We start from the raw sequence: 144,179 nt of genomic DNA on the forward strand, positions 1-144,179 counted from the left end.
AATTATGACTAACAAAAAACGATTACGTATTTATCATGAGTGACCTTGTGTTATGCTGTAGGATTTATAAAATCAGGTATTTTGTATAGAGTCTATGCTTGTAATGAAGATATAGAAGTAACTAAAAACAAAACTGGTTTCCGGTATCGGCATTAAAAGTTGCTTACAAGAAAATGGAATACCAAAAAATTTTATCCCCATCCTTAAAGCACAAGAAAAAAATATTTCTTATGAAAAGCGTTACATTAATTAAATCTTCTTTTTACATATTGTTATTTTCTATTAAATTTGCCTGATGTAACACCCATATGTACTAAGTACCAGCGCTGCGGAATCACAAATCTCAAAAGATAGCAGTCATTTCATATTAAGAACTATATTGTAATGTGCCTGCAACGGGTACAAAACCCGTTTGCCTTGAGCTAACCAAGTGAAGAAAACTATGAATACTACGAACCGACATAATACAGTGTAAATAATAATTATTATGTATTAAGAGTTGATGATCGACCATGTATAGACGCCAATTAGGTAGATAATTTTTAGTGATAAATTTATTTACTAATAAAAATGGACTATTTTATATTTCATAACTTTTTAAACATGTAGCTCAACATATTATAAACAATGAGTTATGATGTAGTTTTATTTCGAATATATAATTTCAGTTGTTAACTTTTTTAGTTCTATTGTTTTTCTTTTGCACTGAAAAGTGTTGTTCGCGGCATGACCTGCGTAAAAATCAAGGAACCTTGCCTGCTACAAAAGTCCCTTTAATGCTGTAGCGGCTAGTAGTAGCATCTGAACGGCGCCAGCGCCATCTAGTATTAGAAAATCAGTTTAAAAATAATGTATTTCCCACGGGAGCGAATTACCAGAATAAAAAATAGCGTATTATAAATATAATTATCGAGAAGATTGAGTCTCTATGTGTGGCGAATTTTATCCAAATTTGTTCAGTAGTTTCTGCGTTTACTTTTAATAAACATCCAAAAGAAATTACAATTATTTATGATATTATTATGTAAGTAAATAAATAAGGATGAAGTTAGATAATATTATTGAGATAAAATTGAGAATGACGTGATAGTTTGGTAGCCCGTATGTTACCTCTATGAGCGCCCTATAAGTTTAATGTCAGTGTCATCAGTCATCAATCATTCAGACGTCAAGATCAAGTTCGATCAAGTCTCGGTCTTCAAGGTCAATTCAAGCTTGACTGTCTAATGCATATCATTTTTTATTTATCACACAGGCTTTACAACAATTTAAACCTCAAAACAACCTTATAATTGAATTATTTACAGATATCATAACACGAAGTGAGAGTGAAATCGTCGAAAATGTCTAAAGAATCTCAAATACGTGCGTTTTATAACGGCAAAAACTTTTTTATTACTGGCGGCACGGGATTTGTCGGGCTGTGCCTTATCGAAAGAATATTGCGCAGTATTCCTGATGTTGGAAAGGTATATTTACTGATGAGACCGAAGAAAGGCAAGGAGATATCACAAAGACTGGAGGAATTTCCCAAAAACCCGGTTAGTTTGAACATTTTTAAGGTTATAAAACTAAAATTTGCTAATAAGTAATTACTGTATGCTCTACATGTAGTAGAGCAGTATATTTATACCCAATGACAGAAAAAGTTTTATTAGATGTTTAGGAAACTTAAATTGACATAATGCAGCTACAAAAATAAATAAATTATATTTCGGTTTTAGATATTCGAAAAACTGTTAGAAACAAACACGACTGATATATTCAATAAGCTGGTGCCGATATCTGGCGATGTGGGGGAGGAGAACCTGGGACTGAGCGCCCAGGACCGACAGACTCTGGTGGACAATGTCAATGTTGTTATACATTCCGCTGCCACTCTTGATTTTCAGGTAAAATTTTATCATAAATTGTATGTAGCTAGTTACTGCTATTGTAAGATTAGGGACTAGTGGATTATTAATCCCAAAAAGTAGTAGCATTAGTATATATGAAAAATGTTATACTTCATAGTATATACACACCTTACCAGAGGTGCAACTGATGCACCTACATTTCAATGTGTGTATTCCATCCCATGATATGATAGGATAGAAGCCTACCTCTTTATTGAGCACAAATTTCAAACCCCTTGCTGATACTGTAAAACAATATCACTCTGCCTGATTAATGAAAGATGGCCCTTAAATTGCAAAAATATATATTAAGTTAGGTCAAAAACAAACAAACTTATGAGTGTTCTAATATTTTGAAAAGTTAAGGTATTTAATTTTACATAATGAAGCCTAAAATATATACAGCATTCACATTGTATGAGGTATATTAAAGACTAATCATTTCATTTTACCTTTTTTAGGAGAATCTCAGGCCAACAGTCAACATAAACCTTCTTGGTACTAGAAGAATAATGACACTATGTAAAGAAATTAAGAATTTGAGGGTGAGTTTATATCACATACATAATTTTATTTCCATGATCATTTCTAAATGAGTTATTGAACACTAAGCTTAAAACTACACAAGATTATTCTAATTCTATGATATTATAGACATTCATAAAATATTTAAGCCCTATACAAATATCTACCACAGGGATCATAATTTCAAACTAGCTTTTCTAAGTAATAGAGTGGTGGAAGTGTGGAATAAGCCCCCTAAAGATATAGTATCAGCTTGAAATACCCATATAAAAATTGACTTGATAGATATATTGGAATTATGAAGAAATGATTAGAGATTAGCAGGATAAACGCTTATCAGTTTTTTTATAATTGCTTGCATGATCATAAATAAATATTATAATAAAGGATTCAGTTAAAACATTTTATAATAAATAAACATTACACACATTTGTATAAATATTTTCAGGTGATGATCCATGTATCCTCGGCGTATGTGAACTCTTATTTGACAGAGGCTCATGAGAAGGTGTATGATGCTCCGGAAGATGCCGAGAAAGTTATCTCCTTGGTGGGCACTCTTAGTGATGAGGCACTGGACCAGATTGAACCAAAGTAATGAAATTCTTTTATATTTTAAAGTAACTGAATGCAAGAATAATGTGGTTTGCCTGATGGTCAGCGATATGACCACCCACAAACAGGCAACACCATACAGAACTTAGTATTATAAAGTACTGTCTGGCACTCCAATGCATATGTCACGCAGACTCATTATGTCCAGTAAATCATATTTATAGTGATATTATAAAGAGGAAAGTTTACGAGTTTGTTTGTAGGTTTGTAAACATTTATCGCGGAAATACGTTTTTACGCGTATGGAGCCGCGGGCGTACGCAACGGAAGTTCTCAAAAGGAATAATTATTTCCTCATTTTTGCAATATTGATGCTCCATTCCTATTAGTCATAGAATGATGTCATATAGCCTATAGCCTTTCACGATAATGAGCTATCCAACACTAAAATCATTTTCCAATTCAAACCAGTTATTACTGAGATAGCGCGTTCCAACAAACTCTTCAGCTTATATAATAGTATAGTCATCCAAGCTTTACCAGCTGATCCATTACTTGCTTGTATGTTGCTGTGATTAGACACTATCACTTTGTAACTTGACTTATGAAATGTCTTGTTCCAGATTGCTGAAGGACCATCCAAACACATACACATTCACAAAACATTTGGCAGAGCATGAGGTGGTGAAGTGTGCTGACAAGTTTCCCTGCACGATAGTCAGGCCTACCATGAGTGAGTTCATAATCACTTACTTACATTTACTTTTCTGAAATCATAATAAAATATTGTTGTAAAAGTACAATATTTTTTGTTTTTATGGTAATTGTTGTACATTATGCCAATTTCAAGTTGGGAAATACAATATTGTACTACAAAAAAAGTGTTTTTTAAATCTTATCAATCTTTGTTCTAACAGGAACCAGAAAACTGTCCTTTCCATTAGAAAATAATGCTTTTTTATTCATAATGTTATTGCTAAGTATTGTAATACATCTATTTTTATGTCTGTTAAATTATGTAAATACATGAAGATGAGAAAGTATTCTAACAATGTATATACATAAGTGCAACGGTGAGGCTATAACTATAATTTCGTATTTACAGTTGTTGGTGCTTGGAAAGAGCCTGTACCAGGATGGACATGTTCCAAAGTGGGACCTCAGGGATTCCTCATGGGAGCCTCTAAAGGTTTGTTATTAAATTTTCGTACTAGAAGTAGGAAAACATGAATTCTTGTAGAATTTTTTTACACCTTATTTCAGCACTCCAGTAAAATTTATTTTTATTTATATAGGCAAAGGCAAGGTCTCTACACTGTTCTTGACAGTAAAAGATTTATTTATTACAAAAAGTTGACTATTCCTCGTCAATCAACAGTATTATTCGTCCTATTAATGACTTGTCTAAATTATTACATTCTTCGAAAAATTATAACTTATTCAATCAATGCACATACTCTCCAGCTCTATATATAAATGTATATAATGGTCTATATATTTAATAAATGTTCCAGGCGTAGTTCGCCGTCTGCCGCTAGCCAAAGAGAACATAGCGGATTACATACCAGTGGACGTGGTGGTCAATGAGTTGCTGGTCGCTGGATGGAATGCAGCAAAGGCACCGTGAGTTATAAATGTTAATTATTATAAGTGCTAAATTCAATACAATGTATATATCTTCCACTTAGCAATGTTGTAGTATAGTATTTTGCTTGGATGGACACAAGCCAGTGTGGTTACTGGACATTATGGTAGTTAATACGCAATGCACGGTAAATAGTGATACAGTGACGAAGGTCGAAGTTTTCCCAAAGGTAACCCGACACAAAATATAGATTTAATTTCACTGTCTACGAGGTACTAATGTTCATAAAGGCGGTCCGCAAATCGTTCTAATGATAATTAAATTTTACATGAATTACGAAAGAGAAGCTAGCAGGAATCGGGTCATATGGACCCTTCGCCAGTGTAGTGTTATCCAACTTAATAAAATAATAACATTATTTTTCTCCCTCCGTGGCGTAGTTGTAATGCGTACGGGGTACGAGTAGTACTGTGGAGATAAGGTCCTGGGTTCCAATCCCGGGTCGGGTTAAATATATATGTGGGTGGCATTTTCCATCTATAAATTACTCAGTCGTAGCTCGGAGTCAGGAAGGTGGCGGTGTGAGACCCCCGTGCCCCGGGAAGCATGTATGTAAGGTCCTAGGTCCTGCGCCTGATCTCTCTGCGGTCATGTCGGATTGTCGTCTCACTGGACTATAAAGTAAAGGAACAGATAATGCTTGTGTATTGCGCACACACTTGTGCACTATAATATCTTCTGTATACCTGATTGAACTTCGTGGACAAAATTCAGCTAGGAGGGATTCATATTAAATATTCTAAGCTACGTATTATTTAACCAAGAAGGCGATTGACATATCTTTTGTGACAATGTCAAATTTGTTTTTTTTTTCTTAGGTCCGGCCTCACAGTGTACCATTGTTCGTCATCCACCCAGAAACCATTCGCGTGGTCCATGCTAGAATCATCTATAAATGGAATGTTACACAAATATCCTCTAAAAAGTGCTGTGTGGTGAGCAATTTCTTTTTCTACTCAAAAAAAAAAACAATGTGTTCTTGCTTTTCACTGTGGCTTGGTTTTTTTTTTCAACACGAAAAAATAAAGAAAACTTGAAAGTACACCGTGGCTTTTCTTTGTTTTTCTTTTTGTTTGTAGTTTTTTATACTTCTATTGTTAGAAGTAGGAAAATCGTTTACAGCAATTATTTACACAAAGTTGTCTAAAAAGCTATGTTATTTTTTACAGGTACCCTCATCTCAAATTAGTGCCGTCATTGTTGATGTTCAGGATCTCGGCCATCTTCATACATTTCTTCCCTGCTTTGCTGCTGGACACGTTGCTTAGACTAACCGGCGGAAGGCCTATGTAAGTACTTAGTAATTAATTAATGTATTATTGGACACAGCAATGGACTCTTCTAGACGTACGTTAGTGGAGATACAACTTAATTAAAGTTACGATTATTATAAAGGCAATATATTGGATTCGAGGGCTTCTAACAGGTTGCTGTGGAAATCTTTTGACAAGGCTTATGTTGAGCAGTGGACTTTAAATGAATTATTGAAGTATGCATCATGGTCAATTTATAGCCCAATTGATAGACAAATTGAATAACGAATGGACCCTATGAATATTGAAAAATCCAAAAATCTCTCCGCGCGTAATAAAATATATTCGATAAGTTGTAGTTGTTTGGGAAAACATTTTGAAGATGAGCAAATGATTATTAGGATTATTAAAAGATACGGAATCACAACTGCTCAAGAACACACAATGTATAAGGTAGCGTATATAAGCAGCAGGCCGGTATATCCAATAGCATGAGATAGCCACCTGTTGCCATTCGATACTCTATCTGGATGCCATCGCGCTTACCATCAGATGCAGTGCAGTGACTTTGCCGTAAAATTAAAATAAATAACAAATGTATTGAATGATAAAGCAAAGTCGATAGAATAAATATTAATTTCTTGCAGTCTCAGAAATTGTATTATAAATAAGTATGTACCATTTACAATTTTCATATATTTCACAGATTATGGCGCCTGCACAAAAACGTGTGGAACTCTTTGGGTCGCCTCGAAAAGTTTATATTCAGCGAGTGGAAGTTCCACAACCCGAACACAATGGACCTGGCGAAAAAACTCAACGACACCGACAAAGACATATTTTATATAGACATCACTACTTTATACGTGAGTGTTGATTTTTACAGTAACAATAGTGATGCTCTTAGTATTTTGTAGACGTGATATTTCTAAAGAACGTTTATTCTGTTTAATTGTTTATATATGCTTATAGATTTAGAATTTATTACTTTTATCCATTTTAACTTACCATAATGGTAAATTATAATTTTACAAGGAAATAACTAACAAAGAACAGCTTGGTTAAGCTTGGTAAGAAATAAAAATAGACTAATCTTTAAAATATATGAAATACAGGGTCATTTTGACGTTGCGATACTAAAGGAAAGAACATTCTCTTTAACTCTTCTAACATGAGCCAAAAATCTTTCATAAATAAATATGATCATTAAAAATCCCAACTTTACTAATAGTAATATGATTGTTTGATAATTTTGTAGTTTAATGTGATTATAGTGTGAGTGTATGCCTGACTGAAAATGAGATATTGTCACTGCGATGAATTCTCTTAGAGAAGAAGTAGCAGCATTAGGGCGCGTAAAATTAAAATTACTTTTATTGTGTTCCCAACTCCTACTTTTCTATTCGACACCTACAGTTCTAGTACCTTATTGCAAAAAAAATGTTTTATTCAGTAATGCAATATCAATATGTCCCTGTACAAAGTGTTAAGTAATAAATAACTAAAATTATTTTGTAGTGGGAGGATTACTTCAAAAACTTACTTTTGGGCGTGAGGCGGTACCTGAACAACGAGAAGAGTACGAATCTACAGTCGGCCAGGAACAAGGACTCTGTGTATGTATTAGTTTACAAGTTGTTCTGCCTCAGTCATATTAAAAATATTTTAGACATATTATAAATTCGAAAGTTATTGAAAGTGTTTGGATGTTTGATAGAAGTTATCACAGTAACCGGTGAACTGATTTCGATGAAATGTGGCACACAGATAGTGTAGGTGCTGTTCGGGGCCGGTTAAACAAAACAACGTACCGAGACAATAATTGTGACAAAATATAAATACATAACGAAACGGGTATACCTAGTAATGCGCTACAATATTCCGACAAATAGCGAGCGCATGCGCAGCCGTCCACGTGTCTCGCAACTGACTTAGCGTCACTCGCCGCCACTCGGCACGATAACAAGGGACGCGGGGCACATCGCCGCGCACTCCTGCTCTCATTACGTTTAAAATGGTCGTTCGCCTACAGATAGATCATCGTGATAAACTACTTTTATCCCCGTAATTTATTCCCCTGGATAATATTTGAACTTTAATTTGAGTCTTTTAAGATGGCGCTGGCGTCGTATAGATGGCGCCATCGATTCATGCGGGCGAAACCGCGAGCGCCACCTATCATCAGGTGCAGTGGGCTTACTTTGTTGTGCACGTAAAAAAAAAGTTTGACGCCGTCCGAGCCGCGAGCAGAAAAAACAAATGGCACATAGATAATATTAAAAGTACATACATACATAACATCACGCATTTATCCCCGAAGGGGTATGCAGAGTCGCAACTAGGGCACCCACTTTTCGCCAAATATGTTCCGTCCCATGATGTGATAGGGGGCGAGCCTATCGCCATATCGGGCACAAATTCCAGACTCCGGGCTGATACTGAGCAGAAAAACCCAAATATCACTTTGCCCGACCCGGGATTCGAACCCAGGACCTCATAGCGCTATTGTACCGGGCATGCAATACAACTACGCCACCGAGGCAGTCAAGGCAGTAATATTAAAAGTTCTTTAATTTTAAAAATTGCGAACGATGGCGGATGCAACAGCTTACTAATGACGTGTATACTTCATTCCAGGCTCATGGTGTTCCACATTATATGGCAGATGTTGGTGATAGTGACGCTGTGGTACAGCGTGGCGGCGGGCGCGGGGCTGTCGCTGGTGCAGAGCGCGTGGGTCGCGCCCACGCTCTACATGCTCTATAGTTACTTGTAAACGCGTGTACACAAATTCAACAACTAATTGAACTTGTAATTTTGGATTTAAAAATAACGGCCGTTTTCAATAAACTATCCCAATCTTAATCTACGATCCGATCACGAGGATATACCTTAGACTTGAGATCGTTTATTGAAAACGGCAGTGAATTAATTCTACAATATTTTGTAAAGCTGAGTTTAGACTGGTTCTCGGAGTCTTATATTGCTAAGAACTTCCGGATGTGCATACACTACTGGGAATATTTCATTAATTCTATACACATGCAAGTCACCGACGTACTGCAAGCTTCAAAATTTACAGATTGGTTCTTTCTAAACCGTATTTTGGCTACGTCGGCTAATCTCAACGGAGATCAGCCAAGCTCGCAGATATTATACTACAAGTGTGTACAACACACGGGTGCACTCTCTGTTCCTTCACTCTATAATCCAGTGAGACGGCGATCCGACATGACAAACGACTGTGCAGGACCAACGACTTGACATGCTTTAAAAAATATTTTATTAATTTATGGCTTCTGTAATTTGAAATTTACAGAAGTTTGGTTGCTGGGATTGTTTATACGGTAAAAACTGACAATGGAAGTCACCTGCAGGACTTGCTAATCGAAACCTCGGTTAAGAAAGTTAACAAGGTCGAATTATTAAAAAAAAAAAAATTGTTCAATTTATAAGAAATTTCGTGAAACGCAAAATTTGTAGCGTGATACCGTCCTATTCTATTTTTATTTGTCTTCGTCATTAGTGTTACATTAAGCGTCCATGGAAAGGTTGGAACAATGTAAATGCTTATCAGTATTTAATACATGATCTTATAGAATCTCTATATTTTTATTTTATACTAGCTTTTGCCCGCGGCTCCGCCCGCGTTATACAGTTTTTCAGGCTAAAGTTTTCCGTTATAAAAGTAGTAGTTTCCCGGGAGCCTCTCAAACTGTCTCCATACCAAATTTCATCTTAATACGTTGGGTAGTTTTTGAGTTTAACACGTTCAGGCAGACAGATGCAGCGGGGACTTTGTTTTATAATATATTTTTTAGAACTTTTTAAGAGGAATAATCCCGTCATACATCATTGTTGCATAACTTTAATCGTTTACGCAGCGCACGCAACGGAAGCTCTCAAAACTAATAATTTTTCCCCGTTTTTGCAACATGTTTCATTACTGCTCCGCTCCGATTGGTCATAGCGTGATGATATATAGCCTATAGCACTCCAGGAACAAAGGCCTATCCAACACAAAAAGATTTTTTCAGTTCAAACACGGTAGTTCCTGAGATTAGCCATTACTGCTCCGCTCCTATTAGTCATAGCGTGATGATATATAGCCTATAGCACTCCAGGAACAAAGTGCTATCCAACACAAAAATATTTTTTTCAGTTCGATCTGATAGTTCCTGAGATTAGCCATTACTGCTCCGCTCCTATTGGTCATAGCGTGATGATATATAGCCTATAGCACTACACTAATAAAGAGCTATCCAACACAAAAAGAATTTTTCAGTTCGAACCGGTAGTTCCTGAGATTAGTCATTACTGCTCCGCTCCTATTGGTCATAGCGTGATGATATATAGCCTATAGCACTCCACGAACAAAGGGCTATCCAACACAAAAAGAATTTTTCAGTTTGGACCGGTAGTTCTTGAGATTAGCCATTACTGCTCCGCTCCTATTGGTCATAGCGTGATGATATATAGCCTATAGCACTACACTAATAAAGAGCTATCCAACACAAAAAGAATTTTTCAGTTCGAACCGGTAGTTCCTGAGATTAGTCATTACTGCTCCGCTCCTATTGGTCATAGCGTGATGATATATAGCCTATAGCACTCCACGAACAAAGGGCTATCCAACACAAAAAGAATTTTTCAGTTTGGACCGGTAGTTCTTGAGATTAGCCATTACTGCCCCGCTCCTATTGGGTATAGCGTGATGATATATAGCCTATAGCACTCCACGAACAAAGGGCTATCCAACGCAAAAAGAATTTTTCAATTTGGACTGGTAGTTCCTGAGATTAGCGCGTTCAAACAAACAAACAAACAAACAAACTCTTCAGCTTTATATAATAGTATAGAAGTATAGATAATAAGGAAACTTTTTAATAGTCAAAGGTGGATTGTTATGGATATTGTATTTTTGTACATTCCAACGGCATTTGGTATTAAATATATTGTTATTAAATCTTGAGTTTTATTTACCTCATAGCTCTATCCAGTCACGCGTCTCGTGGCTCAGTCAAAATTATTCTGATATAAATATAAGTATTCCACTCTCCATCGTATTAAGAGCACCTTCAATTTGCTGAGAAGTGCTGCGTCATCGGGACAAGCGTGGGGTGGCGAGTATCTTTTCTGTGTGGATTAACCTTGATCGGTGACTGCGGCAGCGCAGCTAATTTGAAGACGACATAAAATTGCAGCTCATGCAATTCATCATTTATCCATAAGAGGTAGTATTTCAAAGGATTAGGAAGAATTTAAATAAGAACGTAAATCAAATTATTTTAAGTATGAAGTTTTTAACTCTTGAATTTTTCAAAATTGATTTCATCTAGAACTCAAAACGTTTGGAATTCTAGTTTCCGTGGCATACTTCGGAATGAAAGGTGAAAATTTCGGGTCAATCCATCGACTACTTTGCGATTTGCGGACACTACGGAAGATATTTTTTTATATTTTAGTATTAAAATGCTTAAATATAATTTACTTATTTTTTATAAATACGAATATAAAATTTATTTTATGAAAGACCACACAAAACTTTGAAGAAGCTGAAACACCACATAAAACTTTATATAAAGTACCGTGAACTATGTATATTATTATTGTTCAAATCACTTGTAGTGTGTAGATTAAATGGAGGGATTTCAAGAAGGTAATTCACATGAGGTGCTATTTCAATTACAAGTGTTTAAGTAGTAAACGTGACCACTTAAGGCGGTGCCCTAGCAAAAAAGCGTGTTAATCGAATTTTTAGTAACTATACTAATAATTTAGACATATCAATAACAATAAACACTAAATATCATTATTCTATATGTTATCTTTACTTTGGCTGTTTATTTTTTTTATATGTTTATAATGTCTTATTATAAAAAATATTATAAAAATTCCACAAAATTGATTCATGCTGTGCATCTTTTAAACAAACATATTAATTTGCAACTAATATTAACAGACAAACAATTTAATAAGGAACATTTTGGTAGTTTAAATTGTTCAAAAGGACCTAAAATCGATATTTTAAAACCATTATTCGTGTAACTGCATACTCCGGTCCTTAATTCTGCGCCGTAAATGTATGGAGGTTTGCTGGGGGGAGGGCCTTAAGATACCGTCACGCTTGTTACCCAGAAAAGGTAGCCGAGTCGCCAGCGTTATTCCTATAATAATGACACAGGTATGACTAGATCTGATATCCTTAAATCGAAGGAATTAGGTGTGTCCCAAAACGATATACTGAGGAACAGCAAGTATTCTTGGTTAATGCCATTTGTGATCCTTAGCTCTATAGTTGGTTATAAAGTATCATGTAATCCAACTAAAAATCTGAAGATTTTCCACTGAGAAAAAAAATATTTTCTGCATGATTTTTAAACAAAAAAATGCGCAGGCACATATACGTGGGAAAAGTGGATGTATAATTTTGCAAGAGATGCAACAATAATATAGTTTGTCTAAAGAATTATTTAACCTACTTTTTGTAAAATATTTCGTGATTAGAAATTGTACATCACCCCCTCCTAGATTCGCGCCTGTATCTATAAACTACACTTAGGTTCTTCGTCATAAGCCTTATCTAGTTATTCTATTCAGATAGGAAATATATATATTGTGAATTTGATAGAGACCACTTACTTTCAAAGTACACTCAAGAGAAAATGGGAGTCCGAACCGTATTGCTTGTAATCTGCCTCGGGGCAGCCATGGGTTAGTATATATTTTAATTTTATATATTATAGCAAATATAAAAATTTAAAATAAGCTTCGTCTCATACGATAGCTGATATAATATTATGTTAAGGGAATACATTGATTTACATCAATGCATCTTCATATTTTATTTACTTACTTATATGTTTCTAATTATTTGTAGCTGTACCAGCCACCGATAGGATCGTAGGTGGCCAGATTACAACGGTGACGTCATATCCGGAAATAGCTTCTCTGGCACGCCGTTACCTCTTGCTGTTTTACCTTCATTCATGTGGTGGCACCATATTGACTACTAAATCTATTATGACGGCTGCTCATTGCGTTTAGTAAGTATTTTTTTAAAGAAAACATAAGGACGGAAACTGTATGCGGCTCGCTTGACAAATTACGGTACCACCGCCTATAAACGATAGATAGGATTGCTTTTTCATACTATAACTTTTTTTAAATGAAATGAAATAATTTACTTGAACCTGTAAAATGTTATACATTACTTAGATTTCGTCAATATTAACTACCACCAGTCCGGAGAGCAGTTCTCACCAGAGAAGAACAGGAGAGAAACTCTGGTGTTGCTCTTTTTAAAATCAGTTTGAGGTGTAAACTACAATACATGATACACAGTAAAGAGAAAAATTAGAATTAATATTTTCTTTTTATTGCTGTTTAGAGTTCATTTATATGCTCGTAATATAGGTAATAAAAGAAATTTCCATACGAGTAATTTAAATTGTAAGGCACTGCACGGCATACCACTGCGCTGTTCACAATGAGAAAAATATGATTACTGTACTTAAGTCCAAGACGAGGGTGATAAGTCAAATCTTCCTACCTTTAATCGACTCTAATTTAAACGCACGCTATCTTTCACGCACGTTGCTCATTAATATGACTTATTTGTTACAACCAGCAGTGCCAAACATTTTCAATGAATTCGATTTCGGACCAACAGAGTTGATAACCATTAAAAATAAATTCCGATATAGAAATTAATCCCAATATCTGGTCTATAAGATTAGCCAGTGTGAGTGAAGAAGCCGATAAAGACATTATAACGTTCTTGAAAGCCGTTATGATTTTTACAGTGGAGACCAACCAGCGGACTGGCGGATTCGCGTCGGTTCCACGTACTCAAACAGCGGTGGCTCTGTATATAATATTGAGTCGATTACCATCCATCCGACGTACGATAGGCCCACGTTTAACAACGACGTGGCGATCATGCGGACCCAGGGTTACATAACCTACGGGAATTTGGTGCAGCCTGGCTCCATAGCGGGCGCCAACTTTGCCGTCGCCGACAACAGCACAGTCGTTGCAGCTGGCTGGGGATCTACTACCGTAAGTATATTCTATTACTATTGTTTTTAGGGTGGTATCTGAGAATATACAGTCTTACTTATAAACTTGTTTTAGCGTTAAGAATTGCTTAAATAGCTGTCAAATTATCACCGGTTTCCTAGTTTAGACTATTTAGTCATTGGTTTAGACATTAAGATGCAAGATGGCGGGTTTTGACTTACAGCTGATCGAGTTTCTTTGTGTTTTAACTAAGCATAGCATTGCGAAATTTTTATAAGTAAGATTGATAATGTCTAGTTCTTAGGTGTGCAAAATAAGTATGAGTAAAGATAAGAGAACTATTTTGTAGTGACAGCTTTGTACAGACGTCTCAGGGTTTGATCGAAGACGCCATGAGCTCATTGTTATGTATCAGTCCTAGGTTATATATTCGGGTGTAGTATAAGGAGTTTCTAAAGGATCTAGATATCGGGTTGTTAGTAAACGCTGGATACGTACCAGTGTTATTTATAAAACTGAAATACACGACTTAAACAGGAATAAGCGTTAAAGTTGGATTTCCACAAGGACACTGTCCTTCCTTATTTCTGGCTTTAAGGCAGGCCAAGTCGAGAGATTCCACAGGAGGCGGCAGGTGGGAGGGAGGCGGATCGATGAGGTCCGAGAGATACGCCACAAGTTCTGAGTCCTTGAATATGAATATTGACTAAGGCTTTTGGCGGCAAAAGTTGGATGTAACTAAAAAAGATTGCCGGATAAAGAACGCCTGAATAACTAATTACGGCAATCTCCTTGTCATATCCTTGATCCTTATCGTATTGGGAATGTTTATGGATTTTACGTTCCACTTCCTAATTTGCTATTATAAATTGCTTTCAGAACGGAGGTGCTGTAGTGAGCCAACTTCGTCACGTGGCATTGAGGACGGTGAATCAAATGGTTTGCGCGTTGAGGTACAACAGCATCGAGAAGATGGTCAATGAGAACATGCTGTGCGCTGGCTGGTTGAACGTAGGGGGTAAAGACACCTGCCAGGGCGATTCTGGAGGTCCCCTGTACTATGGCAGGGTGGTAGTGGGAATAACATCGTGGGGGGCCCAGTGCGCGGCGCCTGAGTTTCCTGGGGTGTACACTCGCGTTCCGCGTTTCACATCTTGGGTTCAAGCCAACGCTTAAATATGTCTAAAAATGTGTTTGATGGGTGAAATAAAAATAAGTTTAAATGAAATAAGAGTACTTATTTGTACATTATTTATAGAACTAACATATTACCCACCTTTTTGGTCAAGTAGTAGTGCCCTCCAGCCAATTACCAGGTCGAAAAAGCTGAATGGTGATAATTCATTCTTATTACTAACAATTCAAATTTATTCAACATAGTTCAGTACATAGATAAGTTCACAGCAGGTCAGCACAGTTCAGAACTAGTCAGTTAAGTTCAGAGTTGGTCAGTTTAAGTACCAAAGATTGGGGAGAATGCAGGTTTATTTTGAAAAAACGTAATATAATATTTGAGTTTAAATAAGCCCGATGAAAAGTGTCTTAGGCAAGGCATAGCTAGTTCACAATAAAACACAATATTCTCCATACATATAATATATTTTCATTGACACCGCTCTCACAAGTCAAAAGTAACTTACATTAACTTATTTGGTTTAGGAGTGATGTAAAATGCATTAAGTAAACCAGCATTTTGATTGCAAAAAAACTAACATTTACTAATTTAATAGCATATTAATTGAACAAAAATCGATTATTAATACCAAAGTATCGATTTGAAATGCTTTCATAATCGATTTATAATCATCACCATAGTTGTAAAAATATAGTAATTTGAACACATAGTATTATCGAAAGTATAATTATTACAGAAACAGTTACAGTGTTTCGATATTGCCTTGTACGAAACGATTTAAGCCACCTAAATTGTATATATTAGTTTATTTTGCAATCATATAAATGAGAAAATAAGTACTTAAAAATAAAGATTACAGCTTTAGTGATGTCAAATTTGCAAAAAAAAATAACAAAAAACATACTTGTAGACAAAGAAATTTTGTGACATAATATATCTATCATAAAGTTCATACTTGCTTATTCATCACTTTGACGCAATTTATAACCTCATACTTTGCGCACACCCGCATTCAGATGTGGTCGATGGGGAATGATTTCTTACTATTTTTTCATATAATTAGGTATTGTGTATGTATCCTCTCCCGTCTCGATATATCGCATCAATAGACCAAAGCACTGGTAAGCTTGAAAAGCTCCAAAAATAATATTTTTCTATGCTATATAAAAATCCTTATCCATATTTCAAATTAGCCAAAAGAACAGAAAATATACTTAATGCCTACGCGCGTCTGCAAAAATATGCATAAGAAAATATATTCTCGAAATTTCCCTCGACGTTAATGGACGGCAAACAAAACACGATGCGCGATTCCGGTGTAGATGAACAGCAATTGTCTTAAAATTATCTATCAGCAAAAAACTATTTCCAAATATTTACGCTAAGTTCATCTTTCATTTAGACTTCTGCGTAGAAACGAAATTAAACCTAATTTCTATTAACATACAGTTCGCATTTGACAGGTATTACCTCACAAAGGTTAGTCTAAACAATATTAACGCAAAACTTAACTATCAAACGACTGATGTAATATTTTCCTAAGTTTCATGGACAAAACTTTCATCGTAACAGTTTAATTGATATCAAACGAAGACGTTCCTTATCGTCGCCGTGCAAAAATTTTGACACTGGTCATCTTCTATTGTAGAAGTCCTGCATTAAAATCGATAACTTCGTGAAAACGATGTAATTTCAGATATCTCCAGAAACCATTTTGTTTTTATTACTTATAATAGACGTGATTTGCTAGTAGAATTGTATTTTGTGCCACATATAGGAAGAAATGGATTTAAAGATAGTATGGATGACTCCAGATGAATTGAAAAAAATATCGACTATTTCGTAGTTACCCATAAGTGTCAAATTTTTTGCAAAGCGCTCTCTATACGCTCACAAAGACCTAGTACACCATTTAAAACACGCCCAAAAATATTATTTTTCCACTTATAAAGAATAATACTAAATTATATACACAGTTATTGTTTGTCAACCCTTTGCGATCGGAACGAGACGGAAAACTAGGCTTTATTGATGAGTGGAATAAATCCTATTCTAGTTTATAATTATTGGCATCTTTAATTGTGATCAAATTCATTCCAACTGTGTCTGTATAATATTATTGAAATGCCGATCGCAAATGGTTAAATGTAATGGAAAGTAGCTGGCTTTATACGACATGGGGGGGTGTAACACCCCACTACAGATTCCAAGAGGGACCTTTACTAAAATTAAATATTAATATAATATGGGTAATTCTATCTTGCTGTATTTTTAATATTTATGCGCTAGCTTAATCTTAACAAATTTTATAAAAATAATAATATTTCTATATGGGATGCATATAATTTTATTTAAATGCCTGATTTACAAAATATGTAAATGATTTATTTGTTTATGCTACGGAAATATGAGAACTTAAAATTAAAATATTATAGAAACTCCAAGCATTCTTTTAGGAACATAAAACCAAGATATACAAAAGTGTGTTTTAGATAGTTCATCGTATAAAGCCAGCTGTCAAACATGACAGGCGTCATTTCAACGACATGTCATCCGTCAAGTGACAGATGTCAAATTGACAACGTGATATAAAATAATACTACGTTTTTTGACACTGTTTATCTTAAATTCGTAATGTATGTACGGAAAAATTGGAGCAAACCTTAATGTTTTGTGTTTTATTTAATTAGTAATTTCTTTAGAATTAATTATCAACTAGTTGTATATTTAAATTGCCGACATTGCAAGTACAATCAGTGATAATCGCAAATCCATTAATCGCCATTGTTTGTGATAGTAGTTGTAACGTAATTGTCAAGAAAAAATATATATTCAATCAATGTAATTTAATTTTAAAATAAACATAATAACTAGATAAAATTATTGCTAAATAGGCGATTAACACTAAGAGGTGGACTCACTGGTAGCTTTTATTTTGTGGGCACTTAAAATATTATCCAAGCCATTGTGATGTAAGTAATTATTGTACAATACTAACCTAGCGCTTATTTCCGTACATACATACAAAATATATTTCTAACTATGTATAATGTATATACACAACATTTGTGACAGCACCTTTGATAATGACAGTGCAAATTGACATTGACGGGTCTTTTGACATTGACAGGTCTTTTATGACATTGACACATTTAGAAACACATTATAGAGTAAATAATTTTGTAATTGTAAATTTAATTTATGTTGTACTAGAGTATCGCGAATTAAATATAATAATGAGAATATTAACTATTTTAGTAGCAATTTGAATGTCGGTCAAATACATTACACAAGATTGAACGCGGATTCCAATAAACCATCCCAACCGCTAATTAGGCTTCATAATTATCAGCCGCAGGATGTCCACTGCTGAACATGGGTTTCTCCCAAAGATTTCCAGATCCACCTTTTAGAAGCGGCCCGCATCCAGCGACCTTCTGCTACTTTTATAAGGTCATCTGTCGACCTCAGAGGTGAACGTCCAAACAAGGCTTAATTAAGAATAACCCAATGAAAATAACAAATCTATAACGCACCCTTAAAACTAAAGTGACATGATTCAAAAAAGATGATTTGTGAAAAAAAAAAAAACATTTGAGAATAATATAAAAGGCAATGAATTGAGCAGTCGCGGCGAAAGTGAAAATCTGTTTTTATTTTATAGTTTTGTATTTTTCTCATCATAGGGTTGTAGAAGATGCGTTAGAAGGTCGATTTTTAACAAAAATCTGAATATATGTTAATTTTAAGCTAGGTAACTTTAGTTCTAAGGGTGCGATAAGTATGTCAAACTAACTTTATTCTGATTGATTAATTTTGTTATGGATCCTAGTAGCAATTAAGATCGTTTATAAAAATCGTCCATAAACGGATCAATGACTTATTATTTCAATAAATTTTACAACTGGTAGCAATTAAAAATATTTATACTGTTCTTCACTAACCTTACTGTAATACGCTTATTAATGCATATTCTTTAATTCTAAAATCCAACACACACCAATCTGCATATGAACACACTGATTCTCTACAAAGACCTTTTTACTGTTTCGGTGTTGCCACATTATACTGTCATGTTTCTAGACATCAAGCGAGCGTATCCTCATCGTTATTCAGATGTTTATTTTTTTTTATTTTGCCATTCAAATATAGAACATATAAACAAATATATTACCACCAGTTGTAACGTTGTTGACGGCAGATTACAACAATATAGTTGTGCAGTGTATGTTTAACTATTTAACAGCCAAATATGTTACGCACTTGAACCTCAGGCACCGACTTTGTTGCGTCGCTTGTTCAGTAGTGAGTTGTTGCTTTCACCCAACGCTTTGATTTGTACCTGGAAGAGAAAGTGTGTTGTTTTTTAAATAATTCAAACGCACTTAGATATTTTTTCGGGACCGGCAAACTGACGTCACTGCACCTGACGCTAATGGAGTGGGGTCCAATAGAATGTCGACTGACGAGAGATGATTACATCTCCACCGTATGAATAAGTAATCTCCGCATGAATACAGGTACCAGAAGACACTGTAGAGTGATGAGAGATGACTGACCCCCGATGATGACATTGTTATGCCGGCCTGTTGGAACCGAATATACATACTATAATCACAGACTGATCCCGGAACGCGACACACTAACGTGGGCCACTATGGCGGGTTTTAATACTTGTATCTTTTATCTCTGAAGGGTAGGTAGTAAAGCAACTGATGTGTATTCGGTCCCATGATGTGATAGGGCGGGCTCATCACTTTATGTAGTAGGAAGATGTATATAAAATAGTATATCTTGCTTTACTCCCGCAATCAAGACGTACCTGATGAAATCTTATCTACATAATATTAATACGTAAAAAAACGCTTTGTAGTTAGTTAGCACACTGCGCGCAAGGAGGAGTGTGAAATTTGGCATTGAAAAAAAACTTACTCTAGGGTATATGTACATGCAGATTAATTATTATGTTAACCACGATTGTGTAGGCAAACACAGACGACCGATTTTTGTTATGTTATGGTGTAATGAAGGGAAATTTCTTTATATTACATTATTTACGACCATACAATTTAACAACTGCGTTACCTGTCAATAACGAGTCGTTATACTATAGTTTTTACTTTAAAAAAAACACACAAACAAGACACTTTAAGTACATATTACCGATTTTTATCGTACCGATTAGTCGGTCGTATGCGTTTTATCGTACCGATATATCGGTCGTGTGCGTTCGCCTCAAATCTATACTATTATATAAAGCTGACGAGTTTGTTTGTTTGTTTGTTTGTTTGTTTGTTTGAACGCGCTAATCTCAGGAACTACCGGTCCAAATTGAAAAATTCTTTTTGCGTTGGATAGCCCTTTGTTCGTGGAGTGCTATAGGCTATATATCATCACGCTATACCCAATAGGAGCGGAGCAGTAATGACTAATCTCAGGAACTACCGGTCCAAACTGAAAAATTCTTTTTGCGTTGGATAGCCCTTTGTTCGTGGAGTGCTATAGGCTATATATCATCACGCTATGACCAATAGGAGCGGAGCAGTAATGGCTAATCTCAGGAACTATCGGTCCAAACTGAAAAATCTTTTTGTGTCGGATAGCCCTTTGGTCGTGGAGTGCTATAGACTATATATTATCACGCTATGACCAATAGGAGCGGAGCAGTAATGGCTAATCTCAGAAACTACCGGTTCGAACTGAAAATTTCTTTTTGTGTTGGATAGCTCTTTATTCGTGTAGTACTATAGGCTATATATCATCACGCTATGACCAATAGGAGCGGAGCAGTAATGAAACATGTTGCAAATACTGGGAAAATTTATTAGTTTTGAGAGCTTCCGTTGCGTGCGCTGCGTAAACGGTTAAAGTTATGCAACAATTATGTATGACGGGATTGTTCCTCTTAAAAAGTTCTATAAAAATATATTATAAAACAAAGTCCCCGCTGCATCCGTCTGCCTGAACGTCTTAAACTCAAAAACTACCCAACGTATTAAGATGAAATTGGGTATGGAGACAGTTTGAAACCCTGGGAAGAACATAGGCTCCCGGGAAACTACTACTTTTATAATGGAAAACTTTAGCCTGAAAAACTTTACAACGCGGGCGGAGTCGCGAGCAAAAGCTAGTACGTTATATACATGACGTGTATCTACACTCGCCTGTACCTGGTCGTAGTCGACGCGCATGGTGGCGAGCGAGCGAGTCATCTCGTCCTGCACGTCGGGCCACGTGTCGCCGCCCTCGCGCAGCAGCGTGTTCGTGTACAGCGGCGTCTGCGGCACTTGTGTGTACTGTCTGATCCACGGACTCGCCATCACCTGAAATAGACACGTCACAATCAATCATAGGTATCAGATACAGCCTCGGATCTTGAATTTTTTGGAGGCGGGGCAAAATCTGTATAGTGCCGCCCCCGACCACCTATATTTTTACTTTTGTCATCATTATCATCATGATATCGCGCCCCGCGGGAAATAATTTATATGTGTAATGTACTGGATGTCTCAGTAGTCAAAGTTGCGTTAATGATGAGATGTGTATTCGTCTGCCAAGTTTGAATTTGCCGCCCTCTAAATTCGCCGCCCGGGGCACGGGCCCTGGCTTGCCCCCCCCCTAGATCCGGGGCTGATCAGATATCACGTATAATTCATTTATTAATAATAATAATAATATCAGCCCTGTATTATATACTTGCCCACTACTGAGCACGGGCCTCCTTTACTACTGAGAGGGATTAGGCCTTAGTCCACAACGCTGGCCTTGTGCGGATTGGTAGACTTCACACACCTTCGAAATTCATGTAGAGAACTTCTCAGATGTGCAGGTTTCCTCACGATGTTTTCCTTCACCGTTAAAGCGAACGATAAATTCACAAAGAATACACACATGATTTTAGAAAAGTCAGATGTGTGTGCCCTTGGGATTTGAGCCTGCGGACATTCGTCTTGGCAGTCCGTTCCACACCCAACTAGGCTATCGCCGCTATATAATTTATTTATTTAAACTTTATATACAGTAAATGTATACAGGTAGACTTAATGCCTGAGGCATTTTCTAAGAGTCATCCATCAAAATAAATGCGATTAAATTCGGTTCTTGTCAACCTAACAAACATCTGTGTCATACAGGCGCAGGTTATTGACCGCAACCTCAATCATTATGAATCATTCCACTTGTGACACATATTTATTATTATATTTATTACTAGTATATATTTTTGATGCCTTTATTACTGTAAGTTATTTTTATATCATGTTTTGTGGCATGTCACTCTCGAAGCCAACTTAAATATACCAAGCTCTGCATTTTAAGTATTGCACTTATCACTCTAAGATATCAGAAGCTAAGATGTATTTCTCCAATCGTTAACGCTAATAGAAAACAATACTGTATGGGAATGACGTGAAATCGATAACTTCATCGCTAAGATTTGTACTTTATTTGTTACATTTAAAATTAACTGAACTATGTTAATCTTATAGAGTATCCCCCTTATTCATAGACGTTATTTATCTAAGGACGGAGCATTGCTGTGATAACAAGTTTGTTTCTCAGCTTTGTTTATCTGACAGTCAACTAGATTCAAGTTGTATCCCAATATTAGCCAATCACAACGGCCCTATGTCTACGCACTGCGAAGACTGCCATGCCGTCAGCACTGAGAAACAGACTTGTTATAAGAGCTTTACTCCGTCCTTAGATAAATAACGTCTAAGAATAAGGGGGTAAGCATACTCAAGCGATCATGAATGTAGTTTCTTTATTTTTAGTGAGATTTTTTAAGTCGGATGAGCGACTTGCAAATGCTCAGCGACTCGGGTTGAGTTTATGGGAACCGGACATTAATTGGTTTTAATATTTACCTATGATAAAAAGCGGCGATATGACGAAAGTCCGCAGGTTCAAAACCTAAAGGCAGGCACCTCTGACTTTTTTAAAGTTATGTGAGTATTTTTGTGAATTATTGCTTGCATTACTGGTAGAAGCAAAACATCGTGAGAAAAACTGCATACCTGATAAGTTCTTTATAAGAATTTGGAAGGTATGTGAAGTTTATCAATCCGCAATAGGCTAGCGTGGTGGACTGAGGCCTAATCCCTCTCAGTAGTAGAGGAGACCCGTGCTCAACAGTGGGACAGTATTAATACAGGGCTGGTATTATTATTATTATTACTCCGTCCTTAGATAAAAAACGTCTATGAATAAGGGGGGAAGCCTTCTCAAGCGATTATGAAAGTAGTTTCTTTATCTTAGGTGATATTTTTGGAATGAGATAGGGCTACTTGCAAAATCTCAGCAACTCGGGTTGAGTTTATGGCAATCGTCCATTAATTGGTTTTTATATTTACCTGTTCTATGGAGAGCCGTTTCGCCGGGTCCACGGATAGCATGCCGCGTATCAGGTTCTTCGCTTCAGACGACACGTTCGACCATTCTGGTTCCGGGAAGTCGTATTGCCCTAGCCTGATGCGCTGGGGGAGGATAAACATTTATTCAATGTAGTGCATTGACGTATATTATATAGACACGAATCTACATATAAACTGTTCATAATCTGAACTAAAATGGCAACCAAAATGTCACTGTCATAATCTATTTATTCACTTGAACAACAAATCATTTTACTTATTTCACTAATATTTTTTATTCAAATCCAAGTTTGTACTTAGAATGGCGTTTTTATATCATGAGCGCCACTCCGTACACAACCACAAGCATCAATATTGACACCATACTGAAATCAGTTTGAATGGATGACAATTCAATTCGGTTGAACACAGTGAATGTTCGGAACGCCAAATCTAGTACGTAGTACATACATATCGATGGTGTAGTGTGGAATAATTAGCATTAGTATTAATTGTTAGTTAAATCACATTTAGCATTTCACAAATTAAATACAGTTTGTAAATTCGTCAAGTAGTCTCTGAAGATTTCTTACCTTTTTCATGCCTGGTGATATGGCTAGCCCGTGGTTGGAGTAGAACGGCGGGAACCCGCACAACAGTATGTACATCACGACGCCCAGCGACCATATGTCACAGGATTTGTCGTACTTCTCTGGACCTAGCACCTGGAGAGTTTAGGATCTGGATTAATAAAAGTATCAAGATTATCGAATCCTACGAAAACTATGTGTCGTATCAACCTTGCTAGTATTAAGATATTTGAATTTTACAATACTTTAGCTTCCAAGTTGTAAAGCAACATTAAAGTCGTCAATCTATTGCTTAGTAGTGTTGATCTAGGAAATTGGGTCCCTAGAGGTCAAGCGGATCACAACTCGGTAGGCCGCCAGTCCACATAATCATACCTTCCTTTTGGAACTTAATAACATGGGACCTTTCCCACGAAAAATAATAAAAATATATAGAATACGTCAAAGAATACATCGGCATTGACCTTCGCGTGTGTATAATGGATCGCGGCGTGCAGGTCGCGCCGCCATGACCCTACCTCATTGCCGAAATTACTTTGTTTTGTATAACATTAACAAAACTATAACTTGTAATGTTTTATTGTACAACTTTAACCCGCAAAGTATAAGTATGTGTTAACTACGGTTAATTAAATGTGAGTTAAAACAACTAAGTGTTGAATACTTGTGTTGTGGTGACCGAATATTATTTTTGGGAAGATTTATCTGATAAGCAGTGTAAAAAATGTTTCACCATGATTCGAATGAATGAAAACCCTTTTCTGTACTCTACATACAGCAAAATGATTACAATTACAATCTCTCCGCTAACATTTTCCGCGTGACATCTTGTCACTTTTTAGTGTTTGGAAAAAATTGCTGTCCCATCGCTTGTGGCTAACTTCAGTGCAGTCAAAATAGTAATTATTGCGACAGTGAATATAAGATTTGATTTGTAAATATAAGATCCAATTATACTTATCTTGCACTACAAATTTATCATAAAATAAGACGAAAAAGTAATTATTTCTATAGACAAACGGGTGATGATTTATGAATAAAGTGATTCCCGTGCCTAACTTCAGATCAAAACAATTGTTTTAACAGTTAGCGTGTTCTATTTTTAAAAATACTATAAAAACAGTGAGACATGAAGTAAAATATTTGCGAGTGAATTAGTTTTTAAATATAATAAAATGAGTTAGCGAGATATTGCGTAATATAAGTAGATAATGTGATTGATAATGAAATGTTACCGAATCCTTTTCGCGTTAGTTCATGAATGAAATAACGATTTAATGAGTAAACTGCAAATTGGCGTTTATAGTTTATCCTGTCTTATAAAAAACTATTTTATGCCTAATTTAAGTACATTTGTAGATCATATGAACTGATTACAAAACAATATATCATGTCATTCATTTAATTAATAAATTTATCGAAAGAGTTAAAGGTAAATAATTAATTATTAATATTGATTATTATCATATCTTTGAACAATCTAATAACGAAATTACTACTTGAGCATAAATTGAGTGAAAAGTACTGAGTACATAGATTGAGTGTAAAATGTAACGTTACCTCTGGAGCGACGTAATAAGGCGTGTAGCAAGGCGTCTGCAGCGTGTCGGCGGCCGTGGACGTCTCCTTCGCGAATCCGAAGTCGGTCAGTTTGAGCACAGCGTTGGGCTCCATGCTGGAGTAGAGCAGGTTCTCAGGCTTGATGTCGCGGTGAGCGATGCTCGAGTCGTGAAGGTGGCGGACTGCGACGCAGATCGAGTGCATTATCTGGAATGTAAAGGTATTAATATAGTCACAATGTTTAAGTTTCGAGATGTAGTCAGCCTGAAATGAGTAATTTTGGAACGTCTTCCTTGGTTCGAATCCTAGAATAATTGATATTGGGTTTTGTCAGCTTAGTATCAGCCTTGGAATCTGGAATTCATGCCTGATAAGGCGATACGATCCTCCCTATCATAGGACGGAACACACACGGCGAAACTTAGGTACCCGCGATGCATCTCTGTCTACTCCTTCGGAGACAAAGGCGTGATGTATACGTTGTGTTTTGTCCTCATGTCAAAGAATACATTAATTTCGCGTTGTCTGTACATTAGTGTGGCTTTGACGTCAAAATGTCTATCAAGTTTGACAAGTTCCGACAATAAAGACAATTTATGGGCGTCATCCGTTATCGACATTCATTTCTTATTTATTTGAATAAAACGTCATCTCCTCTCCTATTATACAGTGACGTGAAAGTTGTTGATATGATAGATACGCCCCTATTACAACAGAAGACGGAACTACAATCCGTCATCCACTTACAGTAAACAAGAATAGGGAACAATCTAAGCCAATAGGCAACGAGCACTGACGGAGGAATCAATCGCGCGAGACAAAGTACGTCAAACCGGCCAATCACGAGTGTGCTCACGACTCGCGCCTCTATGTATATTCTGTACTGTTATGGACGTTTTCCAATACCTTTTTTATGTATTTATTTTATTTATACGTGTCAGAATTAAACAAATCAATACTCTTACAATTCAAAGGATCAACTACTACACAATAGTATTATTTATAGAGTATTAGTTGTTGGCTGCTGTACTAGTGTTAATGTAGTATTAGTAAATAGTACTTTACTATGGAGGGAAGTGGAAAATTCATATTTCCAACTCCTCCCTATCTTTCTATGTGATTAATTTCGTTTCAGGATAATGACAAATTAGTTTTCCTTGAGACTCGTCGAGCTTCACTGCTCGGTGTCATAAAATGCGTGCCACTGCTGATCCTGGCTTGTGAATTTGTAATGGTGGGCGTGAGGGCGAGAAAGTCTCTGTACTAGTATTAACTGTATACTACATAACCCGTCTGGGTACACAGCTATCTTTTTGAACCTTAGATAGTTGCAGTTGTCGTTACCTTATAATATGTATCTCTTTCGTATTTTTAAATAGATACAACGTCACTCGGAACTAACTTCAGACTGGGAAAAAAATATTAAAAAAAAAAACAAAAAAAAATGAATGTTCTTAAATGGTCTGGTTGTGTGTTTTTTATTAGGAACATTGATACTTATAAGACCATTCTGAAGTTAAAAATATATGGGTATAATTTTTTTCTCGTATTTTATCATTTTTTAGTAATTACGCGATGTAAAACGTGTATGCGCGTCATATCTTATCTCTTATCAGTTGACAAGTATGTGTTGGCGCTTCGAGCGCGGTCGATGAGCTAAAACACTTTTAAACTACATTATTAACATTGAGACTTAGGGTTAAAAAAATATTAACAAACGAACGACGTAACTATTATGCATGTAGGAAATATTTTATATCCGCTCGGATAGCGACTACCGCACACAAGGTGTTAAAACCCGCCATAGTGGCCCACAAAAGTGTCGCGTTCAGGGATCAGCCTGTGTACCTCCGGTTTCAACAGGCCGGCATAATTGTGTCGACTGCCGAGGGGTAATCATCTCTTGTCAGTCGACATTCCATTGGACCCTACTCCACTTATTATTAGGTGCATTGGTGTACATTTGTCCTGCAAATATTTTTTTAAAAAAATAGTACATTTAAGATAATAAATGACAACATGCGCATGTATACCATCTTTTTGAGTAAATGATTTATTAAATTTTTTTAATTCACCGAAGAAGGAGACAGAATATACTTATATTCGCAAAAACCTAATATCACTAACTCTATATTCTAACCCTAATTGTCTAACCCCAAATCTCAGAATCGTACCGCACACGCAATACAACTACGCCATCGGAGCATTCATTTCACATTCTATAACTGTTATCCATATAACAGCTGACTCTCACCTCAGCGGCCTGCCTCTCAGTGAACGCGCCCTCCCTGTTGTCCTGTATCCTCTGGAACAGCTCGCCGCCGTCCATGCACTCCATCACCACGAGCAGGCACGACCTCCCGCCATACGAGTTCTCGTAAACATCGATCACCTGGACAAATGGAAATGGTTTTAGTGCTATCGTTCTAAATTTGCAGATATTTTCTACTTATAATTGCAAATGTTTGTAGATGTTTGAATGTACCACGTTGGTTAAGCTTGGGCCAACGCGAAGATTTGTATTTGATTCCGCGTGGCAACACATCAAGAAATCAAGCTGTAAACGGGTGGCAACAGATTTTAATTAAGAGAGAATGTCTTGAAATGATTTTTATAATGTTTTTATTTTAAACTGGATTTTACAATAGTTTTTAATAAGAGTTGCTTTTATCACAAAAAAATAATAAAGAATACAAAAGATTTCTAGACACGTCGCTTGAATCATCATACATTATTAAATGGTGAATCAATAGCTTGTATTATATTTCTAATAGATAGCTATTTTTAAAAGAACATGACTAAGATTTCTTTTATTTTTCTGACTTCTCACCTGCACCATTCAACCGAGTTTATGTGTGGAAACACCTACACGCCAACTAACCTACGTTTTCAATAAACGACCTGAATCGTTTTTCAAAGCATCGTGAAAATTTACCAATCAATACACTTTATTTTTGACATGCTTACATATTACTGAACTTATTTTGATTACTTTATTCTCGGAAACCGATCCAATATTAAGATACCCCTATCTTAATATTGGATCTGTTTCTTTAAAACGGCTGTAAACTATCACACTAATTTGAACCTTAATAAGGCATTTTGTATCTTACCTCTACTATGTGTCGGCAGCCTCTAGCTCTCCAGTGCAGTTCCACCTCTCGTCGCGCCTTCACGCTGTCATGGAGGACTTTGAGCGCGCGCTTCGTGCCGCGCTTCTTGTCTTTGCACTCCACAACCTGCAACAAACGACACATCATTCGATATTGCATCATCTCCATCTTACTAGAGTAAGAAAGAAAGAAAGATCCATTGCTGGCACAATTTTAAATCGACACATTACACATTACATAAATAAAATTAAACAAAGAAAATGACTATATTATTAATGAATAAATAAATAAAATTACATAAAGTCCAGCAAAGGTACCTCTCATTCAGCTGGATGCTACAGTAGTACTAAGTAGTACTGCAACGCTGATTTTAAATGAGAGGCCCAGATGACGTGCAGACGCTCAGTCGGTTCTCATTATAAAAAAACAATTGCATTATGTGTAATTATGCGTATTATAATTAACCTACATTGTATCTGTGCGGAAACAGTAGTCCTGGACCTTAAGTCTTGATAACGACTGTAGTAATAACTATGCGATTTACTTTTTGTCCATTGATAGGACTTTGCGATCGTTAATTTAGGTCGAGCTTCCATTGGAATGCAATTTGAGATACACCAATATATTTGCATCTCTCACGTTATTGAATGTTCGACTAACTGAGGACACTGGTTGTACCTCTGCTTAGATTTTCAAAGTCGCACATTAACCCTTTCGCTATCTTAAATGTTTGCCGGCAAATATTGACAGCTGCATGACATTACTCGTGTCACGGAAAAATAACCTTATTATGTAGTATATAAGGTTGTAATCCCGTGACGCGCGTAAGTGTCATGTGGCTGTCGGGTTTGCCGGCAAGCCAAGAGAAAGGGTTAAAAATCGACCTGTCATTGCCGAATACCGCCACAATGACTAGCGATCGTTATCAACCTTAGATATGACAAATATATCACTGGGTTTATGTCCTATGTGTAAATAAACATTTATTTGACGATGGTGTTTTTGGCGTCAATGAGTCATTTATTATGTGGTTATGGCGCAATTGCTAGTAAGTTATGAAATTATACTAGTAATATCAGCCCTGTATCACTGTCCCATTGTTGGGCACGAGCTTCCTTTACAATCGAGAGGAATTAAACCTCAGTCCATCACGCTGGCCTAGTGCGGATTACCAGATTTAACATATCCTCAAAATTCTTGGAGAATATCTCAGGTATGCAGGTTTTCTCATTATGTTTTCCTTCACCGTTACAGCAAGCGGTAATTCACACTCACATAATTTCAGATTAGTCAGAAGTGTGTAGGGTTGCCACCTTTTTTTTGTGCAAATAAAGTACATCGGTAAATTGAATATAGAAAGAAAAGTACATAGTGTCAAAATAAAGTACAAATGATTTCTTCTTTATTATTTTGCTTATATATTATATTAGGGAACTTATAACAAATAAAATTAATATTTCAAATTTAAATACGATTTTTTTTCGTCTCGTAATTTAATATTTTACATCACAAAATTTAAAATTTCTCTGTGAATGCTGACGTAAAAGGAATCGACAATAAAAATAAATTAAATGCAAACTATTAAAAAAAAATATACCATCAGGCTTATCAAATACTTGCTGCCATTTTTGTACTATTAATTACAGGTGTTTTACGCAAAAATTCTTACGAACAACCTTAGAGGAATCATATCATGGTAAATAAAGTATTTTCGCGTACTTTATTGTTCTCATAAAGTATAGAGTACAATTACCCGAAATAACGTACAATACTTTATTATAAAGTACGGGTGGCAACCCTAGAAGTGTGTGCCCTTGGTATTTCGACTTTGAATTTGGTTTATTTATTCAATATTATAGATATTCAGAATACGCTGTTTTCTGTCAAGAATCAAGCTCAGGAAAATCACTGCTGCGGTTGAAAAAGAAACAACAAATAAAAACACTGGCAGACAGAATGACTAATGCCATGATTCCGCAGACGACCACAATTTTATTGGGCTATAACAAGTTACATATAAATATCGGCGACCGCAGACGCGTCTACCAGAGAAATGTAACTTCTCTTGTCCGAGTTAATTAAAAAATATTCACTATACCGGACAATATTTCTTGATCGCGTTGACTTAAAAGTTTATTTTTTTCACAGTTGAGACACCGTACACACGAATATTGATACAAAAGCTTGATAACTCTTGGTTCCTGAGAAAATAGGTCTGACAGACAGCGTGACGAACAATAAAGTGAAAAGAAAGAGTCTCACAACTCACTCATCGTCGTTACTCCTATAAAAAGAAGAAACAGTATTGCACACAGCAGCTTACCAGCAAAATAGGCATTAACTCTTGGTCTCTCGTGGCTCGCCGGCGAGCCAAGACAGCTACATGACATTTGCGTGTGTCACGGGATTATAACCTTATATACTACATAATAAGGTTATTTTTCCGTCACACGCGTAGCTGTTAATGTTGCCGGCAAACATTCAGCTACCTGTACATATTTGAAAATAAAATTTTGACAAGTCATGACGGGTTAATGATAATCACGCCACTTAAGGGTGTTTACTTTTAATACGTGCATAGCAAAGTGACCGCACTGCAGCTGATGGTAAGTGGAGTGGGGTCCAATAGAACGTCGAATGACGAGAGATGATTACCCCTCGACGGTTGACATAATTATGTCGGCCTGTTGGAAACGCATATACAGACTGATCTCGGAACGCGACACACTTATGAGAGCCACTATGACGGTTTTAACACCTTGTGTACGGTGGCCGCTATGCGGATATACATAAAATATGCGAATATATATATCCTACCACCAGCAAAAATATACTATTAGATTCATCACATAGTTTACCGTTTAAAGATTTTTAATCAATACTATTCGATGTATCAATTACTTCATATCAATAACAGTAAACAATACTATACTGAGAACAATAGACTTGTTTGCAAACACAAATTAAGGAAAACCCGAAGATGCAATTCGCGGAACAGATAACTTGTGCGTAACTGAGAATACATTAATGAATCATGACGCATGTACAAGTACATGAAGAAATAGGCACTTGGTGCGTAAGTTCCAACGCAAGTTAATGAATCTACTAGCACGATAGTCTTTCTGGTATGTATATATGCTCAAGCAAAGTGAAGACCTACTGGTACCACACACACTTCTCTCATATGTGAGAGTCCGCCTGGGTAGGCACTATTGCAATGTCTATTTCTGCCGCCAAGCAGCAGTGTGTAGTCACCGTTGTGTTCCGGTTTAAAGGACATTGCCGCCAGTGTAACTACTGAACATAAAAAGACTTAACATTTCACGTCTCTGGATGGCGAGCGCAGTAAAATACCAAATAATACTTTATAATTCAAGGTGTTGGATGGTATTTTTACTGTTTATGGGCCATCGTATCGCTTACCTTCAGGCGAACGGCAAGCTCGCCTTTTCATTCAAAGAATTAAAAGAAATAAAAAAGAGTGTCGACTGACAATAGATGCTTCTCGCCAGTCGTAACAATTATGCCGGCTTGTTTACTGGATATACCTCTTCCTCCATTCTGTTACCGATTGACCCAATCGCGTTGCGAGACCGATGACCCTTCGCTTCGCTATGATATCGCTCGTAATTCGCCAGTGTGACAGGCCCCTAATATAGATCTAGTAACCGAGTATCCGTCCGTATGCAAGCACTAACTTCCAAGTAGATACCATGTTCCGGTTTGAAGGAAATTCTAGCAAATGTTACAGGCAATTATTTAATGTTAGGTCCTAGGGTGAGAAACGTAGTCTATGACCATGTCTTGTGATTAATTTAAGTATATTAATACTGCTTAATAACGATGCTTTTTTATTAACCTACAAAAGTATTGTTAAAATAAAATCAATTCCTTTCAAAAAGGCTAGCTAGGGATATCGATAACCCGCAAACAAATTAATATGTCTCTGTCAAATTATATCTGACAAGACGCGATTCACACTGATGACGTCACGTGACGTCACAGATCTATATTAGCCAGTCGGGTCACGGTTACGTCGGTTTAAATTTAGAACACAGTAGTACAGTCGACGTGTGGTGGGCGTTCGAGCGTGCATGATTCGCCTTACTAAGAAAAATCATATTTAGCGTATGTTTAGATGATTAAGTATTGAACACTCAGGATGTTTTTCTTATGAATTCAGTGGGAAAAATCGTTATGCGTTGGGAATCTTTTAAATTAACTGCATCGGAGTAGCGGCGGTAAAAATTGATTCATGTACAAATTGAATAATTAAAAGAAGTTCTGCAATTAATATTGTGTTAAAATTTTATTTATAAGATTGAAAAGGCGCTCATGTTTGATACTGCATATTATTTATTCAATTTAACCCATGAAGCGAGATGAAACTGCAACACTATGGCATTATTAATAAGGATTTATTTCATCTGCAGGCGATCCCTGACCTCAGCCAGGAGACACGTGACTATACGTCCGTATATGGCAATTAAGATAAACACAATCGTTTAATTGAAAACAGTGACAAACCATAAATTTACGAAACTGAGTAATTTTTTTACTACTTTGAATGACGAGACTAGCTTGCCGTTCGCCTGATGGTAACCGATACGACCGCCCATAAACTGTAGAAACACCATCCAACACTGAATTACAAACTATTGTCTGGTATTCCACTGCGCTCGTCATCCTGAGACATGACATTTTAAGTAATAAAATTAAGGTTTTTTTTTTTTTTTTTTTTGTAAAAATGGGTAAGAACGTAACAGTACACAACCTGATGGTTATATACAAAAAAAAAAAACAAATACCAGAGGAATCATAATTCCTTTACCGGCGCGGCGTTTGAGTTAGCCATTTATTTTTATACCACTATCTTAGCTTTACAGTTCACTATAATAAGAAATGCATGAATCATCCACAACACTACGTTGTACGTTGCGAAAGTCCATGTGTAGATGACGTCAACCTTTTTCACTTGTACGTTCCAGTTTGAAGGACATTGCCCTCAAAGTAATCAATGGGTATTCTGAGAATTACCATCTTATGAATTATCGCGCGCAGTGCAGTACTATGGATAATGGCTTTGTGATTCAAATTTCTGAATTAAATTGTATAAAAACGTTAAGAATTCAGAAATGGGGAACAATTGGAGAAAAACATTGACAAATGCTAAGCGTGTCATGTAATCGATTTTATACTCAATGAATGAACGTGACCACGCAAAAACAAAGCGATAACGATACTTAAAATTTATGTTCAGATTTAGCTAAAAGCTCTATCGTTATTTGAAAAAATTGCAGGTCGAGAATAACACTGCACAATGTTAAAATTCTAGCACAATATCTAATAATAAAATATTTTTTCAGTATTTTTATACTCACATCAGTACACATCGAAAGAAAACTGGTTTTATTTTAATTGTTTTTTTTTTCTGTTATTCTCCCCAATAAAAAAAAAGACAAAACCACCATTAACCATGAAAACTTGTTTTATTTCTACGTCTGACATTATTGCAAACATAGGAAATCATTATTCAAGTAGACTTAATATGTTTATACTTTTTCTTTTGAGTAAGTATTAATGTCAACCGTATCATACAGAAGCAGGAGCAAACGATAAAGTTAATTAATTATTAATTTAAAGTTTATCACATAGAGTATAGAGCGCAATCTATATGTGACTCAAAAAAAATACCCAAGTTTATTACTTTCAATTTTCTTAATTCGCGGCTTACACCACTCTGTCGCAAAACATTCTAATTAACTATCCGGTCACGCGGTTTTCACGCGAGTACATTGTTTGTGTTTAGGTTCGTTTCGTTCCCGGAGCGTTGGCACGGACTTTGGTCTAGGAATCTAGATCAATACGAGTCATGCCTTAATAATGCACCGATGCGTTGGATGAAATATATTTGATACGAATCTATTATTTTTTAACTGCCTTGTTGGCGCAGTTGCAGAACGAATGGCGTGTTGCAATTATTGGGTTCGATCTCGGTTTGGGTGAAGTGATATTGGGCTTCTTCTGCTCAGCTTTAGTTCGAAGTTTATGCCCAATATAGCAATAGGGCCGCCACTTATCACATTAAGAGACCGAAATACAAAAAGTGAATGCACTAGTCGCGCCTCTGACTACTCCTAAGGGGGTAAAAAGAGTGAGTATTGTCAACAAATAGTTCATGATATATGATCATAGCTAGAAATATTCACAAATGCTGGGTATTGCGGTAGCATCGCTGTCTCCTCTGGAAAGGGAAAATACCTACTGAGACTTCAGAGATTATATCCGTCGCTTTATGTGATGTAAACGAGTCTATCTATGCGTGTAATGCTAACTTGAAGCGTTTGTATGTAGTTGTTTACTGTTTCGCGAGCATGGCCAAGAAACTTATTTGCCAAACCCCTTTAAAAAAATTCGCGCCTAATTTTGTTGAGTAGATTGGTATTTTGTTAATACAGTTAATGCGATAACTTTTGTTAGAGGTGGTCAGTTGGTAAGGGAAGGGGGAATTGATTGCGAAATTTTATTAGTAGTCTAGAGGAACGCTTAAAAAGTCAAGATAAAATCTAGCCCCGTAATTAGTATTACCCGAGGGGGTTAATTATAGTTAACTTCAATAATATATAATATACTAAATAGTTCTTTAATAATTCATTTATGTCTAACTATAATATATCATTGTATGGAAATAGATGGCGGGACGATTTACACCAGAGTGCCCGCAGTGAGTGGATGCATAAAGCAGCATACCGGGCTCTGTGGCGTACCTTGGGAGAGGCCTGTGTCCAGTCGACTGCAACAGGCTGACGATGATGATGAATGGCAATATATTTTCGAATACAAAACCTGGATCATTGTTTCACGCACGAATTGTACGGGATTTAGATTGTTCTATTGTTTACGGTCTTCCAAACAATTCCTAGACGAGATGACAATTGTGTCAATTGACTATTCTGGATTCTTGGACTTTCCATCCGCAGACATTTCGTTAAAAATCCAATCATCGGTGAGTCAGATATGTAAATAGCATTTGTATAGATGCCGCACTGCGTCGAGAGGCGAGACACGTGAGACGTGACGTCACTTCATATCTTGTTCACACGAAACCTTGCCTGATATTGGTTTAGCGTCAGAGCGAGGTCGGGATGTCATTGGAAAAGTAGTGATCATGGAGGATTATTATTATGGAGGTTTTATCGATGACGTATTTTTTTGTATCTGACCCAGCAGGCAACACCGGAGGCAACTTGCGAATGGTATACTGGAATAAACCCGCTTAGTGACTGAAGGGGTCTGGAGGAAAGTTGGAAGGGGATATCTGGGGAAGGAAGTGTGTGTGAAGGAGAAGGAACCCTCTTAGGACGAGAGGAGGAGAGAAGGTCAGGTAATGTTCGCGAGCCCTCAATCGCTTCAATGTGAATTGCCACAATGAGGTATACATACTGAACTGTGTGCCTAGGGCCGCGGCAAATATATCCCCATGCATGAGTATTCGGCGTGGAAACCGATAGCACAAGAATTACTGCGTGGGATATCATGGAGGTATTTGTGAACCCCTGTATCTCAAAAAACGAAAATTTATATATATCGATACATGAAACAGGGTGCTTAATAATAAATTTATCTGTCCATTCTAAAACTTATCAGGAATGTACCTTCAGACACTGTTTTATGACTTAAAAAACTTGTTTTTAATTCATGTTAGCAAATGGATTGAAATTAAAATAGAAGAATTGTGAGATTTACCTGGGAAGACGCGTTTGAGGAAAAAACAACAATGTCTAGACGCAAATAGAAAAGGAAGACCTTGGGCAATGTCAATAATTTAATAATACACAAACCTCTTTAAGCCACTCAACCTTTTTAAACCCATCGATCTACATACGCGTTTACAACCTTGCGCCTGTACAAATAGAAAAAAGAATATTAAGGTGGTAGCTCAAGGTCCATTTTCATACATTTTGTTTCGGCTTTAATCTGGGTAACTAAACAAGTATTGGCAAGTAAAGAATTTAAATTCACGTCTAGTTAGTATGAAAATGGACCTTGAGCTACCACCTTAAAGGGTTTAATTGTGATTCGAAATATAGGTAGTTCTTTTATTTAATTCATTATATCGTGGCTTGTATAGGGGGTGTGTATTCAGTTCTATGTGTGTGCACATCATGGGACGCAAAGTGAGTGCAGAAGTTGCGTCTCTGCCTACACCTTCGGGGATAAAAGGCGTAAGTGTGTCATTACATTGTGTTTAGTCACTACGTAAGTAAATTTATCGGCGTTTTATATTATAAGTACTGGTCTACTCTGCAATAGCTGTACAATGAAATGCTCTTAGGTTAGTAAAGGTTTGTATCAGAGAGAAACATAGGTTTCATTTAACCTCTGATAAGGAGCCATGAACAGAGGAAATTGGTTCTTAATATTCTTATTATAAATTGGGAGAGGTTGGGAGAGGATATTATAATCTTAATATTACTATTGCCTTGTGAATTATTGTCGCCAATAGCTTAATTTGCTTTAAATCTGATTCAATTTAAAAATTGCAATTTTGCCAACAACATTAATGGGTCATGATGCTTATTTTCAGCAATAGACATCCTGCGGCTAATGATGATGATGATTAATAGATAAGGTTGTCCAAACTACAACTATCTTACAAAAGTACAAACGAAGTCACAGCCTTGCTATACCGTTTCTATTATTCAGTCAGATTACGAAACACGGAACAGTAATTTCGTATTTATTACCACACTAACAAAAATCCAATTCTCGCTTTACTGTTTCATTTCATAGTCAGATTACAGACCAGTGTAAATCCAACAGCAATTGTCGATTATCCAGTAAATCACGTGGTTACATTATGTCGAACAATGTCAGTGGGGTCATTCACTAGCACTACGGCCGCCGTGGGCCGTTTACCCCGCCTATACACGTCGCCGCCATCACGACGCGATATTACGTCATACTACACTTTTGTTTACGATGGGATAACCTACTCAAACATGGGATTTGGTACCCACACGCTTGGATAAAGAGGTTGGAAAGTTTTTTTAAACGGAATTAGGAGAGTAGTTGTTTGTTGGCCCGATAAGCACGAGTTCTCGTAAACAGTAAGTGCAATAGCATGCCACTATAATGTGCTCGCCTGTTTGAGGTAGGTTATAAGAATAATAATGGACGGCAGCGTGGTAGGTAAGCCTTATGTTTTTATGATCCGAAATAGGCTTTATTATATTTAACATATAAAAATTGGGTCTCGCACAGGGTGACGGTATTTGATACGTAATTCGTCCTCCCCCCCCACCCGGTGGGCCCTATGTTTGTGTGTGGCTTCGCCCGCGTGAAAAAATTTTCAAGCATAAAGTTTTCCGGGATAAACGTCCCGCTATATATTATCCCGGGATAGAACGTAGTCTACGTCTACCGACGTCCTGTCCAGGGTGTCAAACTATACCCATACAAAATTTCATAAAAAGAATTAACGGAAATTTTATCGTGTTCAGACAGGCAGACAGATGCGGCGGGGTACTTCGTTTTAAAATAGTAAAGATATAGATAGATAATGGAGTAACAAGCAAGAGGAAATATAGTAGAGGTAAAGTGTAACTTTAAACCGAGTTTATACTGTTAACCACAACTTGTCCGTATAATTATTTCAAACAGTTCATTAGCTCGGTGATAACATTTCAATTGCCAACTGGACCGTAAATTTTATAAGGGCCCTGACTCTATAATATTTACTTATACTTTATTGTATACTAGCTTTTGCCCGCGGCTCCGCCCGCGTTATAAAATTTTTCAGGCTAAAGTTTTCCGTTATAAAAGTAGTAGTTTCCCGGGAGCCTATGTTCTTCCCAGGGTCTCGAACTGTCTCCATACCAAATTTCATCTTAATACGTTGGGTAGTTTTTGAGTTTAACACGTTCAGACAGACAGATGCAGCGGGGGACTTTGTTTTATAATATAATTTTTAGTACTTTTAAAGTGGAACAATCCCGTCATACATCATTGTTGCATAACTTTAACCGTTTACGCAGCGCAGGCAACGGAAGCTCTCAAAACTTATAGTTTTCCCCGTTTTTGCAACATGTTTCATTACTGCTCCGCTCCTATTGGTCATAGCGTGATGATATACAGTCTATAGCATTCCAGGAACAAAGGGCTATCCAACACAAAAAGATTTTTTCAGTTCAAACCGGTAGTTCCTGAGATTAGCCATTACTGCTCCGCTCCTATTGGTCATAGCGTGATGATATATGACTTTGAGCACTCCACAAACAAAGGACTATTCAACCCAAAAATAATTTTTCAGTTCGAATTGGTAGTTCCTGAGATTAGCCAATACTGCTCCGCTCCTATTGAGTATAGCGTGATGATATATAGCCTATAGCACTCCACGAACAAAGGGCTATCCAACGCAAAAAGAATTTTTCGGTTAGGACCGGTAGTTCCTGATATTAGCGCGTTCAAACAAACAAACAAACAAACAAACTCTTCAGCTTTATATAATAGTATAGATATGTTCAAAACGTTTTTATACTTGATTTAATTTATCTTATATGTTAGTCACTCTGCCGTTTATTTAAATACTAGCTTTTGCCCGCAGCTCCGCCCGCGTTATAAAGTTTTTCGGGCTAAAGTTTTCCGTTATAAAAGTCACGCTATATATTTTCCCGGGTGCCTATGTTCTTCCCAGGGTCTCAAACTGTCTCCATACCAAATTTTATCCTAATACGTTGGGTAGTTTTTGAGTTTAACACGTTCGGGCAGACCGATGCAGCGGGGGACTTTTGTTTTATGATATATTTTTGAAGAACTTTTAAGAGGAACAATCCCGTCATACATTATTGTTGCATAACTTTAACCGTTTACGCAGTGCACGCAACAGAAGCTCTCAAAACTAATAAATTGTCCCCGTTTTTGCATCATGTTTCATTACTGCTCCACTCCTATTGGTCATAGCGTGACGATATATAACCTATAGCACTCCAGGAACAAAGGGCTATCCAACACAAAAAATATTTTTTCAGTTCGAACCGGTAGTTCCTGAGATTAGCGATTACTGCTCCGCTCCTATTGGGCATAGCGTGATGATATATAGCCTATAGCACTCCACGAACAAAAGGCTATCCAACGCAAAAATAATTATTCAGTTCAAACTCCTAGTTTCTGAGATTAGCCATTACTGCTCCGCTCCTATTGGGCATAGCGTGATGATATATAGCCTATAGCACTCCACGAACAAAAGGCTATCCAACGCAAAAAGAATTATTCAGTTCAAACTCCTAGTTTCAGAGATTAGCCATTACTGCTCTGCTCCTATTGGTCATAGCGTGATGATATATAGCCTATAGCACTTCACGAACAAAGGGCTATCCAATACAAAATGAATTTTTTAGTTCGAACCGGTAGTTCCTGAGATTAGCCATTACTGCTCTGCTCCTATTGGGTATAGCGTGATGATATATAACCCATAGCACTCCACGAACAAAGAGCTATCCAACACAAAAAGAAATTTTCAGTTTAGACCGGTAGTTCCTGAGATTAGCCATTACTGCTCCGCTCCTATTGGTCATAGCGTGATGATATATAGCCTGTAGCACTCCACGAACAAAGGGCTATCCAACGCAAAAAGATTTTTTCAGTTCGGACCGGTAGTTCCTGAGATTAGCATTACTGCTCCGCTCCTATTGGGTATAGCGTGATGATATATAGCCTATAGCACTCCACGAACATAGGGCTATCCAACGCAAAAATAATTTTTCAGTTTGGACCGGTAGTTCCTGAGATTAGCGCGTTCAAACAAACAAACAAACAAACTCTTCAGCTTTATATAATAGTATAGAAGTATAGATAGATAGGAACATAAAATTATATAATCATGTATTTAATTTATAAACATTTCCAAAAATTGCAACTACTGGAATAATTTCAACAATGCTCGAGAAATGAAAAAAATCGAGAAATCAGAAACACTATTAACTATACAAATTTTATAATGAGCACGTAAAGCAGTTGGTCCTGCACCTGATCATTCTCCGATCATGTCGGATTGCCGTCTCACCGGACTATGAGAGTGAAGGAACAGAGAGTGCTTGTGTATTGCAAACACACTTGTGGACTATAAAATCTCCTACGTACTTGGCTGATCTTCGTTGAGATTGGCCCCTGTAGCCGAAATTCGTTTAGGAATGAATCAATTATTATAATACTGAGATTTCTATGTGTTTCTTAGCACGCGTTAATCTCGGAAACTAGTCACTCGATTCTTAAAATTCTAACACTAATAGGAAACTACGTTATGTCCGAGTATTATGGGTTATTTTGTTCCGGATATATTCCATTTGGCCGGTGAAGTGAGTGAGCTAATTGTAATAGAACTGGCTCTGTTTCTGTTACATGGTTCTAGAGTATTTTATTTATTTATTTAAGGGCCTCCAACGAAGGATACACGGCATATAATAAAAACAATGTCGTACCATTTTTACAATTAACAATGTGACGTGCCTCTTCAACTATAGGAGACCACAGCATGCAAATTTACATATTGGTACAACGGCAAAAATAATTTATGATTAATATTATTTATATATCTATAAGTAGAAACTTAAAACAGACAAAAAAGGATAAAACATAATAATACGTGACAAAACATAATAACATCTTATGTTATAACGTGTGGTGGTGAATGTGATTAATTATAATATTACTAGCTGACCCGACAGACGTTGTCCCGTCTTTACTATGAATTTGCAGCGCCCATTCTGTCATTCGCTGAAATTAACTTTTCTTAAATTTTCTAACGTTCCGCTCAACTTCCTTAATTTTTTTCTTTCATAAGATTCTTCTCATGAAAATAACAAAAACAACAAAAATTAGTGAAATCGGTCCAGCCGTTCACGCGTGATGGCGAGACCAAGGGAAATAGGATTCATTTTTTATACATAGATTATTTATTGTGAGTTTTTGTATTTGTATAACAGCTTTGTAAGGATACAATATAATACCGCTTTACTGACTAGTTCCAAGCCGGTTCAGGCTAGCGCAGTATTCATCAGTTGAGCGGCATAATTGGAGATCGTACAAAATAATGTCCGTCGTTGGCCGCATGAGTCGGACTAAACTTCGCTGTGATTAATATTTTGTTATTAATAGAGATTTGTCATATAGGAACGCACCAGGAAAAATATAGCTAACTCATGTTTCCTTAACAACGATAATGTATTCCTCATAATAAAATTAAATTTTTGTTACGGTATAATAGTCGACCTTGCGATTTTGTTTGGTCGATAACTTAGACACCATATTATATTATTTTTATAGTACATAGCTGCCCCGACAGACGTCTTGTCTTAACTATGAATATTGAATAATTACGTATCAGTAATTACGTGGTGGACTAAGACCTAATCCGCCTCGGTAGTAGAGGACGCATGTGTCCAGCAGTGGGACAGTATGTGATATAGAGCTGATATTATATTATTATTATATAAATAGAGAAATCCCTAGCATCCTATTGCAGTCACATCAAACAATGTGCGTAAATTGTGAACTCATGACAAAAATAAAGGTATTTCGTTAAATGACGTCAAACAGGGCAAATTATCTGATAATAGAATTGCTAACGTAACACTATGACGCGATTTAAAACACAACCTTGTTGACTTTTACGATTCCTTTCTATTTTACATCAGCAGGACATTCGTGGCGTCATAAGCGTGACGTCACGGACAACCTTTTCGCAAAATGAGTCCGCGTTCAGGATGTCCGAATTATAAAAATATGAGACGTCACGGAGTTGACGTTTACGATCGTTTTGTTGCTGACGTAGGTCCGTAGTTCGATGTTTGTCCATAAAACTTTGAAAAAACCTTAATTCTATTACATTTGTGATGTAATCTTCGAGTTGAATATAATTTGTAGAGGAAAAGTAGTTAAGAGCGGCCTATTTATAATTTACACGAGGTTTTTACGAACGACCAATCAATGAATTTTCGAATCAAGATTTGTTAAAATATTGTTAATTGTCATCGTAATATAAAAGCTTATTGTTTTGTGGTAAATAAAGAATCGGTGTGTCATCGATTTCTGCGTTTACTTCAAACTATTTTTTCAATACAAGCACGGCATAGTGACTTCACTACATCTGATGGTAAGTGGAGTGGGGTCCAATAGCATGTCGACTGACGAGAGATGATTCCGGACTTTCTCAGCCTAATTATGTGGGCCTAATGGAATCAGATATACTCAGGCTGATCCCGGAATGCGAGACACGTGGGTCACTATGGCGGGTTTTAACACCTTATGTACAGTGGTCGCTATCCGAGCGGATATAAAATATATCCTACCACCAACAAATAAGTTAAAATATTTTCCAATTCATTATATTAGTTGCATAATATGCTTTTGGATAGTCATTTTATGACGTCACACATCCACGTACAAGTCACACACCTATCCAACACTAGAAGTGTGATTAAGGACATTCGCCTATTAACACGATAACACAATGATTACTATTCGTAATTGGAAGTATAAATATCTATCTTATCGCCTCAATGGATAGGATTCAAAATTGTACTACAAGAAAACAGATTGTATTTAATGAATTCCTATATGATTTCATCGCTAAATAGATTTGATAGACATTCGACAACAGACCAAGTCCTAGCTTAAGGAGGTCCCCCCAGCAACACCGCAAGCTAGCACAACACGTCTTTATCCCTAGAGAGGTAGAGAGAGTTTCAACCAGGGCACCCACTTTTCGCCTATATGTTTTGTCCCATGATGTGATAGGGAGCAAGCCTTTCGCCATATCGGAGACAAATTCCAGTCTCCAGAAACGAAAAAGGGAAAGTGACGAAAAAGTGAAGAAGATTTCCTTCTTCTGGTTAGGCTATACATAGTTTACGATTTGGACAAAGGCACAAAAGTAAAAAAAATCTCAGCTATGCGAGCTTAGATAGCTTAGCAAAATTATGGCGTTAGGGTAGATTCTAAGCTATAGGCTAGGCTGATAACGACCTTGCCTTGGCCTAGCGCGGGCCGCGTCGGTGCGTTGACACGCATTGACGACATCTCTAAGGAATGTCGTTTAACCGCATAAGTACAGAGCAATTTATACGTAACTATGAGTTTTGCACTTTGTAATAGTCCAGTGGGTGTTGGCCGATACCTTGATAATAGGTTCGATTCCCCAGTCTGATAATTGTGTTGCTACGTATCAGAGGCAAAAGGTAAAATTTTCTATAAGGGAACCCGACAAACATATAGGTACTAATATGTATGAATGCGGTCTACAAATCGTTCTAATGATAATTAGAGTCTACATAAAGGGAAGCCGACGGGGATCGAGTTATAAGGACCCTTCGCCACTGTTACGAATTGTGCTTGATATTGCGAGTCGTAGCTTATAATGTATTATAATAAACTAGCGACCCGCCCCGGCTTCGCACGGGTGCAATGCTGATACTAAATACACTACAGAAAAACTGTGAACGTTGTATATAAAAACATAGCGGCCCGCTCTGGCTTCGCACGGGTATAACATAACAAAATAACATTATTTCTCCACTATTTAATGGATGTTATTATACATATAACCCTTCCTCTTGAATCACTCTATCTATTAAAAAAAACCGCACCAAAATCCGTTGCGTAGTTTTAAAGAATTAAGCATACAAAGGGACATAGGGACAGAGAATGCGACTTTGTTTTATACTATGTAGTGATCTATGAGTTCCCGTATGAATATATCCATCTATTCATCGATATATATGTACTACGTACTACATTTGGCGTTCCGAACATTCACTGTGTTAAAGTGAATTGAACTGTCATCCATTCAGACTGATTTTAGTATGATGTCAATATTGATTGTTGTGGTTGTGTACGGAATGGCGCTCATAATATAAAAACGCGAGTCTAAGTGTAAACCTGGATTGGAATAAAAAATATAAGGCAAACAAGTTAAATTATTTGTTGTTCAAGTGAATAAATAGGTTATAACAGTGACGTTTTGGTTGCAATTTTAGTTCAGATTTTGAACAAATAGTTTATATGGGTGTTCGTGTCTATAGAATATATGGCAATCTATACTTATTATAAACAAAGTCTCCAAAAGCTGTCTGTGTGTATGTGATCAATTTTCTCAAAATCTGTTGAACGGATTTTTATGAAATTTGGTACGGAGATAGTATAAGACCCTGGGAAGGTTATAAACTACTTTTATATCGGAAAACTCTTTCACGCGGGCGAGCCCGCGAGCAAAAATAGTTTCATAAAATTTGTATCCATTTGGATATGAATTCTCTCCTGTACCAATAACATATTGTTCGCCTGTCACACCATATATGTAAAAACCAAGCCTTTTCATTTGTAAAATTCTTACATAACATACTTAAGAATGTTGTAAAAAAACCAACACACCCAAAGTGGCAAACATTTGTCACTAATTAGCATTCAAGATGCGACGTAATGGATATTCTTGAATGAAAATCACTCACTTGTATTCATGCAGAGATTACTTACATACGTACGATCGAGGGATAATCATCTCTCGTCAGTCGACATTCTATTGACCCCCCACTCCATTTACCATCAGGTGCAGTGGGATTTCTTTGTCAAACCCGTATAAAAAAAAATACGTTAGGACACATAACCTCCCTTTTTGAAGTCAGTTAAAATCATTATTAATCAGTCATCATTAAATCAATATTCAATCCTATTTAAATTTTAACTATAACATACAATTAATTATAGTGTACCTAGTAGTTAATTCTTGTAGCTTCCTCAAACCATGTATCGAGGTAGATAAGCGCTCGCGTCATGCGCACGCGCATGCTCAATTACAGATAAATCGCTTGTAGAACGTCAAACACCGACGCTTTTGTCCCATATAGAATGTAGAGATGCGTCTTACCGGAATATGAGTACCGGAAGATCCGTCAAACAATACTGCGCAAGCGACGAATATGCTTAATACAAGGTTGATCATGATTATGAAGTAACGAGTGCAGTTTGAAACCGGAACTTGGCACTATATCTGAATAAGTTAATTAAGGATAAACTTCATTTATTTTTGCTGATGAGCAACATCAAGGCTATTGGAGGAATTGTAAATATAGGACGGTATAATATTTAAATTTAATGGTCCAGGGTTACGAGCGCTTTGCAAAACTCTGTGTTTTAAAATTTTGAGCAGTTTTATAGTCTATCAGTCTAGTGGCCTCATTCTCTGACAGTGGAAGCTCATAACACGTCACTTTATTTCCTAAATTTTGCATGGGATGGTATTCGTTATAACAATTGCAATCGTCATAAGAGGGTTTCGGTTTATTAACAGAATTCAAAAAAAAGGACTTTCTCTATTAGACTGTATTTTTTTTTGTTTGTTACCTCAGAACTTTTGAATGGATGAACCGATTTTGATGATTTTTTTTATTAGTATATTATAGGTAATGTTAAATAAAGTTTTGGTTTTTAGTGGTTTTGAATAGTCGAAATAGCGTGTGGACAGAGAATAAATGTTCTGGCGTTTACCATTCCGAAAAGGACATGTTAACCGATTCACAAGTATAAAAAGAAACCGGTTTCTCAATTTGTCGCATCACTAGCATGCACCAGGGCTGTCAATAAATATATTTTAACTATTTACTGATGTTTATCTACAGGAAAAATAAACTGTGTAGTAATTAAGTCTAATGGTTTGAAATGAACACTTTTATGTGAAGTTAATGTTGATTTAATACATTTTTAATAGTGTTTTCGGATATCCGTTATAACTTTTTAAGAATTTCTCTTTTTCAAACAAACTGATTGCGACCGGGATAACTTTGGAAGTCACTTTTCCCATTGGTCGTTACATTTGATTTACGAATGTAGACCACATTAGGTCTAGTGAACCTTGCCGTATCAAGTTATAAAATATAACATCTTCAGTAATACTTTAACTTAGCAAGCAGACCCTTTATTGGACTCTAAGCCCTATAATAAAGCAATTGAGAACCGTAGTGATTAAACAGTAACGTTAATTATTATTGTTTTATACCTAACAGTAACAAAAACATTTAGAAACGGCTAGCATTAAAGTTCCATCAGTTAATGCACATTTACCCTCATTAAAGTTGTATTTGATCCCTCGGGAGACGGGACCTTCGCAAGTGCCTCGAAGGCCGCTGTGTTACAGCTCTTGGGTCGATAAGATGGCGCGTTGGCGGGGGGGAATAGGGGGATAAAGGACCCCAAGGTCTCTAAGCAACGATTCCTGGGAACTAACGACTGTTCGGCATAACCACCCTTCAATCTTTAAGGCTAGATCGATAAGCTACTTTTCTTCTCACGCAAATAAAGTATTTGATCTTAGTAATTTTAGTAATTGGTAGGTACGTATTATAAATACGAGAGATTGGACGTTAGGAGTAAATTTAGGAAACACCTGAACGGATTCGGATAAAATTAGATATACACATAGATACCCCTGGTTTAACATAGGCTACATTTAATATCTGAATAGTACCTACACATCATGACAATTATTCAGGGGACGCTATTACACGCGTTAATCTCTCATTTATGAATTACATCTGACAACTTATGTATATAAATATAATAATACTGCCTTTATTTGTTACGCAGACTCTAAACATGGCGATATTAAATTAGTTTAGTAGCTATGGTCAAATAATTTTCAACTTTATACAAAAAACAACACAAGATGTTATTGCTAAATACTTTATAGCAAGTATAACAATATTTCATAAGAAAATAAAATTGTAATATACTTAAAACAGGTTTAGTTTTAGCTGCCCATAGCTCTAATACACCAACTTAAAAAGTAATTAAATAATTTAAAGGTATACAGACAACCCTACTACTATTATTATTATATAGAAATGAGGAATATTTCTTGCATGAGTATGTGAGTTCAATGGCTGCACAACGCACGGACAGAAAAAATATTTATCAATATTCCATTGGTAGCGTATGACTATCGCGAGGTCCCGAGTCCTATTTGCAAGTGGACCAATCTTTATATGTATCCCTCAGCTGCATAGGTATATAGGAGAAAAAAAAGATTAATATAAAAAAAATTGGTCATGACTGATCCATTTGAGAGATAGATAAAAAAAAGATTGGGGTCGTTTATTAAAAGTGGTGATTTATGAGACATGGGTAAATAAAACGATGTAGGGAATCTTTTCAAAGAAATCAAGTTGGTTAGAGATTTGCACGGACTTAATATGGCTGATAGAATTGTGACGTCATACCGTATCTGTCAAACAATAATTCTTTAATGCCTATAAAAATTCGTCATGTTTGACGACATTCATATCATTGTAATTTTTGAGTAAGTATTTTAAAAATTATGTGGAAATTGTCCCACTAGAGGTCTAATTTTTGTCTTGGGTAAGTCCCTTGCATCATGTTTCTAGATCTACTGTATTTGCCATTTCGACCGTCAGGGAGCATGCGTGCAGTTTCATTCCTTTTTAAACGGTATCACAGCATACATAATTATTGGGAAATACAAGATTACACACATAATATGACGAGCATAGTTCTGTCATACGGTGCTTTATCCACTCAAAATTGCCTCGTAGCTAGCTTTTTTTTTCTTAGGCAGGGCGAACTGGACTCACCTGATGGTAAGTGAAAATAAGCCCAACTATTTAAATTTTAAAACTAAACTACTGGAGATTTTTTTAAAAAATAACTGATGTGATCGATCTACAGATATATTCTTTCGAACATACAAAGAAATTTCCTGTTCATAAAAGAGAGTTCTGAGGTAAATTTTTTTTTAAAAATACACGTTGAATTGATAACCGCCTTTTTTGAAGTCGATTAAAAATATCGACCAGAAAGTGACACATATTCTAGGATATTTTTAATATGGTGCTTATTACATGAGCGAATACTTATTCTCGTAATTTAATTGTGTAACATAATTAACCAATATTTTTGGGGTGTTACGGCTGAGTAATTATCGACGTTTGTACAAAAATTAACGACGTGTGAAACAAATTATTGGAAGTGGGACAAAAATAGATCGGGACGGTTCGAAATGTCACGGTGTGGGGTAATATATGAGAATTAAGATACAAATTAGAACTCAGTAATTCATTAAGGACTAAGGAACTGAATAACTCAGTAGTTCATAGGACAGAATGAGTGTTAATAGAGCTATAATGTAGGTTTTATAATGAATGAAGATGGACGTTCTTTTGTACGGACACGCCAAAGTCACCCCACTACACTAGATGGTAAGTGGAGTCTAATAGAATGTCGACTGGTGAGAGATGATGTCTTCGACAGTCGACACAATTATGCCGGCCTTTTGGAACCGGATGTACACACTGATTCCGGAACGCGACACACTTACGTGAGCCACTATGGTGGGTTTTAACACCTTGTGAACGGTGGTCGCTATCCCGATGGATATAAAATATATCCTTCCAGCAAAATGTATGCAAAATGTTATTTAGAGCTACTATAAAGCTTTAATAACAAATGTCTCATGGTAGAAGTTTGATGGTATATAGCATGAAACTAAAGTACTTCAAACAGTAATTAAGGCACTATATAACTATAATGTCTTAGTTTCAGAAGAACGAGCGCAGTGGGTGCTATAAACTAGTTTGTAACTAAAACTTCTGTGTTTAGTCTTTGAATTGGCGCGGTATGTCGCATTCCACTAATGACCTGCCCAGCTCTTACTGTATACAGCCTGGCTTCATAAAACATATGCCATTGCCGATGCTTACAGGATTTGCAGTGGTGGGTGTAAGGGTGGAGTAGTCCAATTTTTTCATTGGTTTAAATGACGAGACGAGCTTGCCGTTCGCCTGAAGGTACGCAATACGACCGCTCATTAACAGTAGAAACACCATCCAACTTCTTGAATGTCAAGGTGTTGAGTCCCATTTTTTCATTGCTTTGAATGACGAGACGAGCTTGCCGTTTGCCTGATGGTAAGCGATACGACCGCCCATAAACAGTAGAACCACCATCCAATACCTTGAATTACTAAGTATTATTTTGTATTTCACTGCGCTCGCCATCCTGAGACATGAGAAGTCTTATTATGTGCAATATTTAGTAGTGTGTTAGACAGGTAAAATTTATTGTAATATATGATGTCTTTAAAACTGTAGTTAGATTGTGAAACTTTTGTTCGGTTCCACTCCCTTGAAGAAGGGCCTCTCCCAGATGAAAAGCAGCCTATGTAGTATATTAATCGATGACATGATCTGCGTGCCTTATTCTATTTAAATTCACTCATAATTTTTCGACTGCACGCGTTAACCTTTATACTTTCAAATCGATCCGGTATACAAAAAGAATAATGGTCTGACATCGAGAAATAGGAGAGATCGATTAGTTTTTCCTTCCTTCTACAATCTTAATATTATTAGGTGACTTTTATTATTATTAAAATTATCAATGCGGTGGGTATGACATTTTACCTTGTTATTACGATAATGGTCAATAAATAATTGAAAAATCGGGACCTATTGTATAACTTACGAATTAATGCTACACGTCACATAAATGTACAAGTCGACCAAAATACAAGTCACTCTCTAATCTATGCTCCCAAATAAGTACTATCTACATTGGCTGTTTAATTCGATATCTACCAAATAAAATTTACTTGAACCGTGTGAAGGTACTTAGTGTGGTAAAAAGTTAAGAAGACTACTAGGTATAACAAATAACTTTTGATTATAAAAATAATATTTAAAAACTGTAATACATGCAAACCACACGTGACTTTTAAAAACTATATTACAAATACATTGTCACACGACTTTATTACATTTCCAGTAACTTCTTTTGAACTGATAATGCAGTAAAATTAACAATTTAATTATCGGCACTAGAGTACCTAGTAATTCTTTAACATCAATATATAATAATATCAGCCCTGTATTATACTGTCCGATTGCTGGTCACGGGCCTCCTCTACTACTGACAGGGATTAGGCCTTAGTCCACCACGGTGGCCTAGTGCGAATTGGAAGACTTCACGATTGGAAATGGGAGAATTTCCCAGATATGCAGGTTCCCTCACCATGTTTTCCGTCATGGTTAAAGCAAGCAATAATTCATAAAGAATACAGACATAATTTTAGAAAAATCAGAGATGTTTGTCCTTGGGTTTCGAACCTTCGGATATTAGTCTCGGCAGTCAGTTCCACAACCAATTAGGCTGTCACCGCTATTGCATCAATACTTAATTAAATTATGTTGCCAGACGATCACAGTGTCTGGGCCTTGCGGAGGCTACGTTAGGTCTAATTGTGTTATAAATAGGCTAGGCAGCAACAGCTTTAGGATGACCGCACACGTTCGGTTTCCTAATCCGGCAAATCAGATTCGAAATTCCACGTGATTGGCACAAGTCTCGTTTTTTGAATTTGGAACAAACGGCGAAAATTTCGAAACGGACACCAGTTTTTTTTCCGTTCCTAAACAATATAATGTGCGCTTTGTTGATCATTTAATATGTAAGCTGAGCGTTCCGGTCTCTGAATCTGAATTCCTGATCAGGGAACCGAGCGTGTACGGCCAGTCTGATGGTCGGTAGCCCGAGGGACCAGGTCATAAAATAAGGGTTTACATTTAACACGCTGACTTGGATGACTTGTTTTGACAGGTATATCCTTACTAACACGTATCAGCCTTTAGGGCAGTTTTTTTGGAATCTGTCAATAGCCAAAATAGTGGTACCAACCTATAAAGACATATATAACCTAAATAGTATGTTTTGTACGAAATTTTACGATATGCAATACGCAACAAAGACCTTATGTCTCTTAACCGAACGAGGCCGATCGATTTATATTATCTCCCATAATGTAGGACCTGCGGGCCATTCTGATATTAATCAACAATGACACGTTGATTACCTTTAGTGTTAATATAAACAAAAGATTACAGCGATAACGGTATGCAATATTACACAATAACTGGAAATATTAACGCACGCTAGTGTAACCGTGTACTCAGGGCTTTTTGCTGGAGGCACACGTGGATAAAGGATTTTTCGAAAATATTAAAAATAATGCTTAAAAAAATACAGGAAGGGGAGTGGAAATATATAAAAATTATTGACTTAGAAATTTCGAGAATCAATGGGCTCCCAAAAAAGGAGTCACAAATAAAGGCTTGCGTGTACCTATCTGACTAGTGGAAGCCTCTGCCTAGTTTTTTGATAGGTGCCAATAGGGGCTTACTGAGTTAATAATTATGGCGGTATTATCCGCACAAAAAACTTTAAACTATTACAATTTAAACACTATCATAATACCGACACAATAATCACGAATGTATGGGTTGAAAAATTAATGAGTCAGTTATAACTTATATCACAACATATCAGAAGTGAGGGACCTCAAGACATATTTTTCATTTTGCACGGCTTAGTAATAAGATATAAACTTGACGGTATATTACTGAGTCATACTTCACCGGAAGACACCAATAATATAACCCAAATTACAAATCGGAGAACATTTTTTTTGTTTCTAGAAACACGGTATTTTTACCCTTGCAACACAGTACTTCTCGACTTATGTACTATATACTTATAGAGACACTGGTGCGGTGTCTGGAATTGTTGAATATTCTTTGTAATGAGTCGTATGGCACCACTGTTTATTCCTTAGCCTCTAAGCTTAGAGTTTAGTTTTGAGCTAGCGATTTTCGTCTTGCCTTGATGTTTTACATAAAAAGTCTCTTTAAACCAGCGGATGCCGCGTTACGTTCACGAATAGCCAAATCCATTGACATCATACCTACGTCACACGCACAGGGTAAGCCATATCACCTATACGTAACATCTATTATTCCATAGGGCAATGCATATCATACGGGATCAACATCTATTATACCAACTTCATTCGCAGCAAATATGTTTGCGCCATAAAGTACAGTTAATTACCATTTTGTTTGCCTTCGAACAATAAACGAGGACATGTTTTGCAACATGAGACAAATATTTTCCGCACAATGTCTTTCCAAACAGCTGAGATTATATGTACTGTAATAAATACTAGAAAGTGTGAATGGGCTTGCGCACTGAGGGTTCCATAATCAATATTTTTTTTATTGCTTTGAATGACGAGACGAACTTGCCGTTCGCCTGATGGTAAGCGATACGACCGCCCATAAACAGTAAGAACACCGTCCAACACCTTGAATTACAAAATAATGTTTGGTATTCCACTGCGCTCCCCATCCTGAGACATTAGATGTTAAGTCTTATTATGTCCAGTAGTGACACTAGCTACAATGTCCTTCAAAGCGGAACACAACACTGCTACTTGGTGGCAGAAATAGACATTGAGGTGGTACCTACCCAGGCACACTCTCACATATGAGAGACATACCACCAATTTGGGGATAAAAGAAATAAGTGTGTGTTAAATAAAGCTATAATCTGTGATAGAATGCTAATCTATGGTTTTATTACCATAAGTCTAAAAAATGTTCTTTGTAACAGTGATCGGCAATAAGCCTGAATGATATAGTCCTTTATCTTGGGAATGTACAATAACACAATGAATGGAGCTTTAAGTAAGTAATTATATATTCTTATAGTTAATGTATTTATGTTTATTAGTCAATATGCAAGTAATTTTAAAGTCAACATGCAACTAACTCTATATTGCTTCAGCATTGGACTTAGATTCTTTAATTTATATTTATTAGTTAATAACTTCAATAGGTTACCTCCTTTGGTAAAGATTTCATTTGAAAATGTCTTCATAATTATCAAATAGGATTTAGCAATGATAATTAAACTTTAAAACTGTATTGAAAAGTATGAATTTGCAATTCATCATATGGATAAGCATTCAGTAATGTTTAATTAGTATGTTTTTTTTGCAACTCATTTCATTATTGACCAGGGTCCAATTTTCCAATTTTGCAGGATTAAAAAATCTATCTAAGTGCACTTAGAACTGTCTTCCAGTACTCCAAATTCCATACAAACCAATACAATGGAAGAAAACAAACTAATCATCCATATACCTCCAGAAATGTTGACATTTATAAATTGGAAGTAGGATTCAATTCAAGATTTCTTACCAAACAAGCTGCATAATTAGATAATTCTTAATTGCAAACTGGTACTTTGGTTTTACCAACTATTACCAATCATGAAGTAAATTAGCACAACTCTTGGAGTTTGAATTATAAAAATATCAATAAGTCATATTAGTGACAAAGTCATTTTAAAGAGTAATCCTGATGTTCAGTTAGAAATATTTAATACTACCACATAGTTTGTGTGATGCTTCCAATTATGAGAAGTGTTAATAAGATGTGAGGTGATACTGACATCTTGATGATATTATTTTATTTGCATTTATTTATGAAGTCCGTCTACTATATATTTGTGCCCAAACATCTTGAAAAACATTAATTTGTATTGGAATGCTACCCCCCGCTTCACGCTTTGTCTAATCGGTTCGAAAAAAAAAAGCTTAGTTTCACAAGTTGTCGGTAATATTTCTTGAATTTGAATTGGTAAAAATTACATAATATTATTAAATACACAATTTCAAATAAACATTCCTTAATATGGCGCGATTTTCCCGAGATTTCCGGAACGCATCGTTAGGACCGATAATGATAACTCGGGTAGAGCTAATTTTGAACATTTACGTCATTTTTAGTAAACACAAATGCGTTCCACGAATAATTGCATTTTTCTCAGAATTTCAAACATTTCAACCGCTGAAACTTACCTTTCCATTGATCCCAAGGCCGAGGACTGTGTTCGAGATGTCGTAATCGTCGGTAATAGGCGTAGTTTTGATGATTTTGTTGAAATTACTCATTGTGTATCACGAACTTTTTTGTAAATAACATTCGTTTCCACACAAAATTTTACACGACACAGGCACTTGAACACTTAAACTGATTGTATGATTTAGATTTTAAATATTCAAACGCGATATCCTCATACACAAGCACTTGAGTGATGATATTTTTGGGGACTTTAAAACTAAATTTAAATGTACTAGTGACAAATCCAAGTCCACCCCACTGCCACACTGATCATGTCGATGTCGCACTCACGGAGGTGTTAATAGATTTTGTTGCCAATTAAAATAATATAATAATGAAAATTCTTTAAATTTGTTACAACTTAGTAATTATACCGAATATTATATTAGTCGTACTAAATGATTTTTGATGTTGTGCAATTAATAATAATATTTATAATTATATTCATTAGAAGTTACAGTCTTTTTTATAACGACATCTAGTATTCATATCTTGTCCAACATATCTAGTGTAATAACGACATGATGTATTTTAGCTATTTACTAACAGATGGCGCTACTATTTCTGATAATGGTAAGTAAAAAAATTTATAATCTATAGACAGATGGCAGTATTGACTTTTACTTTGAAGATTTACTGATCCATGGCCTCCCCAGACTTGTATGATTTTCAGTGACCATTACAGGATGTTGAGGCATATATATAATTTGTCAAAAGACAATTATTTTACTTCTTACCAATATGAATCATGCGAAAGATTATAAACATTGTAGGATAATATAATGTTATGCTTGTTAAACATCGAAATGTCCACGCAGAAACAGTAGAATGGATTTGAATGAAATTTGGCATACTCATAGGCTAAGTTCAGGATAACACATAGTTTACCTTTTGTTATGGTAATTTGCTCTCATGGGAAATAATCGAATTTTTTAATCAGTTTTTTTTTTTAAATGGCACTGGCGTCCTGCTTTTATTTTTATCTTAGGGGCATAGAGTTACACCTATGCTAGGGAGGTCTCCAAATTCTCTTTCCTTTCGGAGACGAGCAAGCTTGATTATAACAGACACGACAGCTTATAAATAGTAGCTCAACACTTTCGGAACATGGATTTGTATAGTACTGCGAGGGATTGAGCTGCGTTCATCTTAAGACAAAAGATGTTTTGTTTCTTATTGTGCAGTTTATGTGTTTCAAATTAGAACATAAAAGCGCGTGCACACTGCTGCTTGGTGCAAGAAATCAGCGGTATCCATCCAGACGGACCCTCGCAATCGAAGGACGTTCTTACTCATTTTCTAAGTAAGTCATAAAAGTACCTTCGTTGCTTATATTACACAATGCTCAGCTAATTATTGTAAAACCAAACATTTGTTTTGTACCTTCATGGTATCTAATTTGGCGGGATGGATCGTACCCTTGACTCCAATGCCTACGTCGTGTGTCAACTTTAATCATGAAATTAAACAATTATCTATAGTAAGACGCTTGTAACTCGTATTTGAAATATTTATTTTATTCTTACAGAGAGTAAGTAGAGAGAGACGGGCTTGTTTATTATGGTAGTGTGGTGGTTTACTTTAGGGAGGTTATGTCCCCGGGCGGCACATGAAAATTTGTGCATTTTTTTTAAATATAAAGATAGAATCACACAATTCATTTTTAGGAAGTCAATTATTTTGAAAAAGAGAGCTAATGTTTTGGCGGCAAATATCTAGGATACACCACTGTGGTACAACTATGATGTAGAGAGCAATGCGCCCTAATTGAGGTAGTAATATTGTAGAAAAGCGACATAAAGTTACTAGTAATTATCTTCTGTGATTACAGCTTGCTCTTGCATTTTGGGTAGGTACCTTGAGATTTTGACGAGGCGAATATTTTTTTCCATGCTAATCCCAACTACTTTCAACACCATCTTTGATTTATTCATCTTTCTTTTAACAGGAGCACATTCAAGCGTCTTAAATAGATTGAATGCTAAATTAGTGATCATTGAATGTTAATTTGGATTTAAAGAATTTATTTTCATAAAAACTTACAGTTCACTTACAATCAGATTTAAACAAATATTTTACAATTTTTACAAATTTTAAATCCAGGCTGCTGGATAAGCGATCTATAGCTAAAGCATGCACATATATTTTTTTATTTTCTTTTTAAAATTATTATATTATTACATTCCTTTAATTCGTTCCTTAAATGTATTTAAGATTCTATACTGCTCCAACTTTTTTGCAGATAAAGGATTTACTATTTATGGACATCAGAGATGCTAATTATAGTGCCCATCTTTTTTATCGGACTAGGCTGTAATTGGCATATTTTATGTTCGTATTGACATTATTTAAGGTAACAAGTGAGGTAACGACTTTCAAAAAGCGATGATTTCACAGTTACTTAAGAGCTCGCCGAGTCGTCCCACGTCGGACCCTAGCAGCACTTTCTCCGCTCCCGATCGTTCGTGACTCACGGATCGAGTGCATTCATTAAAACTGCTTGTCAATATGTCAATGGTTTAATATTACAAGGTCCTTTGTTCATTTTTATTCATGTTGCAAAAATAAGATTGAATATTTGGTAAGAATTAGAAAAGATAGTAATTCATGGTTCTCTTTATTTATGTTTCGGGATAATTGGGAATTTTCATTTAAAAAGATTCGATATTGTGATAAATTTGATTCAATTTGCACATAAATTATTAACATGAACCTTGAGAGGTGTGACTCAGTTATTCACAAACGTTATTTAGCTAAGTACAGAGTAAAGAGTGTTTGTCAGTGCTTTCGGCATGATGGCCTTCGCAGTATGTAGGCATAGGGCGCTGTGATTGGCTTATATTGACAGCTAACTTTACTACAGTTGGTTGTTTAATAAATAAAGCTGAAGAAAACTAGGAAATTACCGACACTATGCATTTGGCCGCAATGTGATTTCTTTCCCCGTAGTTTTTAAATTTATTCATAACTAGGTTTTGTTATGGCTCCGCCTACGTCTGAAGATTTTTCCAGGATAATTATTTTCCCGGGATAAAAAGTTGCCTATAGAACTTAGGAAAAAGATCTAGATCGATTTAGTAGTTTCTGAGATTAGCACATTCAAACGAACTCTTCAGCTTTATATTAGTATAGATAAAGAAACTTAAGGTATCAGAATCATTAACGTTCAAAAATCAAATCTTTTCTCTTCATCATATCACTTTAGATTAGATTATGTTTCTAGAAGATTACATACGACTTTATTGATCTTCACAGTTAATATTCGGCGTACTTATCACACTAACACTTGTCTTAAGCTCTAACCCGCTGCCGCTGCTCCTATAAACCCGCTTATTTAACGGCCCCAGTGCGATATCGCAGACATTCAGTCTCAGAAGGCAATAAACCATGTTTAACTGTCTGTTGCGGATGTAACTTTTCATAACTGCGGTCAAATCTCATTTTATTAATTCCTACTGTATTTATGGATACATCCGCGGTTTAGAATCACGGCACGAGTTTGGTTTTTGGTTGTTTCCAATAGTTATTCGTAGTATCTATTACGAATTTAAGTAGTATTTTGCTCCATGGAGAGAATAGGCATTTATTTTTGGGATATCGGATCCCGCAGTCAGCACCGGTGGAAATCTACGAATGGGATATTGGAAACCTCCAGATTAGCGACTGCAGGGACCTGGAGAAAAGTTGGGAGGGAATAGCTAGGAAGGAAGTGTGGGGGAAGGACAAGGAAACCTTTTAGTATGGAAGGAAGGGAGAAGGCCAGGAAATATTTGCGAGCATTTATAGGCCTCAATGTGGGAATAGGTTTTGACGTCTTGATTTTTGTTATTCGGGATCGTCAATGTGACTGCACTTAATGGTAAGTAGAGTAGAGTCCAGATAGAGTGACGACTGAGGAAAGATGACCTCTCGCCTGTCCATAAAATTACGTAGGCCTGTTTGGAACCGAATACACAGGCTGATCCCGGAACGCGGTACATGGGCTACATGGCAGATTATCACCTTGTGTACGGTTCTTGCTTTCCGTTTAAATAAATCTTCTTCTTCTTTAAGTGCCTCTTCATTGTTGAAGATTAGCCGTCAGCTTCTTGTATTTCTCTTTATCATTGGCCAATAATAAGTTTACCCAATTGTAATTTCGGTGCTGATCATTTTAATTATGGTCAAATACAGGAAACATATTTTCACCACTTAATTTATTAAACAGGAACTAGATAAGGATGTAGGTTTATGCGATAACTTTATCCAATGTAGGTAAATCGGCAGGAAATTGCCTATTACTTATAATAGATGTAATTAAATATTTAAACGTCTTCCAAGTTTATAATTTTATAGATACACATCATGCCTTTGTCACCGAAGGGGTACGCAGAGGTGCAACCAGGGCACTCACTTTTCGCCAGTGTGTTCCTAAGCACGACGTGATAGAGAGCCTTTTGTCATACCGGGCACAAATTGTAGACTCCGGGCTGATTTTGCAACAAAAACCGGTATATCACTGCCCGGCCCGGAATTCAAACACGGGTCTTCAGAGCTAAAGTAGTATCATTCAGGCAAAACAACTACACCATCAATGCAGTCAGATTCACCGGTGGTAGGTCTCTCATATGTGAGAGTCCACCCGGGTCGGTACCACTGCAATGTCTATTTCTGCCGCCAAGCAGCAGTGTGTAGTCACTGTTGTGTTTCGGTTTGAAGGACATTGTAGCCAATGTAACTACTAGACATAATGCGACTTAACATCTCATGTCTCAGTATGGCGAGCGCAATGGAATACCAAACAATACTTTGTAATTCAAGGTGTTGGATGGTGTTTCTACTGTTTATGGGCGTTCGTATCGGTTACCATCAGGCGAACGACAAGCTCGTCTCGTCATTCAAAGCAATAAAAAATAAAAGTTTATGGACATGATAAAAAATAAATATTAATCTACTTTTAAAGTTATGTAAAAAATATCATAAATTATGTAGAAATGAATACTTCCTCATATCAGAATAAACACGTCAATAACGATGTATATTTATTATTGCGCCGACCTTATATTTCTGCGGTTAATGTAAGGCGAACTAGTATTTGGACAAAACCTTGTGTTTGTTTAAAAGGGATTTCAACTTATTTAGGTTAGGGTCTCTTAAAATTTTTTATACCTTACAGCGTGTTAAGAAATTCCGATTGTCAAAATAGGTTTGAAATGAGTAAAATTATGGTAATACCTATAAAGATGATTCTGATTTTGCGTTTCTAAGAAAATTACATTATGTTTTTAAAATGAACATTTTACAACCAGTTAATTGAACTGTAGATGTAAAATAAAAAAGTAAGGTTCGAACAAAATAAACATCATTAAAAAGTTATTTTAATTTTATACGCCCTATTCCCACGCACACTCCATATAATCATTAAGCTACAAAATGAAAAAATCTGACATAGAAAGCGGTATTTTTGTAAATATAAATTATTTATCGATGATTTTCGACACAATATTTCATGACGACTGTTTTGTTTCATATCTTAACACAATGTCAAAATGAACAATCTTACAAATTTAGTTAGTTTCATCACCGCCATATTGATTTTTCTGACGTCACTAACCAGTAACCAGTTAAGTTATATACAATTTAACAGACAGCGCAAAAAATTCGCCTCACGTGTGTAGACACCCGTATCACATTTCCTATTTTGCGTAGTTGGGTAAAAGTGCTTAAACTTAAATAAGCGGATGTTATACACTGTAATCCATATTTGGACCAGCACAGAGCTACAATTACTTGCTCGAAAGAACAATATGAAAGTTACTTTTGGTATCATTGTGAAACATGACTTAGTAAAAGTTGATATAATTTTGAAATGAAACGATTTACCGCCTTATTTATAGACGTTATTTATCTAAGCTCTATCTTTGCTGTGATTACAAGTCTGTTTCTCAGTGCTGACGGCATGGTAGCCTTCGCAGTGCGTAGACATAGGGCCGTTGAGATTGGCTAATATTGAGATACAACTTGAATCTAGTTGGCTGTCAGATAAACAAAGCTGAACAAACAGCAAGCCGTTAGATAAACAGAGCTTAGAAACAGACTTGTTACCACAGCAATGCTCCGTCCTTAGATAAATAACGTCTATAAATAAGGGAGATAGACTTAAATCTAAAAATCATGATATAGTGAGGAAAGGAACTGTGTTGGAACTCGAAAGTTGGAGTTTCAACTTCAAAGGAATGCACTTCTATCTGTGAATATGATTATCATTAATTAGTTGTATTGAAATAAAACTATTTTACGAGAGTTGTATAAAACTATTTTAAGGATTTTATCGTGGCTTTTTATATTATAATTTTCCCCCGACGTTTCGAAGACTGCAGACTTCATGGTCATGGGGGGACTGAGGTGTTGGTGATAGAAACAGTCAAAAGATTAAATATTAAGTAAGATATTATAGATTTTTAGCTGGGAGGACCTATGTTGAATCCAAAAATAGGATGATGCTCTATAGACTTTTCTATAAGTATAAGGATTAGATGGGGCAAATAGCCAATGCATTCATGTAATCATATAAGGTTAGGTTAGGAGGATGTGTATACTTTATTGTTATGAATTGAATTGGCGCTGAACGGAAATATCAAGAAGGCATACCGTAGACTTCTTCATAGGATTTTGAAGATACAGGAACTCTATCAAGTTGTGGTGGTAAAACAAAGGTCCAATTCTTCTCATTAGGTATCTAACGTAGTGATATTCTCTTTGATTAGGTACGTTATAGTACTTGCTTGTAATATTGGTGCCACAACAAAACGTCTGATGTCAAAACAGTGACAGCTGTAACCTCTTCAATCATTAAGAATGCATGCTATGCATACTGACTACTAGATTTTGTTCGCTGTTCTATATGCATCGAAGTTTTCTTAGCATAAAACTCGCATGGTAAACTATTCAGGGCAAAGGTACATCTTACTACATCTACTTTTGCTTTTGTAATATTATGAATGAATCCCTTCTAGCCGAATTTTGGCAAATCTCAACTGAGATCATCCAGGTATTCAGGATATATTATAGTGCACAAGTGTGTGCGCAATACACATGTGCGCTCTCTGTTCCTTCACTCTCATAGTCTGGTGAGACGGCAATCCGTCATGACCGGGGAGAGATCATACATACATACTTAGTCTGGCCATAAATACTGTTACACTTAATTATAAAAAAATATTACATTTGAATTTCGAATCTGTCATTTTTATACGATTGTTCATTGTGTTTTCTCATTTTGGCGCCAATACATTGTAAAATATTTTGCGATATTAAAATGGTGTGGGGTGATAAAGAGAACCGAATCGCTGTGATAGCATTACACAAAGTAGGTATGGAGCCAAATGCAATTTTTAAAACTCTCCATACACTTGGTATTAGTAAAATGTTTGTGTACCGGGCTATTAATAGGTACAATGAGACCTCCTCTGTTTGTGACAGAAAAGATCTGGCCGTCCACGTAGTGTTCGTACGAAAAAGGTGGTCAAAGCAGTAAGGGAAAGAATTCGAAGAAATCCTGTCCGAAAGCAAAAGATTTTATCTCGGGAAATGAAGATAGCACCTAGAACCATGTCGCGTATTTTAAAAGATGACTTAGGACTTGCAGCCTATAAGAGACGCACTGGCCATTTCTTAACTGATAATTTAAAGAAGAATAGGGTGGTAAAATCGAAACAACTACTGAAGCGGTACGCAAAGGGAGGTCACAGAAAAATTTTGTTTACGGATGAGAAAATTTTTACAATTGAGCAACATTTTAACAAACAAAATGACCGTATTTATGCTCAAAGCTCTAAGGAAGCTTCCCAATTAGTCGACAGAGTGCAACGTGGACATTATCCGACTTCAGTGATGGTTTGGTGGGGTGTTAGCTATGAAGGAGTGACTGAGCCATATTTTTGTGAAAAAGGTATCAAAACATCGGCACAAGTGTATCAAGATACCATTCTTGAGAAGGTAGTTAAGCCCCTTAACATCACCATGTTCAATAACCAAGTATGGTCCTTCCAGCAAGACTCGGCGCCGGGTCATAAAGCTCGGTCCACGCAGTCTTGGTTGGAATCGAACGTTTCGGACTTCATCAGAGCTGAAGACTGGCCGTCGTCTAGTCCCGATCTTAATCCGCTGGATTATGATTTGTGGTCAGTTTTAGAGAGTACAGCTTGCTCTAAACGCCATGATAATTTGAGTCCCTAAAACAATCTATACGATTGGCAGTGAAGAATTTTCCCATGGAAAGAGTGCGTGCTTCTATTGATAACTGGCCTCATCGTTTAAAGGACTGTATTGCAGCCAATGGAGACCACTTCGAATAAGCTTTTATATTTTTAATTGTTTTATATTTATGTATTAAACTGACACACTGTAAAAGTAATAAATGTTATTTGCAGTTAACAATTTTCTTTTTTCTTTATTACAATATTTATGGCAAGACTAGGTACATACATAACATCACGCATTTATCTCCGAAGGGGTATGCAGAGGCGCAACTAGGGCACCCACTTTTCGACAAATATGTTCCGTCCCATGATGTGATAGGGGGCAAGCCTATCGCCATATCGGGCACAAATTCCAGACTCCGGGCTGATACTGAGCAGAAAAAACCCAAATCAGAGAGAGTCAGGAGAGAGATCAGGCGCAGAATAAACCTCTTTACGTGCTGTCCGAGGCACAAGGGTATCAAACAACAAATTTCCTGAATCCGGGTTGCGGCCAAGTATCTTTTTTAGGTTTAAAAAACCAGTGACAATTATTTTTGCTCCGACCCAGATTCAAATCCAGCACCTCAGCGAAGTTGTACTCGTATCGCGTACGCATGACAACTACGCCACCAACTTATTATCGTAATATTATAGTAGGAATATACATGGACGTTGAGAAGAGAACGTTGCGCACCTAATGGTAAACTCCAGAGTTTAAAATTCCATGCACCCATTTAACACTGGTGTGTAATAAAAGTGTGTAATACACTGTTCTCAACACATACCGGAAGTAAATAGCCTTTCTACAATTACTTAAATTAATTAACTATGTACAAATTGCCCAAAACGCACGTACATTTGGTTTATGATCTGTGTATAATTGTCAGGAAGTAATTGCTTTATATTACAAATGTCTTGACCGTTGTTAAATTTGGTACACGTTTTTTGTTGTGTATCGGACTCCGCAGTTTAAACTGAAAGTGTGATTTTGCTTCGGCGTCGAATTTTCTCAGAGTAGTAGATAGTAGTAGTGGCATGAGAGCGTGTAAAATTAAAATTACTTTTTATTGATATTTATAATGTGCGAAATGTACACTTTTTATTTTACATCTACGGTTCGAGTATTTTATTGTAGTACTAGCTTTTGCTCGTGGCTTCGCCCGCGTGAAGGAGTTTTCCTGGATAAAAGTCCCACTATATTTTCTCGGGATAGTATATAACCTATAACCTTCCCATGATCTTTAACTATCACCATACCAAACTTCGTTTTGATATACCACGTTTTATGTCACTTCACGTTCTCGTGGGAACGGGATAACAATCCTATGTCTGTGTGGTTCTAAGCTACCTCCCCACCAATTTTCAACCAAATCGGTTCAACCGTTCTTGAGTTATAAATAGTGTAACTAACACGACTTTCTTTTATATAAGATTTTTTTCAAGATAAGTATGTGGTTTCATTTAGAGACACAATATCAAAATGACCCTGTAAATTAGTGTGATGAATATTCTAGGTATATCATCTAAGTTTATATCTGATCGTGACGATCAGCATTACACAGCCTTTAAACTGCCATCAACCGAAACGGACTCTTATGTATACCTGTCAACTCGTAACACTAATAAATGCAGTGATATAACTTGTACATAACTACCTATAAATATTCAAATAGAATGGAAAAAACTTTGCATAACTACGAACAGTTATTGATTATCTTAAAGGACCTGTAGGTTCATTAAAGTAGACCTTATAGTTTTCGTTTTTAAATATTTTTTTGTTTGATAGTAATAATGTAAGCTTTAGGCTCAAATTATAGTCTGAGAAAGAATATAACCTATAGGTTATTTTATCCACTATGACGCGCCCCACCACATTTTTAGTGTTGCGAAGTGTCGGTGTAAGCGGCTGATCCAAGCCTCGGTCTCGACGCTATCCATGTTTGTGTGCGTATGCAATCATGCTTCTCACGCACACTGAAGCGATTAGTAAATGTAGTAGGGCGCGTCTTCATGGATGAAATAATCTATAACAAAAGAGATGTATTTTTACAATGACTACTTAAATTATTGCATCTGGATTGTAAGTCAAATGGCATCCAGATAAAGTATCGATTGAGTGATGATTAACTAAACCATATCTCTTTTATTTTTCAAAATTCAGTCGTATAGATTAAGATAAAATAAAAGACATAAGTTTACATATTAAACTCTGTCAAAATATATTATTAAAATGAAGACCTTGTTCTACTAAGACTAGTGAATATTATACTGGCGTAATCCATTGTTGACGGTTTTGACATCGCTCTAATCTGATGCATGTAAAGCATTCCGTGCAAGAATCATAAGCACTTGAATACCAAATAGAGAACTAAGGCGCCGACAAAGTAAGTTTACCAGCATTTTTATGCATTCAATCGTGAAAGTCTTGGGATCTTCAGACCTGACCAGATATCAACACCATTTTTTTTTATAAATTGTACTAGCTATTAATTAATTGGCTTTGAATTCATTCTCCTTGACATAAATGATGTGCTTGGCTTCAGTAACAGTTAGTGTCATTAAGGGATTGTGTCACGATGGCTAAGTTGACGGTTAATGTCGAATATAATATAGGGCGATCAAATACAAAAGTTTTCAAATCAATGGTGAATAAAATAGTGCATACACAATTAACTGTTTATACATTAACTGGCGGATAAAATGGTGTTGAAATTTGTAAAACAGGCCTATAATCAAAGTGATGATGCTTATAGCCCAAGTAAGTGTGTCGTGTTCCGGGATCAGCTTGTGTATCCGCTTCCAACGGGCCGGCATAAGTGTGTCGATTGTCGAGGGATAATCGTTTCTCATCGGTCGACATTGTATTGGACCCCACTTTATTTACCATTAAGTGGAGTGGAGTTACTTTGCCGCGCGCGTATAAAAAAAAATAATTAAATATTTAATTCTTGCATGATAGTGGTTCTGTTCTCGAAAAACAACTGGTAACCTTCATTGAAGATATATTCAGTTTGACAAGTTTTCAAAAGTTTTCCATGAGTTTAAATTCTACATTTCGCAGTAACCTCCACCGGCTCTCTGGTTAGCAACACGGCTATTAATGAAATGATTTATATTAGCACATTCTGTATTTTCGCACGAACTATCGTATTTTTTCTACTAGTTGGAAACAATTGCGAGTTTGCATAACATACCATACATTCATATTGCGATCGGGTTAGGCAATGTTCTTTCTTGGTTGTAAGTAGTCTAGATATAGTTTATTTGAATATTCAGTGCGTTACCCTTCTTTTTAACAGGAGGTAATCCGTTTTCGGATTTTCCCGGTGTCGCCGGTATAAACTTTAATATTAGTTATTAGGTATATAGAATATAGATACATAGATTTATATTGTTAACTATTTCTCTTTTTATTTTTATATGTTTAATTTTTTTTCTAACCTGGTGGTTGCCTGTTATTTGAAATGCAATTAGTCCAGGGACCTTATTCTCTATCCCGCACGTTATTTTAACAGTGCGTAACAAGCACGTAACACAAGGCATCATGTTTAGGACTATAGAAATTTGGCTTACAAAATACCATTCCACGCACATTTCTCGAAGATAACATGACACGGCCGCGTTACGCGTTTACACTATAATACAGAATAAGGGCCCAGATGTTTTTTTTTTGTTTTAGTTATTTGTATGTAATATTGTAAATTCTGTTGGTAATCCCTAATAAATAAAATAAACCGTCCTATTGACTAAAACCCCGCCATACGACTCTCTCCCTAATATCTAGGTCGCGGGGTATGCAAGTGCATGCAACCGTAACCAGGACTTCTCTTTTGTTTGCTATGAATTCATTAAGAGACCCACACTTGCTTCTCCTAATTCTTCCCCTCAGTTGTATACTAATGGTGGAGTGATCGCGGTTATAAACCGTCTGAATTTGTTGCGGCCTTTGTCAGACTTCTCCATCGTTCTTCATGGTACTATGTGTTCATTAAATAATGCACTACGTTGTAGCGTTTAACTTCTCTATTTCTACTCATGGCACTGCGTGTACCTCGACTGGCATGGTGGCGTAGCTGTACTGCATGCGCGGTACGGCAGCGCTCTGAGGTCCTGGATTCGTATCCCGGATCGGGCAAAGTGATATTTGGGTCTTTCGGCTCAGTACCAGCCAGGAGTTTGGAATTTGTGCCCGATATGGCGTTAGGCTCGCCTCCTATCACACTATGGGAGGGAACACACTTGCCTAAATCTGGGTGCCACGGTTGCGACTCTGCACACTCCTTCGGGGATAAATGCGTGATGTGTACGTATGTGTGTGATCATGTGTGAACGTGTTCATTCAATAATGTACACGATATGACGCCTGTCCATCTGGTAAGTATCTCAACATGAGGACGTTGACCTATTATTACCCGTTACCAGCAATTATTCCAAAGAGCTTCCATTGGAATGTGCAAACATCTGCAAGATTCGCATTTGAATAATTGACGAGTCTTTGTTCGATGTCAAACTCTTTCAGCATGGAAGCGTTAGTGAGCTACTGACCTAGTACTAAGACAATGAGGTTTCGGGAGTGTCAAGCATTACTAAATTTACCGCTTTGAGAAAGAATATGATAACGTGTAAAATGAATGGTACATTAGTTTGGTCTCATTATTTAGTATCACTTGGTCTCTTTCTGCCAAAAGAGTTGGTGATGTTCGGATTTTTGTTAGTAGTAAAGGCTGAAATATATTATATTTAAATAAAATTTTATGACCGGAAGATCATATTTTAGAATAACACGAAAAATCCTACACAAGTTAATAGTGAGACGTTCATTTCAGCAAAGGGTTAACCACGCGGGAAAATTCACAAGCAATACCTAGTTTCATAATAATTAATACTTATTAATTAGTCAGTTATTTAACAACGGGAAATACTGTATCTTTGCATCGTAATTTACTGGTATGAACAAAATGTTCAAATTCCGTTCCGTAGGCGAATTTCGTATAAAAACACGTTTTTTGGTCTACAAAGCCAGTTTGGGGTGTAAACATACGCTCGGTTATTAGGGGCGGAACTGCTGCGTTTTATAACCGCAACATTAAGAAAGTTTGGTGGGTGGTATCAATGGCGTGCAAGTCTATCAAGGTAGGTACCTTCTTTAATATTTCTGCCACCTCCTCGATATTAAAACTTATCATTATGACACTTTATCAGAATCGTCGTTTTGTTTGAAGGATATAGAAACCTGGGTTTAATGGGCCATGACATTAAATGCATTTGTGTCTGTATAAGATTTTAGTAGGTATATTAATTAATAAACTAGATATTGTTAGTTTGCCTTTACGGAGGAGTAATACAGCAGTCTGCCCCATGACCACGAAAGCTGTAGTCTTCGAAACGTTCAGAGAAAATTATAATATAAAAACCGCCATTAAATCCGTAAAAATCCGTTTTTTATTCACTTCAGTATCTACTGAAGTGAATAAAAAACGATTTGCGACTACCTAGTCAGCGTTTTGTACATTGTAACTTCAAGGCACTTAGCAATTTCATCTTGTATCATTATGCAATTCTAGTTTCAAATACACGTCATTCTTATGTTTGTAACAAAGCAGGCTACAATGTATATTAGATTAATATACCATATAGGAATACGATGAAGTCAAGTTGTAATTGAATTTGATTAGGTATCTAAAGGCGCTCAAGTTTAATATTCAATGTGGATTATGTTTAAGAGCTGCCTGATCTAACAAGCGGTTATAATAAATTTTATAGTAGATAAATGAAGGATTATTCCTGTATTAATACTGTCTAAGTTCGGCTAGACCAAATAATCCAGATCACATGGTTCTGGCTTTGGAGTATGAAAAGATGGTCAGATCCTCGTCCAATAATCATAACTTGAATCGTCAATATTTCCGTTAACTTGGTACGGAAATTGACACTATACCTGATTAAATGTCCAATCAAACTAAATGGAAACCATCGAGATGGCACGCGATATGCCAAAATTATTCCTTCTTTTATTAATGTAAGCTAAATCCATAACAGTTCTTGTGACTGACAAAGGATAAACCCGTGTATGTTGTCGCTAAAGAATCAATACAAGTGGTAACTATTACCATAACAACAGCAAGGTAGATAAACTTTGAACATTGCTGTAGTATAATGCAATCATCTCTAAGCAATAACAACTAATGAATGGTCAGGACAGGCACCTCAATCAATCCGGCTTGTAATTATTGCATGACTCACGTATCTTGTGTTCATGGATTTTATTAATGTAATATACTTACATATTATATTACCAGATCGTTAGTTACTGTGCAAATTATTAGATCCATGACTTCAGTCCTAAAGAGGTATAGACATTGCTTGCTTCTTGAACTTTTTCAGTTCTTCAGTTAGCACTTTCTATTCGAATGTATCTGGATCGTAAATAGAATAAAACGTTCTTATAAATAAGGCCAATGGTTTCACACTGTGGCCAACACAGTTAATGTATGCAATTTGTTGTATGTTATCGTTCAGTAGATTGAAGAATCATTTATCAGGTTCCTTTAATCTGTGTTTTAGTTTTCGGCTTTAAAATTATTAAACCCTACATATTTCCTGCAGCTTCACCTGCGGGAAGGACCTTTTCCAGAGAAATAGACCCACTGTAAAGTTTATTAGGATAATTATTTGCCTATACATATAATAGAGCGGCGATCCCAACTGGAGTATCCGAACGACCTGTTAACCGAACAGCTTCTGCAAACGTATAAGCACACTGCACGTAAAACATTGAATTAACAACATTTTATGTTTCTTAAGCTATCTGTAGGTACTTTATTTCCTCACCACCACTCGGATACATAACATTCATATTATACATATATGTTCTTGTATTACTGTATTAGTACAAACATACGTACAGTTTGATTATCCGAATAACCGGAATAAATACACATGTCCCCCCAATTAATTAGGTTAATCGACGTCCTACTGTATATTAATTTAGGGCATGGCTTATATGTCAAATTACATTGAAATCCATTAAGTGATTTCTGCATTTATTTGTAACAAACATTCTTACATACTAACCTTTATTCATTATTCAGATACTTTCACGTTATTAATATTATTATTAAGATCCTTAAATATTCTAGAGCAAATTCCCCCGTCACGTCTGTTTGTCTGTCTACCAAACAGGTCTCGATGAAATTTGTTATGTATACATAGATTAAGACCATAGAAAGGAAAATCTCGTTCACGCGGGCGAAGCCGCGAGCAAAGGCTAGCAAGGAATAAACTGACAAAGTTATAGGCCCTAGAGTATATTGTACGTAACAGTACTCTTTATTAGTTAATTGTTTGCTCTTAACTTCCTACTAGCGACGCTATTGTACTATTACAGCTTTGTTTCACCACTTTTTAATTAGTACAAATTGCAATAATTATGATTGTTATCTATTGTGAGTAATGAAAATTTATTGTATCAACAATTCAATTAATTGATCTGTTCTTTATAAACTAAGTTATTACAAAACGAAGTAAAAAAATAAAGAGTATTCCAATAGTAAAAAATAGTCATGTCACTTTTGTGTTTTACTTTCCCCTTTTTTTATAATATTTATAGAAAATGCATTATATTTTTTTCTTAACCGATAAAGAAGGGGAGGAGATCATTATATAGTAATATAAAATTTGTATGTATTTTTTTTATAATATAATTATAATTTTTTCGTTTTGCCCGCCATGCACCTTTATAAAGCGTAGTTTGAAACGCTGCGTTCACGTCTGAAATACTCGGCCGTATGTTTTCATCTCACAAAGGCTTCGAAGCGTACTTTTCACGGCGACTGGACACATAACAAAGCAACCAGAGGTCGCAAATCTATTGTTCTTTTTTACTGAATTCGGGGACCAACTTTATTAATGTGATATTGAAAAATACGAACATTGAATTTAGGTGGTATGTTACTAGTGAGAATGCCTTGCTTTTTTTTACATGACATTATGTTTTTAGCCTGGCAAGGGCCGACTTATACAAACGCACTGGACTTTTGGGTGAGCGCTTTAGGCGCTCGCAATCCTTATAAGCGGCGATAGCCTAGTTGGTTTTTGAACGGACTGCCGAGATGAATGTCCGCAGGTTTAAGTCCCAAGGGCACACACCTCTGACTTCTCTAAAAATCATGTGTGTTTTTTTTGTGAATTATCGCTTGCTTTAACGGTGAAGGAAAACATCGTGAGGAAACCTGCATGCCTGAGGAGTTCTGTATAGGAATTTCGAGAGTGTGTGAAGTCTACCAATCCGCACTAGGCCAGCGTGGTGGACTAAGGCCTAATCCCCCTCAGTAGTAGAGGAGGTCCGTGCCCAACAGTGGTACAGTATTATAATACAGGGCTGATATTATAGGTATTATTCATCCTTGAAAATTTAGCGACAATACTGAAGGCAATCCACTAACAGGTAACCAACCTTGACTCAGGACGGTCACTGGGGAGGATGAGACATCAACAATTGTGGTAATTCATTGCTAACATGAGCTATTTTATTAGTTTCCAAGTTATACTGTTTTGTCAAAATAATCAAAATATTTTAGCTGCCCTGGAAATCTTGTTAAGGAATTATTGAAAGATTGGGTGCGTTCACCACGTGTATTTTTCTGTAGACCTTGATGAGGCCTGACTCGGTATATTTTCCTGTGGACCTTACAGCGTATGACCAATAAAATCATGTCTCACGTATTCACGGTTTTCGACAAAGCAACTTACAATCACTCGGTAAAAGCGTATAATTATTTTCGCTACATCTTTGTATGCTTTCTATATAATTCTATAGAAATATCTCAAAGTGATTTAAGATTTAATAGCTTTGATTTGTTAGTTTATAAATAGAAACTTCTAGCAATTTAAGTGTTTGATAGGGTGTGTTGAGAACGGCGTACGCGCTGCACGTTTTATGCACCAGGCATTACGAAATGTGTTTAATTAATTGCATGTCAGTTTGTTTATTCGTACGAAGTATAATTTTTAACCGAGTTAAAAAAGGAGGAGGTTGTTAATTCGACGTGTATTTTTTTAGTATTGGTTTTTACTTGAAATTTACTTAAGTTTTATTTTTACAGAAAATTTACGAACTTACAAATTGTTTTTAAATTTCATTAAAATGTTTCTTAAAATACTTATGTCCAAACATCATTATTTAAACGGTTTAAATGAAAGTGTGAACCCAGTCGGGGTGGAGTTCAGAATCGCTGAGCAGCAAAAGGTCACGAGTTCAAATCCTGAATGGAAAGTAGGAAGTCACCGCTTCCGCGCCTTTCAGACCACTTCTAGCGTTTGTTACCATCTCTTGATCGAGAGTTGTTTATTTGCGTGCAGACAGACCATAGAGTAGTGGTATACTGAGACGGAAGTTTTAGGTGTTTATTTCCATACTTTCATTCAGCGAATAACACCCGAATTTAATGTTATTAATGCTATTTAAGAAGATATGTTGGCTGCATATAAAATTAAATATGTTCCGCGAAAGCCAATTATTTGAACGCATTATTCTCTATACTTCTTTGATTTTAAAAATTCTTTCATTATAATTGTATATTTTATCTGAGATCTAGTTTTCTTTTGGGAAACAGATTACGTAGACACGAGCAAAACTATACACCATTTTTGATATTATTATATATGAATTCTAAATAATCGTAATGCTTGAAGTTATGTTTCATTATGACGAATATATTTGTGAAGCCCCTACGAAGGCTTTGCGTAGCATTAGGGCACCGTGGAACACTCTTTAAGCGTGGCTGCAATAGGTAAGCCAAAACGTGAATTTTTGTTGCCATTTGCTTCTAATGAAACCGGTCTCAATAACTGAGTCATGATTTATTTTAGAACTAGCTATGAAATGAGAAATAAGAGTATTTTAAGTTTCAAGGTTAATCCTAATTGTAATCGATAATCGAATTTGAATCTGGCCGGCATAATTGTGTCGATTAGCGATTAATCATCTTTTGTCAATCGTCACTCTATGTTCTTGTTAAGTTATCATCAGATGCAGTTGGGTTACTTTGGCGTACTCCAAATTTGGGTTATTTTACCGGTAGTAGGATATATAGGTCGCTATCCGGGTGGATACTTTATATCCGTCCGGATAGCGACCACCGTACACTGTGTTAAAACCCGCCATAGTGGCTCACGTAAGTGGATCGCGTTTAAGGATCAGACTGTGTATATCCGGTTCCAACAGGCCGGCATAATTGTGTTGATTGCCGAGGGATAACCATCTCTCGTGAGTAGACTTTCTTTTGGACAGCACTATTGCCATCAATTGCAGTGGGGTCACTGTTGTGCCGTACAAAAAAAAGCGTAACCAGCATGGAATTACTAAACTGCGTGCGCTGAAGTAAGCTCATCATTTGATATAAGCCATAGATTTATGGTTAATAAAAAGTATAATCAATGTTTAATAGTCAATGATCCATTGTACATTACATAATACCTTCTAAAACCAAGCTTACGGATTAAAAATATTCACCAGTCAAACACATTAAAATATTTTATAGCAGCGCACGAGTGGCCGCGACAAAAACTTATTAAGCTTCAATACATTTGTCATGACTATTATCTTTTTGTTGTACTATTTTCAACGGCCAGCGAATTTCGCGGATTTCCGTATACTTTACGTGATGTTTACAATACAATAAGTATTTTCGTCTAGAATAGCAATTAGTGGAATACTTTATCATCTTTTTAAATGCACTACTCTGTGGTACGTAGTAACTCTTTTGAGTTTTATTGCAAATATTTCTAGAAGAATCTAAAACAAAGTGGGTTAATCAATCGACTGTCTCCTGGTTTGTTCAGTTAGGTGAAAAACCTTGTTCTTACTGCATGGTCACAGTCTTGTATTATACTGTCCCACAGTTGGGCACAGGCACATTCGTTCTCTATAGATGCTATTAAGACGATTTGAGTCTTCGTTCATCATATTGGTTTGGTGCGCTTTATGATGATAATAAAATCGATGAAAGTAACACGTATTAGGATATAATGAGGATCAGAAACCAAGTATATTCAGTATAGATACAGACTCTTAAACTTAATTTATAAGAAGTATGTATTTTTAAATTAGAAATTATATTTAGAAAAGACTTTCATGCAAGCAGAGTAGTGAACAACGACTACTTGAAGCAATTCTTCTAACTCTGACGAAATACTCTCGGCTTACCGTTCATATAAAAGTGAGTCGGACATCCAAAAAGCTATGTGAGAACATGGTATGTTCATGTGCTTTCTCTTCGAATAAAAGGGATTGGAACCCCAATCAGTTATAAAAAAACTTTTGAATTGTTTTTTAAATCTAGAAACTTCTATTCATAAATTAGAGCTTGTTTCTATGACAAAGGCTGTGTAAGTTTCCATTGGTTACGTCATCAAACCAGTTGTAGGCAGGGCGCAGCTAGACTCAGCTGAATCTAGGCCGATACCATTTAGGTATAGTTAATATGTACTCATTCGCTGCGATTTAGTGTGGAAGGTTGGATTGAATCAAATGTTTATATGATTAAGTTACTGATATTTAATGTGGGTATTTATTTAAAAAGAAGCATCGATGTAATATGTACTCCGTACTGGATTTGGCGTTCTAAACATTCACTGTGTTCAACTGATTTGAACTGATATCTATTCAAACTGACTCTGATCAATATTGACAGCTTGAGGTTGTGTACGGAGTGGCGCTCATGATATAAGAACTCGAGTCTAAGTGTAAGCCTGGATTTGAATAAAAAATATTAGTCTAGTAAGTAAAATTATTTGTTGTTCAGGTGAATAAATAGGTTATAACAGTGACGTTTTGGTTGCCATTTTAGTTCAGATTTTAAACAAAATATTTTATATGGACGTTCGTATCTATATAATGTAGGTATGTCAATGATGAGAAGTTTGTAATTCTTATGTTATAACCTTTTTGGTCTTTCGTTTTTAAAAAAGAAGACAGTGTTTTGCCAGATACGCAGTTCTATATAAAATGGTTTCTTTCGCGTACTTATTAATTACAATTCAAATATATTATAGATTGTCAACATCTTAAATAATGGGGTGTGAATTGAGTAATGCTGTGATTTTTGAGTTTGTCGATTGGACTGCATGAATTTGTCGCACTGAGTCGTATAAAGTTGATACGATAACTGTATTCAACATGCGACTGGCAAGCTTAACTATTTATTTTAGCCGTAAAGCAGCATATCATTGGCACACTATTACAAAGTTATATTTGAAGTGCAAATTGAATTATATATAACACATTCATAAGTATTTTTCAGTGAAATTTTCCAATTATACCGGAAGATAAATAAAAATGGAACTATGAATTGTCTTTTCTAATTTTTATAAATTGGAAAATTTTAAATCTCAACATAAGTAAAGATTAACATAGAATCTTGTAATCGTGAACCAGCGATATGCAAGCACTATAAGCTATTCCTACTACAATTTTACGAACATTGAAACCAGGGTAATTATTTGACCTTATGAGGTTTTAGTTGGGCAAGGGACCTAATAATAATATAAGCCCTGTATTAAATACTGTCCCACTGCTGGTCTCGGGCTTCCTAAACTACTGAGAGGCGACGTAATACAGCGCTCTAATTAGTGGCGGTATAGTTTATGCATTACTTATCTTCTGGCGAGCCTATCTTCTAATTCCGATATAAAAAACATTTACCCAACTACAAAGACCTTCGCGGAGATTGGTAATAACGATATATAGTATCATTGAACCCATACTTATTGTGTAGGCTTTGTCATACAAATGTATTGTTCATTTGATAAAATACCAATTGTTTCGTTTTTTTCACATGTACCATAATTAGGAAATAGTGAGCCAGTGACGGGTTTAGGTGAATGAGTGGGGGTGACCCCTTGAAATAACCAGGCTTGTGATATAAAGTCTATCGTTATGTTGTCCTGGCACCAGATAGTCAAGTTTTGCTTTGCCGGATAAATAGAAATGGTCATTGACTAACTCTCGAACGCATTTAATGAGTCAATATGGCGGATTTTTATGTATACTGTGAAATGCAATTGAAAGTAGTAGTAATACTATTCAATGAATGTAAACAATAAAATTTCTCTATTATAGAGGTCGTCGCGGTCCGAGTGACAACCGGTGGAGCGGTCAATCGAACGAATGGGTGAATGAATCGGTCACGCTGAATGACTCAGTCGGTCAATGCGTCTGATGGATACAACCTTCCAAATATATTCAATCTGTTTTAACTATTTTAATGCGATTCCTACGTTGTATTTTTAGTATGTTATAAATTACTACCTACATTTTATATGATGCTCACCTTATGTGCTACACTAGTTGCATCTCTTTTACACATATTTTATAGGACAAGGTCGTATAGACGATTTTGATAATTATTTTATGATTTGCCACCTTTTGTATTCACAAAGTAAGAATTGCTTGAACATGTTAATTATCAAAACTAGGTCAATAGAGTGATCAATTAACACTATGGTAGCAACTAACTATGGTATAATCTATGGTTACCTCGAACCTTCTGGAAACCACACATATTATAACGCATATCAGTACACAGCACGTATTATAACGTTGTAGAGGTAAATATATGCTTTTTAACGATAATTATCGGGACCTGCCCGGTTTTTGAAACCTATTCCCTACGCTTTATTCTATAAAAAAAAATAACATGTTCTTAAAAGTGCTACTAGTTTTTGGCTTTACATTCTGTCCAAGAAGCTTTTTCTCGTTGAACAAGCACGGTTCAATGTCACGAGATTTATTTAGAGTTAAGGGTGGGACTTCTGTTTTTAAACATGGCGCATACTATCATAGACGAGAGACTTGCTCGTCTCATTACGTAAAAAAATATCTAAGTTATTAAGTTATATAAAAATAATGTTAAACGCTCTTTTTACAGTAAACATTATATTAGTAAAATAATTACAAAATACAATTTTATACATTTTTTTGACAACGTCTAACCAGAGAGAATTATAGAATAGTCACCGCGTGACATATCTTCTCTTCTGCCAGCCTGCCCGCGCAGCCGAATACTTCCGGAAACGCCCGATGTCATCGGCTAGGATAGCGGCGCGTAACAATAATGACTTTATCACAAGTGGTACGAGGTCTGAAATCTACTTCGTCAGTATAATTCTACAGTACTCAAAACTCCTTGGATGTCATGATACATATTGTACGCGGCCGGTAGACCATGAATAAAATGAATTAGTTCTTAGACGGGAATTGAACCATCGACCTTCTTTTTCGGTTACGCACGCACTGCGCCAAAGGTCGAAACCAACACGCTTTACCCAAAACGAGCTAATAATGCCGTTTCCTTCGAAATATTACGACAGAGATGTTTGAATTCTTCCATTAGCTCCTAAATTAAGCTTCTATTATTAAGAGTAGTTCATTGTTGCATATTGAACATTAATTCACTTAAATACAATTTAAATACGGTATTGTCCTATGTTTGATTTTATACATTCATAATGCAAATAGTATAAAAAAGCCCATCTGTGAAAACTATTTTAAAATAGGTTAGAAATGTGGGTATAATCCATATTTAAGTATTGCAATGTGCTGGAGTGGGCGCGTAGTGGAATTATCGTTTCATCGCTTTCTTTCAGAAATCGTAATTCCCGATGACGTCACGTGCGTGTATTTCGTCTCTTCTCGTTTTTTGACCCTTTCGCCTTCTAACGACATTCAAGGCTTATAACTTGTTGATTGTTTACCGGATTTTATTCATTATTCTTTTTGAAGAGGTAAAATATTGTTTTTTCACAGTAGGTAAATATCTTGGCACTGTCATCGATATACATGTACTACGCACTAGATTTGGTGTTCCGGACATATACTGTGCTCAGCTGAATTGAACTGCAATCCATTCAAACTGACTTGTGTATCATCAATATAGACAGCTTGTGGTTGTGTACGGAGTGGCGATCATGAAATAAGAACTCGAGTCTAAGTAAACCTGGATTTGAATAAAAAATATTAGTCAAATAAGTAAAATTATTTGTTGTTCAAGTGAATAAATAGATTATAACAGTGACATTTTGGTTGCCATTTTAGTTCAGATTTTGAACAAATCTATATACTATTATATAAAGCTGAAGAGTTTGTTTGTTTGTTTGTTTGTTTGTTTGAACGCGCTAATCTCAGGAACTACCGGTCCGAACTGAAAAATTCTTTTTGCGTTGGATAGCCCTTTGTTCGTGGAGTGCTATAGGCTATATATCATCACGCTATACCCAATAGGAGCGGAGCAGTAATGCCTAATCTCAGGAACTACCGGTCCGAATTGAAATTTTTTTTTTGCGTTGGATAGCCCTTTGTTCGTGGAGTGCTATAGGCTATATATCATCACGCTATACCCAATAGGAGCGGAGCAGTAATGGCTAATCTCAGGAACTACTGGTCCAAACTGAAAAATTCTTTTTGCGTTGGATAGCCTTTTGTGCGTGGAGTGCTATAGACTATATATCATCACGCTATACCCAATAGGAGCAGAGCAGTAATGGCTAATCTCAGGAACTACCGGTTCGAACTAAAAAAATCATTTTGTATTGGATAGCCCTTTGTTCGTGAAGTGCTATAGGCTATATATCATCACGCTATGACCAATAGGAGCAGAGCAGTAATGGCTAATCTCAGAAACTAGGAGTTTAAACTGAATAATTATTTTTGTGTTGGATAGCCCTTTGTTCGTGAAGTGCTATAGGCTATATATCATCACGCTATGACCAATAGGAGCAGAGCAGTAATGGCTAATCTCAGAAACTAGAAGTTTGAACTGAATAATTCTTTTTGTGTTGGATAGCCCTTTGTTCCTGAAATGCTATAGGCTATATATATCATCACGCTATGCCCAATAGGAGCGGAGCAGTAATGGCTAATCTCAGAAACTAGGAGTTTAAACTGAATAATTATTTTTGTGTTGGATAGCCCTTTGTTCGTGAAGTGCTATAGGCTATATATCATCACGCTATGACCAATAGGAGCAGAGCAGTAATGGCTAATCTCAGAAACTAGGAGTTTGAACTGAATAATTCTTTTTGTGTTGGATAGCCCTTTGTTCCTGAAATGCTATAGGCTATATATATCGTCACGCTATGACCAATAGGAGCGGAGCAGTAATGAAACATGATGCAAAAACGGGGACAATTCATTAGTTTTGAGAGCTTCTGTTGCGTGCGCTGCGTAAACGGTTAAAAGTTATGCAACAATAATGTATGACGGGATTGTTCCTCTTAAAAGTTCTACAAAAATATATCATAAAAACAAAAGTCCCCCGCTGCATCGGTCTGCCTGAACGTGTTAAACTCAAAAACTACCCAACGTATTAGGATAAAATTTGGTATGGAGACAGTTTGAGACCCTGGGAAGAACATAGGCTCCCGGGAAAATATATAGCGTGACTTTTATAACGGAAAACTTTAGCCCGAAAAACTTTATAACGCGGGCGGGGCCGCGGGCAAAAGCTAGTAGTTTATATGGACGTATGCATCTGTAGAATATACGTCAATGGGCACTGATATTCAAATCAAACGTGTTTTCGTATATTAATATAATAAAATGAAGTAAGAATTAGAATATACCTAAAGTATTTCATCTACTAATTTGTTAATCTACATTCAATATTAATTGATGGCAAGGTAGTTTGTATTAAATGATGAATCATTCTTTTGGGGTTCTGTAAATTATATTCTTATTTTTTTTTAAGAATGATATCAGACTGCGATCTAAAACACAGTCAAAATTTATAAGAGTGTCATAGATTTTATTTAGTGTTATATTATAGAAAATTGCGAGTTGAACTTGTGCATCGAGGATTCCGTATAAGTTTGTAGATAAGGTATTCTAAGTCGCTTCAAACGATAAGTTCAAATGAGACAAACGCAACTTCGCCGTTTGTTCCTAAGGTTAATGCATCAACCGCAAATAATAAGTTTGTAATAGTAAATTCGCTTTAATTTCTCGTTGCTTCTTGCCAAATATTATGATTCTATATTAACGGGAAGTACCCTTGTGTTTTTTGTGAAATCGCAAAATATTCGACATAAACTGTTATCTCTAGTCACAGTGGCTTATGACTTTAATTCTTTCAGAGCTGAAAGAAACCATAGATCTAAGTATTTGATATAATATTAAACTTGATACGTCATTCCTGAGAAAAAGGCTCTTGACAGGCAGACAACAAAGTGATCCTATAAGGATTCCTTTTGTGGTAGGCAACCCTCAAAATGACCGAAAAATCTGTTATTTTCTACAACAAATCCAAAAACCTTTTTTTAAGTAATGACATAAGGAACTCTGCTCATTTACTGAGGTGTGTGAATATAATCCCGTCCGTTTTTATTGTTATATAATTATAATTAACCCCAATGGATTATGTCACAATCAGAGAAGGTCATGGGCAGCAGTCGACATTTTGTGAACAGATACCAGGTGTTATTTTCGAGTTCTAAATGGTTCTTGGTATGACAGAATTGATTTATCTTCTACATTGTATTATTAATTCGATGTCAGTTAGTTTCAAATTATAATTATTTTATTGTTAGTATATATTCCTTGTTATAATATAGTTGCCTTTTATAGCAGCGTAATTACTGGTGGTAATCTTGAGTGTGCTTTTCAAGTTATGTATAGATTTTGTGGTCGATTTTAGACTCTACTTAAGTTCTCGGACAGCTGCGGATATTTCTTGGGACTTTTTAGGCCTTTATAGCCCAGAGTCCAATAGTTTGATAGGGATCCTATTCTCCATTAATGATAGTCGACAACATATATAAATAAATAAAATATTTTACTGTCTTCTTTTTGATTTTTTATTGTGCCTACCTACATTGCACTTCAAATTCGTTTTTTGGCCAAATAGCAATTATTTGATTAAGTATGACCCCCAAACTAGAATTAGCCCAGGGGTCCTCAACTCGCGGTCTGCCCCTATTCTCGGTATCGAATTCAATGCCTCACATGACTAAAATTTATAAAACTATCCTACCATCTTTATCCTATCCTAGGGCCCTATTATGAGACCCAAATAACCACAGTCGTCATTGTACAGCTACGTCTCCATCTAACTCTTTTAAGAGAAAAGCATTATGTTAAGTTACTATAAAATCGTTATGTAGTCATAAACTAGCGATTATTATTATACATTAACAACTTTCGCTCGAGGTTTTTCTTAAAGTGATAGATGCATTTACTCGTTAATAAATAATTTAATTAATAATCAATCATTTATTGATAGAACTAACGCGCCTTTAACACCTAAATAAGTCAGAGATACGAGTACAATCAATTATTGCACCCAGATTCTGGGAAGCCGATATCCATCTCATGATGAAGAAGACAATAGTACTTTCGAACACTTAATCTATTGTAGTAGTAGTCTATTATAATAATAGTGTTTATAATTATGTGTGTGTGGCAAATAATTAAATACAATACATATTTAGATACCAAAAAGGATTATATACTAAGAGCAACACGATAAAAATAAAGACAAATATTTGTATAACAAAGGAAAATCAAATTTATCTAGAGGAGTTAGGTTTAAGACAAAATCAACAATATACAGATAAAGAAATCAAACACGCAATAGTTAAAATAAGAGTACAAAAAATAAAGTTAAAATCTTTGCATGGACAGTTTTATAAATCCGTTTTGGAAAAGGAAAATATAGATAGGGCACAATCCTTCCGGTGGCTTAAAAAACAACCCGTATCTCCATCATTAGAGTCAGCCATATTTGCAATTCAGGATCAAGCAGTTATGACTAAACCACACGAGCGGGACATATTAAAAAGAGCAGTTGACGGTAAATGCCGGCTTTGTTCGGTAAAAGACGAGACCACACAACATATAGTTTCCGGGTGTGAAAAACTAGCGGGCACTTACTACACTAAACGACACAACAATATAGTACAATATATTTACTGGACCCTAGCTAAGAAACATAAATTTCCGGTGTCAAACCTGTGGTGGCAAGAACACTTGATGCAACCACAAGTTAAAGAAAATGATAGCGCCAAACTAATGTGGGAGATACCAGTCCAAACAGATAATACCATAGTACACAATAGGCCAGATATAATATACATTAACAAAACAAAGAATAAAACATACCTTATAGATATCACAGTTCCATCAGATTATAACATAGGAGCAAAAGAAATTGAAAAATTAAGTAAATACTATCCACTGAAACGCGAAATAGCCAGGTTATGGAACACATCAACAGAAATCATTCCCATAGTTGTAGGAGCCACAGGGGTAATTGCGAAATCCCTACACAAATACTGCAATAAATTGGACTCAGGAATAAACATACATATCATCCAGAAACAGGCATCCATCCACACAACAAAAATAATAAGTAAAGTTCTAGGGGATTCCGTTTTCACTTAAAGGGAAACTGGGTCACCCTTTCCCAGAGGGTCTCAGGGCGGGCGCTCAGTATACCGAGCTTAGCTCGAGCAGAGGAAAACCTCTAAATTTAATGTGTGTGTGGGCAAATTTTGTGACCAGGGAATCGAACCCAGCGGTTCGTAGACCAAGAACGCCAAACGAGACGATCTTAGTTCTGAGATCTTAGCTAATGAAATGTCATTTTTTGTCACGTTTGTCACAATCCCGGTAGTATTAAAGTGATTTATTATTCAATATCTAGACCAGTTTTGTTTGCCTTTACTCTGTGAAACGATATGTAACACTTTCTGTTTGTCTGTATTGTTATTAATCATGTGGTAGTATAGTTGGATAGATTCGTAATATGAGTTCAATTTTGACATCTGGGAAATTAATTTTGCAATTAAAATGAAACAATTTTTCAGATTTTATCGCGGTTTTAATATTTTACTTTTTCTCCCGACGTTTCGAAGACTTTGCAGCCTTCGTAGTCCCCCTGTGACCCCGTTTAATTTTAATGTTTAACATTCGCGTAAACATATGAAATCATTATGAATTTTGCAAATTTGAATTTTTAAAATACATCTGACTTGCATAATCGAACTGTTTAAATGCTACCGCAATGTTTTCTTATATAGATGGTGTATCGAATTCTAATGCGACGGTTTCATATATCCAGATTTTTTATTTGGATACGGCATACTAACCGCACTGAAATAGTAAGCGAAGTGGGTCCAGGTACAATGGCGACTGACGAGAGATGATAACCCCTTGCCGGTCGCCACAATTATACTGGCCTGTTTGATCTTGATAAACACATGTAGATGCTGGAACGCGACACCTACATGGACTTCTATGGCGGATTTTAATACCTTGTGTACGGTGGTCGCTATTCGAGCGGATACAAGATACTTATAGGCTACCACCATCGAATCTTGTGCTACTGTTATTGTTATGGATATACGGGAAGCTGGTCATATGTTATGAGGCAGACTTGTTTATAACTTCATATGGTTGTAGGTTGAAATCCTCGAAATATCCTCAAGTGAAGTCTGCAGCGAAGCAATTACTTTCATTAGATTTAATTCTAGTTAGTTCAATATCAACCTTGTATTGTGTACACCCACTGGACTGGATTCCAGAAGCTTTGTTTACCTTTATGTATTTATGTTTATAAGGTTCATTATAAATAAACATTTAATAATCGTGAGGTGGTCTATATACCTTATAAGCTCACGACTTTTACACCGAAATAATAAGTATAAAAACAATTATATACGATTCGTAGAATATATTACAGTCTAGTGCAACCTTACCGTTCTAGTACAAGTTAGAATCCCAACAATTATGTTGAACCATTGTCCTACAGGTTAATTCTGAAATTTTTAATAATGACCCATTTCAAATTTGTTTATCGATTCAATACACATGTCCTACATTTGTTATTGATATAGTGATGGATTGACCAGCTACCATAATATTATAGAGCTTTAGAAATCTAAAGCTTTGTAACAATGGGTACTTACATTAATTATCTACACTTTTCCTACCTTTTCGCAGTGCAGGCGTGAGTTTATATTACATTACAAAATGTATTTTTTTACGACACTGAGTCGTCAAATAGTTTAAGTTTTAAAAATATTTTAACCACGAGATAAGTTGTGGTAAGGATAGAATTAAATTATCATTTAACTTCTTTCACAAATGGTTCTATGCTAAACTAGCTTTTGATTACCAATCCGTTCTTGTGAAAGTTTACGTGACTTTCACACAACCTTCAGACAGTAGTCAGTCGCAGGGATGAATTTTCAAGAAATAACTCGAATACTTACAATAATATTATTGCTATAATTTATCTAAATATATAGTCTGGGATTTCGTGACCCGTGAGCATTTTCCTTTTATAATTGAACAATTATTTACAGAAGACATGTCTCCGGAGATGACACATTGCACATGCAAGCCTAAAGTTCAACAAAAAAAACAATGGTTCGAAAAAAGGATTTCGTAAGCCAACCCTGAGCACTCACTCCCCTCCAAAGAGTTTAAATAAAGCGCGCGGACCGCAAGCCGCGGACTCAGTTGCAAGACCGCGCGGCTTTCAAGTGCTCGTTAATTTTTTTTTATTTTTTCTCTCCCCCCCTCAAAATGAAGTATTTGGTCGTGGTGGCTGTATTCGCTCTCGCCTTCGCCGCTGAGGAAAAAGAAGACATCCCAAAAACATACAAGAGGCTTATCCCCGCTGATGTGTTGAGAGGTCAGTGTTTTGAGTGAAGTGTTTACAGGTGCGTTGAAGGGTTGGAAAATAGGGGTGTGCTGATTCATATTATATTTTCAATTAGAAAAAAATATAGCTGAAATGTCAGGGAACGAGAATTGGATAATAATTATTTAGGTGATCAAAATTTATTATCGTAATTACTATTTTTAAAAACAAAAACATATTAAGACGAAAGGTACAATAATGTTATAACGAAAAAAATAATTAGTAATATTTTTTTTATTAACGTAATAATCAAAAAGCTTTCCATATTCAATGATTTGATGAGTACCTTTTATTTACACATGCATAGCTAAATAGTATTAAGTTCATAATAAAATCTATGGTTTACTATTTTAATCATTGGAAATTACGAGCAGAATAGCTTTTGATTTCATTTAAAGCCCTATAAGTTCCTAATTAATTGGATATAAGAAAGAAAATGTTCATCTTCAAAGTAAATGTAGATATCATTAAAAAAAAATACATAATAACCAAGGCTGTTTGGCCTGCGATTCCTTTATCCAATTCTACAAAAAAGAAAAAAAAATTGTATCACTTTCACCAATTCCAGACTTGGTATTACAAAAACTCTATCTTCGCCAAAATAATAACAAAGTTTTTGTATTGTCGTGCGCAGCCGCTTTATTTTTGCACGCACGATTTCACAAATGGTAACTTAAAAAACATTGTCAGATACGGATGGCCGGGTCTTATACAATCGACTTGTTCGAGAAAAATTAAGTAACATAGCTTGTTTATACATAATACTTGTAAGGCGTAATAAAATATATGAATGGTTAAATAAATTAAATTTTGTCACAAGTTACTTATAAAATTAGGCTTACGGCTGTCTAGCCTTTGTTCTTTTGACATTTAATGCGGCGGTAACTTTCAAAACATTAATTAATTATAAGCACGCGAATTTAAAAAACTATACACGATACAAAAAAATAAAATAAATATTAATATTTCTGTGTCGATTAAAACATTTATAACTTATTATCGCGTTAAATTAATATATAAGTAATGGCCGAATTTAAATAAACTTTTTTTTTTTTTTTTTTAAAACATAACATACTGAGAACATACTTTTACTTTCAATCAAACCGGCATAATGTGACTCATCCTTTAATCACCGTGAAGTCCAATGCACTCATAAAAAAAACAATAAAGTACTTTTTTTTTAAAAGGTTACCTTCCAAATAAAAGAAGCACGCTAAACAGCCATGGCCCAATTTAAGCCACGTAAAAGTTATTTTACCTTTTATAAGAGCAGGTTTTAGGTTTCTGCAATACCAGAGAGAAGTGATGCGAGGTGATGCGATTCTTTATTGGAAATTCGTTATAACGTTGGATTATCGATTTTTTAAAATATATATTTATGAATAATGTACGGATATTTTTTATTATTTTAAATATTCATGTTACGGGATAGTTAACTGTTGAATTATTTTTGTTTTTTTTTTTCTCTTCCTTTGAACCCATATTTTCGCTCTAATACTTAATTTTGTTAGTCACAGTCTTCCTATTTTTATTGAATGTTATGCTTTCACATTTATTTACGTAACAGATATTATTTATTTATCTTTATAAATCCTAGTGTCGCCTATCACAATATCTCTGAGGCATAAAGAAAAAGGTCACAAAATTACACGCCATTTTATCCGGTCAAGGTTTCGTTGCAAAAACCTGAGCATCATTTGGTATTATCGTTTTTTATTGCAGGGCAAGATGCGTTTAATGTTTTTTAAGACGAAAATTGTACACGCCTTATGGTTTTCGGAGCTAATCGTATTTGAAAAAAACAAGTTTAATCCAGTTTACAAATTATAATAAATGTTAACATTGATATATTTTTATTTCTTTAAAGAAATTAATGGTACACAAGTATTGCCTATTTCCGGCGGTGCTACTTTTTTTTTTTTTTTCTCTCTGGCATGGCGGTGCTACTTAATATATATATTTTTTTTGACAATCCGGCTATATTAATTGATTATACTGGCCAGTAATAATATATATTTTCGTATTGGTAGATTTAGTTATTTTCCATCCGATTTACATAACACAATAATAAAGCCACACCGGTTGTTGCTAACTGGCAAACTTATTATTAAGCCATGTCTCTAGGTCAAGATTCTGACACCAGTTTGGCCTAGACTTTTGTAATAAGTAACGTAAAGAATACTAGGAAGAAGAAACTTAGCAAAGAGGGCAAAACTTAAATAATGATAAATGCATTAGTTTCATTTTTTAAAATCGTTGCATATTTCAAGATGGCGGATGAATGGCGGGATCTATAAAAACATTAAAAAAATATTTTTTAATTAAATAGTTTTGCGTACTTTTTTCTTTGATTATAAACGAAATCGTATATAATAATTTAACACATCGTAGAACAATAACCGTGTATTTTATGTTGGATACAGTTGCTAAAAGTACTAAAACGTTTGACATTTGAGTAACCAGCCAATTATATCCAATAAAATATGAAACTAGATCAACTAGTTTCAAGTTTCTTAGACTAGTTTACGTGCATCTAATAATTTAGACTGGCTAAAGATTCGGTTGGTTGTATTTTAGAATGGTACCATTTTATATTACTTTGGCCGTAGAACATTACTCTAGATTTTTTAAAATTTATATTATGAAATTAAGTAATTTTATTACTTGTTGTAGAAAAAAAAATACCTATTGAAAACTCTTAGTACTAATTTAGCCTTTGGCCATATTTTAAGGAAAAGGTAGCTTTAAAATAATCTAACATTATAAATTTGTGTTGAATGTAAGGAATTTTTTATGAGACGCAAAAGGGACCTAAACGCCTTTACATTAATACGACAGGTGTCCAGATCCCTTGTTTAATTTCATGGTCAATGACCACGTTTACCCGCTGTTCTTTACATTTCTTTGTTCAAGTAATATTATCGATATTTAAGAAATAAAACAGTCTAAAAAAATTACAAAACCTAAATAGAATTATAAAATATCGCTCTGCGCAAAATTTCACTTTCCATTCACTTTCCTTGCTCCTAAAGCAAACAAGAATAAAAAAGCGTTTACAAAAAACCTAGCTGGAAAAATAAACGAACACCTGATTCTCGCACACGAGTTATTTTTCTAGTAACATGAATAAAAATAGAGAACACCCTCACTTTCTGAAAGACGATCACCTATCGATAATAACCGTTCACGATTTCAGATGATCGAATTCAAAAGGCAGTCGCAAATTCCCCTTCACCGATTCATGACACACACTTTCACAACTATTAACGATTAGTCTTGCGATATTAATGTTTTGTTCTACCTCTCACGTTGGTCTAGAATTTTCTGAACCTAGTGTCGAAAGTTATGATTTAAGAACTGAATGTTTGATTTCTGATCGTATTATGTGCATTTGATCAATTTGACATCCGTTTAAGATAGTTGAAGATACACTTAGGATAAAAACAAGCTAAAGATAATTATTCTACGATTGCCGATTAAAGTATTGGTTATGTCGGTCTCTCTTAGCACCATGCTTTATTTATATGAAATATACCCTTTTAAAACCTACATCAGGCCCTAATCTCGTACAATGGCGGAACCTAGATTATTGTAAGTCTATGACTCTAAGAGAAAAATAAATTATTTTATTATCTATAAAGAGAGTATAACTATGAATTCATATAGTATTAATTATGATAGAATTTGCATTAATATGTTCTTCAGCGCTCTTTAATAACGCCATTTTAATTAGTTTACAAAAATAACGTTACTATAATTATGTACAGTTATAACCGTATTTAATTTTAAGAATTTTGAAAAATATCCCAACGTCTTAATAGTATATCAGCGGAATCTTGAATACATAATGCTATTTGAATTTCAAATTTCGAAACAAGATAGTTATTATGTAAATATGATTCAATTGTTAAAAGCACAATAATTTCTTGTTTTATTCATAACTTTGAAGACGTAGACAGAACTGTATCTTTTTTTTGTCTTAGCCCAATAAGTGATACTGCGCTTGCTTATTTATTTATGCTTATATTAATATTAAATCCCATTTGTGGACGTTTTTTAGATATTGATATTTATTTTTGATAATGTAAATTCTGTATAATAACTAAACGCTATAAAGGAATATATCAAGACAGAGATGGAACAAATCCCTTTAGCCAGTATTATTTACATTAATAGAGCGACAGTCATACTTATTTAATAAAACTTAATAAACACATGCTTTGCTGGTTCTGGGTATCAAGACGTAACGGCTTAACATATAAAGGTCATTTTCATCTGACAATTTTTAAATCAGAGCATTAAAAAACCTTGGAGTAACTCCTACACTCACCCGGCAAAAGCGAGTTAATTGTTACATAATTTGACAGATAAAAAAACAAAATGTCATCGACGAAATGTCACTTCCTTTTCCTAAGACCAAATGTCAGTGGATAAATATTTATGAGACATATGTGGTCCAATTAAGGAAATAGGACCGGAATGTGATCTAATAAAGTGATCCATTTAAATTATAAAGATAATTTACGATGTTTAGATTCATGGGCGTGCCCGTTTTGCGGTTTTGGTTTGATTCAAGGTCATAATTTAACACCACCACCTTATTATTTTATATTTTTTTTCTTTTAATTTCTTAAGGTTCATCATATAATATGTCAAGCAATGTTTCCAAATAAGCCTTCAATAATATTCATTTGGTATTTTAAAACGAGGTCCAAGGATGGCTTTCTCTCAAGTTAAGCAACTCACGTTTTGGGCCGCATCCAATATCTTGGTTATGTCATTCGGTCCAGATTTCTTTACAACATTGACACAGACTAAATCAGACAACAGATAAAAACTTTTTTGACTTAATAATTTTGGCCATCCGGTCGATAGTTTGAAATTCATTTTTTAAATTATATGACATATTGAGCATTGTATTCGATTTTCAAACGAATGAATGATTAACCGCCATTTTGAATAAACGATCCCAATAGCGTTTTTCATTTTAGAACAAAGATTTTATACATGCATACATGAGTCATTTTGAATACTACATTCACGAAATGGGACTGAAGATTGAAATTGGAATCGTTTATGCAAAATAGTTGTAAGTCGTTGGCCTGAAAACGATTTGTTTGCCCTTATCGTCCTGGAAAAACGCTGTTTTTATATTCGGTCTAGTTATTAATTATTTTTTTATGCTAAATGACATAACAATTTTCCTCGAGCTGTGCGCGTTCACTTACCGAGTCAAGGTGAGACTCCACACGCCTCTCACTATGACTCACGCACGTTCAAAACTTAAGGTCATCAGGAAACTAACCCAATTAAAAACTTCCTGGTATAGGGAGAGAGTCTCGAATAATCTTAATCAATTTGATTCTTGACAGCGGCGTTTTTTGTATGAAATCGAAAGTATGGTTATAAATCCTGATCCTTAATTATCGGAGACATGATATCGAGTTTGTCTGAAATAGCCTTTTCAATACATGACTCATTTTATATCATTATAATAATTTAAATGTTGGAAACTTTATTGGTATTATGTATTAAGTAATTTGTATTTATTTATTCGTGTTTATTATACTGTTTGTTTCCTGTACTCTAATAAATTAAAATAAAATCATACTTATTGTTAAATATATTAAGGTTGATATAAGAAAAGAAATAAGTAATTTAAAAAATAGTATAAGCGATCTGAGGCGTTAGTTGATACAAGAGAAAAGCTTCGTTTTGCCAAACAACAGCCTAAAAACCCAAACAAAGTTAACGGTGAGCTCGGATGTTGCCCAACCGGGAAGCGAATACCGGACCTCACTTTCGAAACCAGTTTTAAGGACGTGTTTTGTATTTCCTCATTTGTCAACTTATGTAAGGGCCTGGACTTGCGTAATTGTTTCTTTATTAACAAGATAAACTGAGTTGCAATTGTTGGTTTTCTTAATGGCCTCTTGATAATTTATATGAATGACTCCCTAATTCTCTTGGTTAAGTATTTAATAACTTAAGAATGACTTACCCGACTTCATTATTTTTTTTAAACTTTATGAATTCTTATAAAAAAAAAAAAGAGCATTTTAAATTTTCAGGGAACTAAATGATTATTTTAATGTGTGTTCGATGAATATATGTTTTGAAATATTTTAATTCGCAAAATGGTTTTGGTTAGAAACTAAAAGTCGCAGTTCAAATTGAATACTCATAGCTAAGACAGGACGTAATTTAAATATAGAAATACTATTCTTCCATTAATCGAAAGCTACGTCGACACGAGTAAGCTGATTCATTATCATAAATCACAGATTTTACTAATTTATGCTAAAGTTATATGATGTACCTGTCAAATCAATCAGAAACCAAAAAACCAAATGTCAATACATTTCGCAGAAAGATCAAGGTCAGGTTTATAAATCAAACGTGTTTATATAACTTACTAAGAGAGCGAACCAGATTTAGGTAATTACTATCAGCTCAAAGTTGACTGTACATAATGGATACGTAGGAATATTCGAAAACCCGCCATAATGACTTTTTTTTATCACGACATACGTTTGTTAGTCTGACAAGGGTCTGCTTAAACACTCTGGATTTTTGGGCGAGCGCTTTAGGCGCACGCAACCCTTGAAAATTAAGCGATAATTCTGATGGCAACCCACTAACGAGATACGAACCTCGGCTCAGGCCGGTCACTGGAAGAGGACGAACCATCAATGATTAGGACTATAATGACTTGTCCCGAAGAGTCTCAGTCTCAGAGATATTGTTGGTGTAAAAGTCACGTAGATATAATAAGCTGTCATAAGTATGAACTAAGTATATTCTTAATGAAAATAAATTTGACTTTATTTTGATTAATAATAGATTTTTGTATGAATTAAATGTTCGTGACGTTACTTCTTTTCCCACTGGTTAAATTCTGCAGATACGTTCCTATGTAAATGATTCTATTGAAGAATTTACAGTCAATTCTTACATCCTTACCTAGCTCAATTCAAATCAGCAGTTTATACCACACACGGTAGTTACAACACTAGTTGCGACAGCGCACGGACGGTTACTGTCCACCCACCCGTGACACTGTCGTAATGCTTCCTTTATTGGCTCACTTCCCTTGGGCTATGTAACGTGGAGAATTTTAAATGCAGAGTGCAGTGGTCGACGGTAATCAAGCAGTCTTGAAATATTTCTCGCAAATATAATTGGAATATAATGATATTTTTTTACATTTATACCGATTAATTCGTAGTACATTGCGTTGTTAAATGAAACAATATTACGTCTTTACGAAAAATCATCCATGAATAGTAAAGCAAATATTTATGCTAAAAATCGCGGTTTTAGTTTTTAGATGTTTTATCATTGTATAGTTGGATTTCTTAGTAAAAGTATACTGTTTCGAGAAATATTTTCATGGAGTAGTAGTGCCTTAGGGCACGAAAAATTATTTTATTTGAAACTTACACTTTTTTATTTAACATCTGTGGTTAGAATAATTTATGGCAAAAGTTTTTAAAAAGACAAGAATATTTAATTCATTAATACAAATTTAAAATCACCTTACAGGAATAATATAAACTTATTTTTATCAGACAATATTTACGTAGGGATTTTTAACAATTCATTATTATAGAACACAGAATGGGTAATATAGTTCTATGTTTTTTTTATTATTGCTTTGAATTACGAGACGAGCTTCCCGATCGCCTGATGGTAAGCAATACGACTCCCCATAAACAGTAGTAACACCATCCAACACCTTGAATTAAAAAGTATTGTTTGGTATTCCACTGCGCTCACCATCCTGAGACATGAGATGTTAAGTCTCATTACGTCTAGTAGTTACACTGGCTACAATGTAGTATGTAGATGTTAATGTCACTTAATTTAGTGTGTTATATTATTCGTATTATAATAAAGATCAAAGGCCCAAGATGATCAATAAATATAAAATCAAATTAATATTGTAGTATAGACATTAATTGCACTATGCCCTTTATATATAACAGGTCACTTTGTTCCATCGACCATTATAATTACACGTCCTATGTAAGGCTGTAAAGTAATGAATTATCAATTTTGCCCTTTAGTATTATAACATTTTAATTGCTTTATAGAAGTCGTTGCTAACTCTAAAGCTTCAAATAGTAATTTAATTAGTGTAAAAATATGTTCATAAATATATTCATATATTATTTGGGCATAATTCGAGTTTTAATATTTTACCGTCAATAACTAGAAGTGTTAACTAAAACATATTAAGAAATAGCAAGTTTTACATGAATCTAAAATTAAAGTACAAAAACAATTAATTATAGATCGTTAACGTCGTTCAAGAACCGTACAACTCACGAATAAAAAAAAATGAAAAATCTGACAGGAATTTAGTTATTAAGTCACTACGCTGTCAAAGATTTCCTCAATCAAAGTGTACCAATTAAAGCCGTAGGTGATATATTATTAACGCTTCAACGCACTCGAAAGTGAAAGAGGAAATCGGTCTTAACACAAACGCAGTATTATAGCCTTGTACACGCAAGTATCATAGTATCGGTAATTAAAACGACAAGAAATGTCAAAAAAATCTGTAGAACGATGTGTAATATCTTTGTTTTTGCCTTCTTTATACATATGGCGAATGGCGGAAATTTATTAAATATATAAAAAATATTAAACAATTTCTTGTAGTTTGAATTTAATGTTAAGACTGTGAAGTAATCAAGTAATAAGAAGGTATTCCTTTGGGCAAAATTAAATAAGGCATTTCAGATAAAAATAACAAATGTTAAGAGTACGATTTAATTATGATTACGTGAGTATGACTTAAAAAAAGCCTTGATTGCAAACACTAGACATACACTAATTAAAATTAATTATATGTATAGTCTATTGATCTATTAAGCAAATATTGTAAGTATAGGCTCGCCCCCATCACATCATGGGTGGGAACACACTTGGCGAAAAGTGCCCTGGTTGCGCTTGTGCATACCCCTTCGGGGATTATTGCGTGATGTGTGTGTATGTGTGTGTAAGTATCATCAATCTTGGACTACTTTAGTAACAGTTAATAGAAGCAAATCAGAACCACGCAACAGATCGAGTGAAAGTGGTCTGCGCGGATTAGCTGTTACTTCGAACCATATTGAAATGGATTTTGCAATCTCTTACATAATGATTGTGGGTTAGTTGATGATACGCGTTGCGTTCAGGATTCAGATAGTGGATAGCGATTTAGGAAGTAAAGGATCTCCTGTAGGGGTTTAGTTTTATGCAAATTAGATTAGTTCTGTATTGCCATCCTAATTAAGTAAAGCAAACTTCATCGATTTTTTTTTTGATAAATTAAAGGTTTTATAATTATTACGCGATATTTATTAGAAAAAATGATTTACCACTTCATCGAATCTGGACCTCATTAGTTTCATAAACTACACAACTAGGCAACATTTATTGGTTTTATGATAGAAAAAGTTCCCATGTAGATAATCTTACATGAAACCAGATCATGGCCCAACAACAATAGCCGAGCGTGAATAGCTATTGTTCACATTGCTTAATTTTATTGTGAAATAAGCCAATTTGCAGGATATACGCTCTCTTTGCTACTAATATGCTTTGTTTAGAGTTTTAGTGTCTACTTCGTAGTGAACAGTACAGTTTTAGGGTTCAATTTCATGGTTAAGCAATTTAGTTTACTGATACCCAGATCTTTGGTTATCTATTATTAAGTGATTGATGACGTAAGCATTTCATAGCTATCTAAAAGATTATAGTTCAAAGCTCTTTGAGTATACTACCAACGAATTGCAAAGCCTTGTTAGATATACTTATTGATAATCTCTTTCCTTATGGCATGGGTTGGAAATAATGTTGCTGAAATGTACTTTTGGCTTCTAGTTTTCCAACCTTGCTTATTGTAATAAATTATACGTTTCTCGGATCTTAAACAAGATTTAATTGTACTATTTTCCTTTCTGGCAGGTTTCTGTAAGACATTGAAGTGAATTCACTGAATATTATGTGATACTTTGTACGTGAACTAATGATCAGCTCTATTATTTAGTTAGAGGCCATACATTTATAGTCCAATATTTACCTTCTGGCAAACAGCCTGGTAGTTAAATTCAGTTTAAACATTTATGTTTGCTATTATACTTGAATAACTGAGCAGATATTTCCATAAAATTCTCTGTGAATACTGATTAGTCCTAAGGGCTAAACTATCCTAAATTCCTTTGCAACGACCCTTCGCTGTGCAATTAACCCTACCTAATAATTTACTCTATAACATTGCATTTCGAAATCTAATGCAGCTCACCTGCATTAGTTCTGCAGCTCGAAATGTCAACGCTTGGTGAGCGGCGTGGCATTTACTCGACCTCCATGCGCATCTACATTCCATTTCAGCTTATTTATTACTTTATAATGTGAATAATGGTTTCGAAATACTTAAATTTATGGTCTTAGTTTCTGTGGAACTTGGATTTGAGTTTTCTTCACTTATTATTGTTTGCGCTTCGGCTGCCGTGTTGGACAGTTATAAACTCCTTTAATTTTTTATTATGAACAGATTACGTTATGATCGAATGTTCTCGAACTACTTTTAATATTTGTAGTCCACTATCGAATTATAAATTTGAATTAGGGAGTTAATAGTGCAAACCCTATTTTCATTATACTACAAAATACAATATATATACTACAAAATACAATAATTACATTCTGCAGTCGTAATTAAATATTTCTAAATCGGCTTTAAAAACTTCGTAATTACGCCGTGGAGAACATAACAAGCATAATGTTATTAATAAATTATACAAAAAAACATTATAATTAGGAAGAAACGCCGATGTTATCTAATCTACGAATTTCAAAATATTTGCCAGTCAACAATGCGTGATACTCCAAAGAACTGATTAGCAAATTCTTAGCGGTCAAAAACGATGAATCATAGAGAATTGAGATGATTCAAACTGAGGTTAACAAGGATGTATGTAGGAGGTGCTAATATTAGCATCATTTGTTCTAATATGGGACCTAATGGATGTAAACGTAGTTAAAACTATTGTTTTGATTGAAGTTTTTGTAGTACGTAATATAAAAAGAATTGTTGAGTTTATAGTGGACTCTCTTAAGAATTTGATTCATTAGTGAAAATTACTTAATTTTATGCCTAATCATGTTCGTCTGTCTTTTCTTTACCTAAAAGTTTAATTTATTTAATCGTAGGCATGGCCAAATGTAAAGTAAAGCTAAAGCTGTTAAGTATATGTCTGCCTACTGCTATTTGTTCGTTATTTACCTCCCGGAGTATGGAGAAACAATTAGAAATCTTAAACCATTAGAAAGTAAGCTTTTACTCGCACTAATGTCTTAGTAAATGATTATGCATCCCATTTATTTACTTAGAGCTTTCAGGTAAATGACCTATCGACCATTATAAGTTGATCTCTCTGTAATAATGTAGGTGTTATATAGTAATGTAATAGATTTTATATTTTTTAACAAAGTACAAGCATTGTAGTCTCATGAAAATTACTTATCTTGTTTATTCACGTACTTTTGTCAATGAAATAGATTCTTCGACCCTTCAAATGCACCACGTCGTTTAGTTTATATGATCAGAAAATGATTAAACTTAAACTCGTTGGCAATGTACTAATAAATAATCTCCTTTCCCAGATTTCCCCGGAACCTGCTTCGCATCCACCCGCTGCGCGACCGTTGAGCCCGGCAATACCTGGGAGCTGTCCCCCTTCTGCGGCCGCAGCACTTGCGTCCTGAGTGAGGACCAGCCCCCCAGGCTGTTGGAACTGGTTGAGGACTGCGGACCCCTGCCGCTCGCCAACCCTAAATGCAAGCTCGACACTGGTTAGTACTATATCATTTAATTTAGTATTATAAAGTCTATATACATTTCAATGCAGGATCAATATCTAGTAAAAATAAAAAAAAACGTATTCTTAAACTAATTCGTATAAAAAATCATGTAGTAACTTATTTGCTCTTTTGGAAATTAACGATAATTCATTGCTATTGTGCAGTTTGTTTGTGGATACTATCAATTCCTGTATTTTCGGTGCAGACCTTTACAATATTTTAATTGACAGATATGGGATGTGTAACGTAATTCTTTAAATATTGGGTTTTTAAATTAACACGCGTGTGGAGCCATAACTTGCTACTAGAGAAATATATGTCAAAATTTCTGTGGTAAGAAGTCGACAGTCAACAATTTAATTCCAATAAATTCCAAATAACTTTTTCATTCCAGACAAGACCAACAAAACCGCGCCTTTCCCTGGTTGCTGTCCCATCTTTACCTGTGAGGAGGGAGCCAAACTAGAGTACCCCGAGCTCCCAACCCCCCCACCAGAAGGCGAGAAAGCCGAGGAGAAGCCTAAAAAAGCCTAAAAACTAGGCAACCCCTAGTGGTCAAAAAATTGGTCTCAAAATCAATACCAAATTCAAAAAACAGTTTGAACTCTAGTTAACGAGCAAAGTTGACTGCAAAAATATATTATTTTTATTTTTGTGATTTTTTAGAATATCGGCTTTTTTACTTGAATACCTGCCTAATTATAATGTTTGTGATATACATAAATAGAAAAGTTATTCAATAAAAAATACAAAATTTCTAAATTTATTAGTTTTATTAGTAACCTAATTCCTTTTGTAGTCAATGAAGCAGATGTTAAGTATTACGAACCAATTTTCCCATTACAATATTTATACTTCTTCAATTTAAAAAGGAAACAAATGTAAATAAAAAAAAGCCAAGGCTTGGAACGCAAAGAAAAAGGTGGTCAATACTAATATTTTTTTTTATTCACTTGCTGCCCTACGTATATCATTACATGTTGTGATAGGACCCAGCCTATCTCCATATCGGCCACAAATTCCAGACTATGGGCTGACCACTGAAAAACCAAATACCACTTTGACTGATCTGGGGTTCGAACCCGAGACCTTAGCCCTTCAGTCGTACTGTAATTTAAAGTTACCGAGGCAGTCGGTACAAAATTCGTTCTTTACCTAATTCCTAGAACTTTTCAAGATACTAACAAAGTTTAAAGAACTTAATAATAATAATATTATCAGCCCTATATTATATACTTGCCCACTGCTGAGCACGGGCCTCCTCTTCTACTGAGAGGGATTAGGCCTTAGTCCACCACGCTGGCCTAGTGCGGATTGGTAGACTTCACACACCTTCGAAATTCCTATAGAGAACTTCTCAGATGTGCAGGTTTCCTCACGATGTTTTCCTTCACCGTTAAAGCGAACGATAAATTCACAAAGAATACACACATGATTTTAGAAAAGTTAGAGGTGTGTGCCCTTGGGGTTTGAACCTGCGGACATTCGTCTTGGCAGTCCGTTTCTCACCCAACTAGGCTATCGTCATTTTAAGAACTTGTCTGTAATAAAATACTATTAACTTAATATTTTTTATTGGGAATAATGAATGTAGTAAATACACGATACATTTTAATCGTCAACACTTTATATATCGATAAATAACTTAGCGATAAAATTACGTACTAACATACTACATAAACAAATTATCCAGAAACATTTCACGTAAATAGTTTAAATAATTCGTCAGAAATTATTGTATTACGATATTATGCTTGAAGAATCATGACGCTACACGTATTATCCTGTCTACTGGTAAAGGGATAAATTTCTCCTGGAAAGAATTATCATTTCTTTAATAGAATTACTTTTATGAAAATTCATCAAAATCAATTCAGTTTTGAATCAGATAACATGGATTTATAATTATATTTTTTTCTGAACTGAAATCTATTATTTTGCTACTTCTATACTTCAAGAAACATTTCTGAGGAAACTTTAAGAAATTGACTTAGCAATATAGTTGCGAAATCATTATAACATATCTTGTTTTAATATTTTTTATGAGAATTTGATATAGTTTTCACCATGCGTATGACTTTCCAGGTCATACATATATTTTTACGTTATCTTCGTGAAATTTACGTGGAATGGTATTCTGTGTGCCAATTTCTATTGTCTAAAACGCGACGCTGTGCGTTACGTTCTTGGTTTAAAATGTCAAAGTAACGTGTAGCAGTGTAGAGAATCAGGGCCCAGATGGGTATAAAATGCAAGTCATGTAATATTCCACTGCCCAAATAGTAACTGTAACTGGTCAAATAGATAATCGATTCTCAAGTCATTACGTAGTTTTTATTGGCTTCGAAGGTGTTCTAACTTACCATAAAGTTATCTAATTCGTTTGCTGACTTTCTGTATATAAAAAGTCAGAAGATGCTTTATTTATAAATGTAAAACAAAATTAAGACCCAGAAAGCTATACTAATGTACAAAAGGAACTGATTACTTTTATTTGTTGTTTTCACAGTAATAAGTGCAGCGTCACGTAAGATTCTGCCATTAAGAAATAATAAGAAAGCGATTCAATATGTTAACATACTATGTTATGTCTATTCTAAACACATATTCCTTAATTACATGATATTACATTTAAAACTTTTAACTATATGATAAAATATAATCAACTATGTAGATAGAATCACAATTGTCCTAATTTAACACTTAAGGCTGGTGGCAGACGGAGCGGTTTAGACGCGCGGTTAATTTCCCGCTCCGTCTGTAAACACCCGTATTGCATGATAGACACCGACCGCGATTACAAGTTACACTTTGAGCCAAAAATACTTAGCAAAGAAATACAAAATGGCCGACATTCGGCGAAAGCGTTGGAAAATAATTGAATACATGCTTTTCATACTTCACTTAGTCTAGTAACTCATTGTCTCGGCCTTCATTGTAATAAAAAAAAAAAAACAAAAAAAGACGCAAAAGCGCCACTGAAATCATACGAAAGTTGTGCACCGCGTCCACTAGATGGTGCTAAACAAAAGAACGTCCTAGAAGTTTTTGAAAAAATACTTTTATGTACACAGTATTCAAAAATAAGTATCGAAGTGCGCAGCAAAAATACGAGTTTCTCTTATATATTTAATACATTTCATGAAAATACTTATATATCCTCGGAGGCGAATTTTACAAAACATAATATGGTTTGATATGTCACACTGTTGTACATTACATTTGAGAAGCTTGTTTGCAGTGGAACCTCGGATATCTTAACTTCGATCGATATTCAACCATCTGAACTGCGGTCCATTCTCGTCATCTTAACCTTGATTGACATTCATTCATCCAAAACTTAACAATTATCTTAATCTTGACACTAATTAGTGTTTTTAATGTGACCTTAACAACGATGAAATGGTCTGATGGTTTATTATAGATATTCATTTATGTAGATTCACATTCGATTTTATGGATTTCATTAAGGTCCTGATTAGTTAAGATAAACGAGGTTCCACCGTAATTAGTTGCTGTAATAAATAATTAATAAATAAATTCTGTCGTAGGTAGCATATCCAAATTTAACGAAACCAATAAAACAGGTCTGCAATGAGCTCAAACTCTACAACGAACATGATTACAACGCCTAATATTATATACATTTATTAAATAATTCCTCTCATTTTGACCTTTCATTTATACTTACAATATTTTTATATCTTTTAACACCCCTACCGTTATAGGATATGCCTTGATTGATTTACGCAGCGAAACAAAAGAATGCCAATTTTGATTTCAAAACTGACTAATTTGGCTAATGAATGGAGGTCTGACTGTTTTGTCAGAATAATGAATTTCTGACGTCCATATTTAGAGAAGCTAAATATATAATGTAGTCCCAAAAATGCATAGCAAAAATAATTTAACAAGCATTTTCGAATATACATTAGATGACAACTCCATCTCCATATACGATATTAAAAAATATAGACTTTCAGCTAAGTTATTTAGTTTTTCTATAATCTGAGTTTCACGACTAATTTTAGATTAAATTTTTAGTTGCAATTATGTTTTGATAGATTTTTTAATGATTTTGAAAGTGATGGTATTTTATGGTTATTAAAACATTTTATTTATCAAAATTGCTCCGAAAGGACATGATAGCAAACTGTCTTGTAAAAATATAAAACATTGATACATATTGGTAGATACTTTCACAAAACGATGTTCTGAGAGACATTGACTAATTGGAATATTGAAATTTGACACAGATAAAAATTTAAGCAAATATTGACATACTTTATCATATTACAAAATTTTGACGGTCACTATATGAATATGTAAGAAGATATCTCCGAATTTTTAAGTTTTTATATCCGATTACATAGAATCAAATGGACTAGTTTCGATTGGATAATTAGCTATCGAAGGCTCGAGAATTGTTACGAAGGCGGCTACAGAAACCATTACTTATAAGTTCATTGGACGAAGTGACTGGCGTTGCTTGTTGGTATGAAAACGGAATTTAAAATCAAATTGCTTAAAGTAGTAGTTGTCGACAGTTATAATAGTTTTGTAGGTCTGCATGGTTGTAATTTTTAATATTCTTATGGCTACAATGTCCTTTAAAATATTAAGCTTGCACGAAATGTAGGTATATTTCACCGTGTTTATAAGGTAATCTATTCCACGTTACCATTAATTAATGAATTTACTGACACCAGATGGTCACTGCTAATTAAGAGGCTCCGTATGGCGTATCTTTGTGGTTAAAATTAATTAAAAATTAAAGAGTGATTGAGTGAAGATTATGGAAAAGCGAAAAATAAGGCAAAGAAAGAAAGGTAAGAACGTATGTTACATATCAATAAAGGTGCCAACCGTTTATTACTGCACTTTAATCTGGGTGAGGTGACGCAAGCATTACAAAATCTGGTATTGCGTTTGCGTGTGTGCGATACACGCTCCGCTGGTTGTTACGCAATGTATTTATACCTCGCCAATTGGGGTAGGCTTAAGGTAATCCAGTTGGGGTTATGGTTTCCTAGTACTCTCTTGGTTTTATTCGGAAGAAGATAGTAACCGATTTTTTATATCGATTAGATTTTCAAAAATGGAATTGATATTTTGTGGTCCGATACTTTCTCTTTGGTACTTGGACTTTTTTGCTAATGATAGTTACAATAAAATAATTCATGTTTAATTTATAGTTGATTTCATGTGTTTTCGTTTTTGTTTTACGTGTTAATTTTAGTATACACAAGACTTATGATTTCGGGTAATGACTATGATAATATTATAGAGAGGGTACAGAATAATGTTTTTATTTAAATGACAGCTACTGCTTCATGTCCTTTCTTTATACAAAAGCACTTCAATATGATGCGGTATGCGGATGCGGATGCGGTAATAAAATAAAAATGGTAAATAAAATATTATACATACATATTTCACTTGATTACGTTATTAGGTATATTATATTTTTAAGGAAAAAATATTCTATAAAATGATTAACAAATCTAAGAGGAAGAAACTTATTTTTATTTTTTTTTTCTTAACACGATCAAAAAGGCTCAGATTATTTTTCTAAAGTTCATTAGTTTGTTTTTTTTTTATAAAAAACAAATTACAAACAATCTGGTGTTGGCAATGTACTAAAATCGTTTTATTATTTCAATTTCAAGCTCAGTTGTTAATTTATATAACTATACGGAAATCGTCTGCTTGTCTTTTCTTTTAACCTATTTAATGTTTGGGGCATATTTTTAATAATGTTTTGAAGTTTTTTTTTTCATAAACGACACCTTAGAGTATTAATGGAAACTAATATTTTGGAAAAAATTACACTAAATAAGGAAAAAAAAAATTTTTTTTCTAAAAAAAATTCAATATCCACAATCAAAAATTTACCCCAAACTCGTCCAGAATAACAGATCAACGTAGCACGAACCTCCCAAACTACAATAGATTATTGATTGTTTCATATACCAATATTTGCAACTAATATGTCCATATTGAACCTTCTAACTCTAACAACAAGCTACTTTACATCTATTAAAATATATCTATACTATAAAACATTTTATAAATGTGTATATTTCTTGAATACCAACATCGAATCTACTATACGGAATAAGCTTCGTAACATGTAACAACAAGCATTACTATTTAACTATTCATATATTTATTAACAAAAAGAAACTATTAACTAACAAAGCTGGTTAAAAAAAAATACGTTGTCTTCGAGTCGGCCTGTCAGACGCAAATGTCAAGAGCGAAAATGACATTATTTGAGGATTTTTCGTGATTTTTTGCAGTTCATTTGAGCATTTAAATTTGACAGACCGAGTACTAGTTATCTGTTTTAGCCGTTAACTTTATAATCTCACCTAAAATTGACCCTCCACTTTCAATCACGACCTATCATTTATTTTAACAATTAATTTAGAATGTCCATTTCTAGTCAATTTCATTAACAAAGTAAGACTTTTGACACAATTCAATGGTATCATGTAACAATTTGGCAGTTGTTTGTGACGTAAAAAAATCTGACGTGACGTCTGAAGACGTCAGCGCGTCAGCGTCAGTGTGTCAGACGCCGAAATGGCGTGTTTTGAAGTTTTGAGCAACGATGAAAGGAAAAGTATTAAAACATAACCGTCTACTGTTTTTGTGCGATACGTACTCGACTTGCTACTTTAACAATTAATTTTATATTTTCTAACAATATTTTTTTCTATTAACTCTTAACATCCATTAAACCGTCGTCTAGCATGAAATTTTTTAAAGTTCCGCCAAAAAAACTTATTTTTCCATCGTAATGTACAGATGATTTTATTTACCATAATGTATGGAAAATAAGTTTTTTATGGCATAGAAAATGCACGAGAAAGTGTCTTTTTCTACTCAACATTAAGTTTCAATGAGTTGAAGATTTTTTGTTTGGATAGTCTTCGTCAAGTTTGGAAAATTAGCGTGTGCAAACAAATAAAAAAAATATTGCAAACTAAACCTTTTTTAAATATTGACAATAATAAATAAAAAAATAATTTTATTTAGTCATCTGAAAAATATTTTCTTTTTGGTAAACTTAATTCACTTCACAACACTGTTAATAAAATACGATACTGTAATTTCAATTTAAGGAAATTATACAAGTAAAATAATATAAGAAATCATACCACAGAGCACATAAAAATATTTTAAGAAAAAAAAAATATAAAAAAAAGACTTAGTACTGTGCACAGCGCAAGAAAGGACAGCCCCAGAGCATACCATGTTATGTAACATTTTTAACCGCTCAGTCTTATGTTGTGTAACTTTTTTATAACAATTTTACTCGGGCTTAAGGCGGTGCCACTGAACGATCGTCTGCCTCGGTTTTGTGATCATGTCCTGCCAGTGTTTCGTTTCTGTAGCTCCCGAGCCGTTTTTGCCTGGAAAAATAAAAATATGAAAAAAAATGTTAGTAAAGTTTGAACAGGTTTTTCTGCAGTAGTGAAATTCGTAGTTCATCAAACATTTTTAACTTTTAATTATAATTTATAATTTTAATGCCAAATTTATTATAACCAATTTTAAAAATAATCGATTGATTATTAATTGGGGGCTCTAATAGTGACCTTAGAAGGACCTAATATACATGGTTAACAGTTTATCAGTGTTGGCTTAGGAGTCAGCTGGTGTGTACCCAAAAATAAAGACACGGTATACCGCTATTTTCAATAAACAAATCCAAACACTTTTTCGATCTATCTCAAAAATGGGCCAATCAGAACAAAGTATTTTTCGACATGATAACATATGAGTTATTTTGATTGGTTCATTCGCGGAATCGGATTGAAGATTGGGATTGAGATCGTTTATTGAAAACAGTTGATAGAAATGTAGCCTGTTATTGGGTGAATTAAAGTGCATTATAAATACCATCGAATTTCGTGCAGTAACATTGATATGTCAGGATACACCTATTCTTTGCTCTACTGGGATTCTTGCATTGATTAAATACCTTTCCACGTTCTCCTTTATTCCCATAATGAAGGAAAAATTTCCGCATAACATATCACAAAAATCAGGTGAAAAAAATAAAACAAACTCACCAGCCAGAAGTATTCTGCCGATCAGCTCGTTCCTGCCGATGTTATCAAAGTCCATCACCTGGACGTCCAGGGAGCACTCCCTGATCTTTTCCCAGGGGACGTTGAACGAGAACGAGTCGTTGAACACCGGGTTCAGGGTGCATTTGAATATCGCTGTCTTGCGTTTTTCTATGCGTTTGTCGCCGAACTGTAGCCACACCTTCACGTATGGATCTGAAAAATATCAAGTCAAGAGGTTATAGATTATTTCATCCACGAAGACGCGCGCCACTACTTTACCTATACGCTCATAGTGTTCGTGAGCAGCATGAGTGCACACGCACACTACAATAGATGCATCGACGTTAAAACTTGGATTAGTCCCCTTATCCCGCGATACCCCGCCACATTCACGCTCAAAAAGTGGTTGGGCGCGTCTTCGTGCATGAAATGGCCTATAGTTCGCTCAGTGATATTGTGGCTTCGATCGAGGGTCGAGTAGAAAAGTTGTTCTCCAAGTAGGTAGGGCAATAAAATTTGTTACTTTGCCAAAAATACATAGTTTTTCAAATGAAGGATGTACTGTTTAGTCGTGGAGGTGCAGTGATGGTAAATGATCACTTTGAACGTAAACAATCCCTGATATTCAGGAATGATCAACATTTCATTGGGATTAGCTATTAAAAAATAGATAGAAAGTAATAAGTACTTAGCTAGACTAATAAAGCAACCGTTTTACGTCGGCTTATGAAATATTATAATAATAATACGAAATAATAAGAAATCTTTATTTGGAATAAATAATACAGTTTTTTTTTAAATACAATGTTCGATAATATCTGCATTAGTTGGCTAACTGTGTCGCAGATATTAACGCCCACCTCCGTAAAGTCGACAGTTATATTCCACAATGTAAAGAAAATTTTCTATAGGTACTTAAATCAAAACAAAAAGTGTATGTGTGTGTGTATTATATTACTACTAAGTTTTAATTGGCCTATTTATAATGCAGATAGTTTGGTAACAGCGCGGTCATACCATGGTCATGATAGAAATAAAATGGCTTATAACCACTAACATAATATTATGTTTAAAATATATTCTCGCCAATGGCCACAGAATTGTTGTCCCCTTCATAAAAATAAAAATCTTCCCCGCATAAAAAATACGCAACAAATTTCCCTAAAATGTCCATCTGGGAGCATTACAAAAGAACTTAATCCCTACAAATTTTAACGTAACTGCAGTAATAATTCACTTGAAATATAATAGCGCCTGCTAAAAAAAATAAGAGCAATCACTCAAAACGACTTTCCGTCAGGCGCTGGAATTCTGTTTAATTGGACCGTCTTAAGATGCTATCCGCGATTTATTAGGGGAACGAGGAAAAAGGGGGTATATTAATGTTTATATCTATGGGGTAAAGGGAAGCAGCGTTGATTTAAAGAATGAGTTAAATTAGTCAGTATTGTGTTACTTGTGAAATAAAGAAAAATTTAATTAATTAAGAAATAACTAATAAACACGAAAATAACAACTTTAGTACGAAGGATGGGGCTGCCAAGACCAAGGACCTTCTCTTTCTTTACCTTAGAGTTTTTAAAGTTACACATACATTAATTGCTAATTAATAGTAAGTAATTATTATAATGATGAGTGAAAACAACTTGAAGGAAATTTTATTAAGAGTTCTTCATTAGAATTTCGAAGGTATGTGAATGTGAAGTTTACTCATAATATACGAAAGAGCGTGATGGACTAAAAATCGTCATCATAAAAAAACCCGTATCTATCCAACAAGGCTATTTAATACAGGACTGATATTAAGTATTTATTTATTTTTATACATCAAACAGCGAAACAGCGAAAATAAAAATACTTTTTATAACCTTTATATTTTTATTACCCTCATAATTAACGGCTGACCATAAAATTTCATGGTGTACCTGACGTTTTCTACTTTTTACAACTGTTCATAATTACGAGCAATTGAGCTGTTACTTGATTTTGCTTTGATATCAACGGATCAAGGTGTTCGCCCTCAGGCAAGGTCGACTAAACTTTTTTATTGCGGCCTATGGAAATTTAGGAATAATAAAGCTTGAGTCGAGGGTTCGAAACTAATTAATTAATATTGTAATTGTAACTGTAACATATTTTTAAATAAACCGTCTAGGTGGTAGGTATTTGTCAGCGTAGATTTCGCTTAAGGAAAGTTCTAACTAATGAAGTTTATTTTTTATACAAGCATGGTAATCTGATCTTACTGCAACTAATGATAAGTGTAGAGGGATCCAATATAATGTTGATTGAAGAGAGATGATTACCCCTCGGCAGACGATACAATTATGCCGGCCTGTTGGAACCGGATATTAACGGAATATTATTGAACGGAATTTATTTCGAGTATCATGCACCTTGTTTATTGTAAAGCCGTTCTGTGTATAAAAGTCCATTAAACTGTAGCAATATATACCGCCTAAAGTACGACACTGGCGCCATCTATTTGAAAAAAACTCCCAAAAAGCATGCTTACCCTTACTAGCAAATTTCCAAGATAAAAGTAACGTATGTGTTAACCCAGGACATGGTCTATTCAAGTGCCAAATTTCAGTTCAACTCTCCCTGCGTTTACTTCTAACCAATCTCTAAACATTATCACAAATTTTAGGATTTATAAGTTTATTTAACCAAGTGTAATAATTAATTACAAGACTTATCTCATGTGAGTGATGAGCGGGTAGGGCTTTGTAATTGAAAGCTCCACATGGTACGCTGTTAAACCGTCCAGAAGATATAAGCTCGCTTCATTAATCAGAATTATAATGATAGACAAATATTGTGCTGTTATAAGCCAGTATAATTTTAAAAAACAAACCTTTGATCTAAACATTGGATGAAATAAGTAGTCTTGAAGTGTTATCATAACTTTGCGGTTATTAATTCGATTAGATATTCACTCATAAGTATTATAACATCACAGAATCTTAACAGTTTCAGTGACGTAACCACATGGTAAAACTTCGAGGTAAATTTCTAGAATTTAGCCCCTCCTAAAAAGAGAAATCTTTACCTATATAATTTAGAATCAAGCGTTCCTAAAATGAATCTGTACTTGTAATATTTTTTCCGGCGGTCTCTATTTAGGTTTCATAACACTAAAATCAGTAGACATTATTAAATTTTGAGGCAGGCTAAAGCGTGGGGCCTTGTCCGTCATGCCCGCTATGACACCAAACTGTTACGTCACTGTTTGCTAAAATATTAACAACTCTACCTGATTTCCCATTGATGTCCTTCGCCTTCAGATTCCTAGCCTTGAGCAGTGTGAGGGTGAGCACGCTGTTACTCGGGTGGTAGCAGAGGGAGGTGAGCAGCTCCCCGCACTTGTCTTTCGCTGGCGGCTTCAGCGCCTTCCAGAATGAAGGCTTCTCGCTTAGATCCACCTGGAATTGTGCGAATTTAAAATTAGATTTAATATTATACGGACTACTTCATAAAGATTGTAGGAACTCGCTGGATCCAGGTTTCTAACACGTTGATCTGGATATCTTTGGAGAAGGCCTGCCTGTGTACAGCACTGGCCCTCCTATGGCTAATGATGATGATTGAATAGGCCAGTAAACAAGCAACTGTATCATCATATGGTAAATAAGACTGATTTATGCCAAAATATACCTAGTACCTTTAAGTAAGATTTGAAAACTGCTATCTGTTACCTACAGCTTGATTTTCCTATCCTAAATATTAAGTTACTTTTGGATGATTTTTGGGTATATTTTGGCATTAACTGGCTTCAATTATTACCACTATTATAACTGATTAAGTGATAGTTTGAGTTTTGTGTTTGATGCCGCGAGTGCTCTTTTGGGAGACTCAAAAAATCCGCCTATTTATAATAGCCCATTCCATCCTTACAAGAGAGATGAGACATGATTTGTTGCCCACAGACAATAGACAACATTAAACTTAAGTGGCAAACTTTCTTGAATACTAGAAATAGGCATATAAAAATCTACAAACTCTGCAAAAATGGTACTTTACTTGAATATCGTAATACACAGATACCTACTTTTTTTACAGTCAAAAAGGACTCAAAAGTAAACTAAATAAATCACCAAATCCTCAAACATTCAAGTCTCGTTAAGTTCGTAAGTCAGTTCAATTCCCGAGGGCCATTAATGTATTCAAAGGAACACAAAACTTGAAACACTTCAATTGATTCAACTCCCGATGGAACTATTGAAAACTCTGAATCTGGATTTATTTTACCGTATTCGCTTGTCTGCTTTAACGTCGTAGAGTACGTTTGTAATGGATTTTATTTTGTTTACCATCGTTTATTGTGGATTCTTTGTCTAGATATAACTTATGCTTTGTTTATTCCTTCGTCAAGCAGTGTATACAAGAGTTTTCTATTCCCTTTGGGTATATTGTACGAGTAAATTTGTTACCTTAGCGGTTATTGCTTGCTTTTTCCTTTTTTCATAAAAGGAAAAACACATAAATATAGAGATAGAATACCTATTCGAAGAAGGAATATTTTGTTAAAGTTAATGTCACAATATATTATGATAATACAAAGAGTTCTAAAATAATATCTTTGGAAAGACTATCAGACAAAAATTTTGCGCTCATGTGATGGTTATACAATTTAGCGTAAAATAGCAAAACAACAATGTAAAATACTTCATATTCTTTCAATATCATGATTTACACGTTTTAATGGGCATTATATTAACATATTTTTAACTTTTGGAGCACAAATTCGGTCCTGATATCTGATCTATAACTAATTGTACTGTTTATTGTTTGGATAGATACTATAGAAAAAGAATCGTTGATATAAATTTTCACGATAAAGCCGCAATCTAAAATCGTATTGAATTATTGATATATCTTGATTTTAAAATACCGTTGTTCTATTCCTCGAATATGGTACAATCAATTCAAAACTTTCAACATTATACCTTACCAAATTTCGATTTGTCAATCAAAGATTGATTTTCGTAGACTGAGTAAATAATTGACATTGTAATGTAAGTGAAGTTTGCTTGTTATAGCATTTGAGTCAATACCAGAGGTTCCGGCAAACGGTTCGAAGTTTCAAACTTCGCGATCTCAGTTACAAGATCTGGAGATCGCTTTTAGTACTTAATGAACCGTTGATCTTGATTGTTTCTTTAGTTTGTTTGTAGAGTTATACTGATAAGTCGCTCGGCTTTTTTACACGACTTAAGTTAGCTTTAGCTAATTTCGCACAATGATTTATTATGTTTACGTGAATGTTAGGCATTGAAGTAAAATTATTTTTGGTGAAACGTCTAGATAAAATAATATTATAAATAACCGCGATATAATTGGTAAAATTATTTTATTTTAATAGGTTTGCACGCATAACCAGTTGTGTTACTGGGAAAAGTGTAGAAAACAATACACAGTTTGATTGGTAATGAATATATTTAATTGAAATACGCCTATACAAAAGTGGATACCAGCTAATCTCGTATTGGAAAATTTCGGTAAGCGGAACGTGAGCCTACTAGAGGGCTGTCGGTTTTCAATCACTTTTTTACTTGCAAATTATAATTGAATATATGCTCCAATATTACATATATTTTATATACTTACTTTTAAAAATATCGTATACTTGAGTAGATGTTGGTCAGAGAACACATTTTGTAGTAGAGAATAACGGAGGATTTTATAACAAAATAATGCTATTGGAACGAGTAAGCCGGTGAATATTCACATCTCAGCATGATTCGCGTAACTTTTAATGAGCAAGAGAGATACATTTTTACATTATTTACGTAATAGATATCTAGTTGTTTTATTTATATTTCCACTGCAATATACTACCGACGTTTGTTGCACTGAATGTAAACAATAAAATACAATAATAGCGACAGCTATTATATAATACAATGTACTATGAAATTCCGTACATTGTTTCGATTTTCAGCATAGCTAACCTAACTTTCAATGAATGCGAACTCTACTAAATCTTCGAACAAAATAATTCTCTGCGTATCTCTGGCACGTCCCATTGCGTTTCTCTAGACCGCGTACTGTTTTAATACGCGTGAATACGCCGCAATTGCTTCGTATTTAGCGTTTCATTCCGTTTTCAATGGAAGCGATGTAATGGATGAACGCAGTAAATTGTTTTTAGAATTTCGGTTTTCGTATTTTATTTCGATTGGTTTGTTTTGCATAAAGACTAAGTTTTGTACCAGTGGACATTAAAAGGAATTTTCATGAGAGATTAGAAAGTAATATTTGTAGGCGCTTCCTATTTGTCTAGTTGCGAAGCAAAAGTCCACAAGCAGTATCCTTTCCCGGTTTGAAATATATTGTTTCGGACCAAGCACTATGAACCTTAACTAAAGTGCTTGCAAATTGCTACGAATTAGTGGCAAAGGGCACAGACAGGTCAAATTGAGGTGATAACCTACAGAAAATTTGTTACCAAATATAAATTCATTTAATTCTCGTCGTATCTCTGGTACGCCCCATTTTGTGTTTCTATAGCGTATGTTGGCTGAATACGCCGCTATTGCGTATTTAACGTGTTGTTCCTTTTTCAAACTGCGTGAAAGGCAATACATTGAATGGAGTTTTGATTTATTTTTTTATTTGGGGCTGAGGAATGTGTGGTTAAAATGAAATTGCGAGTTTTTTTAAATGGTTTGTGGAATTTTGTAATGAAAAAGTTGGATGTGAAAGATTATTTCCTTACTTGGCAGAGGGGAAGGAACACCTCCCCGATAGAATCATCCCTCGAGAACCGATCATAATCGAACACGTGCAGGTGAAGGACCTGGGGACAAGAATATGTTATGTAGTAGGTCCAAAATAAATAAAAAAATTGCATACAAAGCTTTTGTAAATATATTTTTTAACTATTAATAAGTATAATCGAAAGATTTATAATTACTGGGCATTATGAGACTTAGCATTTTATGTGTAATTAAAAGCCTGTACTCTCTTACCATCAGGTATGCGGCATGATTGCCTCTGCAAAAAAAATATTATTTACAAATGCAACTTAGTTTGTGTGCCACTAGTAAATACTGTATGTTCATTATGCGTGTATTTGAAATATATAAATAATGAATTACCCGACTCTGCAGCTTCTGTATAGGGAACCCTTCGAAGTAAAAGGTTTCATTCCACCGAGGGTTCAGGGTTCGACGCTTGATCTTGGTCTCCAGACGATGCTTCTTATCCGGGAGGAGCGTGACGCGTACGTAAGGGTCTGATGTTCCACTCAAGTCCTTCGCCGGCAGGTCTTTCCCCTAGGAAGAGTTGATTAGTAAGGCTTATGGATACGCCATTATAATATAATTGGAATGCAGAAGCAGAACTCCTGCTACACAGTGAAGATTATATTAGGAGGTGTAGAGGAGGGGATTTCTTGCCCCATCTCGATGCACAGACATGTGTTTGGAAGTTGTAAGAGGCCGTCGTAGGAATTCTTTACACGTTACTATTATATTTCTATATAAAATATCGCTCTTTCATCTAAGTAAGCGGCTTATATTATTAAATTTCATTGCTATATCCTATTAATAGTAATCACCCGTGCTTTTCAAACCATTAATTTATAGTCTATTAAATATAAATATTGAGTACCCATAATATACTATTATAAGGTACGAGTACCTACTTATAGGAACTTCAGTACCAGCTTGCTTGGGAGATATACCGAAGATCTGCATTAATCATAATACCCAAAACGTACTATTACTAGGTAGTAGGTACCTGTATGATCTTCAGTATCAGCGTGGTGTTCTGGAAGTCGTACTCAAGCGAGAAGTGTATCTGTCCGACGTTCTCCGATGGTTCCGAGTTGTCGATGTACATGTCCACCAGGGAGATGGACCGGTTCTGAAGGAACGCCATCTGTCAGCCCAAAGCGGGAACACTTTAAACGTCTCGCTGTGGACTGTTGCGCGTTGAGTACCCATGAATGGGAAATTTCCATTCGGTGGTAGCGTGCTGTATTGACAAATGACTGTGTATTTTAAATATTTATTATTAAGTTTATTGAATAGGTATATAAGCCTTTTTTACTGCAGTCATTTACCAATTATTAAAAAATAGGCATCAGGGTAGGACATATATACACGTGACAAGGGAGCGTGCAGGATTTCATATCATGCATCGTGCCGTAAATTTAATCATAATTTGGACCGCTTCCCACTAAACAATATCAACTCTTTGCTACTTGATAATAAAGTAGACAATTAATAAGCTTTTTGTTAATATATTTAAACATTATTTATACGATAAGAAGATAAGTTGTTAATTACCATCCATGAACGAAGTCAGGATAATTTATATTTTAGCATTATTTTTAACACACTTAACATTTTTTATATACTTGAATACTAACCTTTATATAAATAACGCATTATTAATTATGTAAAATAAATACTTAACTACTAAAAATGTACTTTTACCTTCGTACTTTGTGATAATATTAAGTAATGAAAGCTGAAATTAAAATAAGCAGTTTACACAAAAAGCCCTTACTATGAAGATATAGGAAAATGCTTCTTGATAACTACACCCATAATGGTACTTCTAGCGAACTCATTACTTCTTTTTACAATAATCTATACTTTTTTGTTTTATTTTTATATTTACATATTAATAATAATAATAATAATATCAGCCCTGTATTATATACTCGCCCACTGCTGAGCACGGGCCTCCTCTACTACTGAGAGGGATTAGGCCTTTACATTTTATACAAGCGTATTATTCTAAGTTTTTTTTCTCCGGGCACGGCAAAGTGTGATTGACGAGAGATGATTACCCTTCGGTAGTCGACACAATTATGCCGGCCTGATGGAACTAGATATACACAGGCTGTTCCTGGAACGCGAACAATTACGTGGGCCACTATAGCGGGTTTTAACACCTTGTGTACGGTGGTCGCTGTCTGAGCGGATATAAAATATATCCTATTACTAGCAAACTTTAACTGTGAGAAAAAACATAATGTATTATACACACAGGTCAATGAAGCATGAAATCGCTGGTAAAATGTGAAAAATTATACAAAAATATTGCCTGTGTATAAGACGTAATTTTATATTTACAGGACTCTATTCTGTCTTAGGCGGTATATCCGTCTTTTTGCAATGACGGACGTTCTAATCACAGGAATTCTTCGATATCCACTTAGGTAAAAGAGAAAAAAAATCCTTATTTACCTTTACGACTTTCAAAGTTATCCTTCGATTAGAATATCCGTAATTTGAAAAAGACGGATATGCCTTCGTAGACGGAATAGGACCCCCTGATATACGTCATAATTTAAGAAAAAATATAAATTAGGCAGTATATTTAATTTCGTTTTTCATCAAAGGCTCGACAAGATGACCGCGCCAAACCTGATGGTAAGTATAGTCTAAAACAACGACTGACGAAAGTCATCAGTCGTAGTCACTATGCCGGCTCAATTTCTAATTTATATGTTTAATTACTTTCTATATCTATACTATTATCTACCTTCTATGATTATTTACATTACGTGATATTTATAAAAATATTTTAGTTTACAAAATCACTCCAGTCTTCTCATGGCAGTGACGTGAAATACTATATTTCAAGCGATAAAAAAAATTGTTAGTGCTTCTAGTTTTCCGAAAATAATATGAATCCTGAAGCTCTGTAAGCGAGTTTTTCAAGGCTATAAACAATTTTGAAAAGCGTTATTTGTCGTCAATCTATTTCTTCCTTATACAACCTCATCTACCTACCATTTTTGAAGGAGTAAGCATGGAAAGAGAATCCATAATTTAGAAATGTTCACACAGAACGAAAAAAAAAACAAAAGCATAGATTAAAAAGGACAGTCCGCGACAATCACTTGTGCAAACATCATTATGTTGTTAAAAAGTACTTTCACAGTTGTTTTTCGAGACGAGTTCAGAGAAACGTTTTGTTGAGTATTTATGTTCTTTTAACAATCCACAGTATTGTTTTGCACATTTATTGTTATAATAATATAAATAGTTAAAAAACTGGTTTTTTATTTCTATATTTAATTAAGTTATTTATTTTGACTTTTAAATGTATACGAATTTATTTTTATTTATAAATAACAACTTGGGATTTTTTAAAGATATTTTCACATAAAATGTTCTGTTATAATAAAAACGTACATCACTTTCTGGCTAATATTGTAATGTGTCTAAAACGTGATAAAATAATGTAGTTTATAAATATTGTATGTAAGATTAACGTCATTGTGTGTTTATGTTGCATGATCGATCAATTTATTTGTTTGTCTATGAAATTTGTATTAATCTGTATGGGTGAGGATATGTGTGGAATATTCTGTAAAATGTGTATATTGTCTTTAACATATCTATGTTATAGAATAAAAAAAAGTAAATAAAGAGATGTTATCAACACATAGATAATTAAATTTTTAAATATATTGTTTGCGTCCGTTTACTTCAGTATATTTTTATAACATATACCATTCTATTGTGTAGGTAGGTATCGCTTCAATGTAGTTTATCTAAATTATTTCTATGATAATTTTGAATATATTAATAAAAAAGGAAATCTATTTTTAATTTTTGTTGTCCAGTGGTCGAAATTAGATTTTAGAATTGAATATATTAGGAACACATTATCATTCGTCCTATGTCTCCTAGATGGTGCAAAGGGTATCCATAGTGACTCTCCATCCTGCGTGGTCTTGACCTGCCTGCTTGATTTCGCACCAAATCGACGCAGTCGCATTTGGAATATATACATACCTAAATTTGTATGCTCTATTTTAATTTTAAATATATCTAATCTCACACTCATCCGTGCGCACAATGTGCTCAAAAATGGGTACAAAGGTTCTTCTTCACGTATTATTTAAAAAAGTTTTTTTTTTATTGTATTTCAGGAACGTAACTAAGACGCTTTACAAAGAACTTCTCAAGTATGGAGATTTCCTTACGATGTTTTCTTTCACCGTTAAAGCAAGCGATAAGTAATTCACAAAATCCACACATGATTTTAAAAAAGTCAGTGGTGTGTGCCCTTGCGTTTTAAATCTGTGGACATTCGTCTCAGCAGTCCGTTCCACAACCAACTAGGCTATTGCCGCTTGATGATGCGGTCGAATGATATATCCAAGCGATAAGTATGTCGCTCGGGTATTTCATTCTCATACAAAATTACATTTTTAGCGTAAACGATTTCAGAAAGACGTCTTGGCTGCACCCCCAGCTTATAAGTGTTACCAGGCACTATAACGTTATCATATTACTGGGTGACAATTGTAACGAAAACTACGCAATACTTTGTAACCAGCTCCGACTTTGCTACTATTTCTAACCAGACGTAGAGATCAGGCAAAGGAACTAACACTCTATTCTCATTTCATTATTGTTTTCAAATTGTCATCACAATGCCGACGAAGCCCCTACTCAATATACTCTTGAGGTCTTTGAATTTGAAATGCCGTTTATTGGCCCGGAGCCTGCTGAATTATTTATTGGAGTGTTCTCTCCACAGATTTACTAAACAATGTAGGTGAAGACAGGGTGATTCAGTAAGTCGGTGTTAAGTTATTTAGTGGTATTAGATCGAAATATTTGAGAATTACAGTGAAATTTAACGTATTTTAGTTACTTGGGTTTACTACCTCCCACAAATTATCTATGCTGTTAAAGATGATTTACTACATTTCTTTGCTACTATATTTGCATATGAAAGTGGGGGGAAATAGCCATATTTTTTTATTTTGTCCTAAACTCTTACCATCTTTGCCATCATGTGAGACTAGGGGCAATAGACGTCTTTTATTAACTTTTATAAAATCCTAATTTTGAATGAAGACACTGATGTGAGGTAATTAATGAGAGATGTAAGTGGTGTTTTGGGCATTACACGCTCTACTCTCATGACCTCAACATAATGGTCGACCCATTTCTTAAGCAGTAATATATGCTGAGGTTAAAATTATTTATCTTTTTATTGCTATAGAACAGGGTATTATGCCGTCTACGGTATATTCGTCTTTTTGTAATTACAGGCATTCTAATCGAAGGACGGCTTTGGTAGCCGTATAGGCAAAAGAGTGAAAATATCTCCTATTTACCAATACGGCAATCAGAGCTATCCTTTCATTAGATTGCCCGTAATTTCAAAAAGACGGATTCGCCCCCTTATAGACGGAATAGGATACCTTGATTATGAATTAATAAATCCTACAACCACAGATTGTGTTAACTTATTATAAGTCTTGTGTCATTACCAATTGTGATGGTTTTTCGGTTCTTTTGCTCTCTCTCTATCTTATTTTAGAACCCTTCATAACCATACACTGTATCTATATAAAAATATAGTTACTTATTTATTAAACCTTATTTTTATTAGTCCATACGTATACTCTTGAATTTTATTTTTCTTCATTTTCCAAACTATTTCTTACTACGTTCAGACGAAAAACAACAGTAAAACTTATATAGGGCATGAAGCCGTTACACTGCGTATAACTTTACTCTCTTTTCCAATAAAATGTTTTTCATAAAACACATTTGCAGAGACGTTAAATTTATTGCGTTCGTACTTTAGCTTATTGAACGCAAAAATATCTTTTTTACAATTAAATTTTATTGAAACAAACTTTTTGATTGTATTACTTTGTAATATACAGAATAGATAACGTAATAAAAATCATCAACCAAATACACTATTATATTCAAGACACTAAATTCGTCGAATTAAAACCTTATTTGAATTGATTAAAAATAGTGCGTCGCGCAGACGCTGTTTCTTTGTTGCTTCAGAAGGGGCTCAAATAATTCAACTCTATTTTAATAGTATTAGTCCTGTATTTATACCGGCTAATTGAATGCTAGGCATGTGTCTTTACTACTGAGACAGTTTAGTCTTTAGTTTATCATGCTAGCCTAGTGCGGGTTGGCAGTCTTTACATACCTTCGAAGTTCTTATGAAGAATTCGGACGTATATATGTGTACCTAATAATTTCCGTAATCGTTAAAGAAAGCAATAATTATCAAATAATATATTTCTATTGCGTTTATAGCCTGACCAAAAAAGAAAGAAACCTGTTTTAAAATTAACTTTTTAGTATAAAGAATTAATTCAATTTTGCTATAGCATGGTGAGGTTTTCTATTTTACTGGTCACCATATTATGCAATTGACGGATTCTAGAAAAGATTTTTTGACGACGGCGTAGTTTTTACAGTATATTTTTCTTTTTTTCTCGGTTCGCAGATTATTTAAGTTAAAACCCAAACTAGTTAAGACAATGAATTTATTTAACATGGGTCGGTCCGGCCCCACGTTATAACGCGGTTAATAAATACTGCAAGTAATTACACAGCGGTGCGGCCCGTCTGTTTACTGTGGGTTGAGTTATAAGCTGATTGCGGGTCGAGATTCTTTTAAACCCTATAACTTTAAAGTGCTTTCATTGGTATTGATCCTTGCTAATTTTTGCGTATTTAAGTTTGATATGTTATCCTGTATGTAATCAGACGACTTGATAAAGGTCGGAACACGCTGGATGTGGGCCGCTTTCGACAGATCCGTCTGGAAATCTTTGGGGGAGGCCAATGTCCAGCAGTGGACTTAACGTATAAATATGACGATAGAGGTATAATTGTTATACATTACGGAATCACTGAACGAATTTCTTGTTTGATTGTAAGCTCCATATTAGCACTAAAGTGATGTGTAAACGGTGGAAATTAATAACTGTCGGCGTTGAAACTGGATTTTATTATTATAAGGTTCAGTAATTTTACTTTTAAACCAAAGATTATGTTGGCACAGTTAGCACGGGTTGACAGATGGCGATCAGTGTAAATTGATGGCTTTAGACGCAAGAAATTTTAAGAGAGAATATATGCAAGAAGTTTTTCACATAACTTAGGCGAGCATTAAGGAAGAATTTTTCAAAACCCATCTTCTAAATATCATGTAGCAGATGTCTAATTCATAACTTTACTACAGCCAATTTGCCAACTTCGTCGTTATAATTTAAACCGCTCTCTCATCCCTTAGACCGGACGTATGTAGGTATGTCTGTACTGTATGAATAACTCATCAGCATCTGCCACCGCCGACGATTTACTACCATCTTCGCTACGGAACCGTCGAATATAATTTCGAGCATTCGGTTTTAATACTTGCTTTTGTTTGAATTGAGTGGAATGAGGGAACAAGGATTAGGGAAATGTAACTAAAGTATTTTGTTTTATTACTTAAGGTGAATTTGATTTTTGAAATCCGTTTAAGTAATAAAAGTTTGATATAGAATTACTATTACTCAATTACTTAATTATTGTTTAATTTGATCTCCTCGGCAAAACCACGCATGCTGGCATGCAAAACCACAGCTTGATGGGTAAAACCATCACGGCTAGAACCCATAGGTCCGCCAAATATTTTTTTTTTCTGCACCGTCAGTATTTGAAATAATTGTACTGGGCGCGGGTCTTCTCAAATCTGCTATCATTGATCTATTTTTGAGATAGATCGAAGCGATTGGGATTGTTTATTAAAAATTGCGGTTTTATTCGATCTGTTTCAAAAACGAACCAATCAGAACAAAGCTTTTCTGACATGCTTACAAATGATTTATTTTGATTGGTTCATTCTCGGAATTGAGATTTGGATTGTTTATTGGATAATGCTGTAAATATTTCGAGTCTACCGCTGCTATCACCAATGTAAGTATATTTAGCGTTGGCTTCCCTTTTGGAAGATTTCCCTTCGCGACTGTTCCTCACTCCGCTCCTCTATAACTATATTCTGAAGATCCATGAAGGCTCTCGTTATCATGCAAATCATTTGAGTTACATGGAATGGGATCCTTTAGTTTAATTGTGGGAACCTTGGCTTTAAATGTTTTGGGTTTGATTCCAATTAGACGCAATTTGTAGTAAACTGTCCCTAAGTTTATTGTTACCATCATATTCAAATTTAATGTAATTTGTCGTTAAATTTGATATACTTAATACTTATTCAAGCGAGTGTGTGTATTTTTTTATTACTTTGACTAACGAGACAAGCTTGCTATTCGCCTGATGGTAAGCGATATGACCGCCCATAAATAATAAAAACACCATCCAACACCTTGAATTACAAAGTATTGTTTGCTATTCCATTGCGCTCGCCATCCTGAGATATTAGATATGTTAAGTCCCGTAGTTAGACTGGCTACAATATCCTTTAAACCGGAGCTCAACAGTGACTACACACTGCTGCTTGGCGGCAGAAATAGACATTACAGCATTATGTATTGTTTTTCCGCAGTCGAACAATAGTGTTTATATTTAAATACTATTTTAGCTATTTGATATTGCACAACTAAGTATTCTGAGGCTTTACATCCAAATAGGATGGCGTAGTGAAGTTCCAAGCGACGTCCACCTTTAACAATCTTCTATCTATATATATAAAAATGAATCCCTATTTCCCTTGGTCACGCCATCACGCGTGAACGGCTGGACCGATTTCACTATTATTTTTTGTTGTGTTTGTTATTGTCAGGAGAAGGATCTTATGAAAGAAAATTTAAGAAAACTTAACGAAAATATTTGACAGAATTGACAGAATATGCGCTGCAAATTCATAGTTAAGACGGGACAACGTCTGTCAGGTCAGCAATAAATTTTCATGAGTTTTATGTTTGTTTACAACTTATGAATTTTAATTGGAAGGTAATGCTTCTGGTATATGTTTTTCTTGGTATTTATTCAGTGTAAAAATATTGTATTTACCATTTATATCTATAACTACGACATTGATTTTTTATCATTACTCTGTTTATATTATAATCGATACTTCTTACTTTCACATATACACAGATACTTGCGTTGTACAAGTACTTAAATATCTTTTGAGGCTTTTGTCTTAATCAGACTTATCAAAAGCACAATGTTCCGGAGGGTTTCTATAATATTATCCTAATATTATCTGTATATCATCCTAAGCTACAGGGATAGGAACTGACATAATCCTTTTTTCTAGGCAGTAGAGTTCAAACTATATTATGTATACAAGTGTTCAATTAATATAATGAATCAACTATAACAATAGGCGAAGAAATGACCAAAACAATTATATTCACAATAACTATACCGCCCAATACTACTAACGTGTTTATCATTTTCCTCATTTTACGAGAAAAATAATCGAAAAGAAAACGAACCATTTCCTTCCATTCAAATTGCACCTTTTCTTTTATACGATTCGTATGACACCATACATTATTCATAAAGCCGTGTTATTTCGTTGGCTTAGATTTAACAAGAAGAGATTTATTGTCAAGCAAAACACATTAATAAAAACGAGATTGGAAAACGTGCTTATATAAATAAGGTTTTTATGGTTGAAATACGACAGTCGACAGTCCTGGCGTCATTTTGTTCGACTCTTGTAGGTCTAAGGAAGGTAGCGGCTTGGCTAATAACGTTTCTGACGTGGCAACAGTGACCACTTACCATCGGTGGGCCGTAAACTCGTCTGCCTTTAGGGGCAATAAAAAATATATCTTTCTAATAAAATGTAGTCAGAAATGTCTATAATAATTTGTGTCTACGTATTCTTATCGAATTTAAATTTTTGTGTCGACGATACACACTTCAAGCCGGTTGCATAAAGGATTTTACTTCGTTTTTTTTTATTTTTATTAAGAGAATGCCTTTCTGTACGAACCAAACGTTGGTATATCGTGATAAAAACACCGATACAAAGTACATACATGGGCATAAAATCTACAATTTTACGATCTATACATCGCACATGCCGCCAAGAGACTAAGGATGATACTCTTCATAATAATCAATGTAAGCGAAGAAGAATTAGGTTTTAGAAAACAACCGCACAAAATCTTAAAATTAATGCAAACTAAGTCAGTATTTGCTACATCTCAAAAGCAACCAGAGCAAATAATGAATCCAGAATGCGAAATGCAATAAAATATAGCAAAATACCGCTTTTCAATTAAAATAAATTGTAGAGCTGCTTTCTCTATGAATATTGAAAAAGTTTTGTAACAAAAGACGTCACTGCGAACGCGGAATTCATTTCGCATTAGTGCCGTTGAAAGAAATGGTAATGTACAGACTTAAGTCCGCCTGTCCAGTCGAGTGACGGGAAATTATATTATAACTGCACAAAACGCGAAGCAAGTGGAGCGAGAGCTGTCTGGATTTATTCGACTGTCTATTTCTGCAGCCTGGCATGTACAATTCAGTCTTACGAAGGATAATGTTATTAATAAGCAATATAAATACTTCTTCTTTGTTTAGTTGGGTGTGGATCAGACTGCTGAGCCGAATGTCCGCAGGTTCAAATATTAAGGACATACACTTGTGACTTTTCTAAAATTATGTGTGTATTCTTTGTGAATTATCGCTTGCTTTAACGGTGAAGAAAAACATCACGACGAAACCTACATACCTAAGAGAAATTTTGAGGGTGTTTGAGGACATCTTGGTAGACTAAGGCCTAATCCCTCTCAGTACTAGAGGAGACCCGTGCCGTGTCGCCTATCAGATCTCAACTCTCAGATTAATCTCGCTATCCCTAGCATATAGAACATACAAAATGGAACCCGACCCAACCTCCCAGTGCTAATAAACAATCGTGTTTCGATATTTTAGCATCTAGTCTAAGTAAAGATATAGAGATAGCTTAATAAAGTTAATCTAATGGTCAGTAATGCACAACCCTAAACTTGAAAAGGTTTATAAAATTACACATGTACCCGCAAAATCCCGCAGAGTTACATTTAACGTTAATTGTTGTCAGGTGCATGGGTAGTTGGCAACAGCGATGAATAATTTATAGAGTTTTGTACGTGATTCGGCTGTAAAGGTGAACGCCGTTGGCAGTCCGAAAAAGAATTCATTTTAACGAAGGCTCGTAGTTCGTACCTTTCAGTTTTTATTTCATTTTTTTTTTATCCAATTAAAAGTATCACAAGCTTTTATACTGGACATATTTCATACATTCTTGTTTTAAAACATCTATAATAGACATTTCATATATATTTTTTTATGTTTTTGCAAAATTTAAAATATTTTAATATATTTTTATCACTGAAAGTTAAGCGTGTAAATATTTAGGTATTTATTTATTTATACATATATAATAACACCATAATAGTTGATACTAATGCGATGTTATATAGATTTAATGTTAACAATTAATTTCAATACATCTATTTATTATACAAGCATACTAATTAAGTGGTAAATGTTGTAAAGGAAATTTAATTTGTAAGTTTGGTCAAATTTACAGTAAAATCTCCGAAACTATTCGATTCTGTAAATTCTTTCTTTAATGCTACATTATGCTTCAATACTGTAGAATACTTTTACCTCGTTAATTGACATTAACATGTCAAAATCCACAAGTTAATTAAGAATGCCATATCTCTAAATACCTGTCTGAATCGAATCTCAAATCATTTATTAAATCTACTCATCTAAAAGCGCCACTCGGATTTTCAACGCAAGAGGTATGAAACGAAATCTTCCCAGATGTAACCGGGCCGGAGAATTACGTGAAAGTGCTGAAAGTTTTCGCTGAAAAAACCTTATGTAATTATCTGTGTGGGAACTTTGTTTTAGCAATTTGGACGCAGACCGTCGAGTCGTAAAGTTTTGGAGGGTAGGCAGTAATTGATATGGTAAGAGTTAAGTTGTATGTAAAATGTAGTAAAATTGTAATTAGTTTAAAATAAGTGGTAGTTCCTTTCTATAATAAATGAGCATTAAATAGATTAATGGTTAGTGATAGTATTGCTTATAATTTGTAACCTTCCAGAGTTAAAACACTGGTGACATTTTGTTCTCTTCGCCACCCTGGTAAAAGTATTTTAACAGTGCGTAACAAGGGCGTAACACAACGCATCATGTTTAGGACTATAGAAATTTGGCTTACAGAATACCATTCCACGCACATTACTCGAAGATAACATGACACGGCCGCGTTACGCGTTTACACTATCATACAGAATAAGGGCCCTGAGGTATTAAACGTCACGTTCAATCATGTCCAGTAAATTTTACCCCAACTACAATGATCACAACACATACAAAATGGCTTACCAATTAATTCACAGAGGCTAGTAATTCTTTAAAATGATAAAATTGTAAATTTTAATTATAATATTAACGAAGGTAACTCTGCTTTATTAAATCTAGAAAGATCTATACCTATCCTGAGACTTGAATTTTGAACCATTTATATTTTCACGAAATCAAGTTAAAAACCTGCTTAGAAAGCACAAATAAAGTTTAATATAGCGAAATAAACCATCCTTTTCGTCTGACACTTTAATCTATGTAATCTCGTAAAATTGCAAACTTTACCCGAAACTCGCCGTTATTAAAATTTGGTTCCTACATTACTCCCATATCTGAGTAACAATGGCCTCAGGGTAGGCTGTTTCGTGACGATGTGATGTTGGTTCGAAACTTGATAAAGTTTGTGAGTTATCGACAATTATTATTTTTGTTTGTGTATTATCAATACGCTTTAATGAAGGAAAACATCGTGAGAAAACTTACAAACCCGAGAATCCTCTATAGGTATTTAAGGGTATGTGAAGCCGCCCACACTAGGCCAGCATGGGTAGCTAAAGCCTACTCTCCCAATAGTAGAGGAAGCCCGTGCCCAGCAGTGGAGATAATAAAGCACTGGTATTATTATTAATTTACGTCATTATTGTCCTTTTATTCGGTTTATTCAACGTCTTTCAATCAATAATATATTTATACTTTCGTTCTCGGTAGATATTGACGAAGCTCTTTCGTATACGGGGGCCTAATTTTTTCAGTTGGCATTAAAGTAAGTTGCTCTCAATTTTAGTTAGACGTCTCGAACTAAAACACACATTCCATATTATCAGAAGGAATATCGAGTGTCTATGTAGAATGATTTGACAATTCGTTGTTTCTTTTTCAACCTCATCACCCACAAAAAGTATGTTATTCGAATAAAAATATTTTATAATTAACAGAAACAAAAGAATCTTTTAGGGTTATTGAAATATAGCCTTAATTACTATTTTGTGTAATACCCCAATACACACATTTGTTTAGTAACCCTAATATTTTTTTATTTCATGTCTATAAAATTACGTTGTTTGCAAGGGTAAACAAATTATAATACAATGACAGGCCAATTACCATCTTTAAATCTATTATGAAATAACCAAAGTTTTAATAGCTTGTAAATTGAATTGTCCGAATCTGTTTTATAATTTCTACCCACAATAATTTTACATTGATAGTTGTGAGCACGTCGATTAAAATTGTATTAAATGCTCGATACTTTTAGTGATACCTACCTACCTTATTTGTTTGGTAGCGTACTGAACCTAAAAGACATCTTTGGATTCAAATGCTAGGTCAACAAACAACCATTTTCATGAGTCTTTTTTTTTTTTTTTTTTAGCCCTAAAGGGCCCCGTCAATGACACTGACACTGCTCTTCGAGGCGCGCGTGGAACACACGGGCCGTTGACACGGGCCGTTGGGGTGTTTTGTTTTTGTGTTTGTGTATGAGTCTTTGATTCAGTATTCCGAAACCGAATGAATTTATAATTGACGTTTATTTATATCTATATATTAATACTTGAAAGGAAGACTAAATATTTTTTTTAAAACACATTGGAGTCACGGAGGAGTGCGAGATTTGGCATAATTTAATTGCATATAGAGAAGGAATGCAGAAAAATATATATAATATGTGTTACAAATATAATGAATTTAACAATCATTTCGACAACTGGACAACCATTAGAACAATTGATGCCACGTAATCGAAATAAGTTTAACATTTTTAAATGTTTTATAATTCGAATTTACGTCCATATTGTCATATAGGATTAATATTTGTAGAGTCGAGCTACAGTAGAGTGAGAATGTCATTTATATTATTCTTGTATCTTTATCGTATTAAAAATTTCCGCTATTTATCTGATATTTTCATACAATTATTGGATTTATATACCCATAAATCAAAATTTGCCCATCTCCAATTCTGTTTTTTATTGGTGTATTTGAATTTTTCCATTTTGTATTTACGATTGTGGGTATTGGTTATGACGACGTATGTATTTTATTTGTTTGTTTATTTTATTTTATTTTAAAGCGCATTGAACAGCAATGTAAAAGCTATCTTAATTGCTTATAAGTGTTTACCTGAAACCTTGATATTATAAAAAAGTTAGATCATAATTTGTAAAATAGTCTCTAATGTTAGAGTTAAACTAATGAAAAGCAAACATTTAATTTTTTTTTGTATTAATTAAACGTATTGTTCGGACTGTCCTTTTGAAAAGTGAAAACAAACATTTACTAAATACTTAACACTTGTAGATACCTGAAAAAATTGTGATGTGAATGTGTATTGACAGTGCGAACAAATAAACTATAAATACAAAATGGCCTGTTTTAATTAAATAAACAGGAATTTTGGGTATCAGTTATGTTTTACCCGATTGAATTCCATGGGAAACAAAAACATTTTGTTATTCACACAACTACGCCTTCACGTGAAAAAGCATAATTTAATGAAGGTTCGGTCCCTTTAAAGTTTATAATTTATTCGCACTGTCAACCCTTTATTAACCATGTAAATAGCACATCAAACAAACAAATCCAACTAATTCCAACATTTCTTCCAAACAGCCAATGAACACTGATCTACAAACACACAGATTAACTTAACACATCTACCCCAATTTATGCTAATACCCCTTTTTGTTCCCTTTGTCTAACAACCAACAACGATCTACGACACACAATTTAACTACTGATGTTTCTACCTTTCTTAGTTTTCCAGTTACCCCAATTACCATTGTTTATTATAATATGAATTAGAAATATGTAATTCATTTTCATATAACTTTCAACAAATAATGCATGTTTTAAAAATGCAATCTTGATGTGCAGTTGCCTCTAATACTGTAATATATTTCATGTATCTTATATCGTTAAGAGTAAAGTAGCTTTTTAAATAAATTTTATTATAATATATTCATAATGTATTAAGTTTACAGCGTTACGTAGAAAATCACATTGCAAAAATTTCTTACTACAAAAATTTTAAAGAAGCTCTAGCATTATTTTGAGCATTATACTGAAACTATCTCGAATTTTGTTCTAAAATATAACATTTTTCATCAAAATTATTGCTGAATTTGCGATTCAACCAAACGCAGAATCTTTTAAAATTTAAATTTATATTATATGCAGAAAGACCACTACACATCATTGCTATATTCAAAATGGGAACAGTATATTTTACCCGTGTTATATCTTTTATACAAATATTAAGCACTCAAACACCCTTCCAAGGGATATAACAATAGATTTTCCCATTTTATTATAAATTGACATTAAGGTACCCTTTCTATATTTATATTACCTCGCGTAACCTTTCTAGTATCGTTCAAATGGCTATTTTACGGATTACCCCATTTATGATGTTAAATACTTAACACAATACCCCAGATTAACATGTTAACTACAATATTTTAACAGTTAACAGATTATAAGAGATTATCCCTTTTATCATTTACCTATCCCATTAAGAATATTGACTTACAGATGGATGCGGCGGGTGGTCTTGTCCCTTGACATTTTGCAGCTGCTTGTTGTGCGCGGTTGGAGTACGTTCGCCTGGTGCAGTGGACGCGCTGGCGGCGGCGCCGGCGCTGCTGCCGGCCGGGGACTTCGCTTGCGGTGAACTTATTGATGTTGTTCTGAAAGATGGCATGGTAATTTTTTTATTAGTTGAGTTGATGATTATCTGTAATTTGATAATTATTTTTTTAGTATTATTAAAATAATCGCTAATATGATTCTATCGCTACATAACACATATGGCTAGAATATTATGATCTAACACACTTTTATGAATTTCTTTTTTACATTTTGCAAATAGCATTTTATGTAAATTGTGTCAACGAAAATATTAAGATTTTATAGAAAATAAAACTAGAGGATCATTTAAAACAGGTGACAAATGGATAAATCAGTTTCTGCTGAGCATTTCACGCAAATCTATTTAACCACGAGCAGACATCCCGCATCCCAGTTCTGTCGTGTCCTCGAAACTAGAACTCATTCCGACGGATATCGATTCTTATGTAATGAGCCGTTGCCATTTCATTTCACTTTTTTTTTCTTTTTAGATACATTGGTATTTGACTGTCGTAAATTAGGACTGTAAATAGTAACAGTAACTTTTTTTAGTGGTAAGATATATTTTAATATCGCTTTGATTGCGAATATGGTACACAAGGTGTTAAAACCCGCCGTAGTGGCCCACTTAAGTGTGTTGCGTTCGGGAATCAGCTCGTGTATACCCAACTTTAACAGGCCGGCATAATAGTGTTGACTGGCGAGCGGTAATCAACTCTCGTCAGTCGACATTCTATTGGACCCCACTTCACTTACCATCAGGTGCAGTCGGGTCACTTTATCGTGCACATATATAAAAAAGTAAATAGTTTGCGATGATTGTTTTATCAAAATGCAAAGCAAATAACGATCAATTTCTGCTAGATTATCGCCGTTGGATCTAAAATGTACATTGTAAGAGATCTCTGGCAATCTATTACATAAAATGCAATAGCAAGCATTAATTCAGTTTTTTTGCGCACATAGATTAGACTTTATAACCAGTTAAAGTTGAGATAACAAAGAATAATATTCAGAAAATCCATGTCTCAACTAAAAGCTTTTTTTATTATTGCGTGAACACGATATTTTAGTTTTATTTAATATTACAATGGCTGTTTTGCACGTTATATTAAAAATAAAATGTTTTTTAAAGTAAAACATTCTCATAATCTAGTACACATGGTAAAATATTAAGAAAGTTGATGTAGAAATTCATTTGTTACACACAAATACCTTACGTTTTTGTTTAAATTTCGCACATAAATATTTTTAAACGAAACCCAAATATTCTAAACGTAAATAGGCCTTGGCCCCTCCGCGATGTATGTGGGTTGATAATTTAAGCTCTTTACTGTCAGTATGATAAATTAACGACCCTTAGAAGTTTCACACAGAGATATGATACTATATTATAATATTATTAAAAGTTATAATCAAATTGCCCCTGTTGCTTAGTTGGTTTACAGCCCTTTTCAATAAATGATCCCAATCTATACCTTCAATCTGGGTCCGAGAAAAAGCCAATCAAAATAACTCATTTGTAAGCATGTCAAAAAAAAAGTTTATTTTGATTGAGTCGATTTTGAGATAGATTGAAAAAAGCGATTGCGATCGTTTATTGAAAATAGAAGTTAGTTGCAGTTTTCTTAAGCTGTTAACTGTGAGGATTAATAAAATTTTTAGATAAGAATTTGTGGGAATACCGTTGATTAAATAATATTGATACTTTTTCAGTGTTGGAGATCGAGGTCGATATGGTGATAGACTTATCGCCTATCATATAAGGTGTACTCTAAATAATTTCACTTTTTATAAATCATAAAAATTAACTGTAAAGTTTGTTTAAAATGTTGTTTATTCTTTATCAAATTATAATTAATGGAAAATTATATCATCAAAATAATATAGTTTAAATGCGGATCGTTTCTGCACTTCTCTAAATGGGCGGGTAAAATAATGTATTATAGACTATAGTCCAGGAATAATAAAAAAATCTTTTCCACGTATCGATTGGAATTAACTGTTGCTGTGCGTTTTCTGTTGTCGACAGAAAAGTACGGGCAGATGGTACGGCGTTGCGTTAGTATCCCAAACAGATACCTTAAGGAAATGCTACAGTTTGTCATCCTTAATCATTCAAGCATTTAAAAGGACTTCAGTTAGGTCGAATACATGACAGTGGTTTTAAACCTGTCGTTGAATTAAAGTCGTAAAATTTGTAATATTTGCGTACGAAGAACGCGTACTCCGCTTCTGTAAAATCTACTATGGTGACAAAATTTACAAGAATTTAGGAATCGTATGGTATCATTCACTTCCTTCTTATGAGCGTTGTGTTATTCAATATACAAAATAAAACTTAATTTATTTATGGAACACCTTGTACAATAGAACGAAATTAAGCTTGGCGAATCATGATAAATTAATTACAAACCTGACAAAATCTTAAGAATACATAGATAAAACTCTAGGCTGTACATTTTACAACTGGCACATCGTCTGCCATCAGAGACTCTCTTAATTCAATTCTTTTATCTCTTAATGTTAAAAGAAAATTTTGCTTCATATTTCCTTGTTACACAGACTCATTACTCTTATGCACTGAAAATTAACTTACGGTTACAAAAGCCAGCGCCTGGATGCTCTAAATCGTCTGATTAATGTAACAAATGAAGAGGGAAGTGCTCTCGACGCGAGAATGAGGTCTGCTGAGATATTGGATTCCGTATTATTGAATAATTTATTGGCAGCTGGATGCGAGGCTGGTAACAGGTTATGGCGACCCCTATTTCACTGATATTAATTGGAACCTTAATAGAGAGTGCAGTTTAGCGGGCTTGTGTGGTTTTGTAGTTATGAGCAATTTAGTCTTTCATGCAGATGGAATGAACGCGAAAACGAGTGTTGATGGAATTGTGACCGATTGTTGATGTAATATACATATTTTTTTTGGTTAATGCTATTGAATCTGGTATATAGTTATGTGGACTTTGAAAATATTTCACACTTACTTATTATTGCGTTATTGTTTAATGATTAAACATGTTTATGTTTTATCTTACATACGTCTATTATGCATTGCATGCATCAGATGTGGCAATAAAACTTTTTTTATTTCTTACTTTCCAAGGCAAAGCTACAAGGACAACTATTAGAGTACATGCAATCTGCCGAATTTAAAGGCTTAAATAGTATAAGAGAGAGCTAATTACACATCGAAAATTTATTAAAAATATGATGTTGCCAACCTAAGTATTGCATTGTGGACGTTGTTATATTTAGCTAAAATAATCTGACTCCAGACCAATGGGGTGACTTATACATTGAGTAATATGTAAACCAAAATATTATTTTTAATGACATCACTCCATCTGTTTTCATTCATACACAATTTTAAGCTGAAACTATGTAAGTAGGCAAAATTATTATGCTTTAATTCTAAATGCATTATATTATTTTCATTTTTCACTCCGCATATTAAAACTTTAGTAAAATGGTAAGAGCTAAATTGTATTTTTAATTTGTTTTTTTATTTGTTTCAAAGACATAATTTTATTAAAGCAATTTCGCTTTTAATAACGGTTTGATAAATCGTGAAAGAAAACAATGTATGAAAATACTTACTCGAGTTGAGCTCTGCATGACAGGAACGGTACATGAAACAAAGATAAATATGTTAGAAACATTATACAATTAAAATTTAATGACTTACCCCAATAAGTACTCAAAGGAAAAAAAAATATAATGTGTATCTAAGTCTTATTCGCAGCTTCATCTCTATAAATGTGCTAAATAAAAACCCATTGATTTAAAAAGTAGTACTAATAAAATCTTTAATATTTTTTGCATTTAACAATGTACATCTCAACCAAGGTAACTTTCTCATTATTATCGTAGTTAAACTTTGTAAAAAATGTGTATTAGTAATCAAAATAAAGTACAGACAGAAATAAACACAACACGAAAGAGAAATAAATAGTCTAAGCCGAGATCGCGGCTTCAAAAGGTGTCTGACGGTTAATTACTTCGAACATTAATCAGATTACGGAGATCTAAGCGTTTCGTTAAAGTACTCTCGGATAGATTTTCGCCGAACCGCAAAATATACCGTTTGAATTACAGCTAGAACTTTTTATGTGTCCTTCGTTTTTGTGAAGTATTAGTAATAATTTATATCGTGCTAAATTATAATTAATGAGGTCTTAGATTCGCTTGAATATGATCTTGGTGTTGGTGGAAAATATGAAATTAGGAGGAAGAAAATTGCTTTAATTTTTTTTTATTGGATGACAAACGAACATGTCTTCCAAGGCTACATAGAACTTCGAAAAACTTATTACTGCTGGCACTCGTAACACTGAGTCATGAGATGCTAAGTCTCACAACACCTAGTAATTACGCCGGTAAGAATGACCTTCCAACCGGAACACAACAGTGCATGCACACTGGTGCTTGATGGTAGAAATAGACATTACGATAGTATCAATCTAGACGGTCTTGAGCATAGCAAAGACCTATTGTAATATAAGATGTCCTAAAACAATAACTGAGGTCTAACAATATTGATAGATATAACTTGATTTGGCTCCGTTAAAAAACTTCGTAAGTCCGCGACAGACACATTGCAGTGCTAGATTATTTTATACTTTTAATTCGTCTAGTTTTCTGTTTTTTTGTCATCACCAGTATCAGAGCGCATCCAAATTTTTCCTAAAAAGATGTGATATTACAAGCCAGAGCGCACACCAATCTTTATGAATGCCTCCACGCAGATAAAATAAATACTTATTTACCCCAACGATGTTTATGGCGCGAAATTATTGTCACGCGTATTGCTAATATATTTGTTTTGTTTATTTGAATGTGGAGGGATGGGTCTTTGGCCTCGTGTGAATGCAAATAACCAGGAAAATAGGAAGATTTTTCAGAATACTTTTAGCAAATTTGGTACAAAAGCTAAGGTACATATATGAGATCTAGTGATAAGAAAATAAATGGAATATTGTATGAAAGACAAAATTGGGGTAAATGGTTAACTTTATGAGATGATAATATAGGATGATAAGTGATGATAAGTCAGAAGTGCCACACAACACTTATAATGCCTAATAGTGGAATTCGACGAATTAGCTACTTATACTGTGGTATAAGTGAAAAGGTGGTTTTGTTAAGTGTCGTAACTAGGCCGATGCCAGCGAAGCCCAGGCATAGGGCGTAGATCTTGAACGGACGCAATTTGACCAGCCCTGGACCCAATTTTGGATCATGCATGGGCGTAGATATATAACCTCGCGCCAGTCGCATAAAAGGATAGTTACGGCACTCATTCTATTTGTCTTTATTCAACTCCAATATGTGGTCAGAGTAACATAATATTTCAAGCCTGCTACTGAAACTATTTGATTTTATTTTTACGATTATCGCGTGGTTGACGCCAATATCCTGGGAATCCAGACACGAGGTAATCATTTCAGCAAACCATACAATGTGCTGCGCGACCTGAGATCAAAAGCCGAAACTTCTTAGTCCATAGCCCATATGTTTCTAACAAGTAACAGCTAATTCCTAGAAACGATTTTATTCGCTACTGCCAGGTCCATAACGATAAAGTACCAATCAGAATTAAGTGGCTTATTTGGATAGGTTTCTATTAAAGTGATTGGAAAAGTTTATCGGAATCTGCCTTAAGTCAAGAAGACAATACTGAACAAATACGCATAACTTGGCCATAATGAAAAAAATAATTAACAGACGTCAACATCCTTCTATTCATTCCAATAATATCTGCTTCAGAATGCCCGACGCGTCGATATCCGCTCGTCCGGCAACACATGGTAAGTGGGCCGCCCATTGTTGGCTCATCAGTTCCCTGGCGTTATTGTTGTCTCTTTGTTGCGTGGTTTCTGTCGCAAACGGGATTGGCAATTCGTTTAGCGGATATTTTTGGATTGCTAGGTATCACTGTGGGATCATAACGGTGATGAAACAATCGTGAGAAAACCTGGATATCTGAAAAGTTATCTATAGGAATTTTAAGGGTATGTGATGTTTGCTTATCCGTTCTAGGCCATCGTGGTCGACTTAACCCTAATCCCTTGCAGTAGAAGAGCTTCGTGCCCAGCAGTGGGACAGTATATAATACAGGACTTATTATTCTTATTTTGGGATAATTTTCAGTGTGTTGTATTTATGTTTAAGTTTGTTGGTGTTTGAGGGCAGTAACGCCTATCAGCCGAATGGCTTGATCGAATTATTAATAAGTTGTATTAAATATAGGACAAAGAGCTTGTATCATTTCATCTGTAAATGTTATCCGACATATAATGTAGATATAGAGATTTACTCGTAAACTTGCTTTTGCGTTAAGAGGTGGTTAAGAATTGCTTAAATAGTTGTCAAAAACATCACCGGTTCCTAGTTTAAGCGTAATTAAGAGGCAAGATGGCGGGTTTTGACTTGCAGCTAATCGAGTAAATTTGTATTTTAACTAAGCTTTGCAAGTTTTTTATAAGTAAGACTGATTATGTATTTCGAAGCATAGTTTGGTATTGAGACTTTTGTACTTGGTCGTCTTATGCCAAATAGAATTTATGTAGAGATAATATAATAGACGCTAAATACTGAACATTTCAATATTGCCTACTTCTAAATGCTTTTTGTGCCATTTTACTTATGAAACTTAAAAATACTCTTCCATTTTGCGAAGTTAAACACTAACTGGAAACAGAAAATTGCTTTTTAGCTTAACTTTAGACTTAAAATATGTTGCACTTTCAGGTAATGTTTTTTTCCTAGTTGTGCACGAAGAATAGTCGGTTTAAGATAAGGATTAAGAGGTTTTACACGCATTCTCTGTGATGTATTATAAATTACAGATCTAGGGGCCTATTAAAACTTTTTTTTGATGATTTTTCCAAAATTAAAAAAATGTAATATATAGGTAGTTATTGTAACTTTCCTTTTTGAACGACCAGCACATATTTTTCTCCCGTGAACATGAAGTCTTCGAAACGTCGCGACAAATTGATATGAAAATCCGAAAAGTAGTTTTATTTCAATGTTTGACATTTGTGTAAACATAAGAAATCGTTGGACTTTTTACTGTTTAGGCAATCGGAGATTGTCAAAATCATTTATCTACATTTTCAATTTAATCCTTATTTTACATGAATATAAGGTTATATTGTAGTCTCGCCCCTTATTATACCATGGGACGGCATATACATGGATGAAAATTGCACTAGTGAATCCTGCCTATCCCTTGAGGGATAAATTAGGTGAACATGTGAGTGTTAATATGAATGAGCGATGCGAAAACAATAATACTTATTGTAAATTTTATTGGACTATTTAATTAAAGTTATAGTTCCATTAAAAAAAAGAGTGGGGTCTTAAGAAGATCACAAAATTCCTACATTAATAGAGGTAAAAACACAAAATAATCACATGCCATTAGAACGGATCGAATCCGCAAACAGTTCGAGAGTTACAAATAGCCTTACGCCCGAAATTAATAACCAATCCTAATCGAATGTCTGCTATCTAAGACTGATAATTCATTAGTTTTTATGGATAAAGCATGCCAATAACCTATCCATAGATTGAGTAAGCTATCTCTAACAATAATCGATCTTTGAGAGGACGGTTACAGATCATAGATTACCCTCTGTTTGAAAATGACAGTTTACGCTTGCCAATACTCTATCTACCCGTTTTGACATTTGATTTGATTGTTGTAAACAATCGCATTTTCAATCGGACCAATTCCTCAGTTTACTCCATATGTTTTGAATATCGCTTACACTGATTTTAAGGGAAACGAAAAGGCAATGGAAATATCCATATTCTCTAGTGACAGTGACGACAGTGATTTGGAGGGACTAGCGATACTGATAGCGAAACTGAAAGTCGCGCTTCATCACGGGTAATGAAAAGCGTGAACTACATGCAAACCCTGGATGAGTTTGATTTCATGTTTAGATTAGGCTTTCGAAATCTGCTTGCCAATCATTGTTAGTTAAACTGATGCCGTATATCCGTGTTACTTCTATGTACAAGGTAAATAATTTTGATATTATTTACAAAAATACCGTACCTATCGAACTATTACATAGGTACTAACAAGGGGAGCAATTGCATCGTTTTTACAGGAACTATGGCGTTTCTCCATTCCGTCAACTTTTGCTGAGGAATAGGAAATATTTATATTATCTTTTTCAGGACATTTCATACATGGAAGCGTCGCTTCCCTGTGATTGAATTGACATTGCGTTTATCTTTACCTAAAGTTCAAGCAATAATAATTGCAACTGCAGTTTTGCACAATATTTGTCGGAATCACAGGTTAGAGGAAATTCCAATCGAAGTGGAGCTATCAACTGCTGATATTATTAATTATGAGAACAATATAGAGAATCAAGATGTTGGAGAAAGAACAGCATTAACAATTAACTTCTTTACTTAGTAAAAATAAAATACCTTTGCAATCACTACTATTTAGTTTTATTGATTATCTACATTTGTAATTCAAAGTAACAATTATTACAAATTAACATAGTTTTATTAGTTAAAAGTTAAAATCATAGAAACAGGTAAAATTTCCATACATTATCTATACTACAATTATATAAAGCTGAAGAGTATGTTTGTTTATTTGTTTGTTTGAACGCGCTGATCTCAGGAACTTCCAGTTCGAATTGAAAAATTCTTTTAGTGTTGGATAGCCCATCTATTGACGATGGCTATTATAGGGTATGTATCATCACACCATGACCAATGGGACCCAAAAACGGGTAAAAATTGATTACTTTTGAGAGCTTCTGTTGCGAGCGCTGCGTAAACGGTTAAAGTTATGCAACAATTATGTATAACGGAATTGTAATTTATTCCATAACACTGGATAATATGTCCAGAGTCCAATTATTATTATAGGGCACCGAGTTTACTGCGTACTTCATACTAAAAACTAAATCCTTTAAAGATTTATTAATATATTATGAACAATGTTATTAAACTTCAGTGTCAAAATATGTTAGCAACCACATTACTCACGTTCCATTTCAAATAATTAAATAGTTTGTACCTTAAATATGACATGTACTAATTATTAATTATTTATTTTGAGGGCTAAAATGCATAAAATATTTTTTTTATTACTCCAAGTCTTATTTTTAGCATTTGGGAAAATATTTAAACGAATAGTTTTAATGGAAAATACAAAAAGCATTTTTTATTGAATGGAATATTCTGCATAGAATGGAATGGTCAGAAGGGAACGCATCTGGAAAAGATTGCCAGCGATCTATCGTTGAAGGCAAGCAAGGATAGGCGAGTTACGATATTGGCATGCCGATAGAAGAGCAATCGAAAGATAGTCGGCAATCTAAGATAGGTTTCAGTCTTGGATAGCAGATACATTATTAATTTCGGGCTTTAGGCTACATTGGCGAAAGGTAAAGTTTTCCGAAAGGTAACCCGACACAACAAATAGGTACTAACATGCATAAATGCGGTCTGCAAATTGTTCTTATGATAATTAATAATAATATCAGCCCTGTATTATATACTGTCCCACTGCTGGGCACGGGCCTTCTCTTCTACTGAGAGGGATTAGGCCTTAGTCCACCACGCTGGCCTAATGCGGATTGGTAGACTTCACACACCCTCGATATTCTTTTAGAGAACTTCTCAGGTGATTCCTCGTGATGTTTTCCTTCACCGTTAGAGCAAGCGATAATTGACAAAGAATACACACATAATTTTTTTTTAGAAAAGTCAGAAGTGTGAGCTTGGTTTTCGAACCTACGGACATTTGTCTCAGCAATTCGTTCCACAACCAACTAGGCAATCGCCGCTTTTAAAGACAATTAGATTTTATATAAATTACAAAAGGGAAGTTGGCAGGAATCGGGTTATGTGAACCTTTCACCATTGTTAGCCTATCGTGTTTATTAAAATAAAACTATTTTATAGATTTTTATAATTCATATAATAATTTTCTCCCGACATTTCGAAGAATTTACAGCCTTTGTAGTCACGGCGCGGACTGAGATATCCATCCGGTCTATCGTGTTTAGTCACGACTTAAAAAATAATAATAATACAGTATTCAAATAAAATCTGAAACTCAAATAAGAAAACTCACTTGTTACAATAAAACAAATATAAAACCTACAGGACGCCAAAGACGTTTCATACGCAGGCAATTTTCCAGCTTTTCATGTCGAGGTATATCCGTTTGAAACGCTTTGTGCTGTGGAAATGTTACCTACATTTTCTGAAGTTGGAAACTTCCTTCTCCGCGTTTCAAGACATTTGCGAAACTTTTCTTCATATCGATAAATACCTACTGAATATTATGTTGATTTTTTAACTGACTCTACTTTCTTTCTTTTATTACTATATATATTATCTATCTAACTAATCAATACTTACTAATATAGAGCTAAAGAGTTTGTTTGTTTAAACGCATGTTTGTGTGTTTAAATCTCAGGAAATGCTAAACCGGTTTTTGTCTGTTTTTTTTGTAGTATGTATCTTGTGTTTGCTTTAAAATTAATTTCTTTTTTTGTATTTAAGAAGAATTCTTTCTATTTAAAGGTACATTACTCTTGAATATTATAGGCTACTTTTAATCCCGAAAAAATATAAATCGGGACTTTTACGTGAAAACCTATTGGACGCGGGTGGAGTCGCTAGCAAAAGTTATATTACAAAATATAATGGTTGTGTATATGTTTGGATGTTCCTTCGAAGTAAAGCAGTAACCGCGGACGGTTAGCCACGTGGAAACACTAGAGGAATATTTTTTCTAATCAACACGAATCGACCTTGTATATGTAAACAAATTCCAACCAATGACATGTGTAATGTATTTCATGACGTAATTTGTCGTGTAATTACGTGGCAACCGTGAGTATGTACACTCTAAATATTGTGGTTATGTTAAGTACAGTCAGCAATAAAACTAGCTGAAAGAATTCAAAATTTTAAAACGCTACACGTTAAATTCAATCGAAATACTCTTATCTTCATCTAAAATAAACCTTGTGTTTATTTTAGTGAACGAAAAACGAATAGTGTTACGGAGAAAAAAGTTTAAGGGCAATTTTGACTTCTTAATTTATTCAGTTACTTTTGTGGCTGATTGTATAAAGACAGAATTGACAGTTATTGAAAGTTAATAACTTGGCAGGTTCATAAATTTGATTACGTTCAAATGGAGTATCAAGGTGTAAATAGGAAGGAAAATAGTTTTGTGTTTATAACACGGATGGATCGACTGAAATGTTTTGGATTTTTTTCTAATTAAGCAGATAAGCGTAAAGAGGTTAACAGCGTAAATTATTAAACATAAATCCATTTTAGTTGACGAAGGTTTCTATAAGTTTTATTAAATATCGTAAACTTGAATCTCTTTACCTATTCCCGCTATACATCGAACCTTGCACCGCACAACTATCCTTCCCTACTCAATAAACAAAAGGCAGTTTGACAAATAAACAACACACAAATTATAGCAATTTAACTAAGTGACCCAATTTATGTCGGCAAAAGTAATTAACTAAAACTACTACAGGTCAAATAGGTTAGTTTGCTTGTTTAGAAGTTAAATTTTAACAGTGGCGGTAACTTTAATCATTGGTTTAATGGAAGCGTAACTCGTCTGCGAGGGGGTTCGATTTTCTGTACGTGAGTTTCATAGGGTTACAATTTGTTATTACTTATTACTTAGTTTATTGTTTAGCAATTATCTTTGTTCTTAACGGCGAGGAACACATAGTGAGAATACTCACACACCTCATAAAGAATTTTGAGGGTATGTGAAGTCTACCCGCAATAGGCTAGCGTGGGGGATTGAGGCCTTAAGCCTCTTAGTCGAGGAGGCCGGCAACTGATCAGAATGTACTGCTGATAAACAGTGTAATAAAGGGCTGGTATCATTATTCCGCAAAGGATATAAATAAAACCAAAATTGGAAGTTCTAGAAGCGTCTCAGTCTATCCTTATGAGTATAATAGTTATGTGGATTATATTTTATGATTACATACATTTTTTTACGTCTCTAAGTGGATGGTGGTGAAGCAGAGACACCGGTTCATATCCTATTTAGTCATAGGACTGTGCCTATAGCGTTGAAATTTTCCAGGCATAGACAATTCAAGTGTTCATATAAATATTTTTAGATTTAAAATAATAACCACCACCCCCTGTAACGTGGCATTACAAACAGCACGAAGTTCCGTGCCGTTTAACTGTGATTGGTCGAGAAGTCGACGTGTGAGTCACGTGATATTCTCCCGACCAATCACGAAGAAACGTCACGAACTCTCGTGTCATGTTTTTTAGAACGTTCTAAGAGGTCTTGTTATAGTATTCAAAACATTATCGAGCTCTCAACCTTAGTATGTTATCATTTACTAAATTGAGTCTATTAAATAATACGAAATTAACTAAATAAATTCTAATTACGTTACTAATGAAAGTTTAGTTCATATTTTCATGTAAGCAAACGCTTTTACACCTAAAATAATTTAATTAAATCGGCTCCAAAGGGTTTTATTATGATATTAATTAATTTAACAAAATATTATTAAGATTATTGTTAAGGAATTCTAATTAAATTTTGGCTGGTTATAAATCGGGGGAACATATTAACACCCAATTTCTTACTGCGCAAATTCCGACACAAATTCTGACTGCGCAAATCCGACTTTTATTATTAAAAACATAAGACAGAGAATTTATTGAGCTTTTTCCTCCTGCTGTTAAGTAAATACAGAGAAAAAGTATGAAAGATATAAAACCATTGCGTGGCTAGTGAGGAATCTTTAGACACATACAGAAAAAATATACTATTGGCCGCACTGTTGTTCTACCATTACAAAATCGATACCAGCTATTAACACTGCGCTATATAAATTTTTAGCAAATTACGGTTATAATTCAGTGTTTTTTTTTTACTTTTATAAGATTACAAAATCTTTCTTTTTTGCTATAAAATGAAGAATTCTAAGATTACGCAAAATACTCATTAAGAAAGCTTTAGTATTATAAATTAAATTAAAATTATGCATATAATTATATTTTATATGATAAAAAAATTAGCTTTAAATAATTCACGCCTCTACCTAATAAAAAGTTTTAGATGACCCGAGAAGGCGCTCCGTGGGTACGGAATTTACTAAAAGAACCGTAGCGTACATGTAACAACTTATTACACCGGTGTTTGAAAGGTAAAGGAGCTAATTAAACAAAAAGGTTACGCGTAACTCCTAAGTACTTTTATAAAATGTGTGTATATGGGTACCCCTAGTTATTTAGCTGTACCTTACATAAAGGTGGATGAAACTTGTCCTTATACAGATTCATTATACTGATAATCCAAATTTAATGACTCATTTATGTTCTTTATGTTTATTAAACACTAATTTTAAATAAATTGTAACACAAAGATTAAAATTTGATTCGTTAAAAATCAAGTAACACGCCTTTGAATTTCGCTAGATGGTGTTAGTGTCCAGAAGTGGGAAAAAAGATGCAATACATGCACGTGACGTCATCGAGAATTAGTATGCGTGTGAAAGAAAGAGATAGAGCTGTATTCCCACTACGCGCCCGTTCCTGCACATTGCAATATTTGAAACATCAATTACTGTCTCATTTCTTTGCCAATTTTAATGCAGTTTTCACAGAAGGACTTCCTTTCCGTAATATTTGTTGCAACATATGGAACAACGTATGAAATAAAAAAATAGAAAATATCCTTTCGTTACGTTAGTAAAACAAACTCTTTTTATGGCTTCGACGGTTACCATGAAGAAGCAATTAGGTAGGCCGGTCTATCTCGGACGACCTTCAAGAGATACAACGTACATTGCTTGTTTTTCTTATTAGACTCCACTTCATCGCACATCAGGCGCAGTGGGATATATTAAAAGTTGGTCAGTTGATCTCAAGTGTTGTCTACCACCCCTTAATTTCTATAATACCAGACAATCTCTTAATAGTCTGATTCTATTTCAGCGAGTATTTTTATACCGCGGGATTCTATTAAATATTGATACGTGGTTTTCAGTGGAAATAAAAAAGCCGTTGTTTATTATGCGTGGTTTCAATTCCGCAAACACGCTTTGGTTATTATTTAATATCGCGTGATTGTTGTCAACCTACATAAATATTGATTGTGGGAGCACTGACCGCTGTGGTTTGCGATCAAATGATACTTGTTTATTTATTACGTAAGGTTCATTTATGACTAGTTCAAAAGGCACAAATCAGAAGATAGTCTCTCTTTTTACAAAGCAAAGATACTCCACTTCACCAGATAGTACGTGAAGTAGAGGCCTAACTAGTGGCTCCTTGCCACTTCTTTTCTGTTCTGGCCTGTTTAAAACCGGATATACACAGTATGAACCTAGAATGAGACACACGGTGGCCATTTATATGACTTATTTTACTTGCTGTACGGTGGTCGTTTTTCATCAGATTTTTTGTGGTATCACACACTCATGGCTTTTATCCCCGATGAGGTAAGTTGAGACGCAGTTAGTGGACCAACTTGTCGGCATGTGTATTCCATACCATGATAGAAGGCAAGCTTATCTTTAAGGCATCAGGAATAAAACATGCTCTATTTAATGTGTACCTATACTAGAAAAGGTGTACCTGCTATAATCCGTTTACCTCATTTACATTCGTGTTTACCCCATGAGGGACAGCTTTGAAGTGTGACGGCAACAAAGCCGTCAAACTCTTGTCACGGTAGCACAATACCTCTTTGTTTGTTGGTGGTTCTCAACATTCGATTGCCGCGTTGGCGTGTATTGCGTACGGTACGAGTGCTGTGCTGGGGTCTTGAGTTTGAATAACTGGGGCCGCAGACAAGATGCCTTTTTACAATTGCATCGCAATAGATGTATCGTTAGGCCATGCCATTTCTATACACTTTTCTAGAGCTATGTTAGCGTTAACATTGTTCAAAAATCGTCTCGTATAAGGCCCCTATATTGGGGTTTTCTACTCACCTATTCCAAGGAATTTAACATAGCTAGCAAATAGTAGATGTTGGACCTCTCTTTTACCTCATAAAGGAAAAAGGTTTTATGTATATTTAAATTGTATGAAAAAGTTTCATTCCGAATTGGGAACCATTGACTTACACTAAACAAATATTGGACAGGCTCGCTTTGAGCTAGCTTTTGTAAGCACTATTTTAGACCGACATTTAGGCTGAAAACTGCTCGGAGCTCTCTCTAAATGCGTATGACGTAATTTAACGTGGGACAAGAAAAAATATATGAAATGTATAGTAAAGCATGCTTTTGTTTAGTCTATGTCATGTTTACTTGTGCGAGCGTTTATTCCATTGAGCGATATTGAAACTTATTATTAATTCCAAATTAAATATAATTAAGTAAATATAGACTTGGAGGGTGCTGTGGTCAGTGTAATAACTGGAAATAAGATGTTAACTTTATAATATCATTTAAATTGTAATACATGTGCAGTTAAAGGTATGACGTCACCATCCGACGAATATGGCCCTATTTTTAATTTGAATAAAACCAAATAACGATTGATTCTTTTGATTGTGTATTTTGATTTATTTTTATATCGGAACTCCGAGTATATCTTTCCTCGTGATCCTGCATGACCAATATAAGTTGACCTCTTTATTGACACGCGTACTGCGGAGGGGTCAATCGACTCGTACCTCCGATTTTACGCCCTAATTAGTAGTCCCTTCCATTAGCTCACGCGATTGTTACCGTCGTGCACTCGGATTAATAGTTAATACTAGCTTTTGCATATGGTTGTGACTCCATGCACATGCGCACCCCGGGACTTTCGGAATAACGGAGAGAGAGTAGTATGGCGGGGTTGTAGTTGATGGGAAGGCTTAGACCGGTGAGTCCATTAGAAATCCGTAAATGGATTTTCATGTGTTAAAAAAATAATTGCGTATGATGCCACTCGTATACAAGACTTATTGTATGATTAGTTGACTCGACAGACGTTGTCCCTTCTTAACTATGAATTCGCAGCGTGCATTCTGTCAATCGCTGACAGTTATATAAAAGTAATATTTTCGTTAAGTTTTCTTAATTTTTCTAATTTTTCGCGCAATTTTTTTAAGTTTTTATTTCGTAAGAACCTTCTCCTGACAATAATTAACACAACAAAAAAAGAATAATCGAAATTGTTCTATCCGTTCACGCGTCATGCGATGACCAAGGGAAATAGAGATTCATTTTCATATAATAGAAGATAGCCCATAAGTTAACTTATATTACTATTTTTATTGCATAATACAGTAATATTATTAGAAAATTTGAGGCCTATAATCATCTAAAACACCAAAACTAAAATTAAAAGTCCAAAAATAAACATATTGCAAATCGCCTTTGAGGTTTATATTTTCAGTATCAGAGCTTTCAGCGCTGTGTGCTTTTCATTAAGCTCTGACGGAGAAATAAAAAGCCCCGAAGCTCTATTTGTGCAAATGGATATGTTTTGTTCTAAAGGCATTTTTATGTTACTATAGTGGTAGCTTTGCACAGGGTTCCAACCGCGTTCTTTTTCTAGAATAAAATGAATATATCAGAACAATATAGAGCCTGGTAATGAATATATTTAACTCAGGATAGTATAACAGTGAAGTCATTTTTAGAATGGGTTTTTTTATATTGCAAAAAATCTAGAAATTCCTTAGTCTTACGTTTAGTTGCACCCCTTTTTCGTCTAGAATTATTGGTGGTCATGAAAGGTGATAACCTCTTAAGCTCTGGTTTCCTAGAACAGCGGTACCGTCATAAAGCGGCAGTAATACAGCGGTGAATGACGTCACTAGAACGTTGTCTATATAAACAAAATGTCGTGGTTTCCTAGGGAGCGGTATCTGACACCGTAACGTCAAAAAGCGGTACCGCCATTTGCATGACGGCCGTCTTGTCGGTGTCGACTAGTTCTTGAACGTTTTTCTCGATATCGGTGAAACCATTTTTGTATTGTTTTGACCGGACGACGAATGAAATGAGTTCCAACTCCAACTGGAGTAGCGAGGACGACGAAATTTGAATAGATTTCGTACATACCCATGAGTGCGAGATGCTTGCTTATAAGCATCTCGCACTAGTAGAGTAGTACTTGTACTACTCTACTAGTGCTCATTCAC

The 144,179-nt window shown here is 34.9% G+C and overlaps 5 protein-coding genes across 8 annotated transcripts; 3 read left to right on the forward strand and 2 right to left on the reverse strand.

Annotated features, from left to right (window-relative positions):
* Window positions 1-1,104: 1,104 nt before the first annotated feature.
* LOC115447175 (putative fatty acyl-CoA reductase CG8306) lies at window positions 1,105-9,476 on the forward strand. Of its 2 annotated transcripts, XM_030174150.2 has the most exons (13): window positions 1,105-1,203; window positions 1,308-1,541; window positions 1,725-1,892; window positions 2,357-2,440; window positions 2,869-3,014; window positions 3,599-3,708; window positions 4,081-4,164; window positions 4,490-4,598; window positions 5,439-5,555; window positions 5,790-5,909; window positions 6,580-6,739; window positions 7,392-7,489; window positions 8,511-9,476. In XM_030174150.2, exons 2-13 carry the CDS (start codon window positions 1,344-1,346, stop codon window positions 8,647-8,649), a joined length of 1,533 nt encoding a protein of 510 aa, XP_030030010.1. In that variant the 5' UTR covers window positions 1,105-1,203; window positions 1,308-1,343; the 3' UTR covers window positions 8,650-9,476. The 2 variants fall into 2 exon arrangements, with proteins under 2 accessions (XP_030030010.1, XP_037302937.1); XM_037447040.1 differs by lacking the exon at window positions 1,105-1,203 and having other exon boundaries at window positions 1,214-1,541.
* A 3,000-nt stretch (window positions 9,477-12,476) lies between these two features.
* LOC115447168 (trypsin, alkaline C-like) lies at window positions 12,477-15,131 on the forward strand. Its single transcript, XM_030174141.1, has 4 exons — window positions 12,477-12,587; window positions 12,754-12,919; window positions 13,679-13,934; window positions 14,775-15,131. Exons 1-4 carry the CDS (start codon window positions 12,539-12,541, stop codon window positions 15,069-15,071), a joined length of 768 nt encoding a protein of 255 aa, XP_030030001.1. The 5' UTR covers window positions 12,477-12,538; the 3' UTR covers window positions 15,072-15,131.
* A 344-nt stretch (window positions 15,132-15,475) lies between these two features.
* LOC115447167 (MAP kinase-activated protein kinase 2) lies at window positions 15,476-54,734 on the reverse strand. Of its 2 annotated transcripts, none has more exons than XM_030174140.2 (8): window positions 54,407-54,734; window positions 28,648-28,773; window positions 27,789-27,926; window positions 25,535-25,741; window positions 23,978-24,109; window positions 23,385-23,507; window positions 21,201-21,353; window positions 15,476-19,372 (listed from the first exon to the last, which is right to left on the reverse strand). In XM_030174140.2, the coding sequence occupies exons 1-8, from the start codon at window positions 54,497-54,499 to the stop codon at window positions 19,301-19,303; spliced, it is 1,044 nt and encodes a 347-aa protein (XP_030030000.1). In that variant the 5' UTR covers window positions 54,500-54,734; the 3' UTR covers window positions 15,476-19,300. The 2 variants fall into 2 exon arrangements, with proteins under 2 accessions (XP_030030000.1, XP_030029998.1); XM_030174138.2 differs by having other exon boundaries at window positions 21,195-21,353.
* A 29,435-nt stretch (window positions 54,735-84,169) lies between these two features.
* LOC119188577 lies at window positions 84,170-96,993 on the forward strand. The gene is made up of 3 exons (XM_037447043.1): window positions 84,170-84,363; window positions 96,034-96,222; window positions 96,626-96,993. The coding sequence occupies exons 1-3, from the start codon at window positions 84,255-84,257 to the stop codon at window positions 96,763-96,765; spliced, it is 438 nt and encodes a 145-aa protein (XP_037302940.1). The 5' UTR covers window positions 84,170-84,254; the 3' UTR covers window positions 96,766-96,993.
* A 790-nt stretch (window positions 96,994-97,783) lies between these two features.
* Window positions 97,784-130,635, reverse strand: LOC115447180 (synaptotagmin-7). 2 transcript variants are annotated; one of them, XM_037447042.1, is made up of 8 exons: window positions 130,628-130,635; window positions 126,924-127,080; window positions 112,062-112,202; window positions 111,419-111,595; window positions 111,037-111,117; window positions 107,572-107,740; window positions 104,316-104,528; window positions 97,784-103,652 (listed from the first exon to the last, which is right to left on the reverse strand). In XM_037447042.1, the coding sequence occupies exons 3-8, from the start codon at window positions 112,200-112,202 to the stop codon at window positions 103,552-103,554; spliced, it is 882 nt and encodes a 293-aa protein (XP_037302939.1). In that variant the 5' UTR covers window positions 126,924-127,080; window positions 130,628-130,635; the 3' UTR covers window positions 97,784-103,551. The 2 variants fall into 2 exon arrangements, with proteins under 2 accessions (XP_037302939.1, XP_030030021.1); XM_030174161.2 differs by lacking the exons at window positions 126,924-127,080; window positions 130,628-130,635 and adding an exon at window positions 114,071-114,419.
* Window positions 130,636-144,179: the final 13,544 nt, after the last annotated feature.

This window comes from Manduca sexta, unplaced genomic scaffold, assembly GCF_014839805.1.
Source record: "Manduca sexta isolate Smith_Timp_Sample1 unplaced genomic scaffold, JHU_Msex_v1.0 HiC_scaffold_54, whole genome shotgun sequence".
Lineage (NCBI taxonomy): Eukaryota > Metazoa > Arthropoda > Insecta > Lepidoptera > Sphingidae > Manduca > Manduca sexta.

Bases quoted from the DNA above. Each gene is read 5' to 3' on its own strand.
- LOC115447175 (XM_030174150.2), top strand. From the start codon at position 1,344: ATGTCTAAAGAATCTCAAATACGTGCGTTTTATAACGGCAAAAACTTT. The intron at 4,165-4,489 runs GTTTGTTATTAA...TAAATGTTCCAG, and splicing joins CCTCATGGGAGCCTCTAAAG to GCGTAGTTCGCCGTCTGCCG. The intron at 5,556-5,789 runs GTGAGCAATTTC...TATTTTTTACAG, and splicing joins CCTCTAAAAAGTGCTGTGTG to GTACCCTCATCTCAAATTAG.
- LOC115447180 (XM_030174161.2), bottom strand. From the start codon at position 114,106: ATGGATTCTCTTTCCATGCTTACTCCTTCAAAAATG. The intron at 107,741-111,036 runs GTAAGGAAATAA...GCACAATTCCAG, and splicing joins TGTTCCTTCCCCTCTGCCAA to GTGGATCTAAGCGAGAAGCC. The intron at 104,529-107,571 runs GTAGAGTTGTTA...GATATTTTTCAG, and splicing joins GGACATCAATGGGAAATCAG to ATCCATACGTGAAGGTGTGG.
- LOC115447168 (XM_030174141.1), top strand. From the start codon at position 12,539: ATGGGAGTCCGAACCGTATTGCTTGTAATCTGCCTCGGGGCAGCCATG. The intron at 12,588-12,753 runs GTTAGTATATAT...AATTATTTGTAG, and splicing joins CTGCCTCGGGGCAGCCATGG to CTGTACCAGCCACCGATAGG. The intron at 13,935-14,774 runs GTAAGTATATTC...AATTGCTTTCAG, and splicing joins CTGGCTGGGGATCTACTACC to AACGGAGGTGCTGTAGTGAG.
- LOC115447167 (XM_030174138.2), bottom strand. From the start codon at position 54,499: ATGAGTAATTTCAACAAAATCATCAAAACTACGCCTATTACCGACGAT. The intron at 27,927-28,647 runs GTAAGATACAAA...CCATTTGTCCAG, and splicing joins GCTGCCGACACATAGTAGAG to GTGATCGATGTTTACGAGAA. The intron at 24,110-25,534 runs GTAACGTTACAT...TAAACTCTCCAG, and splicing joins CTTATTACGTCGCTCCAGAG to GTGCTAGGTCCAGAGAAGTA.
- LOC119188577 (XM_037447043.1), top strand. From the start codon at position 84,255: ATGAAGTATTTGGTCGTGGTGGCTGTATTCGCTCTCGCCTTCGCCGCT. The intron at 84,364-96,033 runs GTCAGTGTTTTG...CTCCTTTCCCAG, and splicing joins CCCCGCTGATGTGTTGAGAG to ATTTCCCCGGAACCTGCTTC. The intron at 96,223-96,625 runs GTTAGTACTATA...TTTTCATTCCAG, and splicing joins TAAATGCAAGCTCGACACTG to ACAAGACCAACAAAACCGCG.